A 144,179-nucleotide genomic window follows, 5' to 3' on the forward strand; every position below is an offset into this window, starting at 1 on the left:
CACACATATTCATCAGTCTCATCAATCATACGAACACAGAACAAAAGTCCGGATTGACGGGGTATTATTGTACACATATTCATCAGTCTCATCAATCATGCGAACACAGAACAAAAGTCCGGATTGACGGGGTATTATTGTACACATATTCATCAGTCTCATCAATCATACGAACACAGAACAAAAGTCCGGATTGACGGGACTTTGTTGTACACATATTCATCAGTCTGATTATTTATTCGAACATGGGGCATACATGCTCTGCAAAATATCAATATCCGTTTTTAACAGTGTTATTGCATGTTTTAGCACAGGATGATTCATCAATAAAATATAATGTACATGATAAACAGTAGATATTTATGATTGTTTCATATGAACATGGTGTTACCCAAATCGGGTGCTGCTAACACTATGTCTTCTTCATTCATTTTTTTTTCATTTTTACTAACTTAAACAATTTATTTCTAAACCCCCACATCCCCACGTGACCAGTGGGTAGTGGGCAATTTTCAATTATTGAAATAGAAGTATGCGTTTTAGCACAATATAAAAGGTAAGATTATTAGTTATGGTGTCTTTAGTTGCCGTATACGGTGTCATATTAGGGCGAGGGCGAGGCGTTAGCTGAGCCAATAACTTTCTGCTAACCTTATATGACACCGTATACGGCAACTGAAGACACCATAACGAATTTATTATGCAGAAAAGTTTACACTTTTTGGTATCTTTGTCGCACATGTCATGTCAAAATGAAAACTTGCCACTTACAACCCGTATGAACAACAGGATCAGTACACATGTTTCCGATATAATGGTTTATTGTAAACATAAACGTTAACAATGGAATATATAATGCACTAAATGTGAACGTTTAAACAAGTATTATAGCTGAAATGTATAGAATTATCAATAAAATGCCGCATGTTATCAGAAATCTGAGGGCCAATGTACCTTGATGGCAGTCCGCTTTTCCCTAACGACGGGCTGCTATCTAGTCTATTGCTATGTGACGTCATTGCGTCACGTTTCTTGTTTGTGACGTCAACCTATATAATGTTCTATGACGTTGATATTTTTGACTCAGTGACCTCCTTTGTAAGCTTCATTTCTCATGTCAAATATGTGAGGTGGGTGTTGAAAAATCCAAGATGGCTGTTACTGACGGTATACAGTCTCATATTAGGTCAGTAACAACCATCTTGGATTTGTACTGACGGTATACGGGCTCATGTCGGGGTTAGCAGTTCTGCTCTCTCATTGGTCAATCTCACTTTGGGGCATAATAAAGATAAGAATGTGGATAGGAAAGGGAGATAGCTGGGTCAGGGTCTCCAAGTAGAAAAGACTGTTTTGAAACCTCTACACGTGTATCTATTTGTGTTTCATACTAACGTTTTACAATGAAACCAAGACATTCTTAGAAGTGATGCACTAACGTTACATATTCGTCATTGCAAAAGTAACACTTCTAGTCGATATATATGTCGATATTCCTATTTTGTATAAAACCGATTGAGGTTTAAAATGATATGTAATATATTACACTGAAAGTTTCTGTCGGGTCTTTGAAAGGCATTTAGAAGTGATACACATAAGGAAGAGAATATATGGATGTCAACTTCTTTATTATGAGGAACACAACGTTTCTGAGTATATGCTTATATAATTACTCCTTCATCAGGTGAATGAATGCCATGAGGCAGAGAGCATATATATATATGTACATGTAAGGATAAGAATATTAGTTTCTAGTTTTATTGTCAATGCTGCATTCATAGATACATAAAAACATAAGGAGAGATGTTTGAAAGCGGAACTCCCAATTCAGATTCAAATTTCATGGCTACGTTGTTAATGGTTCGCTCGCTTTATCACACAACATTTGAAAGCTAAACTTGCTGTCTTTCAACGTTAAACACAATGGTCATAAATGTATTTAAGTAAGTTAATACATTCTTTTGGCAATGTTTTATTAATTTAAAATGTAATAATTCTGTACCAGAAAGATAAAACATTCTTTTAGTATTTTAAATTCATGTAAATGGCCTGATTCGGGGAATTGGCTGTGAAGGTGCCGTTACCCATTATCATGTCATGTGGTGAATAACTTGAAATCCTTTAGTGTTATAAAATTGAATATTGGATGTTTTAAGAATCCATCTATGTTTTTTGGGGGGTTTGTCAGTTGGTATGCAGTGTGTGTTGATTACATATTAATGTAATTTAGTGATATTGATGATGATTAATATTATTTGTTTTTTACGTGATTTCCCCCAAACCTTTTCTGCTCAATGGGTGGCCCTCAGGTATTTATTTTAGTTTTATTTATATCTACTCTTTCCTCTCTCTTTTACTTATCTTTTAGTCTCTTTAACCTTAATGTTGTATCTATTCATCTATTCTCAACTTTCCTATATATGCGCCTACATTAGGATAAATACAAAAGTGTATTAAATACTTAAGATCAATGTCTGATTTTACAATTTTGTCAATGAATGTTAGGGGTCTCCGAACTGATAACAATAAACGAAGAGATATTTCCTTCGATCCAAACTGTTATCGATTATATTTCTACAGGAAACATTCAGTACAACACAAAATGAACATTGGGGATATCGCTGTTATTTTGCGCACGGAACGAGTAAAAACGCTGGCATGATGATACAATTTTGAATATCACATCCATGACGTAAGTTCTGATGACAACGGACGATATATTATATTTGACACAAGTGCCTGATGTACTATTTTGATGGGAAATGACAAAAATCAATAAGCTTTACATTTGGTAAGTTAGAAGAATAACTAAGTTAAGAATATACGTGCCTTTATGAGAGAATTGGACACTTTGTGGGAATATCTCGATATTGTCTCCAAAACATCACTAGTTATAATAGCGTAAGTGCTTGTGCCATGGTTAAATGGCCCACTCTCTTTCATGAGGATTTGACTACTTCCACACAAATATGAGGCTATAAAAGGCACAGCCTTAAAAAATGGGAACATAAAGTAAGACTCACAAATGAACCAGCGTCGTCTCTGTTGACTTTTCTGCCTGTAATCAATAAACAATAATAATACTTGATGAGTCATGTCATATGTGGACAACATGGCACACTTGTCCAATGTGAAGACATTACACGGAAACTGACATCATCATGGTCATGAGAACAGCCTGGTATCTCCTTCCCGGTGAAAACGCCTCATCTGTTTCATATTCAGATCTATGCATAACGATTCAGAGTGACAATAAAGTGTCCATAAGACTGTATGACAAGAGGGATGACTTCACCTTTCCAATAGTCAACTTTCCATTAATTACAAGCAATATTCCAGCAGCTACAGCCTTTGGTGTCTACATTTCACAACTTTTGAGGTGCAAGGTGAGGTGAGGTGAAATGGGGTTTAACGTCGGGTCCAAGATTATTGCGCTTATATAGTGACGTGCATGTACGTGTGTGTGTTTGTGTGGCTGCTTGTACTAGTCCGGACTGATGCCGATTTATAGTGCTAGCTCACTGAGATACCATGACGCAGTTTAACATGAATACCCCACTCAGAGACAGTATACTGACTCCGAGCCGACCAGTCCTTGTTTTAGCCCCTTAATGCCGAACGCCGGACAGGGTAACAACAAATACCATCTTTTAACGTCTTTTGATATGACGCGGCCGGGGATCAAACCCCGGACCTTCCGCTCTCCGGGCGGACGCTCTACCACTATACCACGGAGGCGGTCCTTGAGGTGCAATCGAGCACACTCGATTTCAAAGAGCGTCATGCAACTCTTGCTCAAACATTTGTTTGAGCAGGTTACAACAAAGACTTCAAAGGGTTTTATTGTAACCAAGTAGAGGGCATGTGCAAATGTGACGCATCAATGATCAAAATGATGTCCGTGACTAATTGCCGTGCAAGTGTTTGTGACGTGTAAGTGAGTGAGTGAGTTAAGTTTTACGCCGCTTTTAACAATATTCAAGTTATATCACGGCGTGTCAGCTTAATGTGGGAGGAAAGCCCGAGGTGGTGCAGGTCTTAGACGTTTACTTCACAGCGAATTGCGGCGCCATAGAAGACTGGGCCACCCGTGCCTCTTTGTGACGTGTGCTACTGGTGGGGCAGGATACGCTCACGTTTTAGAACTAATTGGTAGTGACAAATAAAAACAAGCTTTTGATATAGTCAGAATCGTACATTGGAAACTGAGACACTGACACATATCGTCATCTGATAATGTTTTGCTATCAATGTCTCCTATGCGTGGCATTTTGGTTTTTCTGCCAAAGCTTTTTAACAAATTCTTTACAGACCGCGTCATATAGCTGGAATATTGCTAGGTGCGGCATTAGACAACAACAAAAAACTCTGGTGCTGGGTGACCCATTCTAACCAAGGTCTGCACGGGGCATACATGCATCGCTGATGATAGACAATCAGTCATGTTAATGTTGAGTTGACTCAACCAAAGCAAATTCAAACGTCATTACCCTGTCAATCATCGTGTCTAACTGTGTATGACACACGGTGACTGGAACTGATATCTGAAATTAAAACGTACCATGTTGTATACATGAACAAAGCGAGATGATTAAAGGGTCATTGCCTTGAGAGTTCTGGCAGACCAATAATCTAATGGATATTAGACAGACTACAACAAAAAGTAATACTAGAGAGAATAAGTTTCTTGCCTACCCTTCTGATGCGAGACTGATGAGAAGGTTGTGCTCCTTACATACAATAGAAGCACACCGAGACATATCCATCATGACCAAGACATACACACCATACATATAGGCATGAAGAAAAGATGAAAGGTAAAAAAACAGTTTTATCTCTTGAGGTTGGCTGGAAGTTTGTGGTTGAAGAAGTTACTCTTTAAAAAAAAACATGGAACTATTGTTCTCTCGGGAGGAAGGGGTGTTTATTGTGACAGTGGTGAAACTTATTTCATTCATAGTCCTGTTAACAACTTGATCAGCTGTTTCTTACTGACAAGTTCATTTTTCTTTTTTTATGATTTGACGAAAAAAAATTTTGGTTCCAGTGTTTCCTGGAAAACACAAGGGACCAGCAACGCACATCAACCCACATGGTTCAAACTAATTTCAATCAGCAATATATCATTTCCAACCATCCTTATATAATGCAATTCTATTACTGCATATTTCAGTGTAAAACGTCCATTGTCCATCTGAAATAGTATCATTTCAACAGATAATATATGTATAGTATTACCTTTGGATGGTTTAACTGGTTGAATGATGTGTATCACATCTGTTACATGGTTTTGTATCCTTGTTTTTAGATACGTTTAAGCATTACTCACAGATCATAAACGTTTTCACAATGGGAGGAGCAATATGCCATATGAGTTTGGGGTTCTGGGCAGACTCAAATTCGTTGGGTTTAGCCTTTAGGTGGGTTCAAATCCAAGGTTCAACTTGGATGGTCCATTGTCAATATTAAATAAATGCTCATCCCATTATCGCCTGACATGTAAACGGTAAAACAAGGATATTAATTAGCACAACAAATGCAGAATAATAATGTGCAATTCAACTTGGAACTTCCTATTGTTGGTGTGATGAACATTAATTTGCTTGACCTACAGGTAGACCGGCATCAAAACTACCTGCGGCAGCTGCAATCAGTTGACACGGGGTGGCGTTAAACCCATGCCATTCAATGTGCTGCTGGCGTGGACTCGAAAGTGTCTCTGAATACAATTGCGTCACCTAAAACCGTCATGGAGTAGAAAATCTCCGATATATAATATGCTACAACTTGTACAGAAGTATAACCTAAGTGATATACTTGTTAACTGTGTCGATAACTGTCAATTTATTAATAAGAAATGCTGGTCCAAGGGTGTGAATGATGCTATTAAATCTCATCGAGATGATGTATTTTATGTCCATCTTAATTCAAGACTCAGTCTGTCAGGATATGTTAGAATAAGATCAAGTAATGGTCACTATCTCTGGAAACTAGCCTTGGAGAAGTATGACCATTTAATTAATATTGCAAGGCTTGTATTCTATGGATCAGCTGAAATTGTCTCTAGAGAATGCTATTGTAAAACTGTTGCCATTGATTTGTTGCTGATGATAGACAATCAGTCATGTTAATGTTGAGTTGACTCAACCAAAGCAAATTCAAACGTCATTACCCTGTCAATCATCGTGTCTAACTGTGTATGACACACGGTGACTGGAACTGATATCTGAAATTAAAACGTACCATGTTGTATACATGAACAAAGCGAGATGATTAAAGGGTCATTGCCTTGAGAGTTCTGGCAGACCAATAATCTAATGGATATTAGACAGACTACAACAAAAAGTAATACTAGGGAGAATAAGTTTCTTGCCTACCCTTCTGATGCGAGACTGATGAGAAGGTTGTGCTCCTTACATACAATAGAAGCACACCGAGACATATCCATCATGACCAAGACATACACACCATACATATAGGCATGAAGAAAAGATGAAAGGTAAAAAAACAGTTTTATCTCTTGAGGTTGGCTGGAAGTTTGTGGTTGAAGAAGTTACTCTTTAAAAAAAAAACATGGAACTATTGTTCTCTCGGGAGGAAGGGGTGTTTATTGTGACAGTGGTGAAACTTATTTCATTCATAGTCCTGTTAACAACTTGATCAGCTGTTTCTTACTGACAAGTTCATTTTTCTTTTTTTATGATTTGACGAAAAAAAATTTTGGTTCCAGTGTTTCCTGGAAAACACAAGGGACCAGCAACGCACATCAACCCACATGGTTCAAACTAATTTCAATCAGCAATATATCATTTCCAACCATCCTTATATAATGCAATTCTATTACTGCATATTTCAGTGTAAAACGTCCATTGTCCATCTGAAATAGTATCATTTCAACAGATAATATATGTATAGTATTACCTTTGGATGGTTTAACTGGTTGAATGATGTGTATCACATCTGTTACATGGTTTTGTATCCTTGTTTTTAGATACGTTTAAGCATTACTCACAGATCATAAACGTTTTCACAATGGGAGGAGCAATATGCCATATGAGTTTGGGGTTCTGGGCAGACTCAAATTCGTTGGGTTTAGCCTTTAGGTGGGTTCAAATCCAAGGTTCAACTTGGATGGTCCATTGTCAATATTAAATAAATGCTCATCCCATTATCGCCTGACATGTAAACGGTAAAACAAGGATATTAATTAGCACAACAAATGCAGAATAATAATGTGCAATTCAACTTGGAACTTCCTATTGTTGGTGTGATGAACATTAATTTGCTTGACCTACAGGTAGACCGGCATCAAAACTACCTGCGGCAGCTGCAATCAGTTGACACGGGGTGGCGTTAAACCCATGCCATTCAATGTGCTGCTGGCGTGGACTCGAAAGTGTCTCTGAATACAATTGCGTCACCTAAAACCGTCATGGAGTAGAAAATCTCCGATATATAATATGCTACAACTTGTACAGAAGTATAACCTAAGTGATATACTTGTTAACTGTGTCGATAACTGTCAATTTATTAATAAGAAATGCTGGTCCAAGGGTGTGAATGATGCTATTAAATCTCATCGAGATGATGTATTTTATGTCCATCTTAATTCAAGACTCAGTCTGTCAGGATATGTTAGAATAAGATCAAGTAATGGTCACTATCTCTGGAAACTAGCCTTGGAGAAGTATGACCATTTAATTAATATTGCAAGGCTTGTATTCTATGGACCAGCTGAAATTGTCTCTAGAGAATGCTATTGTAAAACTGTTGCCATTGATATTGTAAAGCACGTGTTATGTCTTGCACGATCAATATGAATGACCGAAATTTACTTTTTAACACCATATGTGATATCCTGGATGTAAATGTTTTTGTTAAGATCTGGGAGAAAGATGATGATGTTATTCTTGCGTTCCTACTTGGTGGATGTCCAATAGAATGTATTATGGAACTAGAAAGAGACGTGTGGGCAGAAGTAATAATTAATGTAAGCCGCTATATAAGGAAATGGCGATACCTGCCAAAAAACTTGTATGTCTATGCACATGTGTAAATATACCCCCAATTCATGTTAAACATGTAACATCTATCTATCCTATACTTAATAACAGAGGGATAAAAGGATCGTGGCTTCTGATCGTGTTTATATTTAATATAACGTCTTAAGGGCTTGGGCTTTTATTTTAAAAAATCATTATGCTTTATATTGCTTGAAAAAAAATGAAATTGTCTGCCACAAATTGTTTTGCAATACAGAATCCCAGCCCCACCAGCCCCAACAACTAACACCCCCATCCCTCATCCCCTCGACGGTCTGGTGAAGTTTGAAAAATATGTGCTTATTCATTATTTCAGAATTAAGATTATACAATCTAAAATTTTCTAAATCAGGAGCTCTTTAGTCTTCATGTTCAGTGCACGTGCATAATCGATTTTTTTTCTAATACCAATGGCAACTGATTGACAGCAGTTTCAATATATACATTTAAATGCACACAAAAAAGAAGTTTGTTGTTTACTCAGCCTGGTGACCGACCAGACTTAAGTCTTCCATCAAACATAGCATACGTCAATGATAAATGTAGACATGCACAGTCCCTTTTATAATAGTTTTTGCGGGTGTAATTGACGATTCGACGCAGGCAGAAGGTTTCAAATGTTAACTTTTCACGCAGGGGATGCTCATTAAACCAGAAAATTTGAACCCACATAATGTTTATCGACATTGTAACTACCAAAAGCGGTCGGCAGTTTTATCTTTCTACGCGTACTCAAACAGCTATTGTTTATTGTTTAAACACATTTTATTCTCATGAAAAGGATTGGGCACAAGTTATCACAACTTAGAACGCCCTCTCCCATAGATGTACATGTATACTTATTTACAGTTAATACATCAAATGACAGAAAGGAAAGGAAAGAGGTAGAGAAACGTATGTACATTCACACTTATCACTCAAACCTTTTTGTTTTCTTTATATATGTATGTACATTCCTAAAAATGCTTTCGTTCACATGATTAGGTAAGATTGCATTTCCAACTAGCATCAGGTCAATATTTACATCACAAGTATCTTTCACAGTTAACAATAGTAAGTGCATCAATTCGTTTCTAGTTGATTTAAATAAAGGACATTCAATGAAAAAAATATATGAATTTTCACATTGGCATTTTTGATCCTCGTTTAAACCTTTTCTAAATAAGACATTTTTTGATTCACTGTCATCATATCTTAATTTTGTATGTATTATGTTAATTTTCCTTAAACCATATGGGAAATATGATGGAACTGTAGGACTATCTGTTCTTAAACTGGATTTAAATCGAGGGAATGTTTCAATATTCCTTTGCTGAATAGGTAATGTATTCCACAATTTGATTGCGGATGGTATAAACGAGGATCAAACAGCTATAAGACATAGACATAGACATAGACATATCACATCCGTAGTCATATACATGTACACATTTGATGCTATTAAAAACAAACAACGCGTACCTGTTCAATTCAAACCCCTACACTCACGAATCTGTGAATAGTAATATTAGAAGGAGCTGTTTACGAAATGAGAACATCGTGGCCATGCTGGATATAAGGGCAATCGCGTTAAATTTAGATCTTAGTTCTCCTACTGTTTAACACAGATCTGAGGACATTCCATTACAGGTCAAATCAGAAAGGCATTTCGCGAACTTTGACCGACCAATGAAAGTCGACGTTAGCAAATCAGAATACAGCATTCTCGAGCACTAAGTTTCAAACTGGCGACATCCATTCCAGACTACGCCTGGTAAACTATTTTGACAACGTTCTCGATTCAAAATTTGAAAAGTTAAAACAACATTCTGGCATGTGTTAGTGATTGGTTTAAATCGTATGGCAGTACTTCGCACTGGCTATGAAAGTCTCCCCTGTTTCAAATGTTTATCCCTGCGACACGAAAGAGAGGCGATCATTTTGACGGATTCAGTCGTACAACCCGTAACTCCGTAACTGTCGCTCGGATTATTCCATGTTAACCTTTTCGAGGTTGAATTATTAGAAAACACATTCAGACTGTCACTTTCCTGCCTGGTAAATGACGCTCTGGTTGGTGGGATGAAAGATCGTTTTGACGTGACCCGTAATAGGATGTCCTCAGAGCGAGAACTAATATCTGATTTAATGAGATTGTATATAAGGGCCAACGGAAATGGGAATCTGGTGGTCATGCTTGACATAAATTCCAACAGAAATGGGAATCTGGTGGCCATACTTGACACATAAGGACCAACAGAAATTACAATTAGAGTCAACCGAGATTGGAATGCGATGGCCATGCTTGACAGAACGGTCAACTGAAACGGGAATCTGGTGGTCATGCTTAACGTAGGGGTCAACTGAAAAGGGAAGATAGTGGTCATGCTTGACGTAAGGGTCAACTGAAACGGGAATCTGGGGGTCATGCTTGACGTAAGGGTCAACTGAAGTGGGAAGATAGTGGCCATGCTTGACGTGAGGGTCAACTGAAATGGGAATATACTGGTCATGCTTGACATAAGGCAGACGAAAATGGGGATCTGGTGGTGATGATTGACGTAAGTGCGAACTACTAAAATGGGAATCTGGTTGCGAGGCTCCGTGAGTTCCACCGTACCCGATTGGCATGGGCCATTGCTCGTGTGTTTAGTGATAGCCGGAATATTGCTGGCTGCGTCGGTAAAAACGACATGTCTTCAGAATCTGCTATTCAACAGAACCATCCTTGTTTGCAAAACTAATTAACTAAATAGAAGTTTGTCTGATAAACATTTATCAAATGCAATATACAAATTACAATATCCATGTCGTCACGAAGAATACCAATGCTTTTTATCAGTTTTGGACATGATATTTATTAAGAACAGTACTCGTACCGAGTGATATCCACAGGATTTCAAAGCCTTGAATCCCACTGAACAACGTTTATTAACCAGCCAGATTGACACACTCACTTCAATTCGTTTTACAATTTCCATTTGTATACATTGGACTGTCGGCCATTGTTAACCCAATTTGCCAATACTGTTTCTTTGTAGACTGTCATGGCTGTATCGCTTTGATTAATAAGTCTCTCTTGTGCAATACTGCTCACTGATTGTGCCAGAACCGTAGCCATCTTGATTTTCTTTTGCCAATAAACGCCAATGCCTAAGGGATATTAATACTCGTATCTCTGTCACATGAAAGGAAACAGGGGTCCAAGAGGAAGGGACCCAGTCATGCGCACATTCAGGCAAGATTGTAAACTTCCAGTGATGACACCAGGTGTTACCGAAACGGATGAGGATGTCTTGAACCAGAAACATGCTTAAACACTGAATCCAGTTCATCACTTTCTCACCTTGATCAATGAATAGAATGGAAGACATGGACATGTCTCACATTGATGCATGCTCTCTCAATTGTCAATTTCCCCTTTATGTCAGGCGATAAACTCTCTGCTCAAGAAGTTGACGTGTATATTTCCAAATTATTAACGTACTTAAAATCCACATCCTTTCATGCCGAATTTACAAATGTCACATCTGTCTTGTAATAAAATTATTTGATCAATGATACAACATAATGGGAGTCATAAACGTTTAAAACGCATTTATGATAAACACTTAGAGATGGTCTGCAGATTTCCGTCGAAAATTTTCTCCATGAGATGATGTCGGTCAAATATCTACTTAAATGTCTAGAGAAGCTGTCATTGGTACCAACATTCTGTCAATTCTATCACGCTGGTATTAAGAACTACATGTACTTTACATTCAAGAAGGCCCCGGGTTCCATTATTGCCTTTTGATTTAACATATTTTGAAATGTCGACATCAAATTACGGAAGACTCAGTCACCACTTTCCCAGCTGTATCCTAAAATCTGGGACCCGTGAAGGTCCAGGGTAGAATAGGTCTTCAGCAACCCATGCTTGCCGTACAAGGCGACTCTGCTTGTCGTAAGAGGCGAATAACGGGTGGTCAGGCTCGCCGACTTGGTTGACGCATGTCATCGATCCCAGTTGTGCGGATCGATGCTCGTGATATCAATCACTGGATTTTCTGGTCCAGACTCGATTATTTACAGACTGCCGTCATATAGCTGGAATATTGCTGCGGGTGGCGTTAAACATCAAGTAACAAACAAAATCAATCTGGTACAACAAACCAACAACAACCAACACAGAATCTGGACAAATCAGTGATTGAAAGAATGAGCAGGAACCCATGACAAACGCGTAGGATGACACACAATCAGCCAACTTAAGGAGCCTCACAGCCAAATCCCATTTCAGTTGGCTCTAATGTCAAGCATTGCAATCATAATCTCATTTTAGGTGCCTATGTCAAGCATGATAACCCGATTTTAGTTTACACTTGTCAAGAATGACCACCAATTTTCCATTTTATTTGCCCTTGTGTCAAGCATGATTTCCAATTTATTTTCCCTTGTCAAGCATGATTTCCATTTTATTTGCCCTTGTGTCAACCATGATTTCCATTTTATTTTCCCTTGTGTCAAGCATGATTATTTTATTTGCTCTTGTGTCAAGCATGATTTCCATTTTATTTGCCCTTGTGTCAAGCATGACACTGAGATTTCCATTTTAGTTGGAACTTGTCAGGAATGACAGTCAAATTGTCCATTTTATTTGCGCGTATGTCAAGCAAGACAACCAGATTCCCATTTCGCAAACTGGAACGTACAGTAACTGTTCAGTGATTTGGGATGTAGGGACTTTTGTTTGGAGACACTAATACGAATACCAACAAGAACATAAAGTTGCACTTAACACCATCAAATTAGTAAAACGCCTCCGTAGTGTAGTGGATAGAGAGTCTGTCCGGAGAGCGGGCGGTCAGTGGTCAGTTGGATCCCCTGGTCGCATCATACCAAAAGACGTTAAAGGATGGTAGTTGTTATCTTGCCTGGCGCTCGGCTTTAAGGGGATACAATAAAGACTGGAGGCTCGGAGTCAGTTTTGTGTGTTATCCATGAGTGGGGTATCCATGTTAATTAGCGGCAGGGTACCCCAGATAGCCAGCACCTGCATACGTCTGGACTAGTACACACACACGTACACGTACATGCACGTCGGGGGTAAAAATCCTGAACATGAGTTGAACACTATTTCTTCTCTTCTCACCTCAAACTAGCACGACCCATGAAGATCCGTGGTAGAATAGGTCTTCAGAATCCCATGCTTGCTGTAAAAGGCGACTATGCTTGTCGTAAGAGGCGTCTAAGGGGATTGGTTGGTCAGGCTCGCTGACTTGGTTTGAAGCATGTCATCGTATCCCAATTGCGTGGATCGATGCTCATGTCAATCACTGGATTGTCTGGTCCAGATTCGATCATTTACAGACCCCCGTCATATAGCTGGAATATTGCTGAGTGCAGCGTTAAACAACAAATAAACAAACAAAATCAAACAAGTACATGACTGCACATATTTAGGATTCATAATCTACATCTACCATTAATCAGTTCAAGGCATCAGGCTATTATACAAATAAGAGTGAGTGAGTGAGTATGGTTTTATGCCGCTTTTAGCAATATTCCAGCAATATCATGGCAGGGGACACCAGAAATGAGCTTCACACATTGTACCCATGTCAGGTATCGAACCAGGGTCTTCGGTGTGATGAACGAACGCTTTAACCACTAGGCTACCCGACCGCCGCTATACCAATAAGAAGCTGTACAGACACGAATTACTGAATAAAGAGGTAGGGGTACAAAGAACCCTAACCCTGCATGTTATGCAGTTCTAGGATAGTCTTATGCAGAGCACATGGAAGCAAGTTTGACCCTTGCTAACATTGACAATGGACAACTGTGAATTTGAGAAATGAGAGATTATGATACACAATTGTTTCTTTGTTGTTTAAGGTAGTGATCTGCAATATTCCAGCTATAACATGGCAGCCTATATACTATAAATATATTGACAAGACAAACCAGTGATTAATATTATGAGCAACATCATATGCCATCAGGTTTGATCTATTTGTCTCCACTTGCAACAAGCTGAATCTATTCACACTCTGAATGCCCATATTATCATGACTTCCACACGCAGTAGAAGGCCTTCTGATGGTGACTGTTCTGTGATCTCAAGCTTTATTCACCTAGGTGCTTGAAGCTACCGGAAGGGAGACACTACTTACCCATTTCATTCACCTTGGTGCTTGCAGCTACCGTAAGGAAGAGAACGCTCACCCATTTCATTCACCTTGGTGCTTGCAGCTACCGGAAGGGAGACAATACTCACCCATTTCATTCACCTTGGTGCTTGCAGCTACCGTAAGGAAGAGAACGCTCACCCATTTCATTCACCTTGGTGCTTGCAGCTACCGGAAGGGAGACAATACTCACCCATTTCATTCACCTTGGTGCTTGCAGCTACCGGAAGGGAGACAATGCTCACCCATTTCATTCACCTTGGTGCTTGCAGCTACCGGAAGGGAGACAATGCTCACCCATTTCATTCACCTTGGTGCTTGCAGCTACCGGAAGGGAGACAATACTCACCCATTTCATTCACCTTGGATCTTGCAGCTACCGGAAGGGAGACAGTGTTCACCCATTACATTCACCTTGGTGCTTGCAGCTACCAGAAGGGAGATAACACTCACCCATTTCATTCACCTTGGTGCTTGCAGCTACCGGAAGGGAGACAATACTCACCCATTTCATTCACCTTGGTGCTTGCAGCTACCGGAAGGGAGACAATGCTCACCCATTTCATTCACCTTGGTGCTTGCAGCTACCGGAAGGGAGACAATGCTCACCCATTTCATTCACCTTGGTGCTTGCAGCTACCGGAAGGGAGACAATACTCACCCATTTCATTCACCTTGGTGCTTGCAGCTACCAGAAGGGAGACAGTGTTCACCCATTTCATTCACCTTGGTTCTTGCAGCTACCAGAAGGGAGACAGTGTTCACCCATTTCATTCACCTTGGTGCTTGCAGCTACCAGAAGGGAGACAATGCTCACCCATTTCATTCACCTTGGTGCTTGCAGCTACCGGAAGGGAGACAATGCTCACCCATTTCATTCACCTTGGAGCTTGCAGCTACCGGAAGGCAGACAACGCTCACCCATTTCATTCACCTTGGTGCTTGCAGCTACCGGAAGGCAGACAACGCTCACCCATTTCATTCACCTTGGTGCTTGCAGCTACCGGAAGGCAGACAATGCTCACCCATTTCATTCACCTTGGTGCTTGCAGCTACCGGAAGGGAGACAATGCTCACCCATTTCATGAACACTTGGCTGCATCTTTGATAATTTACAATGTGTGTGAATTATCTGTCCTTTTTCTTTACACTCTGCATCATATCTTGAAACAGAGACATTTCTATTACAATGCCCCTTCATTGGAGTTTTATATGTTTAAAGTTTTATTAATAGTTTCTTAAAGGTTTCATTGCTGCTGTGAAAGTGAGAGATGTTTCAGAAGCTATTGGGCTTGTAGCATATTTATTGGGACTCCAATGTTTAAGCTATTATTTCAATATGGGTGTCTACAAAAATAACTTATACAACAAACATTTGCTGGCCATGATCTCCTAATGATGAATATGGTATATAAAACAATACAGTCTTGTGACAGAAAAATAGTTTATTAAGCAGGAAGTCCATACAAGCAAATAGGAAACATCTTCATCCTTTAAAGTTGAATTGTATTATCCCTGTTCTTAACAGTTCCGTGATTTCATGATGAATGAAAGGCTCCACACATTTGAAGAATCATCCATCCTTCACAGGACCATCTTCCACACAGATGCAGCATCAGTTACTCATGTACTGTTCAGCTTTATTCCCACTGAAGGTATCCTTATAGGAACACTTATTGAACATCTGGTCTTCCTTGACCACCTAGTCTTGTTGCCATCAGTCTGCTACAGATGCTTCCAGGTGAGAGATTCTGTGTCTTCGAATGTCATTGATGCTCCCCCGCATCTGTACCAGAGCATTGTACTGGAGGCGCATGTCAGCCAGGGCATTGGACATCTGTGCTATCAGGGTGTCCTACAAGACAATACAGAGTATAAAGTCAGAGGCATGCTTGAAAGAGCACTGGACACCTGTGCTATATGGTGTTCTTAAAGGAACTAAAGAGTTTAGAGTTGAGAAGCAGTTTGGAAAGGGCATTGGATATCTGTTCTGTCAAGGTGTCCTCCAAGACATTAAAAAGTATAAAGTCAGAAGCAGATTTGAAACAACACTTGATCTCTCTGCTATAGGGGTGTACTACAGGACAAATTAAGAGTTGTGGAGGAAGTTGGAAAGAGCACTGAACATATGTGAATGTCATGAAAAAATACAAAAAGAATAAGTTAGAAGCATATTGGACATCTGCACATCAGAATGTCCTGCAAGGAGATACCAAGTATGTTAGAAAGGGCATGACAGTTGTGCTATTAAAATATCCTACTGTGATACAAAATAAAGAGCACTGTACATGAATGCAGTTGATGGCTCCCACAAGAAGATACAGTTTAATATTTATTACATTCAGCAGATTCGCCAGAGCATTGGAAATCTGTACTACATCAATGTGTCCGATATGAAACCCATCTTGATGCATAGTTACTATGAATCTTATACAAGGTGTCCTGGTAATCTAGAACAAAGATGCTGGTGCCAAGACAGGATTTGTTCTACCACTATCAACCTTTTAGGTAATGACTAACCATCTTTCCCTCAGAGAAGTTCGTTCTCTTCGTCCAATTGATGTTGTCAAGGTTGTAGTTGAGATCTCCAAGGATAGGAGCAATCTGCGGGAACAGCTCACTGGCGTATCTGGAATATATCAAACACATCTAAACATCACCAGCATTGGCATTCCAATCTCTGAATAACAATACCAGCATTTTCTCTCATCAAAAATCAAACACCATCAATGATCCTGAAGTATTTTTAAACACATCCACTAGTCTGCTAATCCTACAAAACTAGAAACTTATGAAGGACTACTTGTTTTCTCCTGTAGTTTTTTAATTACTTATCTGAAAAGATGTATTGACCCATGAGAATGAACTGATGGTGTCCATTCCTGTGAACAAGGTAGATTTACCTGATATATGTCATAATGAAAGATTTCTTAAATACAACAGCATGACAGTAGAGATGAAATGCAAATTAGGAATCTTCTGGTATGTTTATTGTACCAGTGATAGTCCATAACTTCTCCACTGTACTTATAAATCAAGCACAGTAAACTACTAACGAACTGACAGTTACATCAAACTCTTTGTTTGGTCCCGGCTATTTCCTGTATATTTTATCATATAATATTGATTGATATAACGAACACGCTTAGAACGAAATAACGGATATAGCGAACTCACAATGTGGTCCTGTGTCTACTCTGTCTATGATAATGTTCAAGTTTATACAGAACTGTTAATCCCTGAGCTGAGCTGCTCACATGTCACCAATCTGCCTATCAAAATATCTGTGGCGACATGCGGGTTTTCAAAGCGAAAATAAACAATTGAAGGCAATTGATTTACTCTGTACTGACACTTTGTCCTCAAATTACAAACTAAATTAACAATACCAACACAGTGATTAGGCTATGGCCTTTGAAATGGATATATTCTGTGTATAAAATGCGACGACTAGAGTGAGGAAATTCAGTATTTTCAGTAAACTTTCAGTGATTGGTAAATCCGGAAAACCAAGGTGTTTTAAGAACATTGTGACAGTCGAAATGCTTATTACAAACTACCGATATAACAAACTAAAATAAATGGTCCCTTTGAGTTCGTTATAACCGTAGTTTATTGTAGTACGAAAAATAAATTCATAATTGAATAATGTCTATCATGTGACTGGATTTCAGGTCTATCACTTGATTGTCTGGCGTGTTTACAAACCACCATTGCATGGCAGTAGTTCTGCTGTGCAGTGTCAGGCATCTTCTTGAGGCAAGGGCGTAAACTGACTATAAAAGTTCAGTTTCCACCCTTGCCGAACTAGGCTGGAATTCCTGAGTTACATTTTGGCTGGTCTAATGAGTCTATGCATAGTCCAATTAAAATCGTGTAACAAACTAGACATACAGTTCGTAAACAACATGGATTTCAAAGTGCAGAGTTCAGTTGACTGCAGGATTTGCATTGGATGTGTATCACCAAATGGGCATCGACAGATATTTTGCAAATCTTTTCATGTTTTAAATCAAGGTGCTCAAGTGATTTGATGCACCTCGTGAGGTAAGACCAATTTTATTACAATAAAGATCTTGTTTATCGATAAGATCATATTGACTGGGAAAATCTAGCTAATTCAGCAAGGGTGGAAACTGGACTTTTATAGTCAGTTAACTCCTTTGCCTCGGGGAAGATGAGAGTCAGGTAACAACACATATTTTCTTTTGCAAATTTGTGTATGGCAGTACATGCTTACCCTATTAGCAAAGATATGGTGTCATCACATCAGTGATCCATTCATATAATTTTCACTGCTGTTTTGCCTTTTACACCCATTAGAATCTGTTTCCTTGGAGACTCAAGACTGTTATTCTCTGGCGTTGACATTATATATTTAAAAGAGTCTATGTGGCATATCAATGTAATTCGGCTTTGAACCTTTATGAAGAGGTATATTTTCAGAAAGTTGAGCCCATACTTGTGGAATGCAGCATCCATCTTGATGTAGTCGCCCACAAATGGCTGCTGAAGTCGACCTGTCAGTTGATCTTTCTTCTCCATGATAGATTCTATGTGAGCATTCAGCTTCTGGATTTTCTCGACTTTGTTCTCTGTAATAATTGAATAGATATCAATGCATTTGTGTTGTCCATTGTTCACAACGTCAGTTGGCATTGTCACATGGTTTCAACAACAGATTGACTGGTCACTTGAGATTGCGAAACTCAGTTTTGCTTCATTTTCTCAGAATAATAGACTGCGAGTATAATACAGAATAACCAACACACAATTCCGAATTACAGACCCTCAGGAAATACAATCAATCTCAATATTAGTTCTCTCTGCCTCTTAACAAAGTCCTGAGGACTTCCCAATAAGGGTCAAGTCAGAATGACCTTTCATCCGACCAATCAGAGTGTCTTTCACAAAAGCGGGAAAATGACAGTCGGAATGTGTTTTTTAATCTTGTAACCTTGAAAAGGTCAAAACGGGGTATTCTGAATGACAGTACAACTGATTCCAACTATCTCTAGCTTCAATCGGATAAACATTTGAAAAAAGAGAGAATTTCCATAGAAAGTACTGCGATAAAATCTTAGCCAGCCATTAGAATTTTCTTTTGTTCAGTTTTCAAATTTGGAACCAATATTTCTATAGCTGCTTTCCGCTTGGCCAATGTCAACTTCTTCTTAGTGAAATCATTGGTTTGTCAAAGTTCGCAAAATGTTGTTCGGACCTCATTCTGTAATGGGATGTGCTCTGATCTTTGTTAATCGGTAGTGAGAACTATGATATGATTTAATGAGATTATAATATTATTTAATCTCAAATATTCCTGTTTTGGACTAAAGGCTAAAGATTATGCAATGTACCTAGTATATCCTCTAAGCTAAAAGGTTATTCTTTATTTGTAACCCAAACCCAATCTGGCACACAGGGAGATGAATGTATACCCTATCATAAATAAATAATTTTGTGAATTTATTATCCATTATACAATTTTGGTTTTAATAAGTTGTTTTGGTTTTTTTGTAGTCTGACACCAGTCAGGAAATCCAGTCTGGACCTGACCAATCTCATTAAAATCAGATCTCAGTTCTCGCTTTCGGTAAACAAAGATTTGAGTACATCCCATTATGGGTCACGTCAGACCGACCTTTCGCGAACTTTGACTGACCAATGGAATGACTAACAAGAAGTCGACAATAGCCAATCAGAAGGCAGCTTAATCAAGCTTTACGGCACAAGTTTCAAACTTGCAACCATGCTTCGAAACAAATTTTGACATATACTCGATTAAAAAAGTAAAAACTGAACAAAATAACATTCTGGAATATCTAATATATGATCTAGATTGTTTGATTATAGACATAAAGCCCATAACTGTCATTCGGAATACCCTGTGTGGTTTTTTTCAAGGTTGCACGATCAAAAATCACATTCCTACTGTTTGATTATAGACATAAAGCCCATAACTGTCATTCGGAATACCCTGTGTGGGTTTTTTCAAGGTTGCACGATCAAAAATCACATTCCTACTGTCACTTTCATCCTCTGATAAGCGATGCTCTGATTGGTCAGATGAAAGGTCGTTCTGACATGACCCGTAATGGGATGTCCTCAGATCTTTGTTGAGCAGTAGCGAGAAATAAGATCTGATTTCAATGAGATTGGGACCAGACAATCCAGCAATTGACATCATGAGCTTCGACGCAGTTGGGATACAATGACATGCACCAACCATGCCAGATGGCCTGACCATCCAATCCCATTAATAGTCTCTTACGACAAACACGGGTTGCTGAAGACCAATTCTAACCCAGGTCTATACAGGGTAGGAGTCCTTGAAGGACCTATAGATTGAGATAGTCAGTGTGCTGTTTGACTGCTTTTAGCAACATTCCTGTGATAGCACCAGAAATTAGATTGGTTTTTTTTATTTAAAACTATGAGTCTGACTTTTTTTAAAGCGTAATTTTTGTAGCAGGCAATTTTAATAAGCATAATCTTAATTTTTTTAAAGAACTTTTGGGGACAATTTATTTTTTTCAAGAAATTCCCATGAGCAACAGAATATCAATTTGTCGGTCCCTAAGACATCCTCAATGGAATGTCACTGCACATTAGAAATTGAAGGAAATTGTGGTAGTGCATGGTCCCGTGCACAGGGCAGGGGTTGCAAATCAGGTGAAGTTCTAGGGTGAGAGACATGTGGTGTCACCTAAGGCAAGTGACAGTGTTCGTAAATATGCCTCCATTCACAAAGCAGTGAATGGGTGCCCGGTAGGATCAGATGGTAATGTGTCTGTTAACCTTCTAGCACCACACAGGCAGCTTGGGTTGTATACTCCCCAGGGAGCTGAGAATGAACATCAGGTGCACACTGATCCAAAAACAGGGGTAATCATATGTGACAGTACCACTGAGCAGCACTGGTTGGATATTAGACGCTTAAAAATGAAATAATAATAAAATGTGTGCATAATGATCCATTTCGGATTTGCTCAAAAATATGCAAACAAACATAGAAATTAATGTTTTCTTCAGAAAAATACTGCAGTATCTGTGGTTAAAATATTTTTTTAAATTTGAATACGAATAATCATACTTTTATGAACATGATGAAAATCTGTGAACAAAGTGAGTGATTACCATGAATACCCGAATTTCCTCTACAGTAACGTGTTAATTTTGCACCAAGTTTCTTCACAGCACACAATAGAATGCACAGTAACCTGCTTCTATTTTCCCTGGACACTTGATTAAACCATTCCGATCATAAAAATACCTATCTCAGAAAAAGTTAATTACTATTAATGCAGACATGTGAACAGCTTTCAAGTCTTGTTTGAAGTGAGCAGCAAATGAAAGGAGACATCTTAAGTGTCACTGACAAGGCTATTCATGGTGAAATAATTAAAAAAATTGTGATTAGATCATTTAAAATCAATTTAGGCATCTAAAGTTTCATATTAGTTTCAATCAAATGTGAATTGTCAATGCATATGTACACCAGAAAAAAATCATTTAGGCCCCAATAGTATTTTGCCCCAACTACAAAACTGGCACATCCAATCATCTCATTAGTGGACAAATAAGGATGAAGAAAGAATGAATCTCCCAGCGAGCAGCAATTGGCATTCAGCTTCATTTGACTCAAAACAGTTCAACACAACGAGGCTTGATTGTAATTTTCTTTTCTGTATTTATACATATCTTTGATCATTAGCCCCATCACAATTTCTGTTCATTAAGAAAGATGGGCGAGGCAACGGAGAAACCAATTTGCAAAAACAGACGGCACATTTTATTTCTTGTTACTATGGATGTGTTTAACTACACATTTACAAATTTACATGAATTTTGAGTATAAATTGCCATGTTGTGGTCATAAAACAACTTTTCAAAATGGCTGCCACAGAGGCCATATTGAAATTTGGATTTGAACCTTTTGAACAAATTAAGGTGGGATAATGCATGTGAAATTTCAGCTTCATTAATTAAATTAAGTCCTGTGGTTTCTGAGGAAAAAATTAAAATGACGACGACACACAATGGACAAGCAGTGAGCTCTATATGTGAGCTGCTTATTGACAACAAGGTAACAGATGGTCTCAATAAACTAAATGTTAATTAAGTACATGTACATAAAAAGGCATCAGTAACATTTGGTAATGGCTGGGATGGACCTGTGAACACAATCAATCATTATCAGTGACAAAGGCCAAACCAAACCAGGATGCATGGAACAGCCTTCAATTAATTAATGCATCAAACTGGTTGCCATCATCTTGCTTAGATACACATACAAGGTGAGTGAGTGAGTATGGTTTTACGCCGCTTTTAGCAATATTCCAGCAATATCACGGCGGGGGACACCAGATATGGGCATCACACATTGTACCCATGTCGGGAATCGAACCCGGGTTTTCGGCGTGACGAGCGAACGCTTTAACCACTAGGCTACCCGACCGCCCCTACACATACAAGGGAACACACACATACATATACCATCTCTTCAGGCAACACATGCTGTATAATTAGTATGAATAGTTGGGTTGATAGAAATAAAAATAACTTTGTTTTGTTAAATATTATTTTATATTAAGGATTTTTTAATTTACTTGCTTCACGGATCAGCCGACTGTAAATATTTTGATGAAATGGAAATGAAATATTCAGACTTAGTTCATTTCATTAACCTCCCGATATGTCGATACTGCACAAAAGAAATATTTCTAAACATGATAAACAAGGAGTGAGTGCAATAGCAATATTCCAGCAATATCACGGTGGGGCACACCTGAAATGGGCTTCCCACATTTTACCCATGTCAGGAATCGAACCCAGGTCTTCTGCGTGACAAGCGATCACTTTAACCACTAGGCTACCTGACCGTCCCATTAAACAAGGACCCTCTGAAGTTGACATATATTTAACATGGGGGTCAAAATATAGTTTGTTGTTGTCCCTGAAATTGATATGACGCATAGATGCATAACAGTGTCCCGCTTAATTTGTCCGGTTTTTAAAGCCACAGCTGTGTTTCGACATTAAATCATTAAATCTTTCTATACCAGTCGACCTGTAGGGGCACTGAAAAAAATATATTCAATAGTTTCCTTCACCCAAGCACCTACCAAAAGATATTTTCCTGTACAAAATCTATAAAACAATTTAAAAAAGTGCGGCCTTAGGATAAACATTCTGAATCGGTCAGTTTAGTTGAAAACGATAAATGTGTTCATACTATAACATAACAAGTCCATTTATACTGCGCCAGATTCCATTTACCAAGTTAATGCTCATGGCGCTACATAGTTTTAGCAAATAATTCTAATGAAAGGGGAGTCGAGTTGATAGTGTTGTCTGAAAAGGTGTGTTTTCAGATGAGCCTTAAAGGATAAAAGCGATGGCGACAGCTTAAGATCGGATGGTAGTTTGTTCCATAGCAAGGAAGCGCAGAACTGGAAAGATCTCTGACCGAAGGTTTTGAGACGGGTTTCTGGGACTTGTAACAGGTGGTTATTCTGAGAACGGAGAGATCTGGAAGGCTTGTATACTCACTGCCAAAAGAAATGCAAATACCATGCATGTTGGTTAATATTTGGAGACTTATTCATATTCAAGAGATATGAGGCTGGTTCAATGCACAAACAAACATACTTTTATGTTGCGTGAGTGAGTTGGGTTTAACGCCGCTTTTAACAGTATTCCAGTCATATCGCGGCGTGTCAGCTTAATGTGGGAGGAAAGCCCAAAGTGATGCAGGTTTCAGGCGTTTACCACTTCGGTGAAACCCACGAGCACGGGTATGGTGCTGACAAACCTAGAAACATAATTGGGGCGAACCGGGATTCAAACCCACAATCATAGGTTTCTGGCATGCCCAAGGGACGCAACTCTGCACAGCGAATCGCGGCGGCTTAGACGACTGGGCCACCCGTGCCCCCTTACGTTGCGTGAACTGACGCTCATGGACGCATCATATATGACATCATAGATCCATGACTCGAGATGAACCATTTGTCTCGCGCAGGATTAGCGTGTAAAGTTTAGAAATCACGTGCAGCATATCGTGACAAGAATAAAGACACTGTGGTAACACTTGACTGATTGTTAGTTTTGTCATTAAGTGGTGCACATTAGAAAAATCTCTTCTTAACGTATATACTTCTCTATATGTTTCTATGGTTCGCATTTCTTTCGGCTGTTTGCATATATAATCATGATATAGTTTACAATGTTTTTACTGTAGAATGAACACAAACGTACTCTGGGCAGTGGGGTAGCGAAGGCCATGGGTCAATTCCCCACAGGGTCCAATCTGTGAAGCCAACTTCTACTGATACCCTTCATGATCTTGCTGGAATATTGCTAAAAGTGACATAAAACCAAACTCACTCACTCACTCAAAAACATGCTATAGGTGGGTTTTGGGTGGGTTTTGAGTGAGTGAGTGAGTGAGTGAGTGAGTGAGGTTTTACGCCGCTTTTAGCAATATTCCAGCAAAATCACGGCGGGGGACACTGTATATGGGCTTCACATATTGTACTCATGTGGGGTATCGAACCCGGGTCTTCGGTGTGACGAGCGAACGCTTTAACCACTAGACTACCCCACCACCCCAAACATGCTATGGAGGCCATGTTATCCTTATGGGTTTTCCGCATCAGCAGAAAATATACATAATGAATTTCATCAATTTCTACTAATAAAGTTAACAGTTTTTCTTTGTTAGATCTTTTGTTTCATGTCTTTCGATTGTAATAGGCGCCCTCTGGCGGGCTGCCCAGTGACAGGATTGTAATCGGAGAGTACTAAGTTCGAACCCTGTTCATATAATTTCGGACTTTGCGTTGTGTTCTCCTGTGATCAGTCATGAACAGTGTACTCTCTCGAGGTTCTATGGTTGGTCAGGTTCTCAACTTTGCTAAAACAAAACTAAGACAAAATCATAATTTAAATGATTTATTAAACTTAAAAAATGCACAAATTAACAGAAATCAGAAAAATACAAAAAGAAAGCACTCACACACAGGTAAACTTTTACTTTTAACCTAAATGTCTTTATTGTTAATTGCCTAATTTACTGCCTATTTTCTCCTACACCTACTTCTCCCCCACACCACTATTCCAATAAGTATACTAAATAAATACCTTACAAAACCTACATTTTAACTTATTTCTTACTCTCCAATCTATCTAAATCCTTATTTCTACATGTTTTTCCTACAACTACTTCTCCCCCACCCGACTATCACATAAACTAAACCTACACCTAAAACTAGTCGTAAGGAAATCCTTATTGCCTAGAGGGATGTTCCCCCATAGTGGGTGTTGTGGACTTACTTGTCGGGATAACCGAAACTTCAGACAACTAATCTCGGTCGTATCAGGCTTTTATACCCACAGAGCTAACCATATTCATAGGTCACGGGTCATACAATCTTCTAAGCTTCTCATTGGTCAAATGATAATTCCTAACATAGCGTGCTCGGCGCCACCTATCGAACCGGAAACACGCTACGGCAGGAAGACATGCGGACCTCGCAACCGTCACAGGGAATTCCAATGGAATTTTACTGCCAAACGTGAGTAATAAATAGATTAACTGACTACAAGATAACGACTTCCACCAGCCCTGCTGAAGCACTACAAAGCCCTATAACTTACAACCCGTACTGTACATGAAACTTAAACTTGCCGCCATACTACCCGATAATTTACGATCTATTTTTAGCCCAACTACCACACGATCAAAGGTAACCAATTTCAGCAAATACAAATAAATGTTAACTACATTTATTTCATTTTATCATCATGAAACATCGAATCCCAAAAAATAATGTCACAGCAAGGTAGATCACCTAGTCAACAGTTTAAAATGGCAACAAAGACACGCATTCAAAAACAGTTACTATCAGTATCAGTATTGCTATTCAAATATGTTCTGCATAAATACTAAGGAAAAAAGTATGAACGATTCTGAGATGCTTCACTTAAAGATCATAATGGGCTGATGTCATGACACTGTTTAAATTACCTAAATTCACTGTGGGCACATCCATTACAAGAATCTTGAAATTTGCCCTCTAACCCCAAATGTAGTCATGTTTACACTTCTATTTATGTCTTGGGGAATGCCATCATTGTGAAATTTTAAAAGGTTTACGACTGACCAGATTTCCTTGATGAATTTAACTTTTCGTTTGTTTGATCAGATTGGTTCAGGATTGCAGACGAACGAACCTCTCCCTTACACCTGTACACTCTTTCTATATCAATTACATGATAGTTGAAATGAAATAGAAATTCAAATTGACAAACAAAGAAAACAATTTAGCAGAGGTAAGAGTATTCAGTGTCACGGCTGTCATCACTTGTTTGTAAACATAACGGTCAGTTGGTTTCAAGTTCAACTCCAAGCATGGTTGTAGCCACTTATCACAATGGGGAGCTTTGACTGGTGGCAGCAATAATATAGAGAGCTCCGCGAATGGGCTATTGCTGTGAGGAGCTTGCTAACATATCCTTGATGACATTGTTCTATCATTACTGTCAAGCAACATGACGCATCCACATGATTCGTGAAAATGTTTCTTTAAACTTGTTGAATAATTTAATATTATACCCTGGAACTCTTCCCCACCACAACAGCCACAAAGTTAATATGGCTGCTGTGGCGGCCATACTTAAAATCTGATTCAAACCTCAAACTCAGATGTCATCTTTGGTTTAGGAACAAGCATGTGAAGTTTCAACTTCATTGGTCATGTGGTTTCTGACGAGAAGATGGTTACGACGGAAGACTCAATATTTTTTTGTAGTTTCTAATATGGCCATTTTTTTATGTCCTAGCAATATCTCTTGAACAAAGTTGGTCCTTTATAAAATGATAATATCACCACCTAGTTTTTGGTCTCTGGCCCTTTACATCAGAAGAACATTTACGAATTTTCTTGTTTTTTATCAAAGATGGCAACCGGGCTGCCATATCTAAATTCTAATTCTTATGCCTTGAACAAAATTGAACTCCTTTATAGTAACAAACATCCACACAAAATTTTAGTTGAATCCATCAACAATGACTAGGCCTTTTCAGAGAAGACAAAAATGTGAAACTTTTATGGACATCATCACTTCCTGATGCCAGATGACTTCAACAACATTGACAAAATACCAAAGAAGTAATAATTACCAGAACAAATCTAACCAAATGAAGCAATATATTTGCAGTTACCCTGGTAGCTAACTCAACACATGGTTATGCATATGCTCATGTTCAAACCCATGACTGACTCCACTGTACAACTATATGTATGAAGATGGATTGTGCAATAAACATGACATACGTATTTCAGAACCAACATGATCATAATATTTATATGAATGTTTTGAACTCTTTCTAATCAATATTACACAGACATGACATCCCAGGTAACAGATGGCTTGACTTCCATACTGCCTAGTGTTGCTTGCAGCAGTAGTTGATAACTAAACAGGCTATTGGTGCTTCCCTGTATCGATGAGATCAAGACCATCAAGAATTATCTCCCTTTCACGAACACCCAAATAATAATAGTTCCAGCGATAAGATGGCAGCCTTGAAATAACCAAAACTGGACCAGACTATCCAATGATCAATACTGTAATCAATGATCCAAACTGTTATGGGTTATGGTACAAGGACACGCTGTCAATCAATTCAGTACCTTTGCACTGAATGTCTCTCTCTCATCACCATCATGACAGTTTTGTTTATTTGTTTGTTTGTTTGTTGTCTAACAGCAATTGTTTCTGCAATATTCCAGCTACTTGACAGCGGACTGTAAATAACTGAATCTGGACCAGACAATCCAGTGACTGACATCATGAGCATTGATAAACCCAATTGGGATACGATATCATGCATCAACCAAGTCAGCGAGCCTGACCACCCAATCCCGTTAGCCGCCTCTTACGACAAGCATGGGTTGCTGAAGATCAATTGTAAACCAGATCTTCACAGGTCCATGATGACTGGAATTGAGTGGGCTGCTATATTTAGCATCCTCAGAAGTAAGCATCCCTCTGTGTATGTACTTACTCAGGATGTCTATGTGTGTGATGTCAGCTGTCTCCTTGTCCTGGACTCGGCACTGCAACTCCAGATTCACCTGAAAGTCATTGGATTATGTTCATCTGATTCTAACATTGATGGTGACTGTAATGGCAACAAACACTCATGAAAAATATCCTTTCTTTTAACCATGTCTTGTTAGTGTATAATTCTCAAACAAAATCATCATTTTCTATCAACATGATTAATTTCTATGGCCATCACATGCAAAAAGGTTTATCATTATCATGATTATGTACAAAGTCATTACAGAAGTCTAGCTTCTTAGCAGGGAGCAAACATGACAACAACAAAAAAAAGTCAACTGCAATTTTGCTAGAAGTTGAAAAGACCCGGGAAGATCCGGTTTAGAATAGCTCTTCAGCAACCCATTCTTGTCTTGGAGGCGACTAACGGGATCAGGTGGTCAGGTTCGTTGACTTGGTTCATGCATGTAATCATATCCCAATTCCCAATTGATATTACCATGGTTACTATAGTTATTATTTACAGCTACACCAACTTGACTGATGCCATCAGCGACTTGTTATAATATAGTTTTAACATACATTATTATGGTTATGGCTTGATAGAAATGACATGTATTTCACTGATAACATGACCAGTAAACATGATAAAGAGGAAGACTTTCAGGCGTATTTTTACATTATTTCTTAGAATGTTGGGGGCACAGTTAGCCCTGTCGTCTAAGGCGCTGTGAGTTGCTGTGCAGAGTTGCGTCCCTTGGGCCCGCCAGAAACCTATGATTGAAAATCCCGATTCCCCCGATTATGTTTCTAGATTTGTCAGCACCATACCCATGCTCTGGGTTTCACCGAAGTGTTAACATCTCAGACCTGCATCACTTCGGGCTTTCCTACCACATTAAGCTGACACCCGGGAATATAACTGTAATACTGTTAAAAGCGATGTTAAACCCAACTCACTCACTCACTCTTTGAATGTTAAAATACAATGTTAACATGGTTAAAATTTCTCTCAATTTAGGAAAATAAAAACTTAAAGACAAGTCCCAATTTTAAAACCAGTTGTCTGCCTAGAATGCTCAATGCACTAAGTCTGGAATCCTATATATCCCGGGACACAGGAAGACTCCCACCTTCTGAAGCTCCCTCTTCTTCTTGGTTATCTCCCTTTGCAATGCTATGAGCTTGAGAGATGGCAGCTCTTGTTGATCCTCCTCACTTGGACCTTTTTCATACCCCCTCCTCTGAAATCATCAACGAATCAAGGACATTACTGAAATTATTTCACCTGATTGTATTAGCCAAACACATTGCATACACCAATCAACCAATCAAACTGCTCCATGTACTTCACATAAACTTTTTGAGTCAATCTCATTAAAATCAGATCTTGAATTCCTACACAAGACCTCTCAGAGTGAAGATCTGACAGCACCTTCATGGACATCTACCCGAAGCTAGTGAGTTAACTGACTATACAAGTCCAGTTTCCACCCTTGCCGAACAAGGCTGGTATTATGGAATTACATTTTGGCTTGACTAACTAGTCAATACATAGTCCAATCAAAATCGCACTCCCAAATTGCAATCTGGTTCGTAAACTGTCATGCAGATATCGGTCGATTGGAGGATTTGCAAAGCATGTGCATCGACAACTAGTCGTCAACAGATATTTTCTAAATCTTTTAATGTTTTTAATCAAGGTGCTCACGTGATTTGATGCACTTCGCGATGTAAGACTCGTTTTATCACAATATATAGATCTTGATTATCGATCAGATCGTCTTGACTGGGTGCGCCGTTTTGTTTGAAGAAAATGCAAGTGATACAAGAGGTGGAATCTGATTGGTCCATAGGAGAGGCATAGAAGGGACATAACTCGTAATAGCCACTGGTGGCGCTACGATCAAGCCAAGGAATTCCAGCCTAGTTCGGCAAGGGTGGAAACTGGACTTCTAAAGTCAGTTAACCCTCTTGCCTCGGGAAGATGCTTCATGGAAGGTCAACATGGTCAATGCAACTACAATAATCGAAGAAAATCAAACCAGAAATTCTTTTCACCAGACATGCTAACAATCTAATTTTACAGATAGCAGAATCAGCTAGTCATGCAGTGGCATGCAAGGAAGAAGTGCAGTGTACTCTTACTAGTTGTGGATACCTTTAAAAAGCATGGAAAAAGTGTATCTTGTCTTATTTTGTATGCAGATCTGCCATCAGGGAGTCCAGGTGTGACCACTGGGCCATCAGCAAATGAAATACAAAGCATGTGCAGATACGGGGTAGAATAGGTCTTCAGCAAGCCATGATGGCTGTAAATGGCGACTATGCTTGTCGTAAGGAGCGACTAACAGCATTGGCTGGTCAGGCTCGCTGACTTGGTTGACACATGTCAGCATATCCCCAGAGGTGGAGGTGAAGATTATTGAGTTATTTTGCATAGTTTTTGTCAGAATAATCTGAGTGGTTCTACCACAGATTATACCAGCAAAATTAAAAGGTCATTAACTGAGCATCTAGCATGTTTAGTGAATGACAACAAATTCACTGGTGTAGGGTTATGCCACAGAACATGGATGACAAGAAGGGAGTAGTATTGTATGCAATTTGCCTGAAAAATAAGGGTTCTTGCTGTTTTGAGTACCCTCGTGTAAGCTTGATTCATGGGAATAAGGAAAGAGCACAGAAATTTGTGGTTTAAATGTTTGATTTCATTTTGTATACTCACCATGCTCACTGATATTCATCTATTCAACTCTAAGAAAACGACAAATATTCCACACATGACTGAAGCCATTTGCATTCATCATCCATTCATGTGTACACAAAATGTGACGTCACCTTGATTCATGGATTACGAAATAGATTATTGTACAGCTATATATATAGGATAGCCCAGTACCATTAGTGTGTAATATTTTTTATGAATTCTAATCTATACCTACCAACTGACATTTCTGTGTCGGTAGATAAAGGTTAAAGATGATAGTTATTCAAATTTGTGTTCTCTTCATCTTCCTACTCATGAACATGAACTGAACTTCATTGATGAAAATATAATACGAACACATATTTATTGTATACGAAACTACATAATTGTACATACATATTTACACACGTCAGACAAATTTGCAAGGTGAAAGGTTATAGTAAGCATCATCCAATCACATGCCAGGATTCAAGGGAATTTCCCCCTTGCTGTCAATGAGGACCTCCAATTGGCCTATCGCTAGTCCAAAGGCCAGTTTGTTGGGTCGCTGATGCCAAATGGCATCTGGTGATTGATTACACTGGCAAATTAAAATGGCACCGGCTAGATAACTGAGAGTTGGAGTGTTGTTTCCTTTTAACATGTTTAATGCAAAAGGTATTGGCAAAGAGGTAATCAAAAAGGTACTCCAAATTTTGGGAGGATGAAATGTTATGAAAATCTCGACGTGGTATTTCGCATTGAAAGAATTTGGGTTTGGTACCCCTTTCCTATCAAAGAACCCACCTGTGTCATCACTTGGTAAACAAGCATTAAATATTTGTGATAGCGGCCGTGATCCCGTGGAAAAGTGTTGGCTAATTGGATTAACTCATTAGCCAAACTGGTTGCAGGCTAAAGCGGCACCTCAGCAAAACGTCACTGATTTCTCGGGCGAAAACAGCACCTCAATTGGCATAAACTGCTACTATTTGTCTGGCGAAAACGCCACCTCTATTTTTAATAATGATAAGAACGATTTATGTAGTTGTAAATATTCTTTATTTAAATGCCCTATTATATTATGTTGTAGTAGTGGTGGTGTTTCCCTTCCTTAATTGTGATCTGACAGCACCACATTAGGCCTTTTAGAGTTTCAGCTTGACACAGAGTTAATTTGAGTAAAGGTACTTAAAGGGGCACTGATCTAACGCAATTCCCCGGGACTGGTTGTTGCCTTTGTTATTGTTTTTTCCCAGTGAATACCCGGATGTATAGCAGAAATCTAGACTAGTTCGCGACCTCTGCTGCGCCATTCGTAAGCGCATTAGTCACTTTTATGGGTAGTAATAAGGGCGTAAGGTCACATTGATCAACAAAATGAAATACAGTTTTCGAGATAATAAGGAAATGTAGGTATCTTTGTGAGTAGCATCGGTAATGGTGACGAAGTTTTGATAAGTCACTTGCTTGGTAATTTTGCGATTTTCGTTTACACTATTTTGACTTGCAACACAAAGTATATATTTCACCTGAGCATATGCTTTTTTATAGTGTGTATATTTTTTTACTGTCAAATGTGTAACAAATTTATTAAACGTCTAAATATTCAGTTATTTTACAAAGTGACTGAAAAACATTTCCATCTGCATTATTATGACAACGAATTCCAAACATTTTGATGTTTAATGTCATCACCAAGAGACTGAAAATGTAACGTTGAAAAGTACATTTCTAAGTTGTTTGGCTTTTAATCCTACATAATAATCTGTTGTGATGTTTGTAGGCTCTTTTGATCGTCTTGATCAATCTGGACAGATTTTTTAGCCAAAATGACTGAAATATTTACACATTTTATAAATTGCCTGAGAGAATCACATTTTACAAATTGACGGTAATATATACACGCTTTCAAAGGAAAAGACCTGTGACAACAACGTCTATCGCGCATTGAAGAATTTCCCAACCAAGACGTAAAGAAACAAGAACGAATCGGTTCAAATGAAGGAAAACAAAATGCAGATATCATAATTACAACCTACCAAATTTATGTGTATAAGTTTTAGACAGCTTCCTTGTTCGAGGAATGTATCCGTGAATATCCACACAAAGGAACAATATCCCACTCGTCTGCAGCTGTACAAAGAAACTTATTCGATGTCACGTGTCTCAGTAACAATCAAATATTTTAAAAGATATATATCGTTTCGGGATATTATAACCCGTGTTCGTTTCTCAACTGATCGCTTGGATTGTTTCAGGTGTTTTACATAGGTGTCAAGTCTCAATGGTCGGCTGAGAAAGCCCACGTGACAACTATTTTCATAGCGTCCACGGTTCCTAAAAATTCCATTGAGTGATAGATAACAATGATCAATCAATCAACGTATTATCAGTTAACCCTTTGAACAAAGTATGTTGTTTTTACATCGGCACTTCGCGCCATGATATGAGTGTATTCCCTTTGTTTTAGTAAACCTAGACATGTAAACACTCACTCTTGACATATCCACTGTGCAAGATAACAGTGATTAATCAATCAACGTATTTTCTGTTAATCCTTTGATGTCTAGGAACGATTCGTTGATTTACAAAAAAAAGTAAATCAAGTGATCATTCATCTCTTGCTGGGCTGCCACGTGCATATTACATAACACACATTTCACCTCACTTCAAACCTGGATTTAGATTGAATAATTACCCCAGACACAATAAATGCCAAATGGGAACCTTTTTCAGGTAATATAAGTGGTGCTACCACTAATTGTACCTGTAATAAATTCATTAACTGAATGACGACAAATACACGAGTGTAGGGTTATACGAGAAAACGTGGATGACAACAAGGGAGTAGTAATCGTATTATCCACGCAAGCCGAAATCTGAAAATGCTTTCACTGCATGGATACTGTTTTTAGTATTAAACTATAACCATCTGGGGTATTTCCAAATGACGACGTCCGATGAGCTCCCTTGTTCTTTTTGTCTGTTTGTTTAGGCTGAAGAAATGAATTAACATGCGCCCTTTGTCGAAATCTTTATAGATCACAGTTAACCAATCAGTGTTAAAAAAAGCGTAACACAAATATTGCCTCCAGCCTTGAAGTTTATTTAGCTGTCCTTGCAGACGATACCCCAGTCTCTGGTCACGCTCAGTTGCGTTGCGTATCATCCGGGTACTCACGGGGGAAAAACAATAACAAAGGCAACAACCAGTCCGTTAGATCAGTGCCCCTTTAAAACTTCAAAGCATTGATTTTGATATTTTCACAAAAAGTAATCAGCGAGTAAATAGGATAAGAGCCTAATTTCAAATGTAAACTTGTTTTAAGGCGATTAAAATTTCACAATTATCTGTGTTTGCAAGTTGCACATGCATGTGAGTTTAATTTCATCTATTTCAGTACCAACGTGAAAGAAAATATATAGTGCCGTCTTTGCAAGGCAATAGGAATGGTTTTCGCTTTAGTCGACGTGACGTTTTCGCCAATCGGTTCCGTTTTCACTTGGTGACGTTTTGCTGAGGTGTCGTTTTAGCTATAACCCGCCAAGCTTAGGTGCTTGCAAGATAGCAAGTTCGCAACGTAAGTTCGACCCTCCACATGGCGCTAATTGACATCCGAAAGAGTGCGCCCCCATCCAGTATAATGCACTACTCCCTTGTCTCCACGGTTTCTACATTTCCAAAAAAATCACTTACTGATACCGAAGCATGTTGCTACTTGCAATGGCAGTGTAAATAAATACTTTTTCAGCTCACCTTTCTTGTGTGTCCCGTTTTTTCGGCTAGGAACAGTACGTTGCGTAGAGCTAGAGTGGTTTTGTCAGATGATGACCATGGGTTTTGCGTTACATCAAGTGCAGATACATTCCTAGACATGGTGAATGTAACCACGGCATCAAATATTTCGTGTTGAATTTACCGCTAGATGACAGTACTTTTGCTTCCTCTTCCGCTGTAAACAGGAAACGGCATGGCGCAAGGATATAAAATACAGAAAATATATCGGAACGAATGTGAATTAGCTTTTTGTGGCACTTTTGTAAATAAAATTTGTTGCAAATACGCACTATGAGATGCAACTATTTCCAGATGCTTATACAACGCTTCGGATTCATTTGTAAATGAAATTATATTTTTTAGCGGACGCGCTTCCTTTTGCCATGTAACAGCTGTTGTGAGGCCCATTGCGGTAATGCCACGATAACCAGTGATATTACTTGCAAGCGATGCTACGATATTAATAAACTCAATGTTCGCGACGACTTTGTAATTTCATCCACAGGTTTGCATCTGTTTTTTCTTAGCTATCAATTTGTAGTCAGTAGTGTTAAAATTCACGATCATATATCAGGGAACAGCCGGGAAATTTCTGCTACTCACCTAAATGATCCCACATAATTCGGGATATTTATGATTTAGCTTCTAAATGTGTGGTGATGCATAATATTCACTGCTGTAATTAAACTTAATAGTTGTACGATTTACACTGTTATACCAGTCATTATTCATTCTGTGCAAAACACACTACTATTGCTAGGCCTAGTTGTACAAACTACCACTAAACGGAAAGGTTCCTTGTCACTTCGTGTCCCAGGCGCAGTAACCACATCTTTGTACACTAGGCTTATGTGGGACAGCACGTAATGATTTCATACCTCTAGAAGCCTGTAACCCTATTTTGTATTTATAAATATTTGTTTAAATGGTAATATATTATTGTGGGATTTTAGGTTTCCAAACGTCATATATGATATATATATGTTTATAACTGACACTGTTGAGATTTCATAAAACAAATTTATCACCACACAGTCTTTGCATTATTTCTAAAGTCAACCATTCATTTTCTTTAACATTCATGACAACCTACACATGTACACAACTATCACCAACACATAATCAAACACATCACAGTAAAGCAACAACCAATATCCTAATTGCGTCGATCAATGCTTAATCACTGCATAGTCTGTTTGCTAGCCATCGCATTTATCAGACTAAAGTGCATGCTTGCTACTGCATCCGTACTTCAAAATCTCAAACGAGACGTAAAGACATCGTTCAAAGTAATTAAATGAAATCATCATCACTTCATGTACCTTCAAATAATCATCTCTAATCTCCTCTTAACTGCTACATGAATCAAGAAGCCCATCAGTAATTGTCAATTGAAAGGGTGTTTTCTCAGAGATTAGCTTGGGTCAACAGATAAAGCCCATATGCTCTAGTTCTTGTTCAAATAAAGTATCGCCCCTATGCGTAAATTTTCATATGATGATTGGTTATAAATCTAAATTTATATTTTATATAGTGTAATTCATTGCTTATTGCATAGGGTTATTAAATTACTTTTGATTATGGCTATGAAATTTCTCATTTTCTCTTTGAATTCGTTAGTGTTACAAATTTACATACACCCACCCATGGCTCTGTGTAGGGATAAGTCCATATCAAGACCGTTTATAGGGAGTATCACAGTGATGTGGTTACCGCAGCTAATCAAATTTCAGTGTTAAAATATGTTACTGAGAGTATCCACTTGCACAGAGGCATGATAGGTATTATTGGAACCACTTAGCATGGTAAGTAAAAGCATATTCTACTAAAACTGTAACTAACTAGGTCCACATTAATTGTCGGGTACAATGAGAAATTCCTGTCCTTGAAAAAGCCTTATTCCAAATAGTTGAACTTGCAGCTAAATCAGTTTATAACACTGTCATACGAAGGGATACTAGATGACCAAACAATACAAAACAAGGTTACGAAATGACACCATGGGTAGAAAACTACTTGGATATGAGAGGACTGCTTACCAGATACTATGATTCTGCTCACACATGTCATCACTTGCTGAGGCCTAAAAAGTCACATTTTTGCATATTTATCAAGTTTGAGCAAACCTAACTGCACTATGCACACATTCAGGACATCTATATCATCTGCCAAAGATAGCAAGGAAACCTCTTTTGAGATTATATGCCAAATGCTAACATTAATATGGTTATGTTAAGAGAAGTCCCATGTTTGAAAATTTCTCAATATTTCTAAGTCAATGCTTTTTTCTCTCTTTCCAGATTGAAGTTTTGACAAGAAATATGGGTGACAACAGCATCGCAGACAACCCATTTGCTGCCCTGTTTCCGACCTTGACACAGGCTCAGCAGTACAGCAGTACAATCTCAGCCAGCAAAGCACCTGTCTCCGAAGGTTTTTAGCACATATACCAATTATCTTTGATGGGAATTTTCTTATTGTTCCACTGGGGTGGTGGGTAAGTTAATGGTTCAAGTGTTCGCTGCGGTCGTGCCAATGACCCAGGTTCAATTGCCATCATGGGTACAAGTGAAGCCCATTTCTGGAGTCCCCCACTGTGATAGTGCTGAAATACTGCTTAAACCATACTCACTCGCTATTATTCCACCAGACTGTTGACATACTACATCTAGTATGTACATATTAATAGTAGGAATATTACTTTTCTGTATCCCTTTACAAAGCGAAGTAGTGTATTTCATTTTCAGGTGCTTATTTAGTTTCAGAGAATTTGCTCATACCCTCAATACTCCAGTATGAGGCCGTGAAGATCTGAGATAGAATAGGTCTTCAGCAACCCATGCTTGCCGTAAAAGGCGACTATGCTTGTCATAAGAGGCGACTATGCTTGTCATAAGAGGCGACTAACGGGATCGGGTGGTCAGGGTCGCTGACTTGGTTGATGCATGTCATCGATCCCAATTGCGTGGATAAATGCTCATGATATTAATCACTGGATTGTCTGGTTCAGACTTGATTATTTACTGAACACTGTTGTATGGCTGGAATATTGCTGAGTGTGGCGTTAAACAACCAACAACCAACATTGTGTTACTTGCAATAGAACTTAATTTAGTGTTATTGTGTTACTGATTTCAGTGTCATGTCTTACCAACACCACAGAAGAGGCAGAGCCTACCAGTATTGTGCAGGATGAAAGTGATATGGAAACTAAGGCCCTTGCAGCAGTGGAGTTCAATGAAGCAGTGGAAAAAATCTTTCTTATAACACTTGACAAGGGTAGGTAGATGTAGCACTCATCAAAGCATACAGGCTGGTGGCAAATTTTCCCATGAATGTTTTTCAACTATTTTAGAAGTGGAACAATGACAAAAGAAATATTGCCTACCCATTATAAATTCCATGGCCAAACCGGGAAATATGTTTTGTTTTTGCAGCCTTCTAAATGTTGACCTTGTTGTAAACAGTAAAGATCCACGTGGAGAATAGGTTTTCAGCAACCCATGCTTGCCGTAAGAGGCGACTATGCTTGTTGTAAGAGGTGACTAACGGGATCGGGTGGTCAGGCTTGCTCACTTGGTTGATGCATGTCATCGTATCCCAATTGCGTAGATCAATGCTAATAATGTCATGATGTTCTCCATATATAATATACTGCATTAATTCACTTTTATATACAAGATGTAAATTATACATACATGAAATATATACAATATATAACTAAATTACTATGCCTACCGAATGTGTGGCACTCAGGTGAAAGTACGCAAAATCACTTGTCACTGCAGATCCCCATCCATAAATAACATACACATGTCACTCTAACTTAAATATAAATATCAGAAAATCATATACATAGTAATCTACTGCCATATTAATTCATTCTAAACCTACTATAAACATAATCTCAAATAGAATGTCATAGATAAACATACAGAGATATGCCCTTATTTAATCCTTACTAACACAACATTACCTGTGCTGTAATATGCTCATAATTATACACAACACACATTTCTCATGGCGAACAACATGGGGGACACAAATACTTATATATGTCGCCTTTATCATAAAAAATATGATAGTACATTATATCAGAAAATCCAAAACATGAATATTGTGTTTATTATTGTTACTGTACTTATACTAATGACTTAAAATACATTCATACACTCAAATCACACAAGTATATCCTACCCTGAAATAATTTTTACGTTACACATGCTGTACTAAAACAAATATAACATCCTACATAATGTTTATCATTTAGTATTAAAACTAACCTTGTGAGAGAAAGCTGAAGATCCTTGTAAGTCACAATACGTGTCAAAATACGCGTCTCATCCGGTTTACTGTCCAGTGGAGTTGATTATACTAGACTGACTTAGTGCTTGTGTTAGCATGGAAGCTTACCCTCTAAAAGCAAGACAAAAGATTACTCTCGACCCTCACAATAGGTCACAAAAAGAACTGACCAGCCCAAGTTCAGCTAGGAGCAATCAGGCTGGAAACTGTACCATACATAATCTAATAAAATACACCAAATCCACTGTCTAAAACCAATACCATATATATTCAGTTAAACTATGAAAAATGCCACTGCCACTGATTAATGAATGTATATTTTACAACCCTGTCCTTTATTAGGCACAAGCTCGGATGTGCAGCGGCCATGTCGCTGTGTGTACTTGGAGGAGATGGCATCAGCACTACAGGGGCAGACTTGGTTCGATCAAGAGTCATTGCCACAGGTACTGAGCTTAAGATTGACACCAGTTACCTGATAAAATGACAGGATCAATTTCAGAAATTTATGACCTAGGGACAGAACCAAATCTTCCTGTGTCATTGTCACCTTAGCCCCATATCGTAAAGCTATCCCAGCACAAGAACTGTTGCATTAAATGAGTGAGTGAGTTAATGCTTTACGTCACATCGGCAATATTTCAGCCATATCGTGATGATACACTATAAAAGGCATGATGGTCATAACAGTACGTTTGCTGTGATGCAGGTCATGTTTGGAAATCAATATTTTTATAAGGGCTATCTTGCACAAATGTGAAATGTCTGTGTTTGCACATCTTTCCAAGGCAAAGGAGTTAACTGACTATAAAAGTCCAGTTTCAACCCTTGCCGAACAAGGCTTGAATAACAAGTCAATACATAGTCCAGTCAAAATCATGGAACGAAATCGACATATGGTTCATAAACGATATGGCAACTGCCGTGTCAATTGAAGGATTTGCAGAGCATGTGTACCGTCAAATAGGCGTCAACAGATCTTTTCCAAATCTTTTCATGTTTTTAATCTAGGTGCTCAAGTGATTTGATGCACTTCGCAAGGTGAGACTAATTTTATTAAAAAAAACAACTTGATTATCGATCAGATTGTCTTCACTTGGCGCCGCTATTTTGTTTGAATCAAATGCAAGTGATATAAAGAGGTGGAATCTGATTGGTCAAAAGGAAGACATGTAAGAGACCTAACCCGTAATCGCCACTGGACGCGCTATGATCGAACCACAAAATCCCAGCCTAGTTCGGCAAGGGTGGAAACTGGACTTTTACAATCAGTTGACTCCCATGACTGGGGAAGAATGTGTTTGCATGACTAGCGAGATGAAATGTGATCTGTTGGTATTTGACTAAGACCATTTTTGAGAGACATGAAATGTGATAAACTGGTGATTTACTAGTCCCTGTTTAAGAGATATGAGGAGGCACGGGTGGCCCAGTCGTCTAAGGCACCGCGATTCCCTGTGCAGAGTTGCGGCCCTTGGGCACGCCAGAAACCTATGATTGTGGGTTCGAATCCTGGTTCGCCCCGATTATGTTTCTAGGTTTGTCAGCACCATACCCATGCTCGTGGGGTTCACTGAAGTGGTAAAGGTCTGAGACCTGCATTTCTTCGGGCTTTCGTCCCACATTAAGCTGACACGCCGTGATATAACTGGAATACTGTTAAAAGTGGCGTTAAACCCAACTCACTCACTCACTCACTTAAGAGATATGAAATATGATATTGAAGAGACGAGAAGGCCAACTGTAGGTCAACATTGTTTATCACAAGATATCACTAATGTGGACAAGTTGAACATTTTCGAACCTAATTGTCCTCACCATGGCAACCCATACACACAATTCCATTCATTCAAAACATTTTAAACTCACCAACTGGCATTCCAAAGAGTCCAAAATCATGGCATCTTGGTTGCAGTTATCGCCAAGTATTAGAGTTACCTCCCTTACATCAGTCACTCAGCATTATATTGGCATTTGACCTGTCTGTGATTGGGAGATGTGAAATGTAATATGTTGGTGTTTTACCAGGCCATGCTCTAGCAATATGAAATGTGATTTATTAGTGTTTGACTAGGTTTTTTTAGTGACACATCATTTATGTTACATGCTATTTTTGTGTTTGACAAGGCTTTGTTTGAGAGATATGTTATGATATGTTGATGTTTGACAAGGATGTGTTTCAGAGATGAAATGTGACATGATGGTATTTGACTAGGCCGTGTTTGACAGATTTAATGTGATATATTGATGTTTGACTAGGCTGTGTTTGAGAGATGTAATGTGATCTGAATTGACTAACAAAAAGTCGACATCAGCCAATCAGAAAGCTGCTTTCTCAAGTTTTTATGTCAACCTGGCAACTTTCATTTCAGACTACACTTGAAAAATATGTTGATACAGTTCTCGATTAAAGTTTTGAACACTGAACAAACGAACATTCAGGAATGTCAACTATATGGTTGAGATTGTATGGAAGTATTGTGCAACGCCTCCTCCGTTAAAATGTTTATCCCACGGAAGCGAGAGCTAGATGATAATTTTGACGGAATCAGTCGCACGGGCTGTAACTGTCGTTCAGAATACCCTGTGTTAACGTTTTTGAGGTTGCGTGATTAGAAAACATATTCTGACTGTCACTTTCATGATCTGGTAAAGGACCCTTTGATTGGTCAGATGAAAGATCGTTCTGACGTGACCCATAATGGGATGTCCTCAGATCTTTGTTTAGCGATAGCGAGAACTAAGATCTGATTTTATTGAGATCGTGTGATATGGTGATGTTTGACTAGGCCCTGTTTGAGAGATGTAATGTAATATGTTGGTGTTATACCAGGCCATGTTTTAGACATATGAAATGTGATTTATTACTAATATTAGTGTTTGACAAGGTTATGTTTGTGGCTTATCATATATTTCACATGCTATATTGGTGTTTGACGAGATCGTGTTTGACATATGTAATGTGATCTGTTGATATTTGACTAGGCCGTGTTTGAGAGATGTAATGTGATCTATTGGTGTTTGACGAGGTCGTGTTTGATATATGTAATGTTGCATGCTGGTGTTTGACTAGGCCGTGTTTGAGAGATGTTATGTGATCTGTTGATATTTGACTAGGCCGTGTTTGAGAGATGTAATATGATCTATTGGTGTTTGACTAGGCCATGTTGGAGATATGTAATGTGATCTATTGATATTCGACTAGGCCGTGTTTGAGATGTATAATGTGATCTATTGGTGTTAGACTAGGCTGTGTTTGAGAGATGTAATGTGATCTATTGGTGTTTGACTAGACTGTGTTTGAGAGATGTAATGTGATCTATTGGTGTTTGACTATATCTTGTTTGAGAGATGTAGTGTGATCTATTGATGTTTGACTTGGCAGTGTTTGAGAGATGTAATATGTTATGTTAATGTTTGACTTGGCTGCGTTTGAGAGATGTAATTAGGTCCGTTGATGTTTGACTTGGCTGTGTTTGAGAGATGTAATTGGGTCCATTGATGTTTGACTAGGCAGTGTTTGAGAGAGTGATGATGGAGAACCCGGCCGACAGCATGGTGACATCCCGGACCTCTGGGAAGGATGTCCGGGCAGCAGCAGCAGCATGCGAGGCGGAAGTGCTGAGATACCTGTTCCAGTGCTACACCCGGTTACAAGCATCCACAGAGGAACTACAGGTAACCGTAAACACAGCATCACACATCATTGTTGACTTATTGATAAATACCCCTGTGGAATTGGTACAGAAATGGAGAAAAAGGATCCTCTCTTATTTCAGGATCAGGATGATGATTTGGATGTTTTTTGTTTGTTGTTTAACGCTGCACTCAGCAATATTCCAGCTATATGATGGCGGTCTTTAAATAATCGAGTCTAAACCAGACAATCCAGTGATTGACATCATGAACATCGATCCACGCAAATTGGGATATGATGACATGCATCAACCAAGTCAGTGAGCCTGACCTCCCGTTCCCATTAGTCGCCTCTTACGTCATGCATAGTTGCCTTTTATGGCAAGCATGGGTTGCTGAAGACCTATTCTATCCTGGATCTTCAGGGGTCGGTTTAGATATTGTCCTATTTTCTAATGCTGTGGTTGATACTCTGATTTGCAGGAGACAGCTGTTTTCCATCAGTGTGAGGACCTTATCATCATGAACGCCCGCAACTGTCTACAGCAGACCGAGCTGTTCCCCACGCAGAAGGTCCATCTTCAGTTTCTGGACATATTCCAAGAGGAGTTCGAGTTTTTGGCAGGTACGCATAAAATATTTAAAATATTTGCTTGAAAAATGATGCTTACCATGTAGAACCTTAAAATAATAATTACAGCTTTTGAGAAAAATGTAATTTTCCAAATTAAGGTATGTGAAGCTATTGATATCCCTGATGAATATGTGAAGCCTATTACTGATGTCCCAAGCCAATATGTGTAACCCAATCTTGTAGTCCCAAGCCAATACGTTTTTATGGCTCAAGCCAAAATGTAAAGTCCTTTCTTGATGTCCCAAACACTTATGTGAATGAATAGTCAATATTTGAAGCCCATTTTTGTCTTCCTTGTGAATGTGTATTATTTCCTTTCAATATGTGAATCAAGATCTCAGTGTTCTCACCTCAATCAGAGGCTCAGTGGTGTTATTGTTCAACACTGGCGTCCACAATTATATGATGGCAGAATGACTATATGCTGTAAAAGGTATCCAAAGCCTGACTTCTGCCCTCTCCTGCAGGAGGACTACACACAGTGGCAGAGAGTTTCTTCCTCCATCTGTGTCGCGAGATCAACATCAACAAGGAGGAGGGCTCCCTGCTGGAAGTGTTCAAGCCAGTCCTGGAGGTGGTCAAGGAGAAGTTCACCAAGGAGCTGTCCCTCACTCACGCCAACACTCTCTACTACGTGGCCTTCCTGGAGTTCTTCAGTAAATCAGCTCCATTGGGAGAGGTAGGCAATGGTATTTGCAGGTTGAAGTTCTTTCTTCGGAAAAGCATTATGTTTATGGGGGGCAGTTGGGTAGCCTAGTGGTTAAAGTGTTGGCTCGTCGCGCCGAAGTCCCAGGTTCGATTCCTGACATGGGTACAATGTGTGAAGTCAATTTCTGGTGTCCCCCGCGGTAATATTGCCAGAATATTGCTAAAAGCACCGTAAAACCTCACTCAGTCACTCACTCACTCACTCGCACATTGTGTCTATTGTATTTCAATGGGCCCCGGGCTTTAAGGGATTTACATTCTGTGAAGAATTGCGTCCCTTGCCAGTGCTAGGATCTGCTTATCATGTTTTCTAATTCTCAATTGCTCCTATTTTGATCCTTTATCTGTCTCTACCAAAGATGTCCTTGTGGCTAAACACTCTGAATTGTGACACTTGGGATTTTATCCCATATTGAGTTGACATCCAGTGTCTGTTCAGAGTAGTGATGGATCCAACTCTGTCACTCTTGTTGAGAAAAGTAGGTCAATATGATGACATGGCTAAGGTTAGCTAGCCCTTCTTGCCATTCATGTTACTCCAACAACAAAGACTTCATATGGAGTGCAGCAAATGATGCAAGTGTCCATGAGAAATAAACATTTTGTGGTCCTGTACGATCTTATTAAATCTATCAGATCTTTCATTCCTCTGCGTGAAGGTTTGGCCAACTCTCCATTGATGTGAAGCTTGAGCGAAACTCGGATCATCCAATCTAACTGGGAGGTTCCATAGATTCTTGTACCAATCAGATGAGGGGGCATGGGTGGCCCAGTCGTCTAAGGTGCCGCGATTACCTATGATTGTGGGTTCGAATCCGGGTTCACCACGATTATATTTCTAGGTTTGTCAGCACCATACCCGTGCTTGTGGGTTTCACCGAAGTGGTAAACGTCTGAGATCTGCATCACTTCGGGCTTTCCTCCCACATTAGCTGCATGCCGTGATATAACTGGAATACTGTTAAAAGCGGCGTTAAACCCAACTCACTCACTCACCAATCAGATGCTTCATTTCTTTACTGCCTCAATTCTGGAGTTTTGTCTTGAGAAAAAACACAGAGCTTGAGATAAGCTGCGTATTTGTGTAAAATATGCATTAAATAAACTGAAATACACAGACAAATCAAATCCTAGCGTATCAAATACGCAACAAAAACTATAAATTTGTTATTGTATATGACAACTATTAGATAAAATGATTGTGTACATTACAACTGTTAGATAATTATGATTGTGTATCAGCCAATCGCCAAATTCGCTTGCCAACAGTTACCTTTGGAAAAGCTTCTGCGACAAACATACTGATAGATGCCAATTGCAAAGCACATCGTGCCTAGTCAATGTACATGTTGTATCATAATAAGTCGCTGATTGGTAATTAAAATAATAATGCCTTTCTTAGAATGCTAGGTTTTGTAAAAAGAAATGGCTTCCCCGAGAGGGAGCTGCAAGCAGACGGGCATACTACTATTCACATAGTTTTGAATGATTTACAGGGATTGTTACAACACAGGTTTTAAGTTAAATACCCAAATTTCAAGAAACAGGTGGGTAAAATAAATTTGAATACCCTCTAAAACTAAACCCCCTAGGTAAAATACCCAAATAACTAAAAGTTTATCTATATCTCTGAAACAGGATGCACACTTTTGGGTGAAGGTGCCATGTTACTCAGAAAAGATACTCCAAATTGTTTGTGCTTGTTTTTGTGCATTCTCGAGATGGAGAAATCAGATATGCTGATCTGAATGTTTGGCTTGTCCATTTCAAGAATTAAAAGACTTGATTGGCTGATTGGAAAGTTCTCCTCCTGTGTGCCCTGATGGTTGGTTTGTCAGCTGTTGACACAGAGAGCTATTGTATTGAAGTTGAGGTTTTTGTAGCTTTAGTTCTCTTTCAGATTAAATCCTCCTTGGGGCACTTATTGCATTTTCCTGGCTCAAGAAAATCTACATGACATAGTTGTAACCATTTTCCTTAATAAAAATTGTTACCACACAAAAAACTTTGTTTTTTTTGTATGATATACGTCCACCCTTATGGTGCCTCACCCTCCACGGCGCGTCACGCCAAGGGAAGCAACTCTCACCCAAATCACTTTCCTTATGTCATCTGACAAAGACAGACGTGCTGTTTTTTTCAAGAAAAAATAAAGACAAGATAATCGTTCGTACAAGAACCATGGCAGACCAAACTGTATGTATGGTACATTTCTTTCATGCAAAGGCGTAATACCTCGCATTGTAAAGTTATAAAGTTGTAATTATGTGACACGTGTACGATACCTTTGAAATGAAGGCCGTCGTAGCGTCCATTTTGTAGTGCCACGTATGATATATGTAACACCAGGGCCATCAAAAACGGCTTCGGTTTTTTAATCTATATCATCGGGCTTTAGCCTACAATCTTTTCCTTTAAATAAACCCAAGGTGGTGTGTTAATTATTTTAAATTACACTTACCTTTTTTACGGGTTTTCTACACCTTCGCGCGTAACACGCCCACTTTGGTGTTATAATTATACTACGACATTGGCTATTAGTATCGCGTTACCAATCGCATTCTAAATTACGCCTTTGCTTCTAGTTACACAATTTATGCACGTATCTTTCCGATCTTTCAATCGCACTGATACACTTTATTACCCTTCCCGCCAAACTCAAAAATTACGGTCTTTTTTACAGACCTTCAAACTGTGTACGGGGTGCTCGGCTTCGATTCCCCCCCAAGACAGGCATGATACTTGCATAAAGTGTTTGGCCGAAGACGGGCATGACGATGGGTCATGCCCGATCTGTGTTGCATTCACACCACGGGCGCAGAAAAAGAGAAATGTGGACCTCTTACACTTTAAGGGTCTATTGAAGGCGGGGGTGGACATTAGATCGGCAAAGACCGCCCCGCCCCCCTCAAAAAAAGTAAGAAAGGGTAAAAAGGCAGCTGAGACTGTCTCCTCCGCTCCCTCCCCGGGGGCCGGGGGAGAAGGCTCTAGGGTCCCCGTCACAATCACTGCACCCTCTCCTGCACCGTCTTTGGCAGACATCTCTGCCTTGTTGAGGTCGCAGATGGCGTCGATGATGGAGGAGGTAAAGTCTCAGCTCCGAGAGGAGTTGCGGACCGAGCCTTCCCCGTTGTCGGCGCCGGACGCGGCTTCGAGACCTTGTGATATGCCCGGCGTCGGCCGAGGCAGGCCACTTGGTCTCGGGGACGAACTCAGACCGGGCTTCGGCGCCGGCTCGAGGTCGCTCCCCAGCGGAGGGGTGGCGGGCACTGGCCCGTTCACTACCGACGCACAGTTCTCCCTAGCGGAGCCAGACGCCTCTTCCGAGGCCGAGGCTTCCTCTAGCGGATTTCTAGCCCAGAGCCAGGTGGGTTCCCTTGAACCCCCGGCACCTCGGAACCGGGACTCGGCTTCGGGCCGGGTGCAGCCCGGGGATGCGAAGGCCCAGGCCTTCGGGCGTCCCCTTCCGACTTCGTCTGCCTCTTCTCTCGGGGAAGAGTCGATTAATTTCGGCTCGGAATCGAGAGAGGAGGAGTGGATGGAGGAGGGGGGAGACGACTCGGAGACCTCGGGAATATTTTCCTTCGTTTCCTCGTTGAGGCATGTACGGGACAAGATGGTCCAGGTACTGCCTCAGGTGGCTGCGCCCATGCCCCAGTCGGATCTGACTGAGTTCCGCCTTCCGGGGGACGCTTTTGCTCCGAGCAAGGCGCCCCAGGTGTGGCTCCGTATTCTGTCTTCATTGGTGCATGAAGTCATCAACCCTCTGTTGTCGGGTGCCCGCAGGAAGTTCGACCTGCCCGAACTTATTAAGCGGTACCCGTTAGCAGAGGATGGTGATTTTGAGGTACCGGTGGTGGACGAATGCGTCTGGACCTCCGTTACCCTGGGGGGGTCTTCGACCCCCAACTTGGCTAAGGTCAAGCAGGGCCGGCGGTTGCCACCCTCTCCCGCGTGCGTTACGGAGCTGAAGGCTGCTTACGTTTGCTTCGAGGAGCAATATCGTAACGCATGTCAGCAGCTCCGGGTGTCCGTACACTCCGCTTATCTGTCGGCCGTACAGAGGGAGTTAGCGGGAGAGGGGCCGGCCGACTCTTCGGAGTTGGCCGCGCAACTTACGGAGGTACATAGTCATCTTGCGAGGGACGCTATTCGTAGCTGTGCCTCGCAGATGATGTGCGCAGTCATGGGCATGCGCAGGCTGTGGATGTCGGTATCCAAATACTCGGCTTCCACACGCCAGGATCTACTTGCTTTGCCTTATAAGATGGGTGCCACCCTCTTCCCTGGGGCTCAGCAGGTGGTCCGAGAGGCCGCACAGTTGTATGCCTCCATCAAGGATACTAAGGCCTTGTTGGAGGTACCATGCGTTAAACCGCGTAAGCGGACCTCTCCACTTGCTTCCTCCTACGCTGACGCGCCGGGTCAGAAGTCTGCACCTGCTTGGAAGCAGCCGCTTCCTTCAGGTAAGGGCGCCGGGAGGAGCAAGAGAGGCAGGGGCTGGGGCAGGGGCAGGGCAGCTGGTCGAGGCCAGCAGCCTTTTCGCGGGGCCGGGAACCCATTGGGTTCCCATTAGCGCCCGAAGCGCCCCGGGCGGACCCACGGTCGCATGTTTTCGAACTGCCGACAGCCGGGGTCTGCTGCCTCAAGCCGGATGTCCCCGTAGGCGGCCGACTGGCTCTATTCCTGCAGGAATGGGAGACAGTCACATCCAATCCCTGGACCCTGTCCACTCTAAGGGATGGCCATTTGCCTCGGTGGAAACATCATCCGCCCCCCTTCTCCGGGATAAAGCACACTCCGGTGCCTGCTACCCTGGAGAGGGCGGAATTCCTCCGTGCCGAGGTCGACGCACTTCTTATGAAGGCTGCGATCGAACCGGTTCCCGTGGGACAGGAAAGCGAGGGCTTCTACTCGACATATTTCCTAGTCACCAAAAAAGACGGAGGGTTCAGGCCTATTCTCAATCTGAGAAGGCTGAACAAACTTATAGAGGTACCGTCCTTCAGGATGGAGACACTGCACTCGGTGATCTCAGCTGTCGAGACCGGAGAATGGCTAACGTCAATAGACCTAAAAGACGCCTATCTCCACGTACCCATACACCCCGAGTTCAAGAAATACCTCAGGTTTTCTTTCGACGGGAGGTGTTATCAGTTCAGGGTTCTACCATTCGGGATCGCTACGGCCCCGAGGGTGTTCACCAAGCTGATGTTGATTCCCGCCCAAGTGGCCAGGTCAAAAGGTCGGTTCTGCCATTCGTACCTCGACGACTGGTTACTAAGAGCTCTATCGCAATCCCTGAGTCAGATAGCTACACAACAAGTGATAGATATTCTGATCACTCTAGGGTGGATAGTCAATCTCAAGAAGTCAGATCTGAGCCCTACTCAGAATCTAGTCTTCCTAGGGGCGAATTTCAACACGGTGAGCGGACTTGTATCTCTGTCACAAGATCGCATTACCAAGGTCAGAAGTGTTACTTCCCAGTTCCTTCTGTCCGCCAGTCACACTGCTCGTACATGGCTCCAGTTACTGGGCAACATGGCGGCGACAGTGGATGTGGTTTGGCGGGCGCGCTTGAGAATGAGACCCATTCAACAAGCGCTCCGTCGACTTTGGGTGAACTCGGAAGATCTCGAGACTGTTCTCGAGACTCCGCAGTGGCTCAATGCACACCTTCAGTGGTGGACCGAGGTCGGGAATCTGTCCCGGGGGCTCCCCCTCGACACTCCCGTGCCGTCTCTCACAGTTCAAACAGACGCGTCACTCTCCGGCTGGGGAGGCGTTCTGAACGATCACACTGCCTCGGGACTATGGTCCCAGCAGGAGATCAAACTGCATATCAATGTGCTAGAACTGAGAGCGGTCAGGTTGGTGTTCCAACGCTTCCTGGATCTGCTTCGTGGCCAAGTGGTGCGTCTAGAGATGGACAACCAAACGGCAATGACTTACATCCGGAAGCAGGGGGGAACGGTGTCTCCGTCGCTTCTCCAAGAGACGTGGCAGTTCCTCCTATGGTGCGACTCACACGTTATCAGGGTGCTACCTGTTTATCTCCCGGGGGTAGACAACGTCCGTGCGGACGCTCTGTCTCGCCGGATCCTCGCTCCTCACGAGTGGAGGCTCGACCCGGGGATATTCGGGATTATCTCCCAGTTATACGGGTCGTTCCAGGTGGATCTGTTTGCGTCTGGGATGAATCACCAGACACTAACGTTCTGCTCCCGAGTCCCCGACCCGAGGTCGGTGGCACCGGACGCCTTCCAGCTAGATTGGACGGACAGAATACTGTGGGCATTCCCCCCAGTACCTCTGATTTCCAAGGTCCTGTCTCAGCTAGCCACTCAGCCTGCGCGACTACTTGTGCTCCTGGCACCCCTTTGGTCGGCGCAGAGTTGGTTTCCAGTCATACTCAGGTTTCTGGCTCAGCCTCCTGTTCTATTACCTTTACGACCGGACCTCCTATCCCAGAACGAGGCCCTCCACCCGAATCCCAGGATTCAGTGGGTGGCTTGGCCACTGTCCGGAATCGCCTCCAGGAGAGCGGTATTCCTGCACGAGTTTCAGACACAATACTGGCTTCGCGGAGGGATTCGACAAACGTTCAGTACGAGGATAGATGGGCCTGCTATGCGCGCTGGTGTGTCGATAGAAGGATTGCAGATCCCTTTTCTGCAGATCTCGTAGCCGTACTTGAGTTCCTCCAGTCGCGACTAGATGTCGGCCTGGCCGCATCGACAGTCCGGGGGTACTCTACAGCTATCGCTGCCTTTCACGTCCCCGTCGACGGGGCACTTTTGGGTGCGCACCCATTAGTGCAGCGTTTTTTAGCAGGTGTGGACAGGATCCGACCGCCAGTCCGGCGGATCAGTCCCCCTTGGGAATTGTCAATCGTTCTTGATTGGCTGTCCGGTCCTTCTTTTCGGGATCTGTCGTCTCTCTCTCTTCAGCTGTTGAGCTGGAAGACGGCGTTCCTTGTGGCGGTAACGTCCGGCAGACGGGTAGGCGACATTCACGCAATGTCAGCCGATCCCGAACTAACTGTCTTTCACCGGGACAGGGTCAGTATTCGCCTGCCGGACTCTTACCGTCCTAAGGTCGCACACGCCTTCCACGTGACGGCTCCTATTGAGCTACCTGCTCTTTCACAGCCTTCCTCGTCGGGGACCACTACAAGACATGCTCATGTCTTGGATGTCCGCAGGACCCTTAAGTCCTATATCAGCAGAACTAAGGGTATCCGTAAGGATAATCAACTATTTTGCTGTTATGGCGGTAGGAAGGCTGGCTCACCTGCGAGCAAACAAACTATCTCGCGGTGGATAGTCTCTACTATATGTACGGCGTACACGCTTCAAGGCAGGGACCCCCCTACCAAGTTGAAGGCTCATTCGGTTAGAGCAGTGGCTACGACACAAGCGTATGCTGTGGCTCTGCCCATTGAGGAGATCTGCTCCGCGGCTATTTGGAGCCAGCCGAGCACGTTCATCAAACATTACCAACTCGACAAACACTCAAGCGAGCGTGCTCGGTTTGGTCAGTCAGTTCTCCGAACTGGGCAAAGTTCTACATCTCTAGCCGATTGAGCCTTCGAGATTTTAGACCGCCCGGACCGGTTATAACACTGCTCAGTAACGGTCCGGATTTTATCTTCTACGGTCGATACAATACCAGCCATTACTAGTCGATAATCATCGTAATTGCACATGCACTCCTTCGATTACAGGGACCCTCTGGCCTAGCTCTGTGCGGGTTTATAGTCTCTCGTGATCTGTGCCCCCAATATCACTTGTTCAAAAAAGTGGGTGGGGTGGGGGGTGTGTGTGTCTCGAGTTCTCGATATGATGAGCCACAAAGAATGGCTCTTTTCATTGTGTATGGTCGATAACGCCCTGTCTCCAGCCCCCGCCTTTCGACGGTGGTGCCTCACGATAAGGTTGGTTCCATTTATTGAACTCTTGTTTATTCATTGAAATAATCAAAATACGATGTATTTATGCACGCTTGTTGCTGACGGATGCCACTTCCTAGATTATCTTTAGGAGTCTATCTTGATGCAATAAGTGCCCCAAGGAGGATTTAATCTGAAAGAGAATTTTACAAACCTGTAGAGGTTATGAATTCTCTGATGAAATCCTCCTTGGGGCACGGCCACCCGCCTCCCCACATTCCGTCAGCATTAGACATATGGAAAGTGATTTGGGTGAGAGTTGCTTCCCTTGGCGTGACGCGCCGTGGAGGGTGAGGCACCATAAGGGTGGACGTATATCATACAAAAAAAACAAAGTTTTTTGTGTGGTAACAATTTTTATTAAGGAAAATGGTTACAACTATGTCATGTAGATTTTCTTGAGCCAGGAAAATGCAATAAGTGCCCCAAGGAGGATTTCATCAGAGAATTCATAACCTCTACAGGTTTGTAAAAATCTGCAAGTAGGACCAGACAAAACAGTTAATTGGAAACTCGCTGTAACCATGGTAACAAGTATGCAAAGCAGTTTTTTCGTCAAAAGTTGACAAATGTTGAAATGATTATGATGTGTTATTTCATAACAAATGAGTTGCTAGAATGTTCCTTTGTAATGGGAGGTAATTCAGTTTGGGATAAAAATTACCTCCCTTTCTCCAAAAGGCTAAATAATGAAGGCAGTGCTGCAACGTTCGTACAATCTTGAAAAGTCCTTGAACTTTAAGGTCCCACTTGAACAGCCTTGGTCTTTAGTGTCAAGCCTTGAAAATCACGGAAATAGTTTGAAAAGTCTTGAATGTTTAGAAAATAGCCTATACTTGTTTTTGAAAGTAATAAAACTAATGGCTCATCTGTGACAAGTGAATTCATGTTCTTATTTCCATGCCATTTCCAGGAGCTTTTAACTTGAACAATGATTAATTCACTTGGGATTGATAGTCTGTAATTCTAAATTACAAGTAGGTCAATTCTATAAATTACTCAAAGTCTTATTTTGTAAGAATATGTAGAAAGCCAATGAGTATAAAGCCAAATAATATATTTCCTAGATAAGTTAGAAAGTTATTTCCTTAATATTCTTGCCAGTATCAGTATTTATGATCAGTTTTATGTCACTTCAAGACTTCAAGAAGATCCAGGGGTAGAATAGGTCTGTAGCAACCCGGAACAGATGACTATGCTTATCAAAAGAGGCGACTAATGGGATCAGGTGGTCAGGCTCGTAGACTTGGTTGAGGCATGTCATCGTATCGAACGATGCATCATGTAGCTGGAATACTGCATTAAACAACAAACAAACAAAACATCACTTCATATTGAATTGTGTATTGCAGGCTTTCATGGCATACAATGCACCGTGGGACTGGAAGAATGGCAAGGCGTTTGAGATGACTCTGATTGGAGCAGCCCTGTCCCTCAGCTGTATACCAAAGAATGAGACTGGACCGTACGAGTTCTTCAACAGCCCGTCTTCAGCTCCCAAACAGGAGCATGACATCACCGAGGCCAACATCTGGCAGGTAGGGCATACACATCTACTGTCCTTTCTGCAAAGATCCGGGGTAGAACAGGTTTCAGCAATCCATGTTTGCCGTAAGAGGCGACTATGCTTGTCATAAAAGATGACTAACGGGATCAGGTGGTCAGGCTCGCTGACTTGGTTGATGCATGTTATCGTATCCAATAATGCGTAGAACGATGCTCATGATGTCAATCACTGGATTGTCTGGTCCAGACACTATTATTGACAGACCACCATCATATAGCTGCAATATTGCTGAGTGCGGAGTTAAACAACAAACCAACCAACCAATCTGTTGAAATTAGTCAAATAAATACAGTTGAACCTAACTGCTCAAAGTTATTATGTAACCAGCTGTTTAAACATTTGACTCTGCTTCATAACATATTTGCTCTCATCCCTGAGAGTACTGGTTCAGATCCTTAGTGTTGGCTTCCTCTGTATTGATCAATACAGCAGTAACTGACTTCCAGACAGATTGTGTCTCCAGCAACCTGTGCTCGGCATGAACTTGATATGAGGCAACTGAAAGGATCTTTGAACCCGTGGAGATCCAGGGTAGATTAGGTCTTCAGCAACCCATGCTTAACGTAAAAGGCGACTATGCTTGTTGGAGAAGGCAACTAAAGGGATCGGGTGGTCAGGCTCATTGACTTGGTTGATGTATGTCATCACATCCCTATTGCATAGATTGATGCTCATGATGTCAATCACGGGATTGTCTGGTCCAGATTGGATTATTTCCAGACCATCGTCATATACCTGGAATATTGCTGAGTGTGGCGTCAAACAATAAGAAACAAGATTGGATCTGTGGTCGGGCTCCGTGACTTTGACAATTGTGTGTCATCTTCCTCCAGCAAAGGTGGACATTGCTCATTATATCAATCACAGGTTTATCTGACTTGACTTTATTTCAGCCGCTGTCGAACCTGTGTGAGCGTGTCCACCAGCTGTTCCTGTCTCTGATCAGACTCTCCCCGGACCTTCGCCACACCGTCCTTACCTGGCTGGGCAAATGTTTACAGGCTAATTCAGGTATGAAGAGGTCATATGATGCATACTTGGTAATAGTTCAGCAACCCATGGTTGTCGTAAGAGGTGACTAATGGGATCGGGTGGTCAGGCTGACTTGGTTGATGTATGTCATCGCCAGTTGCGTAGATCAATGCTCATGATATCAATCACTGGATTTTCTGGTCCAGACTCGATCATTTACAGACTGCCGTCATATAGCTGGAATATTGCTGAGTGTTGCGTTAAACAACAAACAAACAAAACTTGGTAATAGTCCCGTAACCAATTCACTGACATATCAATTACTGTATCGTAGTCATGACACAATAGGTTTCAACATCAGGGTATGTGTCAAAACATAACAAGCAGGATGCTAGGAACTGTAGTAATCCCTGAAATCTTTTGGACTTTTCGCTGTGTTTTTATATACTCTTCTTGTATCTTTTTTTCTCAATTCCAAAGTGCAAAATGGATACCACATTAATGCAGAAGAAATTAATTCAAAGCTACTTACAGTGTAGTGACACGAAGTAACAAAATATTTTTCTTATGGATATGTGTTACCCATGAACCGCCTTTGTGGTCTAGTGGTAGAGCGTCTGCCCAGAGAGCGGAAGATCTAGGGTTCTATTCCTGGCTGCATCATACCAAAAGACGTTAAAAGATGGTATTTGTTGTTACCCTGTCTGGCATTAAGGGGCTAAAACATGGACTGGTCGGCTCAGTCAGTATAATGTGTCCGAGTGGCGTATTCGTGTTAAACTGCGTCATGGTATCTCACTGGGCTAACACTATTAATCGACATCAGTCCAGACTAGTACAAGCAGCCAGACACACAGGTGCATACACATCGCTATATAAGTGCAATAATTGTGGACGGCAACGTTATACCCCATTTCACCTCACCTGTTACCCATGAAATGCATTAGAACTCATTCTGTATTTCTGGGGCAGTATTTTGTCACACTGAAGGGCTCAATTCCCATAGTACAACATGTCAAGCCTATCTTTAGTGTCTGCCACAGTACTACTGCTGGATTATTCCTGAAAGTGAAGTAAAACCATACTCACTCAGTCACTCTGCATTTGAGGTAGGACAAAGATCTGGTCCAATCAGATCCCTCAGCTGTTCAACCAGATGTACTGCTCCGAGGGATTCAGTCTCAACCTGTGTCATGTGATGCTGAAACTCTGCCAACCATTCTCCAACCCTACCTCAACTAAACTACTCAAGATCCAGCCATCTTATACCTGCGCCGTGGCTGCCAGTGACGGAGAGGTCAAGTCCAGGAGCATCCATGCAGGCCGTGAGTACATTCTACACTTACAAACAAACAGTACTTGGATCGTCCTCTATATCTCCAGGGCTCGCATTTCGGTAAACCTGCTCTAGGTTACACACAACCAAATGTTTTCCCATAGACTTCTATAGTAACGTTATATTTTTTTTTTAAATAACTAAGCATTCAACAGCTATTTACTGTACGTGTGTGCACAGTTTGGCCTTAGAGCAGCAATAAAAAAATAAAAAGTGACTAGCTTAGCCAGCTCCTTTTCCGAGTACAGGAATCTAAACACACCACCCCCAGTTTCGCACCAAATGTCACCTACTTGAAAATAGCTGTGGTCACATTCAGCATAAGTCATCATGTTGAAAAAGACAGTACTAAATATAGAAAAACATGGTCAGTTTTATTAACTGGATGGATGTACATTTGAAAGACATAAAAATCTTACAGAATATCCTCCAATCACAGCCTGCAGATATCTCTCGATCTGCACTGAAGGCTCCCTACGAAAACCGCACTGTCCAAATTGGCTAATGAAAATCAAGGGCAGGTAATTTGAGATCGCATGAACCACTGGAATGGATGATAGTGTTAGTGTAGGTTTACCGAAATGAGAGCCCTGGAGACACAGAGGATGTACTTTGATCTATTCTTTTTGGGGGAAGCCTGGGCATTTTATCAGAGACAGAATCATTTTCTTGGTCACTCACAATGACGGGAAATAGTTTCCTCTGAAAGACTTTACATCGAACATTTCCAGTGAATAATGATATCTATTTTTTTTTAAATCCGAAGCAGAATTAGTTTTTGTCAAGAAAATCAAGTGAAATTTTGAGGGGAACATGCTCGGTGATTAGGTTGATGGCGTGTCACCATACCCCAACAAGATAGATAGTTGCTCACAATATCAATCACTTGATTGTCTGGCCGATACTCGATAAATTTACAGGCTGTTCTGTTATACTGAAATATTGCTGAGAGTGCGTCGTTAAACAACAAACACATACACACACCCTCATCATATTTGTGTAATATTTTTAATCAAGAAACCTATTCCTTTCAGGCTTGAACACTGAAACAAAGCTAGTCCAGATAGAAGATGAGTCAGCTCAGCCGTCTCCCTCCTCCGACACAACGTACAACTTCATCACGGAGTGCTTCTTCCTAACACAGCAATGTCTCAACATGGGTTTCCACATGGTGCATGACAAGTTCCTCAAGCTCAACCAGGACCTGCACCGAGTCCAGAGAGTGTACAACGACATGCGGGGACAGGCGCCCAACGAGGAACAGGAGCCGATGCGCAGTGTCAAGGCTCAGATGGAGAAAGGTAGATTATCTCCCTTTACAGCAGATATATGTATTGAAATCTTGTACACTGGATATGTGTCGTTTGAGGTGATGTGTTATTATGGCTTTGGGTCTTTATGGATCCACCTCAAGTAACACCTGATGTAAGACACCTGTCGCACCTGATAAAATACACCTGTCACACCTGATAAAATACACCTGTCACACCTCATGTAAGACCCCTGTAACACCTGATTCAATCCCACCTGTGACACCCAATGCAAGACACCTGAAACACCTGATGTAAGACACCTGTAACACCTGATGTAAGACACCTGTCCGATCGTATGAGATCACCTGTGACACCCAATGCAAGACACCTGTAACACCTGATTCAACCCCACCTGTGACACCTGATGTAAGACACCTGTGACATCTGAAGTAAGACACCTGTGACACCTGATGTAAGACCACGTGAAACACCTGATGTACGACCAACTGTAACATCTGATGTAAGACACAAGTCACACCTGATGTAAGACACATGTCACACCTAATGTAAGACACATGTCACACCTGATGTAACACTACCTGATCTGCATCTGATTCTGACAGGCATGACTCTGTACCTGAGTATGAAGGCAGCCCTCACTGAGCCCAGGCTGATGGAGATGTCTCTCAACTTCCACATGGCAACAGCGGCGTGGTTGGTGCAGGTTGCTGTCCACGACGATGTCAGCAAGTTCCAGACAGTCACATTCCCCCTCCCTTCAGAAGCCCCAGCTGCACTGGTGTACATTCCAGAATTCCTCATGGGAAACCTTACCGACTTCGTGCTCTTCTGCCAGAGGTTTAAGAATGACATGTTTGAGGTAATAATAATCTATTTACATAATACAGAGTTCTAGCTCACATGCATTATACATTATTATTACCCTGGTGGATGGATCAGTGTGCACTCGATTTTCATTCTCATCTCCCTGGGGAGTATGCAACCCAGGTCTACTAGTAGGTGCTTGTAGGTTAACAGTCACATTGCTTTCTCATCCTTCCAAGTACTTGTCTTAGAAGACGCCACATGTGCTACATGTGCTGCAGTATTGGGCAGGATCAAAACCCTAGAAACTCTCTGAGGCAGTGGTGTTCAACCATTTGACTGTCATGCTGAAACCCTGTGTTCGATTCCCCACATGGGCACAATGTGTGAAGCCCATTTCTGGTGTCCCCTGCCATGATATAACTGATATTGCTAAAAGCGGCATAAAGCCATATTCACTCACTCACTAGAAACTCTCTAGCTGCTGAATATGGTCACACATCCAACTACTCTCCTGGACTAACTTTACGTAACTTCACCTGATTTGTGAGCTGTGTACAGTACACAGTTTCAACAAAGTAGTAAGATTCTAAGGTGACTATCACTTCAGGTTTTTCTCCCACATCAAGATGACATGCCCTGATAAAAATGAAATACTGTTCAAAGCAGCATTGACCAAACTCCAACACTTCCATGTATAAACCAGAATATGTATAAATAATCTCCTTCATTCCCACCTTTCCTACTCAGTTACAGTGTTGTCTGGATGTATCGTTTGTTTGGAGATTATTGCTGATAGTCTAGATGATGAGGTGTTCCTTCCATCGAATACACTATCTCATTAAAGTCAGATCTTGGTGCTCACTGCCCTTACTGACAAGTCTGAGGGCATCCCATTTGAGGTCATCTCATACTGGTCATTCGCGAACTTTGACCGGCCAATATAATGACTCCAAAAACATTAGTCAGGGTCAGAATCTTGTTTCCACCCTTGCCACATCAAGCCCACTTTCTTGTGCTAATTATGATGATTATGATATTCCAATCAGAGAACGCTTCACAAAATCAACATCCATGACTGGTACACCCTTGTATGAAAGTGATTTACCGCTGCCTGTCTTTGTTGATACGAATATGTCTTTTTCATCTTTTAAACCCCCCAACGATTGCCTATAATTTGTGTCAGGGATGAAATCACAAATTGTTTCGTTATCTGATCGACTAGGCCGTCACTTATGGTAGTCGCCATCTTTGTGAAGCTCTACAAGATTTGAACAGCGGTCTGATTGGATATTGCATTTTCATTACAAGGGGCACAACTCTGATCTACGCGAGGTGGTGACAGGGTCAAGCCAAGAAAAGTGGCCTTGATGTGGCAAGGGTTAAAACTAGGCTTTGATATAGGCTAGTGGACACGCTTGCCTTGGGAAGATTGCTCATGTTGGTCGATATAAATACTCACTACCCATTGCCGTGATGTTCTTCTGCAACTGATGTGAAAGGTGATGGAATGAAACGATGTGTTTGTCTCTGCAGCTGGCCGGAGAAGCAGTCAACCATCTGATGACCCTCATCCTGGTGTTCATGGGAAGCCCCGAGCGGATGAAGAACCCCCACCTGCGTGCTGAACTCGCAGAAACACTGGCTGCTCTCATGCCAGACAAGGACAACAGCAACCGCAGCGGAATACTCTCAAGGTCAGTCCAGTACTCCTTTGAATACTACAGAATTCTATCTTTACTTCCCCAGTGGGGATTCCATTTTAACATTGGTCCCCAGCAACATATACTGGTTGTAAGAGATGATTTTTTGGATCAGGTGGTCTGACTCGGTTAATAGTGTGTCATCATACCCAACATCTTCCCAAGGCAAGGGAGTTAACTGACTGAAAAAGTCAAGTTTCCACCCTTGCTGAACTAGGCTGGAATTATGGATATTATATTTTGGCTGTACTAACGAGTCTATGCATAGTCCAATGAAGGTCACATAGCGGAATCAACATCAGGTCCGTAAACAACATGGATTGCAACGGTCAGATTTCAGTTGACTGCAGGATTTGCAAAGGATGTTTTTAATCAAGGTGCTCATGTGATTTGATGCAATTTAATAGGTAGGACCTGTTATATTACAATGTAGATCTTTATAATTAATCAGATCATCAAGACAGGTCACGGCCATTTTGTTTGAAGCAAATGCCAGTGTTATCACTGGTGGAATCTGATTGGTCAGTAGGAGGGGCATAGAAGGGACATAACTCTTAATAGCCAATGGTGGCGCTACGATTGAGCCAAGAATTTCTTGCCTAGTTTGGCTAGTTTTACGGTCAGTTAACACTTTTCCCTTGGGAAGATGAATCGTTGCTGTATATACAAGCTACAGGATATACAGGACATTTAGATGGGTGCAGAGTTAGCAACAAACAAACATTCTCTTAACTTGTTTGGGGCGGTCGGATGGCCTAGTGGTTAAAGTGTTTGCGCGTCATGCTGAAGACCCGGGTTCGATTCCCGACATGGGTACAATGTGTGAAATACAATATTGCTGGAATATTGCTAAAAGCGGCATAAAACCATACTCACTCTCTCACTTTACTTGACTGCAGGAACATGTTACCTGCTAGTAAATTGTCCAGATGTCTGGTCTTCCAATACCCCCAAGCGTTTTTGTTTTGATTATGAAAAGATCATGTATTGTTCATAGTTTAAACGCTTCAGACGAGTGGCTGAAGTCACAGACTAATGGCTTCAGTCGCCGACTGGTTCTACACAGTCTTAAGACTGTGCGTGTAACATAGCTCCTTGTGTGATCAGCTTGTTGAAACAAAACTGTTTCTGTTACTAGTTTCCACCGAGACCAGCTGTTTGTGAAGCACCCCCAGGTTGCCCAGCTCTCCACAACGTTGCTTCATGTGTTCGTCAGTATCGAGATGACAGGGCAGAGTGTGGAGTTCGAGCAGAAGTTCAACTACCGCCGCCCCATGTACCAAGTGCTGGAGTACATCTGGGAGATAGACTTACACAGGCAAGCCATTAAGGTGGGGCACATATCTACTTTCTTCTTTTTATGTGGCAATTTGTTTGTGGCCAAAATAACTTGCATGTCCAATTTTTCTGTCAATGTCTGTCTTTATTCAATGGAAGTTTTGTTTTACATGACAGATTAACTAAAGTAATATGAAAGAATTGGATGGTCTTTAATTTATTTTGAGTAGTCTACATACACCGAGTGAAACAAAGTGCCCTTTTCTTTTAAAATATATAAACTAATCAAGTGTTGAAGGAGTGTTGGATGATAAAAAATGCCAAATGAATAGGAAAAAACATATTAGACATCAGCAGTTATGTTTACATTTACTGTCTTCCATTTTCCTGTCTTGTCCCCTGGAATTTCAGACACCGTGATTTTGAGCTTTCTTATAACATTAGGCCAAGTAAAGTTTGAACATAAGCACACATTTCAAGAATTTTGTTGTCTTTTCCCCACAAAATATGATAGATTCTTCATGTATCTATGAATACAAAGGCTTCTAGGCATTGGCTTCCATACCGTTAGGGAAGTTTTTGTCTTAGGACCAACTGATTTGAGATTTTATCTCATTTCTTTTATGATATATGCCCTGGACCGATTCACCACCATAGCTTAATTTGCAGTGAGGTTTGAATGAGCCACAAATTCAATTTTATACAGTTTCATTTTCTCAATTATTATTACCACTTTCTGCATTTAAGCTTTGAGTTGAGGATATTTACGACACAGTACAAAATAATTCACAGTCAGGGCCATCTTCATCTCTGCCCATTCAAAAGCACTCCGCCATGAACATTTCATTTTTTGTTTTTAACAGTCATACTGTTTCTTTTCAATTCATTTTTTGCCCTGTTTGGTAATCAAATCATGTTTTTGTCTTGTCAACCCTACCATTCCCTAATAATAACAGCCATCACCCTCACAAAGTCATTCACTTTTGCTTTGACTTTTGAGAATATTCAGTAACGAGTCACTTACACCAAAACTAATAAAAATATAATGCCTCCGGCAAAATAGTTTTGAGACCTGCGCAAACACTCTTTTTCATTTTATTTTATATTTTATTGCATATTTTATTGTAAACGATTAGTGATGAATTTATAAGATTGAAGAATATGTGCCTCCCCGGTAGGACGAGCGTTTCTTCACTTCTTTCTCACCCTGCACATGCTGCCACTTGTCAATATAAGCAGACAAGTGCATTTTTCAAGCCCTGAATCTGTTGTTTCAAATGGATCCAGGGTATTAATCATTGCGGAAAGGAGATTTATTGTTAAATGTGTAACGATACAGAAGGGTCACGATACGATGTGTATCCTGATACATTACTGTTTTTTCTTAAGTTTGATGTTCTTTGTTTTTGCAACCCTGAATCGTTTGTTGTTAAATTTCAGAGAATGAAGATAGGATATTGTAGGGCAGAAATAATAAGGGGAAGACGGCATTGTGAAGATTATTATATTAGGCTGTTTATAGACAACCAAGAAATGCTAGAGAATATGTGTGAGCTGGTGGTACAGTTTCTGTTATTTTTCACATGTTTTTACATCAACAATTTTAAATGTAGTGTGTACATGGTATATGCATTGCGATACAGTGGTTGTAAATCAAATGTATTGTATCGTGGGTCTTGTATCGGGGTATATACTGTATTTATTGTCCTGGGTAATCGAGGATGATGTAAAACTTTATCTTTTTCTGTTCCAGGAATTGTCAGTGATGGCCGAAGCCCACATCGAGGACACTGACCCTCCACTCTTCTTGAGATTTGTGAACCTGCTTATTAATGATGCTATCTTTCTTCTCGATGAGGCATTACAGGTAAAACAATCTGTTATGTGATGACAGAATTCCAAGATTAGTTTTTTTAATCAAAAGATAAAAAATGTCTTATTAATGCTCAACATCCTCTGAATAATGGCTTCGATCACTTTTGTAATTAAACACAGCTTATGAATTAGGCCTTTAGTTATTTCTTGAAATAGGCATAATTACCTTGGTTCTTGAACATGTTATCAATTATGATATAATCAATATTCCTATTTTTGCCACCAGGAGACACAATCACATGTTTTCCATAACTACATATCATAGTCTGGTCTGATAAGTGCCATGTATTTGATCCAGTCAATTTCTACCTTTATTGTCAATTATCCTCTGCTGGCAAATAGTTCCTGTGCTACTTGTCATGATTGAAATATGAAGACGATCACCATTATCAATCTAGTTTCCAAGTATAATTACCAAGTATAATGCGCATCTCCCTCTAGGAGATTAAGTATTTTGGAAAACCTCTTTTTTATAGTATTATGCTCAGAAAAAAATTACACCAAACCCCTTCAGGTAAACAAAGGAGTGATAAAAAACTTGGTCAGTACAAATTTGAAATTTGAGATTAAGATTGAGACATGAGATTGAGATTGAGACATGTTGATTTCCGTTAAATTGTATTTTCTGTTCTGCTAGGCATTGTTTTACATGCAGAGATTAAGATTACCATGTGTATATTCTCGTAAACTAAGCTGGAAACAGCAATCAGCCGTACATGTTTTCTTGGAATCTACCAATTACTGGGTCAAACTTACCTAATGATATAACTTGAAAGAATTTTGATGCAATGATCGGAAAAAATTGTATGTAAAAGTATTATTTATAAGGAATAATATATTCCAATATCATGTTATTTTAGTTGTAGCTTCTACTATATATATTTAAAATAATAATAACCATAAGCGTAGCACGTCAGTGCAGCTGATCGCTTTTGCTGGATATTTTTTTCCGCATTCAACAATTTGGCCAGTTAATGTCAAGGCTCCTGCGCTCGTGATGGCGAGAATTATATGTTGACATAGAATCGTCAAAGTATGGCATTTATGATATATATTTCCATTCTCTGTCAACTGAAGTTCATTTCAAGTGTCAATAGCGGTAATCTGACCATGGTTGCTTTAGAAAACGCTGAGATCTAACGATCACTTCACACACGATTTCGCCGATATTAATTTAAACAATATTGAAATAAATTTTGAATAGATTTAATGAAATAGATTAGAAACATAAGTCCAGATATAAAGTGATACAATATCTTTATGTTTGGGAGAAAGAACATTTTTAAAAATGGCGTGTATAATGTGCATCCCCTTCTACACAGCTGTTTTGGTTTTTTTAAAGTGTGCACTAAGAAAATATGGTAATACAGTTAGCAGACATATCCAACTTTCTGCGATCAAAATGCCCACTCTACAGTTCAAATATAAAACGGTTGAAAAATTCAATTGGAATCTATTAACTCTTTTCCTTTAAGCATGTTAAGTAAAGTACCATATCATAATCCTACATTTCAATCATTTTGGAAATTACTTTAAATCTTTTTGGCTAGTAATTTCAGTTGAATCAAGAAATCTGAACTTATTACTATCAATTTTTACATGTATTTGATGAGAAAATTGTGAGGCTTGTGTGTCATGTTAGGTACTTAACAAGCGGTCCACTCAGAGTTTGGCTAAGAAACTTCAATCGGTCTCCACTCGTCAAGCTGAGAAATTTAAACTGATCAGGCTGTATCATATGGAGGTGTAATTATCCCAATCATTCCCACCTGATCCACCGTTTACCGATTGATTATAGAGTTATGATCCCCTGAGGGTTGAAAATGACCCTGACGACATTTCCAGCTTTTGAAATATATGGCCTTTAATTAATGTGCTAAATCATCATTATTAAATGCCTCAGAGGATCAGCCTTAGACAAATGTTAGACTGGAATCTTATTCTGTGAGGTATTAAATCTTGAGAATTTTGTTTGAGCTCACCTGTTTCAAAGTTGCTGGTTCTGAAACACCTTGAACCATAGCAGAATTTTTTTATTTTTCCATCCTTTGCAACTTATATATTCTTTGCAAATTTTGCAAAAAATCATTTTTTTTATCCTTGTCACATATACCGTATTCAACGTATTAAGCGCCCAGGGCGCTCTCAAAATTAGAGATATGGGGCTCTTATTAGAATATTATTTTGGTGAGAGAAAAAAACAGAGTTGAAAGATAAATTTCATGGTTTATGGTGACAGCCTGAAATGTTTATTTACGACAGATATATTTTTCCAGAATTTAATTGCCCATAATTAAGGGTGCATAAAACTCGAGTGTGCATATATGCAAATAAATAAGTCTTGTGTACATTGATCAATCGGAAGGGGTGCTAATTAGGATTGTTTACTAGCCAGTATATCAGCAAATATTGCCGTGGGCGCTTATAAGAGTGGGGCGCTTGTTACGTCGAATACGGTAAACCCAATTTGTAGAAGAGGCCATTTACTGGGAATGCCTCATATTGATTTAAGTTTAGATAAGTTCATCTGTACTATGCATGTGTCATTGGTGTCTGTATTCAATTTTCACTTCTTAGAGAATTTTCCAATTTCAATGTCAGCACTAGCACTCGGCAATACAGGCTGTTTTCCTTGTTCGTTGTCTGCAGTAACTTTATTAGAATTTATAGCAGTGGGCTTGAAGAAATAAAAAGAAGTGGAGTTTTTCTTTTAATAAATAGAGATCGTTTTGATAAACAGAGATCGTCTGCTAGGCTTTTCACAAGTCAACACAAATAACCACTTCCATTTGAAAAGCATGACATATGTAATATTTGTGACATTCTGTCAAAATTCAGAAAGATGCGATTATATTTAAATGCAGGGCCTACATAATATTCACTTTATTCTGTCAAAATTCAGAAAGAAGCGAGTACATTCAAATTTATTTCATGCAGTCTTGAACATCTCAAACGTGTGTGAGATACAGTCAAAGGAAATCACTCAATAATGCCGATAATAATGTGGGATATTGTTGTTGAACTAAGGCATGGTATCTCAGTTGGCTAACACTATGAAGCCACCATCATTGAGAACACGAACACACATGCATGCAAGTACACATACCTCCATTTCACCTCTCCTTAAACCAAACATTTCACCTCACCTTAAACCAAAATTTCACTCACCTTAAACCAAACATTTCACCTCATCTTAATCCAAACATTTCCCCTCACCTTAAACCAAACATTTCATCTCTCCTTAAACCAAACATTTCACCTCTCTTTGCACCAAACATTTCACCTCACCTTAAACCAAACATTTCACCTCACCTTAAACCAAACATTTCACGTGTCCTTTAACCCCTGTTTCACCTCACCTTAAACCAAACATTTCATCTCTCTTTGCACCAAACTTTTCACCTCACCTTAAACCAACTCTGTGATGGTTGTTCCAGTACATGAGCCAGATCAAGGAGAAGCAACAGGAGAAGGAGCGCGGGGACTGGAACAACCTGGAACCGCGACAGCGACAGGAGACGGATAACAACTTCCGCCACCTGGGGATGCTGGCTCGCTACCACAACGTCATGGCCAACTACACCATCCACGCCCTGGAACTGCTGACGCGGGAGATCCAGTCCATCTTCTGCCACTCCATGCTAGTCGACAGGATCGCAGGCATGCTCAACTACTTTCTCTTGCATCTGGTGAGCAAATGTACAACAGTGTAACACAGCCTCAGAACAGTCCCAGTGTCCCAAACAAGATACTAATTCTGTAAACGCTCTCATGTATTTATTCCTTATAAATGGTGGTGTTCTCAATGCTTTAAGAACCTCTGGAAACCTCTGTTTTATAACATCTATGGAAACAGTGATTGTTTCAGGTTATGTTAGACTCAGTTACTTTTTATAAAGTGGTATTAAATGTCGAATTATGACACTTTTTACAAACTGTAAAGTGTGAGTAAGTGAGTTAAATTTTAGAGCCACATCAGCAATAGTTCATCTCTAGCGTGATGGTACAAACTGTGACATGAATACTTTATCTAGTTTCCTCAATTAATAGGAGGGGTCACGGGTTGCCCAGTCATCTAAGACGCAACAGTTGCCTCCCTTGGGTACGCCAGAAACCTATGATCGTTGGTTAGAATCCCAGCTCGCCGATTATGTTTCTAGGCTTGTCAGCACCATTCCCATGCTCATGGATTTCACCAAAGTGGTTATTGTCTGAGACCTGCATCACCTTGGGCTTTCCTCCCACATATAACTGGACTACTGTTCAAAGTGGCATTTAAACCAACTCCCTCACTCAACAAATTAATGAATAGGAATTTATTTCATTTTTTTCCTGAAATGCAGGTTGGTCCCAAGCAGAGAAATTTCAATGTAAAGGACAAGAATGAGTATGAGTTCAAGCCTCAGCAGATCGTGCAAGACATCACTAAGATTTACCTGAACTTGGGGGAGAGTGAGATGTTCTGCCAGGCAGTGTCAGGTGACCAGAGGTCCTACTCCCCCGAACTGTTTGCCAAGGCTGTACAAGTCCTGCAGAAGATCAGCACAATGCCACAGGTCATGAGCGACTTCCTTGGTCTGGAGGACAAGATCAGAGTAAGTTTTAGATTTTAGGCTTTTGTTTCTGAACTCAGGAACCAGTTCAGCCCAAGTGGCCTACTTTACCAATACCTGTACTCAGCTTCAGGTTACTGTCATGATGTCAGGATTTCCCATTTCCAGGACATGGCTATAACACCCCCTTTGTGATGTCATGTTTCACCATTGCTTCAAAATTCAATGTTTCACCATGGCTTAACAGTGTGTATATGTGATGTCATGTTTTCCCATGGCTACAGCAGTCTATGTGATACCATGTGTTCCCATGGCTACAACAGTGTATGTGATATCATGCTTTCCCTTGGTTACAGCAGTGAATGAAATATCATATTTTCCCATGGCCACAACAGTGTATGTGATATCATGCTTTCCCTTGGCTACAGCAGTGTATGAAATATCATATTTTCCCATGGCTACAGCAGTGTATGTGATACCATGTGTTCCCATGGCTACAACAGTGTATGAAATATCATTTTCTTCCCATTGCTACAGCAGTGTATGTGATACCATGTGTTCCCATGGCTACAGTTGTGTATGTGATATGATGTTTTCCCATGGCTACAGTTGTGTATGTGATACCATGTTTTCCCATGGCTACAGTTGTGTATGTGATATGATGTTTTCCAATGGCTACAGTTGTGTTTGTGATATCATGTTTTCCCATGGCTGCAGCAGTGTATGTGATATCATGTTTTTTCCATGGCTACAACAGTGAATGTGATATGATGTTTTCCCATGGCTACAACAGTGTATGTGATATGTTACCCCATGGCTACAACAGTGTATGTGATATCATGTGTTCCCATGGCTACAACAGTGTACATAATATGTTTTCCCCATGTTTGCAGGGCTTGGCTGACAGTCTGCGTGAGGAAGAGGAGCTCCTAGCAGATGTTCCTGAGGAGTTCTTGGACCCAATCATGGGAACTCTGATGAAAGATCCTGTCCTGCTTCCCTCCTCCAAGAACATTGTAGACAAATCCACCATCTCCAGGCATATACTCAGGTGAGTCTGCCAGTCCTTGTGACGATGGCCTGTAAGTAATTAGTTCTAGATCCCCAAGACAATCCAGGAATTATTATTATTATTATTTTGTTGGGATGAGGTTATGCAATCACTGAGCCTGACCATCCATTCAAAAAAATCACCAGCTTCCCCCCCATCATGCCCATGGTGATCCATGCTCATCATCATACTCCAACCCTGTGAATCGTTGCTCACGATATCAATCACTGGTATTATTTGGTCGAGATTTAGTTGGCTGTCATGTAGCTGAATATTTCACTGTGCAGCATTAAACGAAACCATAAGAAAAAACATCCCTTAAATAATTCATGCCTCAAAGCTACATGTTAACATAATGAACATGTTGCTCTTGTCAAGATGATGTTTTATGAAGATGTATATACCATTGCAGCCATATTGCAAAAGTTATTTATGGCTGTAACTAGGTCATTATAGTTTGAAATGTTATGAAATTTGGTACATGTGTAATTTGTAGTGGGTGGGGCTCAATGTGTGTATTCTGTTTTTTGTGATGTTTTAGTTGCACATCAACAATATGAATCACCAAAAGCTTCTTATTGCCATTACTAAGTCCTTGTTGTACAAGCTGTAGTGAAATTTGGTGTTTGTGCAGACAGTGTAGTAACTAGAGGGGCTCAAAACACATCATCCGTTTTCATTTTTCTTCTTCAAATTTTTACTTTGAATTGGCCTTTGCACTTCGACCTTTGGACTTTGACCTTTGCACTTTGACCATGCTCTTAATTTTTCTCAAAATGCAATTTTTCGTTGTGTTAACATCATGTCCTCAGAAGCCTTTGCCCAATGAAGCTGAAACTTCACATGCTTTTTCTCACCAATGATGGCACCTGAATTTGTTCAAGATGTTCAATTCCGATTTTCACATTGGCCAGTGACTCTAATTTTTGTTATGTGGCTATCTTAGTTGAAATCCTTAACTGTTGACTACTTTCCAGGTGAGCTACAGTGCCATGACACTATTTGCTTCTTCTTTCAGCGATCAGTCGGATCCATTCAACAGATCCCCTTTGAGCTTAGAGATGGTTGAACCTCAGGTAGAACTAAAGGCAAAGATACATGCATGGATAGCAGAAACAAAGTCCAAAGCAGGAAAGTCATAGCACACAAGATATGAAACAGTTGCATGTTACGATGTGATCAGGATCAGACTCTACCGCTGGAACCTGACAGACCTTCCCCAAGGTGAAGATCACTTCATCAGATGGGGATTTGTGATATTTGGATAAATTCCCCAACTGAATTCAGGAGACAGCTACATCACTGAACTCTCATGGAAACTGTGTCCATCATTTTGTGTTTGGTCCAATGGAATAAATCTTTAGTTGTCATCATGTTATAGGTGAATGTGCAATCATGTTTCAGGTACACAGTAATGTTAATGTCATCAATATGTTGGCTATAGATAGTTCAGGCCACAATATGTTAATCATTCATTTATCAAAATGTTATAATATATTTTTTTAACAAACAGTCCAAGGCATCTATGTACACCAACAATAAATGGAAGGTATTGTACTGAGGCTTGAATGTTAAGGAGGGCTATGTCTATGGTGTATTTCAAGAATTAAGGCAAGAAGGGAACAGACTGGACCACACAGTGATTTTCCTTGTCTGTAGGTGCTTTGAGATGATGAAGAATGATATGGGTAGGGTCTCTTGTATTGAGACTGTCAGTGATGAAAACCTAATATTAGGCTAAAAAAAGGCTGTGGTGGTTTTTTTTACTTGTTCAAGCTAGTATGTAACCAGATTTAGTTTCCAATAATATTGGCGATGTCATGTTGATCTTAAGTATTATCGCATTTCACTGCTGGGGTTGTGTGTTCGAGACGTGGAATACTTAAAGATTTTTTTCTTTTAAAATTGAAATAAAAACGAAACATGCCCGGACTTAATGATGATGCGGGTGGTGCCTATTGTTTTTTAGCCTTAAATTTATCATGGCCTTATTTTGTAGATGATCACTGTTACTAGTTATGTAAAAAGTAGATAAAAAATATCCAAGTAGGGGTGGGGTGGTAACTGCAGATTATTGTTGGGGACTGATGTGGCGTAATATGATTGTTGTACGATGTTTGACCTATCATGTTGTCCAACCAAGGCATTGAAACATGGTGACCCAGTACCACCACCATGAGAGTACATGTGAGGTCATAGTGACCCTGTACCACCATGAGAGTACATGTGAGGTCATAGTGACCCTGTACCACCATGAGAGTACATGTGAGGTCATAGTGACCCTGTACCACCATGAGAGTACATGTGAGGTCATAGTGACCCTGTACCACCATGAGAGTACTTGCGAGGTCATAGTGACCCTGTACCACCACCCTGAGAGTACTTGCGAGGTCATGGTGACCTTGTACCACAATGAGAGTACATGTGAGGTCAAAGTGACCCTGTACCACCACCATCAGAGTACATGTAAGGTCATAGTGACCCTGTACTACCACCACCAGGTGAGGATGCACTATCAGGTCACTGTGACCCTGATCGATCTGAAAGTAAAATCAAACATTATCCCCACTTATTGTTATAATGCAATGATTAATTAAACCTCCATGTTTTCTTTATCAAGATCATCAGGACTCATGAGAACTGTGACTTTGCAATCATGTTGTTGTTTATATGTATTTAGAATCCATAGCTGTATAAACTGTATAATGATATTACTTGAGTGTATAACGACATGTACATGATTGTGTAATGATATGTACAAGACTTACAGTGTATAATGATATGTACAAGTGTGTATAATGATATGTACAAGAGTATATAACGATGTGTACATGAGAGTATAATGATATGTAAATGAGTGTATAATGTTAGATACAGGAGTGTATAACGATGTGTACATGAGTGTACATGTATAATGATAGATACAGGAGTGTATGATGATATGTATATGAGTGTATAATGATATGTACGTGAGTGTATAATGATATGTACAGGAGAGTATAATGACATGTACGTGAGTGTATATGATAGGTACAGGAGTGTGTATGATATGTACATGAGTGTGTATGATATGTACATGAGTGTGTATGATATGTACATGAGTGTGTATGATATGTATGTGAGTGTGTATGATAGGTACAGGAGTGTATAATGATATGTACATGAGTGAGTATGATATGTACAGCAGTGTATAATGATAGGTACAGGAGTGTATAATGACATGTATATGAGTGTGTATGATAGGTACAGGAGTGTATAATGACATGTATATGAGTGTGTGTGATAGGTACAGGAGCGTATAATGATATGTACATGAGTGTGTATGATATGTACATGAGTGTGTATGATAGGTACAGGAGTGTGTATGATATGTAAAGGAGTGTATAATGATATGTACATGAGTGTGTATGATATGTACATGAGTGTGTATGATATGTACAGGAGTGTATAATGATATGTACATGAGTGTGTATGATATGTACAGGAGTGTATAATGATATGTACATGAGTGTGTATGATATGTACATGAGTGTGTATGATATGTGCATGAGTGTATGATATGTACATGAGTGTGTATGATATGTAAAGGAGTGTATAATGATATGTACATGAGTGTGTATGATATGTACATGAGTGTGTATGATATGTACAGGAGTGTATAATGATATGTACATGAGTGTGTATGATATGTACATGAGTGTGTATGATATGTACAGGAGTGTATAATGATATGTACATGAGTGTGTATGATATGTACAGGAGTGTGTATGATAGGTACAGGAGTGTATAATGATATGTACATGAGTGTGTATGATATGTACATGAGTGTGTATGATATGTGCATGAGTGTGTATGATATGTACAGGAGTGTATAATGATATGTACATGAGTGTGTATGATATGTACAGGAGTGTATAATGATATGTACAGGAGTGTATAATGATATGTACATGAGTGTGTATGATATGTACATGAGTGTGTATGATATGTACATGAGTGTGTATGATATGTGCATGAGTGTGTATGATATGTACAGGAGTGTATAATGATATGTACATGAGTGTGTATGATATGTGCATGAGTGTGTATGATATGTACAGGAGTGTATAATGATATGTACATGAGTGTGTATGATATGTACAGGAGTGTGTATGATATGTACAGGAGTGTATAATGATATGTACATGAGTGTGTATGATATGTACAGGAGTGTGTATGATATGTACATGAGTGTGTATGATATGTGCATGAGTGGGTATGATATGTGCATGAGTGGGTATGATAGGTACATACGTTTTGGTGATATGTACAGGAGTGTAAGGGCAGGCTGAACAGTGTGGAACTGAAAGATGCTTTATAGAAATATTTATCATAGTAGCTCGCAAACCTTTCTTTGCCCTGAAAACATAGTGGAGGGAACTTGTAGGAGGAGCTCAAGTGCACAATGACAAAGATTTATTATGTACAGGTTTGGGGTCTTTTCCATTGCTGATACATGAGACATTTCCATGGCTCCACATAGTGGAATTAACAGTGATGAGGTTAAGCCACTGATGAGGAGGCTTAGGATTTGCTACTGAGGATGTCAATGTCAAAGCTGCAGGGTATGATGATGTACTGTAATCAAGCTGAGCTTGTAATACCCAGAATATCAATGTTAAGGCTATACAGTCAGTCATGAACAACAGTGATCAAGGTATTTTCTTTGAAGTCCTCTAACTAATCAATGATTAGCATAATATTGAGCTTTTGTAAGTCGCCTCAGAATGATGCTATTCAGGACATTATGGCTTCGTTTGTTTCTGTAAGAGGGAAGGAGAGGCTATAATTCATGTAATTGTGGTTAGGAGACTTGTAGGCAGATAGAATATGGTTCTGGGCCTGCTTCATAAAGTTTACTACTCAAAAGAAGTTCAGAGCCACCTGATTCTTTCATATTACTAATGTGTCATTGCATTTCAGATTAACTATAGTAATGTGAAACGATTGGGTGGTTCTTAACTTCTTTTGAGTAGATTATGTGGTTAATACAGGTATTTTTATAATCTACTTCTGATTGTTTGATTGTTAGGATTGTTAATGTAATTGTGACTTTATCTAGTATGTGATGAGTGTATGACATTGAATTATAATGAAATATGCTTGCTAGTTAAATATGTAACTGAAGGTGTTTGCCAGTGAGACATGATGTTATTAATTGTTGTGTTGATGGTTATAGAAAGATAAGTCAAGTAATGTACCTTACTGTAAACAAATCAACAATAAACAGAATGGGAAGATCACTTTACTATTCATGTGATGACATTGCATTGTAACTTTGTCCGATAAGTTGGGGACCGGTGAAGATTCGGGGTAGAAAGAGTCTTCAGCAACCCATGTATGCTGTACAAGGCGACTATGCTTGTCGTAAGAGGCGACTAACAGGATCGGGTTGTCAGCCTTGATGACTTGGTTGATGCATGTCATTGTATCCCAATTGTGTAGATCGATGCTCATGATGTCAATCACTGGATTGTCTGGTCCAGACTCGATTACTTACTGACTGCTGTCACATAGCTGGAATATTGCTGAGCGCAGCGTTAAGCAACAAACAAACAAATATTAGTTGGGACTCCATTGTCTAACTGGGACAGTTGTTGGCAACATCTATATATATGTCGATGGAAACATTAACATAATTCGTTAATCCAGAAAGGACGATAAGTTGGATAAGCGCCCTGCTGGCCTATTTGGAAACATCAAATTTGAAAAAGGGCCTAAGTCACACCTTGTCCTTTGCTAACTGGTGCCACTTCACTGTGCAGAGTTGTGTCCCTTAGGCAGGCCAGAAACCTGTCATCGTGGTTTTCGAATTCCAGATTCAACCATTTGATGTTTCTTTGTTTGTCAGCACCGAAACTGTGCACATGAGATTCTCGTGAGTGTTAAACGTCAAGGACGTGATTCATCGTGCTTTCATCCCTCATCAAGCAGACACACCATGATATAACTGAAATACTGTTCAAAGCGACTTTAAACATAACGCACTCACTCACTCACCTTGATTATGGAGGTATTACAGTATACAATATTCACACACTTTCATTACAAAAGAAATTGCAAGTTTCCCGGTTATAATTGATTCACAGCAACCTGCAATGACCGTAACAGGATCGATTGTTCATGCTCAGTGACTTGGTTGAACAGTTGTCTTCTTCCCCGACAGCGGGGATCATTGCTACCAATATCAGTCACTGGACTGTCTGATTCAGATTCAATTATTAACCTGTAAATGGAATATTAATGAATGTGGTGTTAATTCTGTTATTGACACAAACAAATATACAATGAGACACCAAGAATCCTGATGGTAGCATCCAAACTGATATTCAGATTAACAAATATCTGGGTTAACGCATCCAGGGTATTGACAGTTTCTGTCTCATATATGTACACGTTCCCAGCGGTTCCCACTGATACTCGCCGGTAAGGATGGTTTGCAGATTAACATGGTACGGATAAGCGGGTCCAGACTAACCAGGTTTCACTGTATTGCTATGCCACCTACTAGATCAGATGATACCAATTGTCTAAGAACCTTCATAGAACATAACAGTAAAACGAGGATGAACAAATTCAAATTCAATATCTAGACCACCCTCAATGTTAAGTGCATAATCTATTTACCATTCCGGAACCCTCAAAGTCATAATTGTAATTAATTTCTCCCATGGATTGTGATGCCACCCCATGCCATTACACTTCCAGCCCCATACTGACGCCGCTGAGTAATGCATGCATTGATAACCGAATAGAGTTGTCTTGTTAATGTGACGTCACTGGTGGACGACCGGCCTGTGGCAACTCTGTGAGTGTTGCCCTGCTGTAGATTACACCTACGTCCCCAAAGATGTGATATTGTGTTGCGATGAACATTAAAATGTCGGGGACTTAGTTTTGCGTCATTCCTGTTTGCAGCACAACCGTTTGTCACCAAACGCTGAGTTCTCAACAGTGGTATTCCTCATGAAGAGCACGTTTACGTTCTACGCGTGAAGCTCCGGGTTAGAATAAGTCTTCAGCAACCCATGCTTGCCGTAACAGACGACTCAATTTATTTACAGACCGCCATTATACAGCTGGAATATTGCTGAGTGCGGCATTAAACAACAAACAAAACGTTCGACAGCTTCGTTGAAACACAAGGTTTGTTGTTGCAGGGGATCCAACCATCTTTACACTTCTTGGTCATTCGAGAGCATAACACAATGAAAGGTATAAAAGTCACATGTGTATTTGCACTGGTTGAATGATAACAGGAAACAATCTGGCGTTGAAAGGACAGAACCAAAGAGATCAACATTTTGCATTAAAAACTATTGAATTCGATAACAATAGTTAATATTTCATGAGTTTGTCAACGATTCGTTCCTTAATTCTGTTGTCTCAGAGAATGTGCATTGAACATTGCATGATTGTTGCGTTGGTTTATAGTCAGTACCTTAAAGAAATGAATGATATTAGGATACGTTAATCATGGAATTACAAACATCAAAGATTTTAACCACAATGCATGGAGTCGGAAAGCAGGAATCGTCTAACATAAGGAAGACTTTTACGCTAAACGATGCATGGTGTTTACAAACGTATGATGATACATGTGTGCAGGCTGTCAAGGTGTGCACTCAAGCTAATGGAAGCAGAACCGTGCGCGCCTACGCATATGAACTAAAATCCCACTTTTAACCTATTTTGACAGTAACTCATATTTCTGTTTCAAACCTAGGCCTCCCTGAAAGCCATTAAATCTTTGCCTCTCTAACCTTTGATATTAGACCTTGTCTGGGCCAAAGATCACTTCTGGGAAAATGAATTACTTGTGCCCTCTGTTCATATTAACGGACGTTTTCTCATCGAGTTAATTCCACAAAGTGTTGCTAATCAAGGAGAAAAGCTCCAATTTGCTAGCACCGTTGATCACCACTAATATGAGACTGTTGGACGACTGATGAGCTTTTTCAGGGCGCAGGTCGTGTTTGATTACCAAGTGCTCTCGCTGTGGGCAACAGACACCTACCTGCTTGTGGCAAATCAGGAAAAATGTCCTACTGTTAGCGTGATGATTGGCCACATCAGATAAAAGAAGTCAGTCATTTTATTGGTTCTGATTTACAGTTGTCCTCAACAGCGAAGAAATTTGCTTGAGGACCATTTATTTTTGTAGGTGTCTCAAAGAGATGGTGTGATTAAATTCCCAGTAGGACGTAATGAACCGCTGACTGAGCTTTTTAACAGACCTGCAGAAATATTGAAGTGTGATAAGGACTGGATGCTTTTTTGGAGTTGAGTTTTGAAATATTAGATGTACCTTCCATAATCCTGTCGTCTTAAGCGTTTAGTGTTGTGCTTGATGCCTCGTGGGTGGACACAGTGATTGCCATATAGTGTTGTCTTATAACATATATAACATGCGCAAAACCTACGATCACACAAAATAGGTCTTATTAAGGGTCCTTTTTGAAAGTTACATTATGTTCTGTTCCGATGTAGATACTATAACAATTCACATAACATTATTCATAATCATACGAAACGACATCATCTTATGATATATTTCTTATTGTCAAACTATGTCCGTCATAACTGACAGGTTTGGTTGATGATTGTTACATTTTCTTTGTCATCAAAGGGTAATGTGTAGAATGACCCTCACGAAACTACGGCGAATTCGTTCTTCTTGAAGGTTCGGGACTTATATTCCTTCTGGACAGATAATCCGTGATTCCATGGTACTTCCCCTGAGCATTCCAGGTTAGAATTGGTTCCCAGCAACCTATGATTTTCCAAAGAGACGACCTGATGGAATGGGCGGTCAGGCTCGGTGACTTTTTCGATTGCCAGTTATTGTACCCCGACGGCGTGGATCGTTACTCACAATATCAATCTGATTTGTCTGGTAAAGATTCGATTATTTACAGACCGACATACATTTCCTGGAATAGCGTGGCGTTATATTACAAACAAAAGAAACAAATAAAGAAAGATAGTCACAGGTACTTCTTTCTTTATCGTGTAAATAGTATCTACAGTATTGTGCTTATCCAAAGGTAAGAGCCAGTGGTAGCACTCTTCCTGAGATCCAGCTTTTGACGCTCGCGGTCATCCCCAGTGCTGAGCTTCGCGCTCCCGGTCATAACGGTCCCTCCTGACCCTACCTTAATTACGTCTGATTTTGGCGCTCATAGTCCCACACCCCAATTAGCGACGTTCTCCGGGAGTCAACGTCCTAGTGCAGTGTATTGTAGGACAGTGTGAAGGATCTTTACACAGCCCACCACCACCTTTAACACCAATCCCCCACACGCTTTAAGATCCGTTTATTTATTTAGCCTAAAACACCTTCTACAAAGACTCCTTTCCCACAACACTGCAACGTTACGATAAAGCGAATATTTACACGTGTCTTCAATGCACTTGAATAATCTGGGCACGAACATTTTTGTAGCGAGCTTTTGGCTGCCTACGGAATCTAACCTTATCTGTTGTACGCGATGGGAGAGCTTGGTAGTTAAAGCGTTCTCTGCCACGTCGAATACCCTGGGCATATTTTGAAGCCCACTCTTGCTGTCCCACCTTATGCCGTTGTTGGAATGTTGCTGATAAAGTAACCTCTCCCACTCACTCGTTATTTGTTGCTGTTTACTGCCTCCTTGTGTGAAGTACAGTAACTGTTTGAATTTTAACATTGCAATCTGCAATATTCGAGCCGCGTACAGGCAATCCAGTGGTTGATATAATGAACAACGGCCCAGGCCGTCGGGGTACGAAGAAACCGAGACTGACCATCCAATCCATAAGACCGCCTGTTAGGTTGCCGGGTTTCATTTTGAGCCCGGGATCCCCATAAGAGCAGTTATCATACACTGATGGAAAGAGAGAAGGGGACACAAAAACTTTTAGAGGATGCTGCTGTACGGCGTCGGGCAACAAAACGTTTTCTTATGCAAATCAGTGGCGGGTGCAACCTGTAGGGCAGACATATTTACCCTTTTCGCGAACACCTAGTGTCAAAATTGATTTATAGTGATCCATTCATATAATTTTCGCCACGATGTTGCCTTTTACACCCAATGGAATCACCTTCGGCGGTTAAACGAAACTAGTTATTCTCCCGGATTGACATTCTATGAGTTGTCCAGTAATGATAAAAATGGATGGAATTTCCCAGGACACAATCATGAGGTCGACACCTTGGAGTTGGACACAATGGTGTTTGAACTGTATCTGTTCCCTTTGTTGATTCATGTACCCTTATTTCGTTCCTTCAGTATATTACTCCTGTACATAACAATGCCATAAGGGGCACGGGTCGCCTACTTGTTTCAGTCATCGCAATTCTCCATGAACATTTCTGTTTTCAGGCGTGCCACAATCTGTGACCATGGGTTCGAATCCAGATTTTCACTGATCATAATTATTGTTTTATCACCATCATACCCGTGCTGGAGCGTTACACCTGAAGTTGTAAACTTATAAGTCCTGCATCCATTTGAACCTTTCTCGGACATTAAGGTGAAACGCCGTTATACAACTGCAATAGTAACGCCGTTCAAAGCGTCTTTAATCTTAGTTCATTAAACAGAAATTATGTATATTGCAATTAGCTTTTATGATGACTTTTACCATTGATCTGTATTTCGAACTGTAAGTACCATACTTCAAACCTGTGTATTCTAACGGTTTTGCTTTATCAAATTCACAGACAATGTGTTTCATCCAACTTCAATACATGTATACAAAACACATCTACTGAAGACGAGACTGGAAGTGTATGGTAAATGTAAAATGTCAGTTCATCGTAGCTGTAGGCACTTAGATAATGCACAGCCATAAAACACAACAGCCAAGATTCATGGTATCCTGGACATGTTAACTTTGATAGGATGTAATAGTGCAAGCAAAATTAAATCTAATTAATTGTATCAGACCAAATGGAAATGTTGCCATCCGGAAGATCTCCCTTCCGGCTAAATGGGTTAAGTCTAAAGAGGCATCAATCATTTGAGCTGACTAACACGTTATTCCCCCTCATACATTTTTTAACAGACTATCATGCACGTATCTGTGTAATTTCTAGATTGGATAACGCTTCAGCGATCTAGAAGACAGACATCTATTTGTTCAATTTAATCACCGGTGATGTTTCAACCTAAAGAGAGGAAGATCGTCTCCAGACGATAGTGCATCCCGAAGCTTGTGATGTGGGAGGGCAAGGTCAGATTGACGATGGCCATGATGGGAAGACTGCTGTTGTCTTGATTTAGAAACTCATCTGTCCTGGAAAGATTGTAGACACATATATCGACTTGCGAGGAAATGTTGTCACAAAAATGAATGACGTTTGGCCTGCTGAAAACAGGGGATTGGTTTCCTGGATGTGTGATCTAAATCACCCGGTGTCATTACTGTTCTGTATCACTTCATATATTATCTTATAATAGTATTGTACTCTTGTACCAAATTGACCACGTATCACAAACAACAGCACACCGCATCACACATGCACGCCACGCCACGCCACGCCACGCCACGCCACGCCAAACCGAGCAGTGATAGTTGATCAAACATTAGATGATTTTATAAATTGTGTCCCAAGCCAGACCAAAACTTGCACAGTAAAGCACCAAACACCACATCACACCGCACCACAAAACAATAACACAGCACAGCACAGCACAGCGCGCCACAACACAACAACACAACAACACATCACACCGCAACGCAACGCAACTCACCACACAGCAGTCGATCAATCATCTGGCACAAATAAGTTCATTGTCTCGTCTCCCCTCCTGAACCCATCAGTTCGTTCTTAAATGATTACCTGTCGATATGAAGCAATGTTTTGAGTGGATAACACGACTCCTTATCAGTGGTCGATTCCTTGCATGGTCAGATAAGCTGTTAGACCAGATAGATACGAATGGCAAAAAAACAATGTTGCGAAAGGGCATTTCTCCCACAACTATTCAAAGGTTCACGTAACGCCATGGCTGGAGGCGTGTACACAGTTTTCACTTAAGGATAACCATTAGATCGTTAAACGACTGCTAATCGTCGGATCGTGGCTTGAAGGGTTACATTGTCTGAGGGGAACCGGACGATATTTGCTTCATGACATGGCCCAGAATGTCAAAACGTGCCGAGATCACGTGGGCAACTCCAAATCCAGTTGTGAAAGATATCACAATCAAATTTAACTTTTTCATTTTAGTTTCATGTAAGGCCAAGAAAACAACATCTGATTAAATAGGTTTCCCAACGATATGTCAGCTTCCATTCTCTCCGGGAGGAGAAAAGAAAAAGTTGTAAGGTTGAATAATTTGATTTTAGTACAGGACGACACTTGTGGCGAGGATTGAGTTGGGACAGAGAGGAAAGATTTCACGACACATCGCCAAATAGCCACCTTTAAATTTGTCGAGAGATTGCATCATGTCAGGTTTAGCTTTTACCCAGCTTTCCCCTGGAGAGAATGAGGTGAGTTTGAAAGACCCAAAATAACTCAGAAGGTAAAGGTCATATATTCAGTGTACATACATACGCATGACATAAATGGCGTAAGATGTCGGATCAATTAAGGTTACAAGAGGGTTAATGCACTGTTTCCAGACGTAGAACTTCAGGCATAAGACCCGCAAGGTGCCTTGTCGCAAAAACGTGTATGTGTCCAGTCGTTTATCTGCAATTTGGTATAAATGATTATTATTAGTATGTTTTATACTGCTAGTCACAGGGGGAACACATATGGAAATATAGAAACCGATATTACTATCATTAGCAACGTCAATCATAGATAGATTGACAAGAGGAGGGATTGTAAATAACAGAGCACCTAGGGCAACTGGAAAAGTTCCATGACAATATCACTACTTCTGTTTCTACTACTACAACTACCACCACTAATAATAATAATAATAATAATAACAATAATAATCATAATAATCCCGTGTACAGCCTCATACGTATCGCAACCTGATCTTGTCCTTTTTTATAAATCCAATGAAATCCTTCATATCATTGAATTTTCTGTCCCTTTTGACAGTAATGTGATTGACAAGATTGAGGAAAAGCATGCCAAATATGCAGACCTCGCTTTCGAAATGTCACGCTTGCATCCCAAGTACCAAGTTGTCCGACTCCCCATTGTTCTCGGTGCCTTAGGTTTGGTACCTCCCAATCTGTTGACTGACATTGAGAGAGAACCCGGGTTTGCTACCAGGAAGACAGCCCTCCTGACAATCTGGGTAATGCAGAAGGCTGCAGTGTTCGGGAGTCTTCACATTCTCCGAAAAGAATAATAATAATTATAATAATAATAGCCCAGATACATAAACCCACAAGTAATGTATACTCGAAGAGCACAAGAAAGGTTTAAGCTCAGTCAATGAAGGCGAGCTTTAAATTATGTATCAGTTCTTTTATAGGCGCTTAAAGATCTGGAAAGTTGGAGAAACTTTAATAGTTAATTGACTACTCTTGCAATTGTTTTCTGTTTCTTTTCATCAGATGATATGACACAGTACTTACGACCTTTTCGAGGCACATACAGTGTTCTTTTACCAATTGCTCAGCAAGTCTCCCAGGCATCGTAAACCTTTAACACAATGTCATATGCTGATATAAACAAAGGATACATGCAATTTCGGAATGTATGAGAATAAAGAATTTTTTGAGTCAGTTTATAAGAATTTTATAACATGTTCCAGCTTAATATGTTATCAATGTATTCAATGTTATCAATGTCTGTTCTGTATAGTTTTCAAAACCAAATAAAACGTTCGAGTTACACGGCCAACATTGCTACTCATTTTGGTATTAATTGTTTGGTTGTTATTGTATTGATGGGATAATTGTATTTACATTCTACATCCTCATGTCACAACAAGGCAACAAAGACAATAACTTTCTATACCAGAAAAGCCCGCCCCACTCCGCCCCGCCACGCCCCGCCCCGCTCCGCCCCGCCACGCCACGCCCCGCCCCACCCCGCCAAGCCACGCCACGCCACGCAACAACACGCCTCAAAGACTTTTTCATATAAGTTATATGAAAGGCAAAACAAAAAAAACCACTTGATTAAACATTATCTCAGAACTAAATGTCAGCTCCCATTCTCTTTACGTGTCCAGGACACATCATTGTTAATCAGGATTGAGATCGGTATTAATAAGAGCGACAACAACCGTTCCATAATCATAAGACATCTCTACCAAAGTGGACTGATAAGAGGAGAGTGTTGATGCTCTTCTTGTCAGGGCACCTAGGGCAAGGTCGAGCCACTTCAACCTCCGAGAAGAGAAAACAATAACTTTTAAGGACGAGGAAGAGGATTTCATTACAGTCCACCACTTAGGAGAAAGACCAAGATAATTGAAGGACTGTGGGCAAAGATTTCATGCTACGTGGGTAAAATTTCAAGTTTAGATTCAAAAGCAGATTGTGGTACGTCATGATTAACATTCAGCCAGCATTCCCCTGATGATAGTGCCACTGGTAGGGTGGGGCATGCTTAACCTGTTCGCGAACACCTGGTGTCACCACTGATTTTCAGTGACCCATTTATGTAATTTCGTTTTTTGTGCCTTCATGTTAATTATAATCTGTTTTGGTGGGTAATCGAGACTGATTTATTCTCTGGCGTTGCCGTTTTGTTATGTGAGAAGTAATAAGGAACCGTGGGACTACATGCCAAATGCGATAGGTTTTTAATTCAATTTTAACATTGTCATGTTCTTGGTAACGTAGGTATTACGAACCAATTTCTTTGCCCGATGCCTTTCTAATTGTCCCAGAAATTGGAGTTAAAGTTGGATTAGGTTTGGTCCATTTTGGGGTCCCAGCTAGTTTGATTTAAATCACGCAAACACTTCTCAGTTTTTTTATGTTTTTTACTTTAATGACTGAACTAGAACATAAGGTAAATCTAACAGACAAATATTACCTTAATTTTAATGAAAAATATCACACATTTTCCCACATTTCTAAACTGACGTATCAATGTACGATACAACTTCCTATTTTGCATTTTTCCTTGTGAATAATTGGCCTGCATTTGCATGTGTTTGTGACGTGTGCCACCGGTGGGGCAGGATACGTTCACCTTTTCATCTGGCATCACCTGGTATCTTCACTATATAAAGTGATTCATGAACATATGCTCATGACACAGTCCGATTTGTACGGTGGACTTCTTATGATTTTGGAAATGGTTTTATCGCCTTTATTTACAATGATTCCAAGGCATGGAGCATAGCGTCCCTTTAAGATCAAATACATGGGGACGGAGAGTTGACTAGAGCAACATTCCAAATCCAATATGTTTAATTCAGGTCGATAACCAACACGTTATTTCTCTGTTAGCTGACATTTTGTGGTCCAATTAACACCAGAAAGGACAAGTTACTGTAATACAGAGAGACAATTAATTCCCTATTACAATGGAGCTGCCATACATTGTCGGGACGATTCAAGCCTTATGATTCTGTACAGCTGTTACGTGTTGTGAAATTTGTTCATATCTTTAAACACACTAAAATATAATGTGAGACTTTATATATGCGTTTGTAAACTAGTTTTATATGTCTCCTCAGTATGTTAACTTAAGAGGAATCCTGTCAAAAACCACCCATCACTACTGTCACTGTTTGGCTTGACTCTCAAATCTCCATTCCTCTTTAGTACTTGATCCCAAAGCTCTATAAAAGTCTTTCGGGAATTAGTTCCAGCAAATGTACCACCAAATCCCTGTCTCAAACATTAACCGATCCTTAATACAATCATGGAATGACATATAAACTCCATAAACCTCAATTGATTTGCTTGAGTCTTTGCAGCGCCAAAAAAGAACCACGTTCAATTATGTCAAAACATTTCATTTTTCAACTTTGTACACAACTATCCACATGAGAAACTTAAGGGAAAACTTTATTCCTCGATTCATGATGCTTTTATTACTGAACGTTGTGTCCATAGACACAGTGAAATCTCTATCTTCAAAGCCTGAAGAAAATTTGTTTCAAACGAAAGCATGTAAATTTGACGTTTATTGGGAAAATTATGTTGAAAATTATGTTGACTTTGTCATTGTAAACATCAAAGTGAAATTCCGGGATAGGATATTCAGGCAAAACATAGTCTGTAGGCCCAACTATGTGCCCCTCCTTGCTGATTCAGCGGCGGCCATACCGCCGTGTTCTATCTGTATTCGTTTTCTGAAAACTGCATGGACCTTATGGGTAATTGAATAGAAATTGATTCATGGGACATTTATTACTAAACGTGGTTCCATAAACCATAGATTCAGTGAAAACTCTATCTTCAAAAACTCAAGACAATTCGTTTGAAATGAGAGCAAATTAATCTTAAGTTTACTGAGAAAACTTGATGTGAAATTTGGGGACAGGACATTCAGGTAAGAAATAGTGACCCCCTTCTCGCTGATTGAACGGCGGCCATACCGCCGTGTTCTAGTTGTGATAGTTTTCTGAAAGATATATGGACCTTATGGGTAATTGAATAGAAAGTACACCCGTAAAAAGGTTTTATAAATTTGTGTTTAAAGCAATGTCATATTTGGTCTACTTTATTTTAAATTTCTTGATATGTTGTTAGTTGCTCAGTATTAGTTTTATTTAAAACCCGAAATGCATGACATTTGATAGAAAGCATATCGCAATAATGGGAATGAGACAGTGTCTACGTGCCGGTTCATCACAACAGTTTGAGTGGCAACCATGTGGCCTGAATAGACTAATGCTCTCATTTACTCTGGAAATAACGTCTTTATCAAATTAAGTATGGAAGTATGTACAACAATGTATACAACATTGTTTATATTGTTTTAAACACGCCTGTGTTGATGAAACATTTTGGGAAAATGATTTTATTGTAAATTTAATGTGTTTGTCAATAAAGACATGATGTCCTGTGTTGCCGTGTTGATGCCGCGCACGAACGTTTTCTTGTCTGTTTCATTATGCATACGAGTCATGTTCATTAGTATACTTTGGAAATACTTGGAAAGTTGCCTTCTTTAGAAAACAAAATTGAAAAACGTTCTTCACAAGCAGAATAAATACACTTTACACTGGTTTCCCGGAAAGAAACAATTACCCTTTTATTGTAATAGCTATAATTTGTAAAAACACAGACATTTATTTACTAATAAAACAGGAAATAGTGCCAACTTTCCAAATACTTTATTATATTGTAACAAAATGCTCAGCTGCCATGGCCAGCAATATTGATTAGATTTTACAAGTTCTGGTCAACATGCTAAAATGCTTTTTGTGTTATTGTGAGAATGATCCGTGTGCAATTAAAATGTTAAAAACATTTTGCTGGATTGGCAGGATTGAGCAGGATTTAGCTTAAGCTTCAGGAATATCAATGATCAGATACCGTTCAATAATGGTCAAATAACCAATTCACTTGCACTGGTAGAAATAAAAGAGATCAGAAAAATCGCCTCGTCTGTTTCATATTGAAAATAAAGTATTCATAAGGCTGTATGACAAGAAGGGTGACTTCATCTTACCAATTGTCAACTTTCCCTTTACATCCATGCATGTACACGTGCATACACGCATACACGCACGCACGCCCGCAGTCACTCACGTACGCACGCACGCGCACACACATCCATCCATTTATACATATATACACACATTTACTTTCAGAACACTTACTTAAGAAAAATGATACACCTCTAAGTACCCAAAGGCTTAAAGGTTCACGGAGTCTATTATCCTTGTTTGGGTGCATGTATCTATCAGTTCAATTTGCAAGGGGCGTGGCACACATCTAGTTTGAGCATCGTTACATAGAAGGTTGTGTCATGTTAGATGTATGCAGGGAATGTTTTCAAATATCATGTTAAGTTTTTGCTCCTTTTGATAGTTATAGTTTTATAGTTGTATTTTAAAGCATGATTGACAATAACTAACATAAAATATATATGCACTAAAATAATATATGTTACATGACTTTCACTGCCTCGCGTTATTAGTCGCTATGCTACAGTTCAGAAATGTTTACATGTGTTTAAGGGTTTTGTTAGTTTAATGTACAAAGAATGTGGTCGAGCAAATTACTGGGAAATGCTTATGGACAGATCATTCTATCGAAAACCATAAATTGTTGAAATTCTTGAAACAAATTATGCTTCAGACTTTTGAAAAAGAAAGAAATGGCCTGCAACAAAATTACATTGTTGCAGGGTGGTTTTTTCACCTTACTTTTTACAAAATCAGGCTCAAAGGTTTAAATTTTTTAAAAATATGTCTGATTTGATAGCTGTAGCTGAAAAATATCTAATCTCGATACAGATCCCAGCCTCTTCACTCCCCAGAATATCGAATGGGCCCTTTGAAAAGTGTGTATCAAACACACTGGTACAAGCAAGTAATCCTGAATACTGAGATACACAAAGGAAAACCAACGCAAATTAATAAACACTCGAAACAGGACGGAAACGATGCCACATATATGCCCTCTTGCTTGTTTTAATGATCGCAGTGACAATATTTCTAGAGAAGAAAGCAAAGATTTTTAACATAAACTAGCCTTCTGGTTGAATTTAGGCTCTTAATACATGCTAAAAGCATATACTTCTCAAAAGAAGTTTAAAGAACAGCAGGATTTTTTCATATGACCATGAGGAAAAACCATGATATGAAAAAGACCGGGTGTCCCTTTACTTTTATTGATTGGCATATAACAAAAGCCAGTATATGAGGATAAAGGTTCTCATGCAACCTTTTGACAATAGTATTCTGCCCAAAACATTATGAACCAGCAATTTCTTACGCCGAGGGACTATTGAAACCCGGAGAACGTGCACCGTCAGTCCATTGAGAATTAGGCATACAAGACTCTTTGGAAAACTATACTAAATATTGATTAAATGTGTTTCTCTCTCTTGATGCAATGCCCCATTAACCATCACACATTTGATTGTTTATTGATGTTTTAGGACGATTGGACCAAAGAAAGCCACAGTGACATAATGTATTTGATGAAGACCGATGTTCCTTCTTATGCTTGCATATTGTTTTTGAGGAGAGACGCTGAAATCTTCAAGAAAAGAATCATCTGATCTGTGCATTACTGAAGGAAGATATGTTTGTTTGTGATTGATTGATATTATGAGTATCGATTCACGCCGTCTGGGTATGATGAAAAGCAGTCAACCAAGTCACCCAGACCATTCGATCCTTTTAGACACCTCTAACGACCAGCATACATTGCTCGGGACACATTTTAACCAGGAGTCCTCGCGGGGTTATTGATGAAGTAAATATATTGTTTTGTGGAATAACAGAAACATGTGTTTGAGGGATAGTCTAAAAATCCCAGAATCCAGTCCGTAAAGATAGCACAGCTTCATCTTTCCTTTGCTGGTGGGACCATTTAATCAAATGTGTTGTTTATTGGTACATTATTGCTAGAATATTGATGCTCGCAGTGGTTAACGAGTCTTTGCACTATACATAACGTTGCATGACACTGTTTCAGCCGCATCACGTCCAAAAGCTTCAGAGGAATTGTAATGCTAGGCCCGTCAAGTACACCTGCATACCACAGTTGGTCCATGTAGTCCGGACCGGTACAAGCAGCACACACATGCATGCACACACACGTGCCCACTGGGAATGCCTACTTCTTGCTATTCACATAGATGTTATCAATGAGGAAGTCCAGCATTTCATGAATTGTTTTCTCAGTAAACATCAGATGAAACTATTGTAATCAAGCTGAGCACTAAGTAAAGATTGTTCAGGGTTCATTACTTCGTCTCACAGTACAAACATTTTTATGTCCAAAGATCTTACCAAGGATAGAAACTTTTCACCTCGGTCCTGCAAGTCATAATCACATACAGTCGCCTCCTGGAAGTAATCGTCGTATCCAAGTATTTAAATACGACATGAAGTAACCCAGCGCAATAATCAACAGAAAATACAAATGACACCAGTTACAAAAATCAGTTTCAGCAAGTTGTCCAATTTACTCGAAAACCAATCATTCTCAGTTCATTGATCCTGCTCCTAAGATCAAACAAATAGGGTGACTGACATTGATCACGATCAAACGAACCAAGCATAGGACACAACAATTGTCACGGAGACTCCATTCAGAAACGTTAATTTGTCACCTGTAATTGTTACCTGTTTAGCAATGATGATACATTTGTTATCAAGCGCCATTTACGATTCCAAATAATGTGAAGATTGTCGCCCGGATTACGTCGGAACATACTGTGATGGGATATTGTAAAGCGTGGTTTGAATGTTAAACGTTGTCGACATATCGCTATGCAAGTGTTACAGAGTAACGCACGTCTCTCTGTTGTGCAAGGATCCTCTGATAGTGGATTCAAGTCCTAAACGATAAGGTATAAAATATTTTGAGAAATTCGACTTATTATTGTCGTCATAGCCGGGGATCGTGGATTATACGGAAACATTCATGTCTACATTCTATGCCAGTTTGGTATTTTCTCCCACATTTACTAAACTAATGTTCAGAATGATGTTAAACCCAACCCACTCATTCAATTTCTCATGGTAACATTTACCTTTTACCTGACTTGAAAAGCAAAATGAAATACGAATATTGGTCATTATTATATTGTGTTAATCAACTGAGAAATATCATGAGCTTCTGCAATTAGCAAGCTATATATTTTTTTATTTTCCTCATGAAGATAAATGTCCTTTTCATGTTGATCTGTCAAAACTTTCACCTAAATTCTTTGATGACTAGCGTCAGGGCACGGCACTACAGGAAACCATTATTGGTATAAATAATTCAAGCGCTTCGAAGAACTAACACGGTAATGGTTATCAAAAAGCAAATAAGTGCCAAATATTTATCCATCCACCTCACGGCAGTCGTTACTGTTTGAATATTTCATCAATGTTTCTAATCAAAATAAGTCACGGACTTTGTAGTTCTATGTGTGGTACTTCTGTTAACATGTGGCGGTGAGCTGGACGTTCGTTGTGTTATACATGGCTATACTCACACAACAACAGCAACAACACAACGACAACACACACACTTTTGTTATTATAGTATACCATATTCATATTTTTCCATTACAAAGGAAATTCCAAAATGTATTTCCTGAAGAACTATATTAAATAATCAGTCAGATCTTGTTGACCGTAAGATCAGGCTGTCGTTCTTATTTGACCACTTTCATAACTATCCGTTTTGGAACTAAATCAAAATCAGTCAGATCTTGTTTACCGTACGATCAGGCAGTCGGCCTTATTTCACCACATTCAGAACTATCCGTTTCGGTTCGTTTTCGAGATTGAGAAGGCAGCCGTGACGTTGGTTTGCTTTTTAGAAACGTCACCTGACGAAACCATCTTCAATTTCTTGTTCATTCTGGAGCATAACACAATGAAAGGTTTTAAAAAGTCACATGTGTATTAAGTTACACAGGTCAGAACCAAAGAAATCAACATGAAGAACTGTTGAATTCTACAGAAAATGGTTAATATTTCATGAGTTTCTCAACGATTCCTTTCTTATCTTTGTTGTCTCAGAGAGTTCGCATTGAACATTGCATAATCGATGCGTTGGATTATAGTCAATACCTTATAGAAATGAATGATATTAGGATACGTTAATCATGGCATTACAAACATCAATGATTTTAACCACAATGCATTGAGTTGGCAAACAGGAATGGTCTAACGTAAGAAGATTTTTACGCCAAACGGTGTCACAATCCAATGCCATGGTGTTTACAAACTTATGATGATACATGTGTGCAGGCTGTCAAGGTGTTCGCTCAAGCTAATGGAAGCAGAACCATGCGCGCCGAAGCATATGAACTAAAATCCCACTATTTAACCTATTTTGACAATAACTCATATTTCTGTTTCATAACTAGGCCTCCCTGAAAGCCATTCCCATTCCCTAAATCTTTGCCTCTCTAGCCTTTGGGCCAAAGATCACTTCTGGGAAAATGAATTACTTGTGCCCTCTGTTCATATTAACGGACGTTTTCTCATCGAGTTAATTCCACAAAGTGTTGCTAATCAAGGAGAAAAGCTCCAATTTGCTAGCACCGTTGATCACCACTAATATGAGACTGTTGGACGACTGATGAGCTTTTTCAGGGCGCAGGTCGTGTTTGATTACCAAGTGCTCTCGCTGTGGGCAATAGACACCTACCTGCTTGTGGCAAATCAGGAAAATGTCCTACTGTTAGCGTGATGATTGGCCACATCAGATAAAAGAAGTCAGTCATTTTATTGGTTCTGATTTATAGTTGTCCCCAGCAGAGAAGAGATTTGCTTGAGGACCATTTAGTTTATACTGCCTTAAACAGATGGTGTGATTAAATTCCCAGTAGGACGTAATGAACCGCTGACTGAAGCTTTTTTAACAGAAACATTGAAGTGTGAAAGGGAGTGGGTGTCTTTTTGGAGTTGAGTTGTGAAATATTAGATTACATGTACCTTCCATAATCCTGTCGTTTTTAGAATTTTGCGTTTAGTATTATGCTTTATGCTTCGTTGATTGACTCAGTGATTGCCCTATATCTTTTTCTTGTATATAACATGCGCAAAACCTACGATCACACAAAATAGGTCATATTAAGGGTCCTTGTTGAAAGTTACATTATGTTCTGTTCCGATGTAGATACTATAACTATTCACATACCATTATTCATAATCACACGAATCTAAAGCTATAGTTCTCATTGTCAAATTACGTCCGTCAAACTTTACAGGTTCGGTTGATGATTGTTACATTTTCTTTGTCATCAAAGGGTAACCTTCTCGAAACTACGGGGTATTTGTTCCTCTTGAAGGCTCGGGACTTATATTCCTTGTGGACAGATAATCCGTGACTCCATGGTACTTCCCTTGAGCATTCCATGTTAGCATTGGTTTCCAGCAACCTATGATTTTCCAAAGAGACGACCTGATGGAATGGATAGCGGACAAAAGAAACAAATAAAGAAAGATAGTTTCGGGTAGTTCCTCCCTTATCGTGTAAATAGTATCTATAGTATTGTGCTTACCAAAAGAGCCAGGAGTAGCACACTTCCTGTGATCCAGCTTTTGACGCTCGCGGTCATCCCCAGTGCTGAGATTCGCGCTTCTGGACATGATGGTATTTCGCCCTCCTGCCCCTACCTTAATTTCGAATGATTTTTGCGCTCATGGCCCCACACCCCAATTAGCAACGTTCTCCGGGAGTCAACTTCCTAGTGCAGTGTTTGTTTGTTGACAGTTTAAATGATATTTAAGCAGCCCGACCACCAATCCCCCACACGCTTTAAGATCCGATTATTAATTTAGCCTAAAACACCTTCTACAAAGACTCCTTCCCCACAACACTGCAACGTCACGATAAAGCAAGTGTTTTACAAGTGTCTCAAATTCACAGACAATGTGTTTCATCCAACTTCAACACAAGTATACAAAACACGTCTACTGAAGACGAGACTGGAAGTGTATGGTAAATGTAAAATGTCAGTTCATCGTAGCTGTAGGCACTTAGATAATGCACAGCCATAAAACACAACAGCCCAGAGTCATGGTATCCTGGACATTTTAACTTTGATAGGATGTAATAGTGCAAGCAAAATTAAATCTAATTAATTGTATCAGACCAAATGGAAATGTTGCCATCCGGAAGATCTCCCTTCCGGCTAAATGGGTTAAGTCTAAAGGGGCATCAATCATTTGAGCTGACTAACACGGTATTCCTCCTCATACATTTTTTAACAGACCATCATGCACACATCTGTGTAATTTCTAGATTGGATAACGCTTCAGCGATCTAGAAGACAGCCATCTATTTGCTCAATCTAATCACCTGTGATGTTTAAACCTAAAGAGAGGAAGATCGTCTCTAGACTATAGTGCATCCCGAAGCTTGTGGTGTGGAAGGGCAAGGTCAGATTGACGATGGCCATGATGGGAAGACTGCTGTTGTCTTGATTTAGAAACTCATCTGTCCTGGAAAGATTGTAGACACATATATTGACTTACGAGGAAATTTTTATCACAAAAATGAATGACGTTTGGCCTGAGCGGATTAAAGGACTCACGGAAAAGAAAAAAAACCCTGTTTTTTCGACCTCAGATTTTAAATAAATGCAGTTTATATACAAAATATATAAATATTCAAACAACTCAATTAGTACTAATTGGGCCTTGGCACAAATACAGCGTATCAAAGGTTTTTATGTCTTTTTACACGTAAAAGTGTGTAAAAATATGAACAAAACAGACTATTGTGAAACTGAGCAAAACCAGGTGTTAGTAGATCAAGGTGAATGTCCATGACCTATGACACCTTGACGACAGGTGAAAATAGGTGCTTGAAACCCACGTGCATGTGATTTGTCAGCGGTTAGTGATTTGTGAGTGGCATTGTGGGATAGTGAATCATCGTCAAAATATCAGAACGTAAAAGTTACATATTCCCTTCTCAAACAACAACTTACATGTCATTATTATTATGTACATAAACATAGCTGTTATTTTTATTGTTGTTTTGATAACTTTTTTCCAGGCTAATTTGCATAATGCCTATGCTGTTTCTGCCATGTCAATTTGGACTTAGTTTTATTTTTGAATGTTGAAAGTGCCTACAAATTACCTCCTGTAAAGTACATTTTTTATTGAGCACTGAGATAAAACTAGCAAATCCAGACTAGTACTTTTCCAGTTGTTTTGTTATTTCGTACTTACATCTACGTAATGCTTTGTGTCGATTATTAAAGCCAGCAAAACAGTTTTTTTTTTCATTTCCATGAGTACTTTAGTTTCCCGGATGTGTGATCTATAACACCCGGCGTCGTTACTGTCCTGTATCCGATCCGCTGATCGAGGCTTCGAATCCAAGATTTGCACCGCACATGATCTTTGGTTCATTTCATAATGTGTGTCACGCGAAACCGTGAACATACGTCAGACACGAACATATAAACACAACACAATACATCACACTACATCACATAAACACCACACATCACATTACATCACATCACACGGCAACAGAAGATAACACCCCTGTATCCACATATGTCTCACCACACCATAAACTACACAATACTACTCTACAACACCACACCACACCACACCACACCACACCACACCACACCACACCACACCACACCACACCACACCACACCACACCACGCCACGACACAACACACCACACCACACCACGCCACACCACACCACACCATAAACTACACAATACTACTCTACAACACACCACTACACACCACACCACACCACTACACACCACACCACACCACACCAATACACACCACGCCACACCACACCACACCTCACACCGCCACGCCACACCAAACCAAACCAAACCACACCACACAGCAATTCAGCACAACACACATGCATCACACATCACACAGCACTGCACCACACCGCACCGCACAGTTATATAACACAACACACATGCATCACACATCACACAACACTGCACTGCACCACACCACACCAATGTTTTGAGTGGACAACACGACTCCTAATCAGTGGTTGATTCCTTGCATGGTGAGATAAGTTGTTAGACAAGTTAGATACGAATGACAAAAAACAATGTTGCGAAAGGGCAATGTATTTCTTCCGTAACTATTCAAAGGTTCACGTTAAGCCATGGCTGGAGGCGTGTGCACAGTTTTCAGTTAATGATAACCTTTAGATCGTTAAACGACTGCTAATCGTCAGATCGCGGCTTGAAGGGTTACATTGTCTGAGGGGAACCGGACGGTATTTGCTTCATGACATGGCCCGGAATGTCAAAACATGCCGAGGCCAAGTGGGCAACGCCAAATTCAGTTGTAAAAAGATATCAGGATCAAATATAACTTTTTCATATTAGCTATATGTAAAGCCAAGCAAAAAAAGCTGATTAAACAGGTTTTCCCAAGGACATGTCAGCTTCTCCTTAAGTGTAGGGGGGACACCGCAGAGTTCATCAGGATTGGGATCGGCGCAATCACAGATAGATCGAAAAGATCGGGAGTGTTGATGCTCTTCTCGACAGGGCACCTGGGGCATGGTGGAACCATTTCAGCCTCCGGGAGGAGAAAAAGAAAATGTTGTAAGGGTGAGGAATTTGATTTTATTACAGGCCGACACTTGTAGCAAAGACAGAGGTGGGACAGAGTGGAAAGAGGTCACGACACATCGCCAAATAGCCACCTTTAGATTTGTCGAGAGATTGCATCATGTCAGGTTTAGCATTTACCCAGCTTTCTCCTGGAGAGGATCAGGTGAGTTTGAAAGATCAAAAAAATCTCAGAAGTTAAAGGTTACATACTCAGTGTGCGTACAAACGCCATAAGCATGACATAAATGGCATTAAGGTTACAAGAAGGTCAATGCACTGTGAAACACTTTGTCCAGACGTAGTATTTCCGACATAAGACTCGGAAGCCGCATTGTCGCATAAAAGGTGTATGCGTCTAGTTGCATATCTGCAATATTGGTATAAATGATTATTATTATTATGTTATATACTGCTAGTCACAGGGGGTACACATATTGAAATATGGAAACCGATATTACTATCATAAGCATTGTCAGTCATAGATAGATTGACAGGAGAAGGGAATGTAAATACCAGGGCACCTGGGGCAACAAGACTCATGATGAAAACAAGGCATTCCACAGGTTTCTTAAGCGAGCCAAGGATGTAGGACATAATCTCAATGAAAGTGTTGATTTTGTTGATGGTTCTGTGCTGCTGGACGGTCAGAAATGAGTGTTAACCTGGCGAAGTGTCTTATCAAATCGGCCAAGTTTTTGTCAAGGAGAACCACTGCATCGAGTTTATATGCAGTGTGTTGAGACGATCAGCAACCCTGCAGAGTCCTTCGCTTGCATGAAGTCGACTGGCCTGAAAATTGAAACAGAAGGCTTTCTGTTTGCTGCTCAGGACCAATCACTTCCCACTCGAAACCGTCAATGTGTGATTTTGAGTCAAAATCTTAATATGATATACAGATTATGCATTGAATTTAATGAGACTGTCACATTGTCAGTGGATGCCCAGCTTGGGCACAAACACATTATCTTAAGCGACATGATGGAGTGGCTCGATCATTTTGTTACCGTCTTCGCCATGCTTGTGGACTTGACACAGGGTACGACCAAAATATGTAGAGGACGTCATGGAAATGATAAATACAAGCTTCTTTGTAATATGATCTTGTCATTTTTTATGCATCCAATGAAATCATATATTGAAATTTTCTGTCCCTTTTGACACTAATGTGATTGACAAGATTCAGGAAAAACATGGCAAATATGCAGACCTCGCTTTCGAAGTGTCACGTTTGCATCCCAAGTACCAATTCAAATTGTCTGACTCCTCATTGTTCTACAGTCCTTCTGACAATCTGGGTAATGCAGAAAATCGAAGGCTGCAGTGTTGGGGAGTCTTCACATACTCTGAAAAGTTCTGGCTAGGTTTGACTGGTCTCATTCGCTGTCTGGGCTGCGTGTAGAAGGGACAAGGCCGCTGAGCTGTTGATGAGCCTAACAGGCCTGACTGTGCCGGTGTCATCCGAACCCTCTTTGCTGCATTTTTCATTTTAGACTCTAAAAACACGCAATGTGTGCTCGAAGAGCCCCGGAACGCTTTTAATTCAGTCAGTGAAGGCGAGCTAAAATGATGTATCTTTAATTGGTGTTTACAGATCTGGAAATTTGAAGAAACTTTAATAGTTATTTGACTACTCTTTCAATTGTTTTCTCTGTTTCTTTTCATCAGATGATATGACACAGTACTTACGACCATCTCGAGGCATATACAGTGTTCTTTTACCAATTTCTCAGCAAGTCTCCCAGGCATCGTAAACCTTTAACACAATGTCATATGTTGATATAAACAAAGGATACATGCAATTTCGGAATATACGAAAACTAAGAAGTTGGATGAGTCAGTTTATCAGAATTTTAAAACATGTTCCAGCTTGATATGTTGTTAATGTATTTATGGGGACTTGTCATGCTATTTCACGAAAGGTGAATAATACATTCCATGTCCATCCATAAATGTTTTGTATAGTTTCAAAACCAAATACAACGATCCAGTTACATGTCCAGCATTGCTACTCATTTTAGTATTAATTGTTTGAATGTTGTTGTATTGATGGAATAGTTGCATTTACAGTCTAGTATTTCGCTATTTTACCTTCACGTCAAATGTAATATGTTTCGGCGGGTAATCGAGACTGATTTATTCTCTGACGTTGACGCTTTGTTATGTTAGAAGTAATAAGGAACCGTGGGACTACATGCCAAATGCGATAGGTTTTTTAATTGTTCAACATTGTCATGTTCTTGGTGACGTACATGTAGGTATTACAAACCAAATTCTTTGCCCAATGCCTTTCTTATTACCCAGGAATTAAAGTGAAAGTGGGATTAGGTTTGGTTCATTTTGGTGCCCCAGCTAGTCTGATTTAAATCACTCAAACCCTTCTCAGGTTTTCTGATGCTTTTACTTTTATGACTGATTAAACATCAGATAAATCTGACAGTCAAATAATACTCCAATTAGGATGAAAAAATATTTGTCCAACGTTTCCAAACTGACGTATCAGTTACAAAAATGATGTACGATGCAACTTCCTCATTGCGTATTTCCTTCTGAAGAATTGGCCTGCATTTGCATGTGTTTGTGACATGTGCCACCAGTGGGGCAGGATAAGTTCACCTTTTCATCTGGCATCACCTGGTATCATAACTATATGATAGTGATTCATGAACATATGCTTATGATAAAGTCCTAATCGTACGGTGGAGTTCTTATGATTTTGGAAATGGTTTTATCGCCTTTATTTAAAGACCTTGGAAATTGACATCAAGACATGGAGCATATCGTCCCTTTATGATCAAATACTTGGGAACGGAGAGTTGACTACAGCAATATTTCATATCCAATAAGTCTAATTCAGGATAACCAAAACGTTACTTCTCTGTTAGCGGACATGTTGTGGTCCAATTAACACCATAGGGACAAGTTACTGTAATACAGAGAGACAATTAATTCCCTATTACAGTGGAACTGTCACACATTGTCGGGACTACGTGGGGTCAAAATTCTGTACAGCTGGTACGTGTTGTGAAATATTTTCATATCTTTAAACACACTAAAATATAATGTGGGACTTTATATATACGTTTGTCACCTAGTTTCACATGTCTCCTCAGTATGTTAACTTAGGGAGAAATCTGTCAAAGACCACCCTTCAGTACTGCCACTGTTTGTCTTGACTCTGATATCGCCATTCCTCTTTTTTGTACTTGCTTCCAAAGCTCTATAAAAGTCTTTCGGGAATTAAACATTAACCATAATCCTTAACACTATCATGGAAAGACATGATTCTCAAAACCTCAATTGATTTGCTTGAGTCTTTGCAGCCCAAGAAGAGAACCAAGTTCAATTTCATTTTTCAACTTTGTACACTACTATCCCACATGAGAAACTTAAGGGAAAACTTTATTCCTATTTTCATGGAACATTTATTACTAAACGCGGGGACAATAGATACTTTTAAATCTCTATCTTCAAAAGTTCAGGACAATTTGTTTGAAATGAAAGCAAATGTAATCTAAAGTTTACTGAGAAAACTATATTGAAATGTTGGACTTTGTCATTTAAAACATCGATGTGAAATTTGGGGATAGGAAATTCAGGCAAGAAATAGCCAATAGCCTGCTTGCTGATTCTACAGAAGCCATACCGCCGTGATCTATTTGTAATACTTTTCTGAAAAATGTAGGGACCTTATAGGTAATTGAATAGAAAGTACACCTCTTTACGGTTTACGGAAAACAGAATTGAAAATCGTTCTTCACGAGGAGAATGAATACACATTGGTTTCATGGAAGGAAATTATAACCCTCTAAATATAATAGCTACATTTTGTAAAAACACAGACACTCATTTACGAAAATTACAGCAAAGACTGCCAACTTTCCAAAATAGTCAACTTACATTGTCAGAATACTTTAATGTAGCAAAATGCTCAGCTGCCATGGCCAGCAATATTGATAAAGTTTACAAATTCTGGTCAACATGTCATATACTTTTTATGTTATTGTGAGAATGATCCGTGTGCAATAAACATGTAATAAAACGTTCCGCTGGTTTGGTAAGAAGTTTAACTTAAGCTTCAGGAAAATCGGTGATCAGATACCGTTCACAATAATGGTCAAATAACCAATTCACTTGCACTGGTAGAAATAGAAGAGATCAGAAAAATCGCCTCGTCTGTTTCATACTGACAATAAAGTGTCCATAAGGCTGTATGACAAGAAGGGTGACTTCATACCAATAGTCAACTTTCCTTTTACAGTCATGCATGTACCCGTGCATTTATACATATATACATACATTAATTTTCAGAACACTTACTATAGAAAAATGATAAACCAAAAAGGCTTAAAGGTTCACGGTATGCACTAAAATAATATATGTAACATAACCATTACTGCTCCGCGTTACTCTTTGCTATGGTACAGTTCCGAAATGTTTCAATCTGTTTTGTTAGTTTAATTTACAAGGAATTTGATCCAGCAAATCACTTGGAAAATGCTGAGGGACATACCATTTCATCGAAAACAATACATTCGCCAAGAAAATTCGTGAAAAAAATATACTTCAGACTTTTATAAAAGAAAGAAATGGCCAGCCAAAAAATAACATTATTGCAGTGAGTTCTCCTTTTTACGAAATCAGGCTCAAAGTTTGAATTAAAAAAAATATATCTGGTTTTGTAGCTGTAGCTGAAAAACTATCTAACCTCGATACAAAATCCAAGCCCCCAACCAGAATATCGAATGGACAGTACCTTTAAAAACATTAGAAGGTGTGTATAAAAAACACCGATATAAGCAAGTAATCCTGAATACTGAGATACACAAAGGAAAACCAACGCAATTCAATACCGCGTACTACTTCAGAGTGTGCAGGGATTTCTATTCACAACGCAAATCACAGGCTTCGTGATCGTTGATTAGTAGACACACAATCTAACTGCACCCAATGACCACAACACTGACTGTCTCCATGTCCAGTATCAACACAAGGAAGTGAACGTACAGATCAATTCTCTACACACTACTTCCAATATACTGGAAACATAGCGCATCTGCTAGCCCGTGCCACGCCACCTTTGCCACTGCTAAACATGTACATCCTTAGTTAGACAAATGATAATAAGTAAATAAAAGAAAATATCATTGATATAAAATACGCCTTCTGGCAGAATGTCAAATATGATCTTGTTTCTGTTTACTGAACAACTGTGGAAATTCATTTATAGAATTATATTAAAACCTTAATAAATATATGACCATTTTGCCATGGGTATTTATTTCGGTTGAGCAGGTCTCGTCGTTTAACGACGTCTCATGTAGTTTCACCTATATATATTAACCTATTATTTGCAGATTAACCTGTTGTATAGCTTATATTCAGCGCAGCAAATATATAGATCATCAGAAATTGATATTCTATAAAAAATATTCTGATATGAACTATAACGGTTGAAGATATATTTGAGTGTCTCGATGAGAATTACATTGATAGTTTCGGTGTCAAAACGATAGTCACGCATTACAATATGTTGTTATGGGAAATGAACCTAACCAGCCTTTTTTTTAAAATAATTTCCCCAGATGTTTTAAATACATTTCCCTTCTCGTTGACAATGAACGTTTTTAGCTTTTATACGACTATGATAAGACAAATATACTTCTCAAAAGATAAAGAATGATAGTCATATGAAAAAACAAGTGTTTCTCTATTTCTATTGATCAGTATATAACAAAAGCCAGTATGATATAAGGTTCTCATATTTCAAGCTTTTGACAATAACATCTACACACAATATTATGAACCAGCAATTTCCTACGTTGAGGGACAATTGAAACCTGGAGAACGTGCACCTTCAGTCCATTGAGAATAAGGCACAACCTTCACTTGAACCAAACATAACCAATTTCCTGGAGACCCGAATACAAGATTCGTTGGTGAACCATATTTAATATTGATTAAATGTGTTTCTCTCTCGATGCAATGCCCTATTTACAAGTACACATTTGATTGTTTATTGATGTTTTAGGGCGATTGGACCAAAGAAATGCCACAGCAACATAATGTATTTGATTAAGACAGATATTCCTTTATATGTTAATATACTGTTATTGGGGAGAGACGCTGAAATCTTCAAGAAAAGAATTTTCTGATCAGTGCATCACGGAAGGAACATATGTTTGTGTGTTTGTTTGTGATTGATTGATATTATGAGTATCGATTCACGCCGTCTGGGTATGATGAAAAGCAGTCAACCAAGTCACCAAGACCATTCGATCCTTTTAAGACACCTCTAACGACCAGCATACATTGTTTGGGACACATTCTAACCAGGTGTTCCCGCGGGGTTATTGTTGAAGTAAATATATGGTCTTGTGTTAATGCTGCTTCTCGGATTGAATAACCAAAAAACATATGTTGAAGTGATGATCTAAAAATCCCAGAACCCAATCCCTAAAGATGGAACACAACTTTTTCTTTCCGTGGCAGGTAGGACCGTTTAAGCAAATGTGTTGTTTACTGGTACTTTATTGCTCGAATATTGATGCTCGCAGTGGTTAACGAGTCTTTGCACTATACAAATGTGATCACACGTTATCAGTCTGTTTCAACAAGAGTTGTAGGAGGCCAAACTCCAACCACCAGAGTGCGACAAAGTAACATAACATGACACTGTTTCAGCCAAATCCCGCCCCAAAGCTTCAGAAGAAATTAATGCAAGGCCCGTCAAGTACATCTGCATCCCACATTTGGTCCATGTAGTCCGGACCAGTACAAGCAGCACACACATGCATACACACATATGTGCACACTGGGAACGACTACTTCTTGCCAAAATGTGTTACAAACACATTCACATAGATGTTATCAATGTTGAAGTCCAGCATTTCACATATTGTTTTCTCAGTAAACATCAGATGAAACTAGTGTAATCATACATCAAGCTTAGCACTAGGTAAAGATACTTTAGGGATCATTGCTTCGTCTTACAGTACAAACACATGACCAAAAGATCTCACTAGGATAGACATTATTATCTCGATCCTGCAAGTCATAAATAACATACAGTCGCCTCCTGGAAGTAATCGTCGAATCCAAATAATAAAATAAGTGGTGAAGTATTTCTCCTAAACCAAAAGATACATATAATTTGCAATTGTTACCAGTTTAGCTATTATTATACAGATTTTATCAAGCGCCTTTTACGATTCCACAAAGTGTATAGATTGTCGCCCAGATAACGTCGGAATATACTGTGAGGTGATATTGTAAAGCGTAGTTTGAAAGTTCTAGACATATCAACATACAGAGTTACGCATGTTTCTCTCTTGTGCCTCTTCGCAAATTCAAGTCCCTTATGATAAGGTATGAAGTATACGGCACCATAGGAAACCATTATTGGTATAAATAATTCAGGCGCATGACACGTGGCGGTGAACTGGACGTTCGTTGTGTTATACATGGATATACACACACAACAACACACACACCTTTGTTATTATAGTGTACCATATTCATATTTTAAAATTTATTCCCAGAAGAAGTATATAAAAATCAGTCAGATCTTGCTTACCGTAAGATCTGGCAGTCTGCCTTATTTCACTACATTCAGAACCATCCGTTTTGGTTCGTTTTCGAGATAGAAAAGTCAGCCGTGACGTTGGTTGGCTGATTAGAAACGTCACCTGACGAAACCATCTTCAATTTTCTTGTTCATTCTAGAGCAAAATTAACGAAAGGTTTTTAAGTCACGTGTGTATTTGCACTGGTTGAATGATAACAGAAACTGTCTGGTGGCGTATTAAGTTACACAGGTCAGCACCAAAGAGATAAACATTTTGCATTAAAACTCTTGAATTCTACAGCAATGGTTAATATTTCATGAGTTTGTCAACGATTCCTTCCTTATTTATGTTGTGTCAGAGAGTGTGTATTGAACATTGCATGTTTGATGACGTTAATCACATTAATTACAAACATCAAAGGTTTTAACCTCAATGCATGGAGCCGGAAAGCAGGAATCCACCACTAGGAATAAGAATTAAATCAGTCGTTTCTGCTGCGAACATTACCTTTCAGGATATAGCTCCCACAAAACTTTTTTCATCGCCTCCTTGGCAGATGGTAAGACCAACTGTAGACCTCACATTAACTAGACTAAAAAATCTGATACAAATCCACTTATTTATAAACAAGAATACAATCAATTACGAAACACTTATGACACTTATAAATCTATATTTACAGATGGATCTAAGGATGGTGGCGCAGTTGCTAGTGCCACCGTCATTTGATCCAGAACAGTATCTTCACGCTTGCCTGATAATAGTTCCATATTCACAGCAGAAGCACACGCAATTTTAACAGCACTTCAATATATCAAGAACAAATCCAAACACAAAGAATTCATTATTTTTTCAGATTCACTTTCGTGTCTTCAGGCTATTCAAAATATGTCCTGTAAACATCCATTTTTAATTGAAATTCTTGAGTTATTTAATGATCTTGCTACTGGCCAATATGACATCGTCTTTTGTTGGTTACCAAGCCATGTTGGTATTACTGGTAACACTATGGCTGATGCTGATGCAAAAGCAGCACTCAACAAATCTGTGACACCACTTCTTTTACCATACAGTGATTATAAACCTATAATTAGATCTTACATCCGTGATCTGATGCAAAAGAAGTGGCACACCCAAGTAGGTATCAATAAATTACATGAAATTAAACCAAATATTGGTTACACCTACTTGGGTTGTCAGTCCAGATTTGAAGGTCATTATGCGACGATGTCGTATTGGCCATTCGAGATACACGCATGAATATTTATTGTAAGGTGGGGATCCTCCGTTTTGTATCCCTTGTGATGAAAGAATCACGGTCAAGCATGTCCTGCTTGACTGTGTTGATTTTTCCATCACAAGGGATAAATATTTCAGTGCAACATCAATAGATCTTTTTAATAATGTTTCGTCTCATTTAATAATTAGCTTTTTAAAAGAAATAGAACTTGTACAGAAATTTTGATAAACGTGTTTTGTAATTAATAAATGATCTTTTAATACTGGTCGAATAAATTGGATAACTAAGATTGTCAGTGGCTGTACCTCGAAGGGGGTTGAAGTAGTGTAAAATGATTGTCCCCCGGTGATGGTACGTAAGTCCACGTCATTCATAGTGTATTTATTACTACCAAGTCCCCATGGACCCTGGCGTGGTGATCTACCTTCAGTTGTTGGTGATCTACAGCCTGTTTTTATGTTGTGTTGTTAACTGTTAATAATTTTTTACATGCTCTCTGACTAGTTTTATGTGAATCTGTGATATTCTAGTTATTATACTGCCCTTCGTCGGCAGAATTGTATGCAGTTTAAAATATATTGTTCATGTCAACTTTTGTTTCGTCACGATATGGATGAAATATTGCCGATGTGACGTTAAACTTTAACCCACTCACTCACTCACTCATTGCCTCTCTAACCTTTGATATTAGACTTCTCTTTGTAATCAGAAGGTAATGTGTAGAATGACCTTCACGATACTACGGGGTATTTGTTCCTCTTAGAGGTTCGGGACTTATATTCCTTCTGGACAGATAATCCGTGATTCCATGGTACTTCCTTTGAGCATTCCAGGTTAGAATTGGTTCCCAGCAAGGATCTTCCAAAAAGACGACTTAATGGAATGGGTGGTCAGGCTTGGTGACTTTTGTGATTGTCAGTTATCGTACCCCGACTGCGTGGATCGTTACTCACAATAACAATCACTGATTTTTCTGGTCAAGATTCTGTTATTTACAGACCGCCATCATTTTGCTGGAATAGCGTGGCGTTATATTACCAACAAAAGAAACAAAGAAAGATAGTTTCAGGTCGTTCCTTCTTTATCGTGTACATAGTATCTACAGTATTGTGCGTATCCAAAGGTAAGAGCCAGCAGTAGCACACTTTCTGAGATCCAGCTTTTGACGCTCGCGGTCATCCAGATGCTGAGATTCGCGCTCCCGGTCATAACGGTATTTCGCCCTCCTAATTACGCCTGATTTCGCGCTCATGTTCCAACATCCTAATCATCTACGTTCTCCGGGAGTCAACGTCTCAATGCAGTGTATTGTACGGACCGTGTAGATGATATTTACACCGCCCGACCACCATTTCCCCACACGCTTTAAGATCCGATTATTAATTTAGCCTAAAACACCTTCTACAAAGACTCCTTCCCCACAACACTGCAACATTGCGATAAAGCGAATGTTTCACTTGTGTCTTCAATGCCCTTGAATAATCTGAGCTTGGTTGTTAAAGCGTTCGCTGCCAAGTCGAATACTTTGGGCACATTCTTTAAGCCCATTCTTGCTGTCCCACCTCATGACATTGTTGGAATGTTGCTGTTAACGTACACCTCACTCACTCACTCGTTATTTGTTGCTGTTTATTTCTTCTTGATGTGTAGTACAGAAATGGTTTGTTGTTTAACGTTGCACTCCAGCATATTCCAGCCACTTACAGACAATTCAGTGATTGATATAATGAACAAAAGTCAACGCCGAAGAAACCGAGACTGACCATCCGATCCATTAGACCGCCTCTTACGACAAGCATAGGTTGCTGGATTTCATTTTGAACTCGGAAACCCCATGGGGCCGTTATCATACACTGATGGAAAGAGAGAAGGGGACACAACACTTTTCTTTTACATACAAATCATATCAGTGCCGGGTGCTACCGGCAGTACAGGTCATACTTAACCTTTTCGCTAACACATGGTGTCATCACTGATTCATAGTGATCCACTCGTATAATTTTCACCACAATGTTGCCTTTTACACCCAAGTGCTGCATCAGTTTGAACTTTTCTCGGACATTGAGGTGAAACGCCGTTATATAACCTGAAAAGTTAACACTGTTCAAAGCGTCGTTAATCTTAGTTCTAACGAAACAACAAGATCGTCATATTTTTTTGCTTCATTAAACATAAATCATGTATGAAATAAGCTAATATGATGGCTTTAACCATTGATCTGTATTTCGAACTGTATGTACCATACTTCATACCTGTGTATTCCAACGGCTTTGCTTTATCAAATTCACAGGCAATGTGTTTCATCCAACTTCAATACATGTATACAAAACACATCTACTGAAGACGAGACTGGAAGTGTATGGTAAATGTAAAATGTCAGTTCATCGTAGCTGTAGGCACTTAGATAATGCACAGCCACAAAACACAACAGCCCAGATTCATGGTTTCCTGGACATTTTAACTTTGATAGGATGTAATAGTGCAAGCAAAATTAAATCTAATTAATTGTATCAGACCAAATGGAAATGTTGCCATCCGGAAGATCGCCCCTCCGGCTAAATAGGTTTAGTCTAAAGGGGCATCAATCATTTGAGCTGACTAACACGGTATTCCTCCTCATACATTTTTTAACAGACTATCATGCACACATCTGTGTAATTTCTAGATTGGATAACGCTTCAGCGATCTAGAAGACAGCCATCTATTTGCTCAATCTAATCACCTGTGATGTTTAAACCTAAAGAGAGGAAGATCGTCTCTAGACTATAGTGCATCCCGAAGCTTGTGATGTGGGAGGGCAAGGTCAGATTGACGATGGCCATGATGGGAAGACTGCTGTTGTCTTGATTTAGAAACTCATCTGTCCTGGAAAGATTGACTCACGAAGAAATGTTGTCACAAAAATGAATGACGTTTGGCCTGCTGAAAACAGGGGATTGGTTTCCTGGATGTGTGATCTAAAACACCCGGCGTCAATACTGTTCTGTATCACTTCACATCTTATCTTATAATAGTATTGTACTCACATGGTGACAAAAGTACAAAAGTGACATGCGTGCCTTTGTGGTGAAACGCGTTAGGATTCTCGTCGCTGTGCAAGGATCCGCCGATCGAGGGTTCGAATCCCAGATTTGCACCGATAATGATCTTTGGTTCATTTCATAATGTGTGTCACGCGAAAGCGTGAACATACATCAAACACGAACATATAAACACAACATAACACAATACATCACACTACATCACATACACAACCCAACACACCACACATCACATTACATCACATCACATCGAGATAACACACATCTATCCACATATCTCTCACCACACCATACACTACACAATACTACTCCACACCACTCCACAACACAATACTACTCCACACCACACCACACCACACCACACCACACCACACCACACCACACCACACAGCAATATAACACAACACACATGCATCATGCATCACACATCACACAGCACCCCACCACACCACACCACACCAATATTTTGAGTGGACTACACGACTCCTAATCAGTGGTCGATTCCTTGCATGGTGAGATAAGCTGTTAGACAAGTTAGATACGAATGACAAAAAACAATGTTGCGAAAGGGCAATGTATTTCTTCTGTAACTATTCAAAGATTCACGTAAAACCATGGCTGGAGGCGTGTGCACAGTTTTCACTTAATGATAACCTTTAGATCGTTAAACGACTGCTAATCGTCAGATCGCGGCTTGAAGGGTTACATTGTCTGAGGGGAACCGGACGGTATTTGCTTCATGACATGGCCCGGAATGTCAAAACGTGCCGAGGCCAAATGGGCAACGCTAAATCCAGTTGTGAAAAGATATCAGGATCAAATTTAACTTTTTCATATTAGTTACATGTAAAGCCAAGCAAAAAAGCTGATTAAACAGGTTTTCCCAACGATATGTCAGCTTCTCTTTAAGTGTAGGGGGGGACACCGCAGAGTTCATCAGGATTTGGATCGGTGCAATCACAGATAGATTGACAAGATAGGGAGTGTGGACGCTCTTCTTGACAGGGCACCTGGGGCATGGTGGAACCATTTCAGCCTCCGGGAGGAGAAAAAGAAAATGTTGTAAGGGTGAGGAATTTGATTTTATTACAGGCCGACACTTGTAGCAAGGACAGAGGTGGGACAGAGTGGAAAGAGGTCACGACACATCGCCAAAAAAACACCTTTAGATTTGTCAAGAGATTGCACCATGTCAGGTTTAGGATTTAACCAGCTTTCCCCTGGAGAGGATCAGGTGAGTTTGAAAGATCCAAAACAACTCAGAAGTTAAAGGTCATATATTCAGTGTACGTACGTACGCCATAAGCATGACATAAATGGCATTAAGGTTACAAGAAGGTCAATGCACTGTGAAACACTTTGTCCAGACGTAGTATTTCCGACATTAGGCTCGCAAGGTGCATATATTGTCGCATAAAAGGTGCATGTGTCTAGTTGCATATCTACAATATTGGTATAAATGATGATTATTATTATGTTATATACTGCTAGTCACAGGTGGCACACATATTGAAATATAGAAACCGATATTACTATCATAAGCAATGTCAATCACAGATCGATTGACAAGAGAAGGGAATGTAAATATCAGGGCACCTAGGGCAACAAGACTCATGATGAAAACAAGGAATTCCACAGGTTTCTTAAGCGAGCCAAGGATATAGGACATAATCTCAATGTCAGTGTTGATTTTGTTGATGGTTCTGTGCTGCTGGACGGTACAGAAATGAGTGTTAACCTGGCGAAGTGTCTTATCAAATCGGCCCAGTGTTTGTCAAGAATAAGCTATCTGAACGACCACTGCATCGAGTTTATGTGCAGTGTGTTGAGAATATCAGCAACCCTGCAGAGTCCTTCGCTTGGATGAAGTCGACTGGCCTGAAAAGTGAAACAGAAGGCTTTCTGTTTGCCCTAGGACAAGTCACTTCCCACTCGAAACCGTCAATGTGTGATTTTGCATCAAAATGTTACTATGATATACAGATTATGCAATGAACTTAATGAGATTGTCCAACACATTGTCAGTGGATGCCCAGCTTTGGCACAGACACATTATCTTAAGCGACATGATGGAGTGGCTCGATCATTTTGTTACCGTCTTCGCCATGCTTGTGGACTTGACACAGGTTACGACCCAGAATATGTAGAGGGCGTCATGGAAATGGTAAATACAAGCTTCTTTGTAATATGATCTTGTCATTTTTATATGTATCCAATGAAATAATTTATATTATTGAATTTTTTGTCCCTTTTGACACTAATATGATTGACAAGATTCAGGAAAAACATGGCAAATATGCAGACCTCGCTTTCGAAATGTCACCTTTGCATCCCAAGTACCAAGTTGACTGACTCCTCATTGTTCTCGGTGCCTTGGGTTTGGTACCTCCAAGTCTGTTGACTGACATTGGGAGAGTACCCGGGTTTGTTGCAAGGAATACGGTCCTTCTGACAATCTGAGTAATGCAGAAAATCGAAGGCTGCAGTGTTGGGTAGTCTTCACATACTCTGAGAAGTTCTGGTCTCATTCGCTGTCTGGACTCTGCCGGTATCATCCAAATCCTCTTTGCTGCATTTTTAATTTTAAACTCTAAAAACACGCAATGTATACTCGAAGAGCACAGGAAAGTTTTTTAGTTCAGTCAGTGAAGGCGAGCTTTAAATTATGTATCTTTAATCGGAGTTTACAGATCTGGAAAGTTGAAGAAACTTAAATAGTTATTTGACTACTCTTTCAATTTTTTTCTCTATTTCTTTTCATTAGATGATATGACACAGTACTTACGACAATCTCGAGGCATATACAGTGTTCTATTACCAATTTCTCAGTAGGTCTCCCAGGCAACGTAAACCTTTAACACAGTGCCATATGTAGATTTCTCCAAAGGATACATGCAATTTCGGAATATACGAAAATATAGAAGTTGGATGAGTTAGTGTATCCGAGTTTTGAAACATGTTCCAGCTTAATATGTTGTTAATGTATTTATGGGGACTTGTCATCCTATTTCACGAAAGGTACAGAATACACTCCATGTCCATCCATATATGTTTTGTATAGTTTTCAAAACTAAATACAACGATCCAGTTACATGTCCAGCATTGCTACTCATTTTGGTATTAATTGTTTGGATGTTGTTGTTTTGATGGAATAATGGTATTTACAGTCTACATTCTCATGTAACAACAAGACAACAACGGCAATAACTTTCTATACGCCCCGAAGTTTGGAAGTTTAAAGGTTATGCATTCAGGAGACATACCGTTGCTTTAAGTTACAGATGCCTTGAAATTTATGATTAAACAAGGTCAGCGTATTCCAAAACACCATTCCTTGAGTTATTATTGGTGAAATCAGTACATGTGCACATGGATTCCTTAAATGCGTACTGAAGCATTAATATGTTATCCTAATTATGCAGTGCATGACAGACTTTTGTACTATAAATTGGGCCATTCTTTCAGCTGACTAACATTCACTAACTTCTTTTATGCAAATTGTCCGAGTGATCAGTGCCATCGGTAGGGCAGGGCATGCCTAACCTTTTTGCGAACACCTGGTGTCACCACAGCGACCCATTTTTTATGATTTGGTTACTTTACCTCTATGTCAAATGGAATCTATTTCAGCGGATAATCGAGACTGATATATTCCCAGGCGTTGACGTTTTGTTATGTGAGAAGTAATAAGGAATTGTGGGACTACATGACAAATGTAAAAGGTTTTTTCATTGTTCAACATTGTCATGTTCTTGGTAACGTAGGAATTACAAACCAAATTCTTTGCCCTATGCCTTTCTAATGATCCCGGGAATTGGAGTTAAAGTGGTATTAGGTTTGTCCATTTTGGGGTCCCAGATATCAATAAAATATAAGATAAGTCAAACCGTCAAATATTTCCTTATATAGAATGAAAAAAATATCTCAGTTTCCCACTTTTCCAAACTGTCACAAAAATGATGTGCGACGCAACTTCCTAATTGTGCTTTTCCTTGTGAACAAATGTCCTGCATTTGCATGTGTTTGTGACGTGTGCCACCAGTGGGGCAGGATAAGTTCACCTTTTCATCTGGCATCACCTGGTATCATCACTACATGATAGTGATTCATGAACATATGCTTATGATATAGTCCGAATCGTACGGTGGAGTTCTTATGATTTTGGAAATGGTTTTAACGCCTTTATTTACAAACCGTGGAAATCGAAACCAAGGCCTGGAGCATAGCGTCCCTTTAAGAACATATAGAAGGGAACGGAGAGTTGACTACAGAAACATTTCATACGCAATAAGTTTACTTCAGAACGTCACCAACACGATACTTCTCTGCTAGCTGACATTTTGTGGTCCAATTAACACCAGAAAGGACAGGTTACTGTAATACAGTGAGACAATTAATTCACTATTACAGTGGAACTGTCACACATTGTCGGGACCACGTGGAACCCCGTCAAGCCTAGTCTCTACAGCTGTTATGTGTTGTGAATTAGTTTCATATCTCTAATCTCGCTGAAATATGATGTGAAACTTTATATATACGTTTCTCACCTAGTTGTACATGTCTCCTCGGTGTGTTAACATAGACAGAAATCTGTCAAAAAACACCCATCACTACTGTCAGGCCTGACTAAAATCTCCATTCCTCTTTTGTATTTCATTCCCAAGTTCCAGCAAATGTACCACCAAATCCCTGTCTCAAAGATTAACCATAATCCTTAATACAATCATGGAAAGACTTTCTTTATATTCACAGAAAGCATCTAGATAAGTGAAATAACATGTGGATTCTCAAAACATCAATTGATTTGCAGCCCCCGAAAGAACCAAGTTCAGTTATGTTAAAACATATGACTTTTCAAATTTGTCCACTACTATCTCACATGACAAACTTAAGGGAAAACTGTATTCCTCGATTCATGAGGCATTTTTTACTGAACGTGGTGACCATAGACACAGTAAAATCTCTATCTTTCTAGTTTTAAGAAAATTCGTTTCAACCGAAAACAAATGTAATCTGAGGTTTACTGAGAAAATTATGTTGAATTGTTAGACCTTGTCATTGTAAACATCAATGTGAAATTTGGGGACAGGACATTCAGGTAAGGAATAGTGATCCTCTTCTTGCTGATTGAACGGCGGCCATACCGCCGTGTTCTAGTTGTGATAGTTTTGTGAAAGATATATGGACCTTATGGGTAATTGAATAGAAAGTACACCCGTAAACAGGTGTTTTAAATTTTTGTTTAAAGCATGTCATATTTGATCTACTTTATGTTAAAGTTCCCGATTTAGTGTTAGCTGGTCAGTTTAAGTTTAATTTAAAACCCGAAATGCATGACATTTGATAGAAAGCATATCGCAATAATGGGAATGAGACAGTGTCTACGTGCCGGTTCATCACAACAGTTAAAGTGGCGACCATGTGGCCTGAATCGACTATTGCTCTCATTTACTGTGGAAAGAACGTCTTTATCAAATTAAGTATGGATGTATGTACAACAATTTATTACTAGCCCGTGAAGAGGTCACCCGTTTAATAAATATACAGCTGTATTACACATTGTGTAATACCAAAACGCGTGCTTATGTACTCTCGGAACAAGTTTCACGAACAAATATTGAAAACTTTCAACATCCCTTGCCTTATTCAACGACATTGCGTGTGGAGATGACAGATCACTGAGAGGAGCTTATGCACACTCGATGACCCCAGCAACCTTGTTGCTAGGCTGACGTCACATGGCATTGTTTCGCCGATGGATCTTGCAACAAATTACGTCATCGGGTATTGTGACGTGATTGAGGTGCAAGGCCCCATTCCACAAGGCGATCGTACTGTCGAGCAGCGGCAGTCGTACTTCTATGTTTAAGTATGTGAGTTGCGATAACCTTATCGCTACGATAATTTGTCGAACGGACACCTGAATTCTAAAGGTGGATCGTTGTATGATATTAAATTCATACGTTTCAACTTTTGACGTGTTTGAATTATTATTCTGTTAAACTCAATTGGATTATGCCGGGGATCGTGTAGGTGCCTATTCACACTCAACAGTATAATTCTAAAAACGTTATAAATGGCAAGTAATAAATAAAATACTAAACTCGCTCCCGTGTAAAACCAATTTTATGAAACTCGTGAATAGTTGTGGTATCTGAGTTTCATAAAATTGGTATTACACGGGAGCTCGTGTAGTATTATATATGTATGCAACATTGTTTATATTGTTTTAAACATGCCTGTGTTGGTGAAACATTTTTGGAAAATGATGTCATTGTAAATTTCATGTGCTTGTCAATAAAGACATGATGTTTTGTCCACTGTCGTCTTGATGCCTCGCATGAACGTTTTCTTGTGTGTTTCTATATGCATTCGAGTCTTATTCAGGAGTCTCTTTTGGACATACTTGGAAAGTTGGCTTCTTGAGAAAACAGAATTAAATATCGTTCTTCACAAGGAGAATGAATGGTTTCCCGAAAAGAAATAATAACCCTTTAAATATTATAGCTATATTTGTAAAAACACAATCCCATTTGCTAAAAATACAGCAAAGACTGCCAACTTTCCAAAATAGTCAACTTAAATTGTCAAAATACTATAATGTAACAAAATGCTCAGCTCTCATGAAAGCAATATTGATCAAGTTTACAAGTTCATATGCTTTTCATGTTATTGTGAGAATGATCCGTGTGCAATAAAAATGTAATAAAACGATTCTGCTGGTTTGGCAAGAAGTTTAACTTAAGCTTCAGGAAAATCGGTGATCAGATATCGTTCAATAGTGGTCAAATTACCAATTCACTTGCACTGGTTTACCCACTTGACGTAGAAATAGAAGAGACCAGAGAAATCGCCTCGTCTAGATCTGTTTCATACTGACAATAGAGTTTCCATAAGGCTGTATGACAAGAAGGGTGACTTCATCTTACCAACAGTCAACTTTCCCTTTACAGTCAAGCATGTACACGTGCATACACGCATGCACGCACACACGCACGTACACGCATACGCACACACACATACATAATGCCTGTTTGGATGTTGGTATCCGTCAGATTCAATTTGCAAGGGACGTGACACACATCTAGTTTGAGCAGGGTGATATTCATGCCTTACTTAGACCAAAAGGCTTAAAGGTTCACTGAATCTATTACCCTTGTTTGGATGCATGTATCTGTCAGATTCAATTTGCAAGGGGCGTGACACACATCTAGTTTGAGCATCGTTACTTAGACAGCTGTAAAGGTTGTGTCATGTAAGATGTATGCAGGGAATGTTTTCAAATACCATGTTAAGTTTTTCCTCCTTTTGATAGTTATATTTTTATACTTGTATTTTAAAGCATAATTGACACTAACTAACATAAAAATATTATGCTCTAAAATAATATATGCTACATAACCATTACTGCTCCGCGTTACTATTCGCTATGGTACAGTTCCGAAATGTTTCAATGTGTTTAAGGGTTTTGTCAGTTTAAATTAATTCCAGCAAATCACTGAGAAATGCTTACAGACAGACCAATTTCATCGAAAATAATACACTCTCCAATAAAATTCTTGAAAATAAATATGCTTCAGACTTTTAAAAAAGAAAGAAATGGCCTGCCACAAAAATTACATTGTTCAGTGTGTTCTTCTTTTTACGGAATCAGGCTCAAAGTTTTAAATTAAAAAGTATACCTGTTTTTGTAGCTGTAGCTGAAAAAAATATCTAACCGCGATACAAAATCCCAGCCCCTCAGCCCCCAACCAGAATATTAAATGATTGGTCCCTTTTTGGAATGTGTGTATCAAAAACACACGGCCGAAAAAAGCATGTAATCCTGAATACCGAGAAACACAGGAAAACCAACGCAAGTCAATAACAACTCGAAACGTGACGGAAACGATGCCACATATATGCCCTTTTGCTTCTTTTAATGAACGCAGTGACAACATTTCTAGAAAAGAAAGCCAAATATTCCACAACGACACATATATTTTTTGGTTCATGAAATAACATAGCGCAATAATCGACAGAAAACACAAATGACACCAGTTACAAAAATTAGTTTCAGCAAGCAAATCTAATCACTCGAAAACCAATCATTCCCAGTTCATGGATCCTGCTCCTAAGATCAAACGGGCAGGGTGATTGACATTGATCACGATCAAACGAACAAAGCATTGGGCACAACAATTGTCACGCAGACTCCATTCAGAAACGAAGATTTCTCCTTGAACAAAAGATGCATTTAACTTGCATTTTTTACCAGTTTAGCAATGATTGTACAGTTTTTTTAACAAGCGCCTTCTAAGATTCCAAATAGTGTATAGATTGTCGCCCGGATTCAGTCGGAACATACCGTGAGGTGATATTGTAAAGAGTAGTTTGAACGTTAAAGTTGTATACATATCCCTGTTGACGTATTACATGGATGCGTACGTCCCTCTGTTGTGCCACCATCCTCTGATAGTGGATTCGAGACTCAAATGATAAAGTATGATATGCTATGAAATATATGATATGAAGAAATCACCTGAATATTATCGCCATATACGTGGCTCGTGGATTTTAGGGGAAAACATTCATGTCTACATTTCTCCCACATTACCTGAAATGAATGGCGTTAAACTCACTCACTCATTTTCTTATGTTAACATTTGCCCTTTACCGGACATTAAAAGCAAAATGAAATATGCATTATTGATCATAATCAAATTGCGTTAATCAATAGAGAAATATCACGAGCTTCTGCAATTTGCAAGCTATATTTTTTATTGTCGTCATGAAGATAAATGTCCTTTTCTTACTGAAATGTCAAAACTTTCGCCTAAATTCGTGGCGTTAGCGCACGGCACCATAGAAAACCATTATTGGTATAAATAATTCAAGCGCTTCGGAGAACAAACACGGTGATGGTTATCAGAAAGCAAATAATTGTCAAATATTTATCAATCCATCTCACAGTAGTCGTTACTGTTTGAATATTTCATCCATGTTCGAATCTAGTGTTTACACTGACAGATGCAGGCGTTTCCGTCGGAACTAATTCCTCGAATCTTGTTTCTGGGAGTATGTCACAGAGTTTGTAGTTCCATGTGTGGTACTTCTGTGAACACGTGGCGGTGAACTGGACGTTTTAGTGTTATACTTCAGCAAGCCATGCTTGTCGTATAAAGGCGACTATTCTTGTCGTAAAAGGCGACTAACGGGATGGGTAGGTCAGGCTCGCTGACTTGGTTGATGCATGTCATCGGATCCCAATTGTGTGGATCGATGCTCATGATGTCAATCACCTGATTGTCTGGTCCAGACTTGTTTATTTACAGAGCGCCGTCATATAGCTGGAATATTGCTGAGTGCGGGCGTTAAACAACAAACAATCAATCAATGTTATACATGGCTATGAAAACCAATCTTTATACATGTATATCAAAACGTGACATTGTCGTCGTCCTGACCACCAAGGTTTGTAGGACCGCCTCCGTGGTCTGCCCGGAGAGCGGAAGATCGGTAGTTCGATCCCCGGCCACGTCATATGAAACGACGTTAAAAGATTGCACTGGTTGTAACCCTGTCTGGCAGTAAGGTATTAAGGGGCAAAAACAAGGACTGGTCGGCTCGGAACAGTATACCGTGTCTGAGTGGGGTATACATGTATTCTGCGGCATGGCATCTCAGTTGGCTAGTACTATTGAACCGGCAGTAGAACGGACTTGTACAAGCACACACACACACTCACAGAGAAAGAGAGAGACACATACACACAAACACACACACACACACACACACACACTTTCATCTCGACTTTGCAAGTACATAATCACCTAAAGTTTCGATATAGCTGTGTAAAACCATCATTCAAAATCTACATGAAAGCCTGTCTGGATGCCTCGCTGGACAGAATACTCAAAAAAGTTGACCTTTACTCATATTGCGCCGGCATCATTAAAGGGAACTAAGCCAAGTCTTGTGACAGTGTGATGTGGCAAGCTGGGACCACAAGAGAACACGATTGATCTGGCAATGCTACGTTGCTTATTTAATTCTGCCAGCGACGTAACGTGGTTCCTGACTTCATCCCGTGTAACACTTTCCTGTGTCTATACCAGTATCAGATATTTACCTGTTTAACATCACAACAGGAACCCTTGTTCAACCTCTCTGTGACAGGATTAGAAAGCACATCTCAGCAGAATGTAAAGGAGTAGAAAAACATGGGCCTATTTCTTTAGCGAGATGTTATATCGATTTATATTCGAAGGGAAAGTTATGATAAAGAATTGATCTTTAAACAATACGTTGGGTGTTCACAATAACGGCTTTTCAGATGAAAGTAAGAAATGGCTGCGTTCAAGATGAAAGAGGTTTCAAGTCGTTAGTTTTTGAGGCCTTTGAGTTCTTGGGTTATATCGTTCCGTGTATAATATTACATAGCGATTCCTCGCTCATTAAGCTGACAAGTACTCTTCAAAGTCGCGTTAAATCCAAGCCCAGCAATCACTTCTTGACAAATACACTTAGGTTTTTATAAGAGCTTTGCAAAATGATAAATCATGTTTGGGCGTTGGTGTATCCAAACGTTGGCTGAATTTTACATTTATTATGCAAGGACAAACATTCACTTCCATGCTTGTTCAGGGACGAATTGCCAATTTATATGAATATATCAAATTGATATCTCACCCGTGGAAAGAAAAACAATCTGCCCCCGCTTCTTTCACTCTGCCCCTGTGACTCCATGGTTTTGAGACAAAGTTCTGGAATGTCAATTGAGAAAAAAATGATACATAAAACATATGTCTTTTCTTGTCAAATAGGGGCGGTCGGGGTAGCCTAGTGGTTAAAGTTAAAGCGTTCGCTCATCATGCCGAAGACCCGGGATTGATTCCCAACATTGTGAAGCCCATTTCTGGTGTAACCCATCGTGATGTTACTGGAATATTGCTAACAGCGGCGTATAACCATACTCACTCTCTCACTCACTCTTGTCAAATAATAATAATAATCTCAACGAGTGATGTCATTCTCACTTTCGGCTACGTGTATGTCTTTCAAGAAAATATCAAATGTCAACAATCAGATTAATATGTTAATTAAGTCTTTGAATTGCATTTTGAAGTAATATACACGAGGAAGAGTATTTATGGATGCCAACTTCTTTATTATGAGGAACACGATGTTCACCTGATGAAGAAGTAAGTATATAACCCGAAACGTTGTGTTCCTCATAATAAAGAAGTTGGCATCCACAAATTCTCTTCCTTAATATGTTAATTGACAATGAAAGACAGATACACTCTATATATCAGTTTAATCTTCATTATATTATCATATTTGCTGACAAGAAAAAAAATATCCTTCGTTTGTCTTCCACTGACTTTCAACTGACCTCCAGAGACATCTGCAGCGTTCTGTTTGAACATCGCTTTTAGGGATCTCGCAAAAACATCGGGAGATCCCACTGAAATTGTTCGAGGAGCAATAATTATGAAGACTGTTTTGCCCGACCCCAACATCGCTTCGGGAGAACTACAAATTCGTCACATCACTGCTGAACTGTGACTGCACATTCATAAAGAACTTTGCCTCATATTTCTCATTCAACCCTGAGCAATTCAACAAGAGTTTTCACGGACACAAGGGCATTAGTACTAATGTAGGAAGTATCTCCTTGGTGGTCAACTGATACAATAGATCATGATGACCACGGGTCAATCAGCCACTTCACGTTTAATGCTGAAGTTGGCCATATTTGACGCACTTGACCTTTTTGATAATCTGTAAATTGTTCCTGTCAATCGGAATGAAGTGATCTTAATTTCCATCTGTGATGCTGATGTACCAAAGTAAATAGTGTTTGTTTGTTTTTGTAAATTGGCAAACTATTATTGAGGTTGGGACAAAATAACTTTTATTTGTTTATTTGTTTGTTTGTTGTTTAACGCCGCACTCCGCAATATTCCAACTATATGACGGCGGTCTGTAAATAAAGTCTGGACCAGACAATCCAGTGATTGACATCATGAACATCGATCCAAGCATTTGGGATACGATGACATGCGTCAACCAAGTCAGCGAGCCTGACCACCCAATCCAGTCGCCTCATACGATAATCAAAGTCGTTTATTACGGCAGGCATAGGTTGCTGAAGACGTATTCTATCCCGTATCTTCACGGGTCAACTTTTATTTAACATAAATGTAACGATACATCATATCCGCCTTACCAGTGTATTTTACCGAATCCAGATATACACATATAAACTGTTAACTTAACCAATTGCGTGGATCGATGCTCATGATGTCAATCACTGGATTGTCTGGTCAATACTCGATTATTTACAGACCGCCGTCATATAGATGGAATATTGCTGCGAGCGGCATTAAACAACAACAAACAAACAAACTAAACCTCTTCAATGATTTTACAATAAACAGGAAGTAGCTGGCATGGTTAAATATTGCTCTTTCAGGACAAAAAGTTATGTTATAATGGCCAGTACATTGGAATGAATGTGTGACTGTGCACATCCTATCAACGAGAATGAAGCAAGGTAAAGTGTCCCTGATCATCGCTTATTACAATCGGTCGATAGTTAGATCTGTTTACATTAGACAATGCCTCCTTGTACTTACATTATCTAGATTGTTATTCCTCTTGTGCAAGTCTCCCAAGTGTGGTAGCAAAAACACGGTGAGGAGAAAGCAATATTGTTTCAGGTATGCCCAATCAGGGCTGTCAATCACATAATCGTGACCCTGAACGTGAATGGTTATGAAGGGCTTATGTTTCACTGTATGCACTCTATATGTATGACGGATCAGACAAGGTAAAGTGGCATCGATCACCGCCTATTACAACGCATGCGATATACCAGATATGTTACTATTGTTACACATTGAATCCCCCTGTCTCCGTACATACATGAGGCAGAAGCTTGCTCCCACCCTGATGACGCATCAAGTGTCCGATCATGTCCGCAGATGTCCACGCCATCGTGAATGGTTAGTTGGTTGATTGGTTTGTTGTTTAACGCCGCACTCAGCAATGTTCCAGCTGTATGACGGCGGTCTACATGTAAAAAATCGAGTCTGGACCAGACAATCCAGTGATTGACAGCATGAGCATCGATCAACGCAATTGGGATCGATGACATGCATCAACCAAGTCAGCGAGCCTGACCACCCGATCCCGTTAGTCGCCTTTTACCATCGTGAATGCCTGTTAGATTCACTTAAGTGAGTTCTACATGGTTGGATAATATGAAATCCTTCTCGTCCTTTATACATTATCTAGTCCCCTATTGATTAGTCGAGCCTGTTCCCAACACGTTCATCAAGACTTTTACGCCACTTCTAGAACTAATCCAAGAACAAATCCAACCATATAACTGCGGACTCAAGTTTGTTTGTTTGTTTGCTTATTTGTTTGATGTTTCACGCCGCATGTTCCAGCTATATAATCTGTTTAAATAATCAATTCTGGCCAGACAATTCAGTGATTGACATCGATTTACCCAACTGGGATACGATGACATGCATCAACCATGTCAGCGAGCCTGACCACCCGATCCTGTTTGTCGCCTCTTACGACAAGCATAGTCGTCTTTGACAACAAGCATGGGTTGCTGAAGACCTATTCTAATGCGGATCTTCACTGGGTCTGCAGACTCAAGATTCGACTTGACACACTATAGGTAATTGAACTTTTGGAAAACTTTGAAATATTTCTATTATGTTAACCTACAAATAGTTCACAACTAGTCTTCAATTTCTTTTTTTTTTCTTTTTGGACTTCCGGTGGCCACTGTATATTTAAGCGACAAAACCCTTTCCAAATTCATAAGAAATCCCGATTCATCAGAAGAGTCGATTGTACGATTGCGACTATATCATGAGCATGTGTTTATGAATCACTATCAAATAGTGATGACACCAGGTGTTCGCGAAAAGGTGAGCGTATCTTGCCCAAACAGTGGCACCGATCACACACACATGCAAAAGCAAGTCAGTTGTTCACGTGAAAAAACACGGGAACAGTATGGTACAAGTCACAATAGGAAATTTGTGTCACTCAAGCGTCAAATATGGAAATGTCCTCCTTAACGTTTTGAAATTTTACTGAAGTCTTGAATGTTGTAACCTTGATCAAACAACTTTTGCGCAAGAGTCATATAATGCTCTTTGAAATATTCGCATAAAGAGCATGCTCGACTGTACCTCAAACGTTGTCAAATGTAGACACCAGAGGCGTCTGTTGGAATATTGCTCGACATAAAGGGAAGGTTGACTGTTGGAAAGTCATCCCTCTTTTCATACAGTCTTGGTTGATTGGTTGGTTTGTTGTTTAACGCCGCACTCAGCAATATTCCAGCTATATGACTGCGGTCTGTAAATAATAGAGTCTGGACCAGACAATCCAGTGATTGATATCATGAGCATCGATCCACGCAATTGGGATCGATGACATGTATCAACCAAGTCAGCGAGCCTGACCACCCGATCCCGTTAGTCGCCTTTTACGACAAGCATAGTCGCCTATTACGGCAAGCTTGGGTTGCTGAAGAGCTATTCTACGCTGGAATTCATACAGTCTTGTCGAGAGTTGCTTCTCACTCTGTATCCTTTTGCAAAGCTTTAAATATGAAACAAACGAGGCGTTCTCACTGGTCTCCTTTATTTCTAGTGCAGGAGAAGGGGAATTAGCTATTTGACTGTTATGGAACTGTGTCAGGTCATCCATGTACCTGAAGCTGAAATTTAACTTAATGGCCAAATTCCCTTGTTTCGAAATTCCGATTCATATGCAAAAGAAACAGATCAGCAAGAAGGGGAGCACAGTTGGTGCCCATGGGGATGCCTTCTTTTGCGATATGTCTTACCCCATATTTTACATAGATGTTATCAATACGGAAGCATTTCACGTTCTGTTTTCTCAGTAGGTTTCATGTGGCATCGCTTTCACTGTCAAATTGTTCTGAAAAGATAAATATGTAAGAAATGCCTCATGCCTGTGTACGGGTGTTTTATGGAGCTTAGGAATGCAGTACAAAAGAGGAATGGACATGTCTTCAGGTTCTAGCGTCAAGTAAACAATTGATGGTACTTATGCATGGTTTCGGCAGATTTCTTCTGCAATTAGGTCCTTGCCTTATATGTGGCATTATGTTAAGCTCTTTGGTCAAACAATTTATGTAGGGATGCATGCATAAAATGGTTAAGTTACTTAAAGGGCAGCAAGAACTTGGATCGCAGGTGTCTGAAAGACAATGTGCTTATTGTCCCTTTTTGAGTTTGTGTATTCTTCCAATGACAACATCCCACACTGACCGCTCTGAAAAGGCATTCAATATATTCCTCTTCTCGTTTGGCCCGTTTCTTGGCATATGCTTCGACAGCATCCAGAATGATTTTAAAGTTGTGATACCAATTGGTAGGAGGCTGCTCATGATAATATGTTGGTCTACGTTTGAATAACTGACGAAGGTTGTTATTCTCAACATCAGCCTTTTGGACACAATTTAGAAAGTTCATTTGGTGTTGTTATAAGTCCGATAAATATGTTTTGAAATGAGCTAAGTCTTGTTCCCATTCATTTGAGCACATATGGCAAACTATGTCTAAATGATTTGTTCATTCTTAAGTCTGTCTCCGCATCCATGTCATCATCATACTCATCATCGTAGGTTCAGGCACACTGAAGACAACTAACTGAAGGCAAATAACAAAGCGCAATTCCCTCATATTTTGCACCAACGCATTTTGAGTTTGGTTAGGTTGGGTTGACATAATGTTGTGCTGTGCTTTGTTCAGAAATATCAAGGCGTGTCAGATTAATGTGGGAGGAAAGCCAAAACGTACCAAGAATATAGACGTTTTATTTCCCATGTGAGCAGTTTTTACTGTATAGTTATCTTAGCCGCTGGTCGTGAGTTCGAGTCTCAGGTTTCGCCTGATTGTTATCACCGAGAATCGTGAATGTAGCCCAAACAGAAATGTCTACACTCTATTTCACTTTAACTTTTGCTCCCACCGTACCTGACATAATGCTCAGAGCGGAGTTAAACCCAACTCACTTTCTACCCTTTACCTGGCATTGAAAGCATATGAAAAATTCATATTGGTCAAATAAAAAAAACAAATAAAAAACGTTTATCAATAGAGTAACATGCCAAGCTGCAGCAATTAGTTAATTATCTTTTTTATTATCGTCATGAAGATAAATGTTATTTTCATACTGAAATGTCAAAACTTTCACATAAATCAGTAATGACTAGCGTTAGAGCACCACACCATAAGAAGCCATAATTTGTGTAAATAATTCATGCGCTTCGGCAAACCAACCCTGTAATGGTTATCAAATGCCCATAAATGTCAAATATTTGGCCGTCAATTTCATGGCAGTCGTTATAAATATTTATCCATGTTCAAATCTACACTTACACTGCAAGATGCCAACTTTTCTGTCTGACCAAATTCCTCGAATCTTGTTCCAGGAAGGAGTCTGTAGTTCCCCATTCGATCGGTACTTGTGTTATAAGTGGTTAATGTATATTGTAGCGAGATAAAGTCGTCATGGCCGTCAGTTCAAATATATGCAATGTGCAATGGCAGTGCAATCTGTAGCTGGTGCTCGAACCATACAGCAATGCTCCACGACGCAACTTTCTTTACAATATACTAACGATATGACGTTCTATCAATTAATGGATTGTCTGGTCCAGACTCGATTATTTACAGACCGCCGTCATATAGCTGGAATATTGCTGAGTGCGGCGTTAAACAACAAAACAACCAACAACCAACGACAGTTCTGTGAAACAAGATATGCATGAAACACCTTTCTCTTAATAAAACATTTACAAATGTGGCATTGTCGCGCTTAGATTCATTTTTACGCTTTTTGCTTGTTTTTGTTTTGGTTACAATGAGACAATGCGACAACGCGCCTATATCACTTCAAGGATTCCACACCTCACCCTACTACTTATATTTGCGACATCGTATTATGAAACGTCCAAAGTTCAAAACTTTGAACCAGAAAGAAAATATTTAAGGTAATACCTATTCGTACACAAACTAAATTTACAGAGGAGTGTATATGTTTATATTAAAGTTACGTATTTCTTCATTTTAAACAGTTAAATATTCATTTATTACCTTCTGGATCCTCATGAACTGAATCATACACAACGTAGATAAAAAGTGGAAAATGTTTACAATTGTCCGCCATGACAAAGTGAGTGAGTGAGTGAGTGAGTTGGGTTAAACGCCGCTTTTAACAGTACTCCAGTCATATCGCGGCGTGTCAGCTTAATGTTGGAGGAACGACGCCCAAAGTGATGCAGGTTTCAGACGTTTACCACTTCGGTGAAACCCACGAGCACGGGTATGGTGCTGACAAATCTAGAAACATAATCGGGGCGAACCAGGATTCGAACCCACAATCATAGGTTTCTGGCGTGCCCAAGGGACGCAGCTCTGCACTGCGAATCGTGGCGCCTTAGACGACTCGCCACCCCCCCCCCCCCCCCCCCCCCCCCACCCCCCCACCCCCCCACCCCCCCCCCCCCCGTGCCCCCACATAAAGTAATATTGCCCATTGAAACAGATGAACTGTAAAGGCCATGACATATTTCAAGCACAAGTATATTTACTTCACCAACAACCAGGAATCATAACTCACTTGACCCTGTCCTCTCATGCACACAGAAACTACTCTAGTAATAGAGTGAACTGAAAACTATGTACACTCTAAGTACAATGTAAAGATCCTTGTTTCGTCTTACAGCGTGAATACATTTATTTCACAAGATAAAACGAAGGACATAAAGCTTTCATCTCTATCCTTGTAATACATCACCTTACGTTTCGGCATAGTTGTGTGAAAACATCATTCAAAATCTACATGAAAGCCTGTCTGGATGCCTCGTTGGACAGGATACTCAACAAAGTTGACCTTCACTCTTGTTGCAATTACACTGTTAGAGAGAACTAAGTCAAGTCTTGTGACAGTGTGATGTCGTACATGCAAGCTGGGACCACAAGAGGACGCAGTTAACGGATTGATCTGGCAATATTTCCCTGTTTTTTTCCATACTGTCAGCCACTTAAAGGGGTTTCTGATTTCTTCTCGTCGAACACTTACCTGTGTCTGTAACAGTATCAGGTATTACCTGTATAACATCACAACACGGTCCCTTGCACAGCGTCTCTGTGATATTGATTAGAACAGCACAATGTTAAGGAGTTGTAAAAATAGGCTTATTTTAGGGGTGAGATGCTATATCGATTTATGTTCGAAAGAAAGGTTATGGTAAAGATTGGATCTATAAACCATACGTTGGGTGTTCACAAAAATGGCTTTCTGATTAAAATCCGATTTATATAATATTTGCTGAACAGAAGATCGTATGTATATATAACTTTTAGATCAACAAAATATATATTGGTACGACACGATATAATTAAGATTAAACTGATGTGTATTCGTCAAATGCTCTACTGTCAGTCCCGCCGTGTAGATCCGGATTAGAATTGGTTGTGACTTTATATGTTTGTATTGACTTAAGCTCATGGTGGCTTCTATGGGCTTTTCAAACCTTTACATTGTGGGTGAAACAAAACATAACCGTTTATTTTTTTAAAAACCCATTCAGACACTACATCTTCATGCGACAAAGCACTTTATCGATTCAAGGCTCTTGTACATCGCTGATTAAACCTTTCCAGTGATTCTACCATAAACAGGAAGCGACTGGCTAACTATCCACAATCAGGGCAAGCAAACGCGTAATTGCGTCCCCAACGTGGATAATGACGAAATGCATGTGTGACTTTGTTCACACCCTATCCAAGAGGGGTGATGTCATCGATCATCGCATATTACAACTGATCCATATGTTTACATGAGACAATGCATTCGTGTACTCACATTGTCCAGGTTGTTATGCCTCTTGTGATAGTCTCTCAAGTGCGTTTAACAAAACACGATGAGAGGGTAGCAATATTTTTTTCAGATATGCCCAATCAGGGCTGGCAATTACATAATTGTGACCCTGATCATGGATGACTATGAAATGTATTTGTGACTGTATACACACCATATGTATGATAAATGAGCCAAAGCGGGGCAAGTGGCATCGATCACCGTCTTTTACAACGATATGTTACTGCACTGTTACAACCCTTAATGTAAAAATTACTCTAAATGTAAAACTTACTCTTTATGTAAAAATGACACTAAATGAAAAAAAGATTTCGTCAAGGGTTGCGGGTTAACTCTTGTCACAACCCTTAATGTAAAAATTATTCTTAATGTAAAAATATTTAGGCACGCCAGAAACCTATGATTGTGGCTTCGAATCCCGGTTCGTCCCGATTATGTTTCTAGGTTTGTCAGCACCATACTCGTGCTCGTGGGTTTCACCGAAGTGGTAAACGTCTGAGGCCTTTTCCCCCACATTAAGCTGACACGCCGTGATATAACTGGAATACTGTTAAAAGCGGCGTTTAATCAAAATCATTCACTCACCTACTCACTATATGCCCAATAAATGTACAGCCACTGATTTGATAATCAGTTCCAAATCTTCCATTCACAATATGTATGTTCAGAATTGAACACATTTCCAAAAGATTTTTTCCAAAGTGTTTTAGTAATTTATCACATGAATTGCTTTCCATCTCAAATTGCGTAAAATGATGTCGACCACTGGATTGTCTGGTCCAGACTCCATGATTTGCAGACCGCCGTCATATAGCTGGAATATTGATGAATGCGGCGTTAAACAACAAGCAAACAAAGTACAATGCTAGAACTAGCTGGGTACTCTTCCAGTGTACTCAATACAAAATACAGCAAAATCTTTACCCCATTTTGTCTATCTTTGTTATCATACCAGGTCGATCTCTCCGACTGGATATATGTAAATACACATAATGTAGCTCTACTGAAACCAAACATACTTTTATCCAACAGAATAGTAAAAACAGCATGTTCTCTGTATCGAACATCAATAACATATCTTGCCAGTGAATATTTTATCAAAAGTATTCCTCCCGAATACCTCCCGAACTTGGACCTTTTTGTGGCTGGTAAACCATAAAATTCATATTCGCGAAAAATGTCACTAAAGTAATTTTCTATTGACTGTGTTTCATATAAAGAAACAATGTCATGTTCAGATACAAAAGAAACAAAGCCAATGTCGGACAGTGTAACACTGCACAAAATGATTCCTCCCTGTCTCCATACAAACATGGCTCCCAACTGGGCACCTCCTCAAATCCGTAGATGTCCACCAAGCCGTGAATACCCCTATGTTAGTTTCACTATGTGTGTTCTACGTGGTTAGGCTAATATGGAATCATTGTCATCCAAAATACAGCATTTAGTCTATTAATTTGTCCAGCCTCGTACCAATACGTTCACCAAGACTTTTACGTCACTTCTAGAACTATTCCAACCATATCTCAGCGGACTCAAATCGGCCTGCTTGTTGTTGTTGAACGCCGCACTCCAGCAAAATTCTAGCTATACGACGTCGGTTTGTAAATAATCGAGTCTGGAACAGACAACCCAGTGATTGACATCATGTGCTTTAATGTAAGCAAATGGGATACGATGACATGCATCAACCATGTCAGCGAGCTTGAAAACCCGATCCCGTTAGTCGCCTCTTACGACAAGCATATTAGGGTTCCTGAAGACCAATTCTATTCCGGATCTTCACGGGGTCAGCGGACTCAAGACCCGACTTGACCATGTTGGGAATCGAACTCGGGTCTTCAGCGTGACAGACCAGAGGAGGGTTTGGTCTGTGACGTACTGTTGATAGATATTATCTTACATAAATTAAATTGTTTAAACTTTTTAAACACCGTCGCATAATATATACCTGTAGCCACCGGTAACTTTGTATTATGTGTTTATTAAGTTATAGATGCATCTACCTTCTGTGTCTGTTTTTTCGTTCCTCCTGAGGATTCAGCTGCTGAAACAGAAGATGATTAGATTGCATTTACCCTAAAGGGAGACTGCAGCTGGTGATGAAGAAGTGGGTACAGGTATCTGGCTGTGAGAATCTAAAAACAGTGTATGCACGAACAAAACACATTGGAATCCTGTTTTTTCGGCAATTTTCAAATATTTCAGAAAAGCTTCCCTAAACCTTCTAGCATAGAAGTGTCTAGCTGGACATAATTGTGCCTTACATGTACTTTTACATTCATATGAGCAAAACTTGGAAATGTAACAACAGAAATGTATCCTGACGGCTTGTATCGCCGCTATATATTATATGTTGTATATGTTTTTGGTGAGGCCGAGATCAAACTTTTAATTTGTTTAAATATTATCAATGTTTATCAGGTTCCCTTGCACCTTCACACCTGACTTTATTCAGGAAAAGTGAGTTAACACTACAGTTCCCGTTCTAGGCGACATCGTCCCTTGGGCACGCCAGAACACGTTCTAGGCTACATCGTCCCTTGTGCACGCCAGGACACGTTCTAGGCTACATCGTCCCTTGGGCACGCCAGGACACGTTCTAGGCTACATCGTCCCTTGGGCACGCCAGGACACGTTCTAGGCTACATCGTCCCTTGGGCACGCCAGGACACGTTCTAGGCTACATCGTCCCTTGTGCAAGGTCAGGACACGTTCTAGGCTACATCGTCCCTTGTACACGTCAGGACACGTTCTAGGCTACATCGTCCCTTGTGCAAGGTCAGGACACGTTCTAGGCTGCATCGTCCCTTGTACACGTCAGGACACGTTCTAGGCTACATCGTCCCTTGGGCACGCCAGGACACGTTCTAGGCTACATCGTCCCTTGTGCAAGGTCAGGACACGTTCTAGGCTGCATCGTCCCTTGTACACGTCAGGACACGTTCTAGGCTACATCGTCCCTTGGGCACGCCAGAACACGTTCTAGGCTACATCGTCCCTTGGGCACGCCTAGACACGTTCCAGGCTACATCGTCCCTTGGGCACGCCAGGACACGTTCTAGGCTACATCGTCCCTTGGGCACGCCAGGACACGTTCTAGGCTACATCGTCCCTTGGGCACGCCTAGACACGTTCTAGGCTACATTGTCCCTTGGGCACGCCAGGACACGTTCTAGGCTACATCGTCCCTTGGGCACGCCAGGACACGTTCTAGGCTACATCGTCCCTTGGGCACGCCAGGACACGTTCTAGGCTACATCGTCCCTTGGGCACGCCAGGACACGTTCTAGGCTACATCGTCCCTTGGGCACGCCAGAACACGTTCTAGGCTACATCGTCTCTTGGGCACGCCAGGACATGTTCTAGGCTACATCGTCCCTTGGGCACGCCAGGACATGTTCTAGGCTACATCGTCTCTTGGGCACGCCAGGACATGTTCTAGGCTACATCGTCCCTTGGGCACGCCAGGACATGTTCTAGGCTACATCGTCCCTTGTGCACGCCAGGACACGTTCTAGGCTACATCGTCCCTTGTGCAAGGTCAGGACACGTTCTAGGCTGCATCGTCCCTTGTACACGTCAGGACACGTTCTAGGCTACATCGTCCCTTGGGCACGCCAGAACACGTTCTAGGCTACATCGTCCCTTGGGCACGCCTAGACACGTTCCAGGCTACATCGTCCCTTGGGCACGCCAGGACACGTTCTAGGCTACATCGTCCCTTGGGCACGCCAGGACACGTTCTAGGCTACATCGTCCCTTGGGCACGCCTAGACACGTTCTAGGCTACATTGTCCCTTGGGCACGCCAGGACACGTTCTAGGCTACATCGTCCCTTGGGCACGCCAGGACACGTTCTAGGCTACATCGTCCCTTGGGCACGCCAGGACACGTTCTAGGCTACATCGTCCCTTGGGCACGCCAGGACACGTTCTAGGCTACATCGTCCCTTGGGCACGCCAGAACACGTTCTAGGCTACATCGTCTCTTGGGCACGCCAGGACATGTTCTAGGCTACATCGTCCCTTGGGCACGCCAGGACATGTTCTAGGCTACATCGTCTCTTGGGCACGCCAGGACATGTTCTAGGCTACATCGTCCCTTGGGCACGCCAGGACATGTTCTAGGCTACATCGTCCCTTGTGCACGCCAGGACACGTTCTAGGCTACATCGTCCCTTGGGCACGCCAGGACAGTGTGAGCGTGAGTTCGAATCTGTATTCCCCCTAATTATTGGTAGGCCTTAGACTTGTATCACCTTAAAGTTGCAAATTGCTGACACCAAAGGCTGGTGCTGCTGGAATAGTGCAAGCTTTTAACACAAACACACGTTCAGCAATCTGTATGCCTTCGTCTTGATGCCGATTGGGGTACGCTTAATGAGCAGATACCCCCGCAGAGACGTAGGTCAGGGATGCTGTCCATTCCAATGAAACCTACGATCGAAAGCAATCTAGGAATCGAACCAAGAACCAAAGGTTCCAAGTTAGAGGGAGCCACTTTGAAAGTGTTGCGGGAGGGGGGTCATTCGTTTTAGATCAAACAGTAGTCAATCACTGCACAGGAGATGCTGTCAAAAAGAATAAGGAGTTAGGGGTCAATTTAATTATTTGGAGCTTTTTTTCTGACACAAATATGTATGTCTTGATTATATGAAGTACTGACTGAAATTATTAATCTGTCGCAAACAGCATCCCCAACTCCCGGGGTATGAATTGGATGGTCCTTCACGGCGTCTCACTTCTGGGTCTACACTCCGGCGCATCGGTGACTCAGCACAGCAGACGTAATTCAAAATTCCCATATCGTTTTCATTAGTTTCAACAAATTCAGTAAATGCACTTTCGTGTCATTGGATTTTCTGGTTGATCGATCACTTGAGTGTCTGGTTTGTATACAGGCCGTCGTTGCACGATAGAAGTACTACGTATACTGTGCAGTGTCAGGCAATAAATATTTTTTATTCAAATTGTGTAAATGGCGGGTGCTACTGGTAGAGGAGGGTATGTTACCCTTTTTGCGAACACCTGGTGTCAACACTGCTTTCAGTAGTCCATCCGTATGAAGTTCATTTTTTTATATTATAATTATACCACTACTACAAGCTAATCTGCATGTCATTTTACTTGTTTGCAAACAAACACACGTATTCAGAAAGAAGAGCTGACATGCCAAATGGAAGACTGTCAATGGGTTTTTTTCATATTTTTTTCAACAGTTATAAAGATATTCTACGACACCTGCGACACCAAGGAGTAGGACAATATATATATTTACACATCAAAGTTACCTTTTTGCCAGTTGTCTCTCAGGCTTCGCTATGTTCGATGCCTGCACATGGAATCGTACAACATAGTGACACAGGCGCAAATGGAAATATCTTTTCACTTTGCAGGATATTTACACAGTGATAGTTCACCATTTAAAGACATTTATAAAATGAAACAGACGAAGAAATATTGTAATTTGTTGAATGGACTGTCTACGATATGACAAATCGTCACATACTACTGGCCTGTGGCAGAGGTACTAGGCTGATCGCAAGGGACTCTGGGTAGGAGAGTGTGTAGGGACAACCGTGCCCACTGTTAGAGCGTTGGAAAATGGTCCTTTCATGTGAAATATTCCTGTGTGTTTCCTCCAGCTGGAGTGAGTGAATATGGTTTTAAGCCGCTTTTGGCAACATTGCAGCAATATTAAGGCACGGGACACTCACTGTCACTTGTGTCACTGCTTAAATATTTCTGGATTAATTAATATCAGTGAGTGAGTTGGGTTTAACGCCGCGTTTAACACTATTCTAGTTATATCGCGGCGTGTCAGCTTAATGTGGGAGGAAAGCCCAAAGTGATGCAGGTCTCAGTCGTTTACCACTTCGGTGAAACCCTCAAGCACGGGTATGGTGCTGACAAACCTAGAAACATAATCGGGGTGAACCAGGATTCGAACCCACAATCATAGGTTTCTGGCATGCCCAAGGGACGCAACTCTGCACAGCGAATCGCGGCGCCTCAGACGACTGGGCCACCCGTGCCCCAATTAATATGACGAATGTCTGAAATACACTACCCTAGATAGTGCTTTTCTGACACCTGAAATGGGCTTCAAACATTGTACCCATGTGGGGAATCGAACTCGGGCCTTCGGAGTGACGAGCGGACGTTTTACCCACTAGGTAAGGAACGGTCGGGTAGCCAAGTGGTTAAAGCGTTCGCTCGTCACGCCAAAGACCCGGGTTCGATTCCCGACATGGGTACAATGTTTGAAGCCCATTTCATGTGTCCCCCGCCGTGATATTGCTGGAATATTACTAAAATCGGCGTAAAACAATAATCACTCACTCTCCAGCTGGAGCAGTCATGTACTGTAATATCTGATAAAGCGATTTGCGGCGCCACATTCCACTCACGATTGGAAAAGAAAAAAAATTGAAGTACCATGCATATGTGTATTAATCGGAACTATGTTGTTCCATTTACATCTACACATTCCGAGACAGCAGGCATTAGGGCAGTGGGCTTATGACATTATCTTCACACGATATTAATCCGCTTCTACATTACTTGAATATTCTGCCAACTGTGGCCTGTCTGGAATCAGCTGTTACTGAGTAAATGTAATCCATCAGAAGTATAAATATACTTGACTATAGAAACCGGGTAAAAACTTTTCTTAGTGGCGATTATATATAATGTCTATATATTGAGAGACCGGAGGGAGTAGGTCTGGATGATGAACGACACACCATATTTACTTATCTCAACCTTGAAGAAGAATATGGAGTGAGGCACCCAAGCACTCATTCAAGAATCAAAGAACTCTGCACACTAAACCTGTTACACACCTACACACTGTAACTGTCACACAGACACCTACATATTGTACCTGTCACACAGACACCTTGACACAGTAACTGTCACACAGACACACACTACATGTCACCTACACACTGTACCTGTCACACAGACACCTACACACTGTACCACTGCACCTGTCGAACAGACACCTAAACACTGTACCTGTCACACAAACACATATACACTGTACCTGTCTCACGGACACCTCAAACTGTACCTGTCGCACAGACACCTACACACTGTACCTGTCACATAGACACACACACACTGTACCTGTCACTCAGACACCTACATACTGTATTTTCACACAGACACCTCCACACTGTACCTGTCACACAGACACCGACACACTGTACCTGTCACACAGACACCGACACACTGTACCTGTCACATAGACACCTACACACTGTACCTGTCACACAGACACCTACACACTGTACCTGTCACACGGACATCTACATATTGTACCTGTCGCACAGACACCTACACACTGTACCTGTCACTTAGACACCTACATATTGTACCTGTCACACATACACCTACACACTGTATCTGTCACTAAGACACCTACACACTGTACCTGTCACATAGACACCTTCACACTGTACCTGTCACATAGACACCTCCACACTGTACCTGTCATACAGACACCTACACACTGTATCTGTCAAACAGACACCTCCACACTGTACCTGTCATACAGACACCTACCCACCGTACCTGTCACACAGACACCTACACACTGTATCTGTCACACAGACACCTCCACGCTGTACCTGTCACACAGACACCGACACACTGTACCTGTCACATAGACACCTCCACACTGTACCTGTCACATAGACACCTACAGACTGTACCTGTCACACGGACATCTACATATTGTACCTGTCGCACAGACACCTACACACTGTACCTGTCACATAGACACCTACATATTGTACCTGTCACACATACACCTACACACTGTATCTGTCACACAGACACCTACACACTGTACCTGTCACACAGACACCGACACACTGTACCTGTCACTCAGACACAGACACACTGTACCTGTCACACAGACACCGACACACGTATCTGTCACACAGACACCTTCACACTGTACCTGTCACACGGACACACTCATTTCTTCACAACGAAATCACACAGAACCTATTACCTTCACACATACATTCGCAAGCAATGGCCATAGTTTACCGTCCATGATACATGTAAATGGTACACATGCAGCAATCAACGGACAGATCAGTCGAACTACAAGCACAACCACCCTACGGGCTTGTAACCTTTGTGTTAAACACATATCCTATGAATATCATCCTATCGTGATGTAATATAAAGCATTAAAAAAAAACAGATTGTGATCATGGACGCCTTCCACGCACCCACACAGATTAAGATGCCGTCCCCCGATTGCTCCTCGCCCGAAAAAAAGTGCAATGCAGCGTTTAGCAATATTGACTCATTTCTAAATGAGCCATTTATGGGCGATGACTCCAGTTCCTGGCTCGTATTAACATGTGATGCTGCTCTACAACTGTATTTATGGAGATTGTAGGCTATATTTCGCAGAAACTGATTGGGAACACTCGTTTCAATGCTGGTGAATATGGTGATCAGTTCTGTGTATGTCTAAACAACTGTTTGCCTCCACAGACGCTGGGTAGAGCTTCCTTTGGGTTCTAGGATATAAAATTTTGGATTGCTTCTTGGTACTGGGTTACATTAGGAATTAACGAGGGAAAGATCAGAAAGTCCTTGTAATCATGCAGGTCTTAAGTGTACAATATAAATCCAAAATAATCGTAAAAACCGGTGTTCACATTTTGGGTAAATTCGGTGATATGCAGTGTGCAAACCGGTTTTAACGTGTACACCTTCATAAATGCAAACAATATGGAAGTTAATTCTTATAAATAATTCAGTAGAACTTCAAAACGTCATATTTAATCATGAAAAATAACACAGTGACATCATCATAATGATGCCTTAAAACCGCCCACTTTAGTATCACCCCCCAATCAGGAAACAGTTGTCAGTTAGTGGGTGTGTCCAATATGGTTCGGTATTTTTGGCAGGGAGGGGTGGGGTTGAAATACAGCATCATTAACTGTAACAAATGTATCGATGTCTCCGAATCATTTAAAACTCTGGCGAGTTGATTCCCCAAAATATTCTTTCCTAAAAATCACATTTCAGCAATGTAACAGACAGACAATTTCATTGTATTCCTACAGTATGAAGCAAATAAATTTTTTCAAGTATTTTCGGGGACAATTTATTTTCTTCGTTAAAATCCCGATAATGCTGTAAAATCTTGAAATGAATGGGTATAGGGTATCTCCCTATCAAACAGGTAACTTCAGGAACTACAACTTATCACGTTAGAATTGTTAGTGTTGCCACTATAATTAGTAAAATTACACAGTCGGGGGGAAAAGTACACACTTGAAAATTGGATTTGACAAAACATTACAACCATTATTATAACATGACAAGTCCGAGACGAAAACATACGTCCACCACAGCGATTTTACCCTATTTAATACGTCACCATTGAATAATCATTTCTTGCTTGTTTCATGTTTAGCCTCCATTCAATGAAAGATATAGCCTTTAAGATTCCAATCTTAGAGGTCAACCGCCCTAGGTTTTTAGAATTAAATCGAAATATCTTTTTTTGCGAATATCCTCGAGGAATACATGAGAGAATGTCTCCGACTTAACAAAATGCACCAAGAAGAAACGACACGAATCAGACACATCACATCTAAATGTGTCCTGTGTTTAAGAGTTACCTCGTTGCAAATGCGGTTGAATTAATAGTGAGAGAATTTGTTTGAAAGCCGCTTTGAACAATACTTCACTTATATCACGGCGGAGGTGGGACGGAAGAGATGCAGGTTTAGACGTTTAACGCAATCACCACTCTGGTGAACCTACGAGCAAGGATGTGGTGCTGAGAAATGTAGCAACAAAGCCACAGCGAACCTGGGATTCGAACCCACAATGATAGTCTAAGAGACGACACAGGGAGACGACTCAGGGACACAGACGATGGCCACGTGAATTTTTTTTCAGGTTTGCTCAACAAACCTTCTTCCTGACTGGATTTTAAGAGCTTCACTATCGATATGAGAAGTGTGTGGAAAAGCAGGGAGATTATGTTGAAAAATAAATGAAAAACACTTTAACAATTGTTGGTTTTTTGCTAGGCTTAGAACTTTTTGACCAGCCCTCGTTAATAGCTAGTGAGTGATTGTACTGCAATCAATCTTAGATACAGCGTACCCAAGAGCTAATCATCAATAATCCTCATTGAATCGATACAGCATAAGTTATACAGGGTAAACATCTAGTTGAAAGTTTGTTACAGGAATTAACGCGTTCGCAACAAAAATGCGCCATGCTACAAAATCAATCATCCATACATTTGACCCACAGCAAAAAAGCGTCAAAATTGAATGCTAAAAATTGATCTTTCCCTGATCAGTGGACTGAAAGTGAAACGTAAGTAGGTAATTCACACATGAAGACAGATTAAAGTCATCATTGTATACCCATCTCACCTCATACATCCGAATATGAGTGTATGGATTTTGATACTTCTGTGTGCTGTAGAACGTCAACGAGGTCGCCGGCGTCACAGGAAGGTCATCTTAAGTCGTTATGGCTACAGCCCAGACTGTAATGGCTTTTGGATCAACCATAGATTCACACCTAATGACATAAATCTGATCAAACCGAAGTTCACGTTGGATATTGACACATATCTCAAGTTTCTATTTGCGTTTGAGACAAACCACATGTGGAAGATGCTTCGGTCGTCCCATCTCTCTATCACATTACACACAACACTGAAACGTGGCAGTATCTTTCCTGTCGGTCGGTGTAAATCCCAACACAGACGATGCGGTTTGTTGACAGTTATAGGGGGTTCGTGGAGTTTATAATGCCTTACATGGGACATTGACAATGAATAAATAATGCCAGTAACTACACCAGCAACTACACCAGCAACTACATCAACAACTACACCAATGATAATACCAGCAACTACACAAGAACCTACACCAGCGACTACAACAGCAAGTACACCGGCGACTACACCAGCAACTACTTCAGCGACTACTCCAGCAATTACACAAGCGACTACTCCAGCAATTACACAAGCGACTACTCCAGCAATTACACAAGCGACTACTCCAGCAATTACACAAGCGAGTACTCCAGCAATTACACAAGCGAGTACTCCAGCAATTACACCAGCGAATACACCAGCAAATACACCCGCAACTTCATCAGCAACTACTCCTGCCACTACACCAGAGACTTCTACAGCAACTACTCCGGCAACTATTCCAGTAACTACTCCAGCAACTACGCCAGCAACTACACGAGAGACTACAACAGCTACTCCAGTAGACGAGCGATAACACCAGTAGCTACACCAACTACTACTCAAGCGACCCCACCACCAACTACTACAGCCACTACACTTGCAAATACTTCTGCCACTACTACACCAGCAACTACACCGACGAATATGCGGCAACTACTCCAGAACTCCACTAGCGACTACGACAACTTCTCCATCAACTACACCAGCAACTCCTCCAGCAACTACACCAACGAATACATCGGTAAATACACCAGCAACAGAGTGACTGAGGAACTGTTACTACTCCAGCGACTACGACAACTTCTCCAGTAACTTCCCCAGCAACTACTCCAGCAACTACACCAACGAATACATCGGCAACTTCACCAGCAACTACACGAGCGACTTCTACATTGTGTACCCCTCCCTCCCTCCCCTCTTTTTCCTGTCATACCCGAACAAAACGCGGGGTAGAATATGTTAAGGTAGACATACAGGTACGTATCAACCCGGTAATCCGGAGTCGGCGAGAATCTGTCAAAAGAGGACATTTGGGGTATATATCCATCCCGTTTTATTAGAACAAGAGTTGGGGTAAGATTGCACATGTAGCAACCCTGTTATATCAGAACAATACAAGGAGGCGAGTATTTGTTACGATCTATGTTGTTTTTAATTAATTAATAATCATCAGTTTACATTTATCATCTCAAATGAATATGCAAAAGAATCAGCAAGGGTCTGATGTCTGCGGCACAAGTTGATATACATGCTTGTGTACTCTTTGAAATAAAACTACCAAAATGATTACCTTTAACACTTTTATAAACTCTCCTTACAATATTCAGTATTACATCAACTTCCTTCAAACATTTTGCCATCTTATTCGAAATTCATCTGATGTTCTTGCTGTCAACAAGGGAACAAAAGTAGAGGCGATCAAAGAATGAGTTTATTTGAGCTAGAAATCGAATCAAAACAAGAAACTCCATTTCTTCGAAATAAACAAGAATTTCTGATGGTATTTTTTCTGAAAGAACGCAATCGATTCTCCATTGATTGAAGGCCATGTAAAATCAAATCAACAATAGCTTCCTCCGTCTAGTTTTCTTTCCTCATATTATTGTTTTTGTTACTTGCATCATTTAAAGTTTTGTGTGAAATGTTTTTACAGTGCAATGTTCTGTAAAGTACGTGTTTCGTAATGGCATAAAGAAATGGGGCTTCGGGGTTGGTTAATTTTAGTGACGAAAGTAGTTCCTGTAGAAATTCCTGGTAGCGATGGTCGAAGTCCTTTCAGAATGGGTCGAGCCGAGTACCATGATCCGTGGCAATTGGCGAACACCTGGTGTCATCACTGATTTCCAGTTTTCAGTTCATATAATTTTCACCGCTATTTGGTTTATCCACGCCAAATGGATTCTGTTTCGACGGATAATCGAGACTGGTTATTCTCTGACGATGACGTATATTTTTACGCATGTCTGAAAGGGAGCAGAAGCCACACACCTCATACATATATATGTACTCGGATCGAATGTTAGTGTGGAAAGTCAATAGCGTCACGTACACCAGAATCCTCGCCGTGATGAGAACGCCCATGTGCCCCACTCTCTCAGACCTGCCCATGGTCAGGGGGACCATTGTCCCGGTGTAGTAGACTCAACCGACTCCCCCTAAATTTGACTCTAGAGTCACATGGGCCTAGGCTCAAAGGGCTTTAGAGTCGTCTGAGCCTAGGCTCAAAACACCCCCTCTAGGCTCAGCTAACTCCCCTGCTGGGCCCAAACGACTCCCCTTGTTTTGAAATAAAAGTCGATTCCAAAAGTTCTGAAAGGCTCTGCTTTCGGTTTCTATGATGACCATAACATGTTTTTTCCTTTGTTTTTTGTTTTTTGTATAACACCTAATATTCCAGTTACAGTAAATTACGGTCATAACGAACTCAAAGGGACCACTAATTATATAAATCGTTATAACCGTAGTTTGTGATGGGTGAGTGAGTTAATATGTAACGTCACATCGGCAATATTTCAACCATATCGTGACGATAGTTCGTTATGAGCACATATACCGCATATGTGCAGCAAATGGACGGGACCAAAATAATTCGTTATATCCGTCAGTTCGTTATAAACGTAGTTTACTGTATATGGCGGTATCCTGTAAATAATGGAGTCTGTACAAGATAATAAAGTGATTTAAATCCACAAGGATGGGCATTATCAGCAACGACCAACGCCGTCGGGTACGTTGACACACAATCAAACAAGACACCACGTGACCTAGCAAGACAGGCAGCTACATATAGATGGGGTTATATTTCTAACACGGGATGACGACAGGAGAGTAAATTCCGATCAAATTTGTTTTAATAAGGTCTGAATCAATACGAAGTACCTTTAGGCAAATTCTTATGGCCCATGCCCGTTTCAGATTCCTAAATAGGAAGCTTCAGTTTCCAGATCACACAGAACGTGAAATGATCTGTGCTACAGATTGACGACCACGATCTGAAACTAATCGGGTAATAATTAACCCTAAAGTAGTACTAATTGATTTCACAAGTGTTGACACCACAGCCTCATGTGAGGTGGTGGTGTGGGTGGCAGAATAATTAAAGCGTTCAGTTCCTCATATGGGTACCTTGTGTGAAGACTAAAGTGCGCCGACGTGCAAGGGCCCCGTGATGGTTTCTCGAAAGCGGTTTGACATTCATTCGAATAGTTAGCCACCTAAGACGTGCAAGGACCCCGTGATGGTTTCTCCAAAGCGGTTTGACAGTCATTCGAGTAGTTAGCCACCTTAGACGTGCAAGGACCCCGTAATGGTTTCTCCAAAGCGGATTGACACTCATTCGAATAGTTATTCACCTTAGACGTGCAAGGACCCCGTGATGGTTTCTCCAAAGCGGTTTGACAGTCATTCGAATAGTTAGCCACCTTAGACGTGCAAGGACCCCGTGATGGTTTCTCCAAAGCGGTTTGACAGTCATTCGAATAGTTAGCCACCTTAGACGTCCAAGGACCCCGTGATGGTTTCTCCAAAGCGGTTTGAAACTCATTCGAATAGTAAGCCACCTTAGACGTGCAAGGACCCCGTGATGGTTTCTCTAAAGCGGTTTGACACTCATTCGAATAGTTAGCCACCTTAGACGTGCAAGGACCCCGTGATGGTTTCTCCAAAGCGGTTTGTCAGTCATTCGAATAGTAAGCCACCTTAGACGTGCAAGGACCCCGTGATGGTTTCTCCAAAGCGGTTTGACACTCATTCGAATAGTTAACCACCTTAGACGTGCAAGGACCCCGTGATGGTTTCGCCAAAGCGGTTACCTGCCATTACGGGGTCCTTGCACGTGTAAGGTAGGTATCTATTCGAATGACTGTCAAACTGCTTTGGAGAAACCTTTACGGGGTCTTTGCACGTCTAACGTGGGTAACTCCAAACAACTATATCTATATCATAGGCCTGTAGAGATTAAAGAAGTGAGTCAACGAAGTAGTTTGGTTTAACGTCAGCTATATTACGGCGTGTCAACGTCATGGCGGAGGAACGACTGGGGTGATGCAGATCGTAGACGTTTGCCACGTTCGTGAATCCCAACAGCATGGGTATGGTGCTGACATACCAAGGAAACATAATCAAGGCGAACCGGGATCCGAACCCACGATCATAGGTTTTTGGCATCTTAGGGGCTCAACTCTGCCTCAAATGGCCTTAAAAGACTTGGTTACGAGTGTTTCAAGTATAGTCACCGTGACCACAAACAGATCTGGAGGAAGAGTGGACACGTGGGCGGTATTCTGGTGGAGTTACAGTCTGGACTTTCGACACTAACTTCGATCTGTGTGCATGTATGTGTATGAGGTATGTTCCTTCTGTGCCCTTTCAGACATGCTAAAATATTACACGTAGTAACTACCTTAACTATCACAATTTAATTGTAAAATGCTCTCGATTGTAATCCCTGATACTCAATGACAGGAATAAATTTTCCAATGTCTGCCTCTTTGTTGTTTAACGCTGCACTCCAGCAATATTCCAGCATTAAGACAACGGTCTTTCAATAATCGAGTCTGGACCAGACAATCCAGTCATTGACATCATGAGCATCGATCTACGCAATTGCGATACGATGACATGCATCAGCCAAGTCAGCTAGCCTAACCACCTTATCCCTTATGTCGCCTCTTACGACAAGCAGTCACCTTTTACGGATAGCATGGGTTGCTGAAGACCTATTTTAACCCGGATCTTCAATTCTTAAACGACGAGTCAAACCCACCATTTACTTTACATCTTTGAGATTAACCCTAACGAGGCGCAACCAACTAATGTGCTGTAACACAGCATCTTGTTAATGAACATTTTAGTATATAGATCCTACCAACATCACAGGATCACAGGCATATGCCAACCTACTCTGTATCAATACAATACAATAAAGTGGGCAGTTGTTCAAGAAACCTCGAAAAGGCCGTGTCCTAATTGCCATCAAAGATAATTATCTATGTCGTACATTAAAATAAAGAGATACACTGTAGATATCTACACCTGCCAGCTATTGTCTTGAGTCATTAGACATATGAAGCATCCTTGGTACTTCTTATGTTTAGGATCGCGTCTGTTTTTTATGTTATGTTATCATGCAAAAGCGACACTGAGCACGTACAATCTCAATGTCCATTTATATTTTATCATTATTATGAAAACCATGTGAAGACAATCAGCTCCAAATAGTTTCTTCTTTCATTATAATATTTGTTAATGCTTGCATCATTTATGATATTGTTTGCTTGACATGTTTGAATTATTATTGTTAATGTGATTGGTAAGGAACAAAGAGTAAATGAGACTTGTCCCTTAATTTCGCAAACAATTATACCAATAGTACCCGATTCAAGGATGAAAAGCAGCCATGAAAAGTCGTCAAAAATACTCAATAATTTGATTATCAATAAACGTCCATGCAAGAATCGACTGGTGTATGAGCATCCTCGATTATCCAGGGTATTATAACGATTAACTACCCTGGACGCGTTCTAAATCACGGCTACGTCAGTGTCTCAATCTTAATCCTGTCAACAGAACACAACGACAACGTATAGACATTGAACAGATGGACCGATGCAGAACACCGTGGGCCTTATTAAATCCTAAAACAAATCTATGTAAGTGTAAACAGAATGTCTCTCGCGGCAATAGCAGATACTTATTAGACCAGACCAATCCAAAAATACAAATGACATTCGGCCTCGCGAAATTAATATCCCGTTCATTATATACATGTATTGCATATGAGTAATAATTAATCGATAATGTTATCAGATTTTTTTCTCAATATTATTCGATCTCAACGCTTCAGTTGTCATAAAGCATATGACGTGAGTCGTAGCATTCAAAAGTGGCACGTGTCTCACGGCTGTGTGAGTGCACGTAAAAAGAGAGTGCTACGGAAATTTGCGTTAAATATTTTTTACACAGTCACGATAGACATTATGATTTTCAGATCTGATTTTGTTATTGATCATGTGCATTTGATGTGCGGACATTAAAACATTTGAAACCTCCCCCTTACACAGTTATTTCAATTACTAAGTAGCACCAACAAATCTAAAAACACACATTTGTATCTCATAAATCCCTTCCCTGGATTGTCTTCACCGCCTCCGTAGACCAGTGGATAGAGCGTCTGGCCGTGAGGCGGGAGGTCGGTGATTTCATCCCCGGTCGTGTCCTGCCAATAGACGTTATGAAATGGTACTTGGTATTACCCTGCATGGCACTTGGCATTACATGTATAAAACATGGACGCGACTGTTCGGCTCGAAGTCAGTATACTGTGTCTGAGTGGGGTATTCATGTTAAAAAGACTGCGATATGGCATGCCAGTTGGATAGCACTGTAAAATTGGCATGCGTCCGGACTATATAAGTGTTATAATCGTGAACGCGACGTTAAATCCCATTTTACATCCCCTCCCCACAACTTGAGCACAAGTCACTGTACAAACCGTCAGAACTCGTCTAAGTCATCACCTGAAACCGCACCACGAATCTGCCAATCTAAAAACATGACAGGATCTGAAACAGTGCCAACAAAATCTAGACAAATTGTTTTGCAGCACGTAAGCTAATTTTCTCGACAACCAATCATTGCGAGTTCACAGTTTCAACACCAAAGATCAAACGAGTTAGGTGATTCACAGAGCGCTAACACTTTCATGCACAAAGTACAATTCCATACAACAGTCAAACTCTTCCTCGCAGACAAATAGCCTCTTTTAACCATTCCCAAAGTAAAACTGTCCAAAGTGAAGAGCGCATCGACAAGAAATGAGAGGACGTTAAAATTACAACACTACGACTTTCCGCTCAATGGATGATGTATTTTTAATGTGACCAGAACGGAATAACAAAGGATGAACACGGTGTCTAGACTGTCAGTGACCGTCAACAGTAAGATGAATTGATCTAAACGTTAACTTCTATCCTTCACTCCTATATGTTAAACTTTAAACGGTCACCCGTTTGTCATTGACTGTTAACAGCTGTTCTCAACACGTATGGTGACAATGATTTGGAAACTTCTCACGTCACGTTCAACGTGTCGGCCATTTTGACGTTGAGTACCTGGCAGTGTATACGTATTTCTACATTCTATAAATTGATTTTGTATGTGGGTTTGTTTTTTTGTCTTCAACATTCAATAATAGTCCATCTATTCCGGGTTGTACATAATTGAGCGAGATATTATTTAATGCCACCCAAGACATTGACCAGATCAGAAATGGACGTAAAACCCAACTATCCTATTGCTATTAATATTATTAAATGCAAGTTATCAATTATGGATCAGTTATTTTCAGTGCATTGAGATAAATGGATCCACAACATGATCCCGGAATTCATGGGAATAAACAACATTTATTATATCATATTATAATGGATTACTCATTTCGTGTTATTGATGCCACTAAGCCAATCCGACAAACTTCGTGATCTGATAAATATGCAAATGAGGTCACATGGAAGGAACTACGGTTCATCAAAATGAAATGTTTTACTCAATAAACTGTTGACTAACGTTGCCAAGAAGTTTAGATATGTGTTTCTCATTTCTCATCTCTGTCGACAAACATGGCATCAAATAATTTGGCACTATAACATTCGTGGCCAACTCGTGTTATTCCGGGACATGCAGTTACGTACGGAAAGGGGCGAGTGGTGACGAATGCTATGATAAATGGGGTGATTCACTCAAACATTGTATTTATACGCGGTTTTAAAAGCTACTTCATTAAACATTGATTACGGTAAAAATGACATCGATCAGGTGGTAAATAAATTATTACTATCGTTAATTTCCGTATCGCAAAAATCATATCATAGGCATATAAAGTATTAAAAGGGGCTACTACAACTTTTATTCGAAATATATGATATTTTTATAGGGAAACACACTTAGCTGATAATCTCTATGTATGTTAATGTCCGTCACATGTACTGTTTCATTTCACTACTTAGTGAATGAAGATCATCATACCTGTAAATAGTAAAGACTTGGCAAGGAAATCCATATTGAGTGACTGATAACATTTGCA

General features: G+C 40.2%; 2 protein-coding genes across 3 annotated transcripts; one reads left to right on the plus strand and one right to left on the minus strand.

The window, feature by feature from the left end:
• Positions 1–15,621: 15,621 nt before the first annotated feature.
• Positions 15,622–34,933, minus strand: LOC124146373 (HAUS augmin-like complex subunit 2). 2 transcript variants are annotated; one of them, XM_046516637.2, is made up of 6 exons: positions 34,717–34,933; positions 29,401–29,511; positions 28,269–28,338; positions 18,657–18,789; positions 16,715–16,823; positions 15,622–16,049 (listed from the first exon to the last, which is right to left on the minus strand). In XM_046516637.2, the coding sequence occupies exons 1-6, from the start codon at positions 34,834–34,836 to the stop codon at positions 15,912–15,914; spliced, it is 681 nt and encodes a 226-aa protein (XP_046372593.2). In that variant the 5' UTR covers positions 34,837–34,933; the 3' UTR covers positions 15,622–15,911. The 2 variants fall into 2 exon arrangements, with proteins under 2 accessions (XP_046372593.2, XP_046372594.2); XM_046516638.2 differs by lacking the exon at positions 34,717–34,933 and adding an exon at positions 31,764–32,090.
• Positions 34,934–35,102: 169 nt separating this feature from the next.
• Positions 35,103–73,669, plus strand: LOC124146372 (ubiquitin conjugation factor E4 A-like). Its single transcript, XM_046516636.2, has 19 exons — positions 35,103–35,242; positions 37,038–37,170; positions 37,876–38,016; positions 39,385–39,488; positions 42,556–42,720; positions 43,162–43,303; positions 43,780–43,991; positions 53,327–53,512; positions 54,435–54,552; positions 55,623–55,838; positions 56,884–57,150; positions 57,726–57,982; positions 59,464–59,624; positions 60,769–60,961; positions 62,662–62,775; positions 66,221–66,472; positions 67,127–67,378; positions 68,230–68,387; positions 69,406–73,669. The coding sequence occupies exons 2-19, from the start codon at positions 37,059–37,061 to the stop codon at positions 69,527–69,529; spliced, it is 3,174 nt and encodes a 1,057-aa protein (XP_046372592.2). The 5' UTR covers positions 35,103–35,242; positions 37,038–37,058; the 3' UTR covers positions 69,530–73,669.
• The last annotated feature ends 70,510 nt before the right edge of the window (positions 73,670–144,179 follow it).

Source organism: Haliotis rufescens, unplaced genomic scaffold, assembly GCF_023055435.1.
Source record: "Haliotis rufescens isolate VD_foot unplaced genomic scaffold, xgHalRufe1.0.p SCAF_11, whole genome shotgun sequence".
In the NCBI taxonomy this organism is placed as follows: Eukaryota; Metazoa; Mollusca; class Gastropoda; order Lepetellida; family Haliotidae; genus Haliotis; species Haliotis rufescens.

Bases quoted from the DNA above. Each gene is read 5' to 3' on its own strand.
- LOC124146372 (XM_046516636.2), top strand. From the start codon at position 37,059: ATGGGTGACAACAGCATCGCAGACAACCCATTTGCTGCCCTGTTTCCG. The intron at 39,489-42,555 runs GTACTGAGCTTA...ATGTTTGACTAG, and splicing joins ATCAAGAGTCATTGCCACAG to GCAGTGTTTGAGAGAGTGAT. The intron at 60,962-62,661 runs GTGGGGCACATA...TTTCTGTTCCAG, and splicing joins TACACAGGCAAGCCATTAAG to GAATTGTCAGTGATGGCCGA.
- LOC124146373 (XM_046516637.2), bottom strand. From the start codon at position 34,836: ATGTCTAGGAATGTATCTGCACTTGATGTAACGCAAAACCCATGGTCA. The intron at 16,824-18,656 runs GTATGGGCTCAA...GATATATTCCAG, and splicing joins ATGGATGCTGCATTCCACAA to ATACGCCAGTGAGCTGTTCC. The intron at 16,050-16,714 runs GTTAGTCATTAC...ATTGTCTTGTAG, and splicing joins ACTTCTCTGAGGGAAAGATG to GACACCCTGATAGCACAGAT.